At 33.1% G+C, this 121,832-nt stretch overlaps 12 protein-coding genes across 29 annotated transcripts; 5 read left to right on the forward strand and 7 right to left on the reverse strand.

Moving 5' to 3' along the window:
* Positions 1–272: 272 nt before the first annotated feature.
* Positions 273–19,494, reverse strand: GALAK (galacturonic acid kinase). Its single transcript, XM_089725628.1, has 14 exons — positions 19,306–19,494; positions 19,047–19,160; positions 18,759–18,830; positions 12,427–12,470; positions 11,459–11,609; positions 10,057–10,122; positions 8,135–8,214; positions 6,881–6,980; positions 5,524–5,675; positions 3,778–3,818; positions 3,657–3,685; positions 2,250–2,319; positions 2,032–2,121; positions 273–767 (listed from the first exon to the last, which is right to left on the reverse strand). The coding sequence occupies exons 1-14, from the start codon at positions 19,339–19,341 to the stop codon at positions 523–525; spliced, it is 1,290 nt and encodes a 429-aa protein (XP_089581754.1). The 5' UTR covers positions 19,342–19,494; the 3' UTR covers positions 273–522.
* A 301-nt stretch (positions 19,495–19,795) lies between these two features.
* On the forward strand, positions 19,796–21,752 carry LOC105640095 (DBH-like monooxygenase). The gene is made up of 3 exons (XM_012224322.4): positions 19,796–20,026; positions 20,112–20,337; positions 21,118–21,752. The coding sequence occupies exons 1-3, from the start codon at positions 19,913–19,915 to the stop codon at positions 21,462–21,464; spliced, it is 687 nt and encodes a 228-aa protein (XP_012079712.1). The 5' UTR covers positions 19,796–19,912; the 3' UTR covers positions 21,465–21,752.
* A 360-nt stretch (positions 21,753–22,112) lies between these two features.
* Positions 22,113–32,724, reverse strand: LOC105640105 (ethanolamine-phosphate cytidylyltransferase). Of its 6 annotated transcripts, none has more exons than XR_001047153.4 (11): positions 32,566–32,722; positions 31,788–32,203; positions 30,308–30,543; positions 29,867–30,024; positions 28,561–28,632; positions 25,987–26,054; positions 25,740–25,860; positions 23,738–23,803; positions 23,508–23,630; positions 22,432–22,577; positions 22,113–22,332 (listed from the first exon to the last, which is right to left on the reverse strand). XR_001047153.4 is itself a non-coding variant. In XM_012224350.4 (11 exons), exons 2-10 carry the CDS (start codon positions 32,147–32,149, stop codon positions 23,242–23,244), a joined length of 1,272 nt encoding a protein of 423 aa, XP_012079740.1. In that variant the 5' UTR covers positions 32,150–32,203; positions 32,566–32,722; the 3' UTR covers positions 22,113–22,577; positions 23,233–23,241. The 6 variants fall into 6 exon arrangements, 4 of the variants coding, with proteins under 4 accessions (XP_012079740.1, XP_020536632.1, XP_012079724.1 ...); XR_002284879.3 differs by adding an exon at positions 23,233–23,342 and having other exon boundaries at positions 22,113–22,577; XM_012224350.4 differs by adding an exon at positions 23,233–23,307 and having other exon boundaries at positions 22,113–22,577.
* An 819-nt stretch (positions 32,725–33,543) lies between these two features.
* LOC105640127 (uncharacterized) lies at positions 33,544–36,751 on the forward strand. Its single transcript, XM_012224356.4, has 4 exons — positions 33,544–33,680; positions 33,767–33,847; positions 34,532–35,077; positions 35,334–36,751. The coding sequence occupies exons 1-4, from the start codon at positions 33,645–33,647 to the stop codon at positions 36,354–36,356; spliced, it is 1,686 nt and encodes a 561-aa protein (XP_012079746.1). The 5' UTR covers positions 33,544–33,644; the 3' UTR covers positions 36,357–36,751.
* A 1,657-nt stretch (positions 36,752–38,408) lies between these two features.
* LOC105640810 (uncharacterized) lies at positions 38,409–41,540 on the forward strand. Of its 2 annotated transcripts, XM_020681523.3 has the most exons (4): positions 38,411–38,653; positions 38,727–38,807; positions 39,056–39,610; positions 40,374–41,540. In XM_020681523.3, exons 1-4 carry the CDS (start codon positions 38,618–38,620, stop codon positions 41,394–41,396), a joined length of 1,695 nt encoding a protein of 564 aa, XP_020537182.1. In that variant the 5' UTR covers positions 38,411–38,617; the 3' UTR covers positions 41,397–41,540. The 2 variants fall into 2 exon arrangements, with proteins under 2 accessions (XP_089581918.1, XP_020537182.1); XM_089725792.1 differs by lacking the exon at positions 38,727–38,807 and having other exon boundaries at positions 38,409–38,653.
* MBD02 (methyl-CPG-binding domain protein 02) lies at positions 41,513–46,151 on the reverse strand. Of its 2 annotated transcripts, none has more exons than XM_012224363.4 (6): positions 45,937–46,151; positions 45,233–45,348; positions 44,086–44,710; positions 42,762–42,815; positions 42,522–42,676; positions 41,513–41,910 (listed from the first exon to the last, which is right to left on the reverse strand). In XM_012224363.4, the coding sequence occupies exons 3-6, from the start codon at positions 44,685–44,687 to the stop codon at positions 41,762–41,764; spliced, it is 960 nt and encodes a 319-aa protein (XP_012079753.1). In that variant the 5' UTR covers positions 44,688–44,710; positions 45,233–45,348; positions 45,937–46,151; the 3' UTR covers positions 41,513–41,761. The 2 variants fall into 2 exon arrangements, with proteins under 2 accessions (XP_012079753.1, XP_020537186.1); XM_020681527.3 differs by lacking the exon at positions 45,937–46,151 and adding an exon at positions 45,861–45,907.
* A 222-nt stretch (positions 46,152–46,373) lies between these two features.
* LOC149493935 (F-box protein At5g07610-like) lies at positions 46,374–48,927 on the forward strand. 2 transcript variants are annotated; one of them, XM_089725794.1, is made up of 2 exons: positions 46,374–47,641; positions 48,787–48,927. In XM_089725794.1, the coding sequence occupies exons 1-2, from the start codon at positions 46,585–46,587 to the stop codon at positions 48,825–48,827; spliced, it is 1,098 nt and encodes a 365-aa protein (XP_089581920.1). In that variant the 5' UTR covers positions 46,374–46,584; the 3' UTR covers positions 48,828–48,927. The 2 variants fall into 2 exon arrangements, with proteins under 2 accessions (XP_089581920.1, XP_089581919.1); XM_089725793.1 differs by lacking the exon at positions 48,787–48,927 and having other exon boundaries at positions 46,374–47,950.
* LOC105640143 (glutathione S-transferase U7) lies at positions 48,831–50,011 on the forward strand. Its single transcript, XM_020681671.2, has 3 exons — positions 48,831–48,972; positions 49,078–49,408; positions 49,493–50,011. Exons 2-3 carry the CDS (start codon positions 49,088–49,090, stop codon positions 49,856–49,858), a joined length of 687 nt encoding a protein of 228 aa, XP_020537330.1. The 5' UTR covers positions 48,831–48,972; positions 49,078–49,087; the 3' UTR covers positions 49,859–50,011.
* Positions 50,012–51,940: 1,929 nt separating this feature from the next.
* Positions 51,941–56,244, reverse strand: LOC105640149 (uncharacterized). Of its 7 annotated transcripts, none has more exons than XM_089726223.1 (4): positions 55,949–56,240; positions 55,691–55,758; positions 52,602–54,358; positions 51,941–52,459 (listed from the first exon to the last, which is right to left on the reverse strand). In XM_089726223.1, the coding sequence occupies exons 3-4, from the start codon at positions 54,328–54,330 to the stop codon at positions 52,149–52,151; spliced, it is 2,040 nt and encodes a 679-aa protein (XP_089582349.1). In that variant the 5' UTR covers positions 54,331–54,358; positions 55,691–55,758; positions 55,949–56,240; the 3' UTR covers positions 51,941–52,148. The 7 variants fall into 7 exon arrangements, with proteins under 7 accessions (XP_089582349.1, XP_012079792.1, XP_012079789.1 ...); XM_012224402.4 differs by having other exon boundaries at positions 52,602–54,402; XM_012224399.4 differs by having other exon boundaries at positions 52,602–54,402; positions 55,691–55,761.
* Positions 56,245–57,856: 1,612 nt separating this feature from the next.
* Positions 57,857–67,441, reverse strand: LOC105640171 (CemA-like proton extrusion protein-like protein). The gene is made up of 7 exons (XM_012224418.4): positions 66,360–67,441; positions 65,003–65,088; positions 63,153–63,326; positions 61,794–61,908; positions 60,089–60,186; positions 59,482–59,617; positions 57,857–58,237 (listed from the first exon to the last, which is right to left on the reverse strand). The coding sequence occupies exons 1-7, from the start codon at positions 66,978–66,980 to the stop codon at positions 58,169–58,171; spliced, it is 1,299 nt and encodes a 432-aa protein (XP_012079808.1). The 5' UTR covers positions 66,981–67,441; the 3' UTR covers positions 57,857–58,168.
* A 972-nt stretch (positions 67,442–68,413) lies between these two features.
* LOC105640181 (organic cation/carnitine transporter 7) lies at positions 68,414–73,211 on the reverse strand. The gene is made up of 6 exons (XM_012224428.4): positions 73,052–73,211; positions 72,522–72,793; positions 71,458–71,695; positions 69,586–70,099; positions 69,239–69,441; positions 68,414–69,018 (listed from the first exon to the last, which is right to left on the reverse strand). Exons 1-6 carry the CDS (start codon positions 73,202–73,204, stop codon positions 68,761–68,763), a joined length of 1,638 nt encoding a protein of 545 aa, XP_012079818.2. The 5' UTR covers positions 73,205–73,211; the 3' UTR covers positions 68,414–68,760.
* Positions 73,212–74,377: 1,166 nt separating this feature from the next.
* On the reverse strand, positions 74,378–91,416 carry LOC105640192 (hypothetical protein). Of its 4 annotated transcripts, none has more exons than XM_037640123.2 (25): positions 91,197–91,416; positions 90,470–90,584; positions 90,317–90,379; positions 89,380–89,481; positions 89,096–89,264; positions 88,849–88,947; positions 88,045–88,191; positions 86,640–86,679; positions 86,356–86,413; positions 86,164–86,246; positions 85,308–85,406; positions 85,078–85,193; positions 84,840–84,958; positions 83,009–83,079; positions 80,819–80,924; positions 80,458–80,597; positions 79,491–79,652; positions 79,309–79,412; positions 78,930–79,105; positions 78,215–78,404; positions 77,816–77,915; positions 76,785–76,953; positions 76,043–76,125; positions 75,871–75,947; positions 74,378–74,859 (listed from the first exon to the last, which is right to left on the reverse strand). In XM_037640123.2, exons 1-25 carry the CDS (start codon positions 91,260–91,262, stop codon positions 74,688–74,690), a joined length of 2,826 nt encoding a protein of 941 aa, XP_037496051.1. In that variant the 5' UTR covers positions 91,263–91,416; the 3' UTR covers positions 74,378–74,687. The 4 variants fall into 4 exon arrangements, with proteins under 4 accessions (XP_037496051.1, XP_037496046.1, XP_012079840.1 ...); XM_037640118.2 differs by having other exon boundaries at positions 84,837–84,958; XM_012224450.4 differs by having other exon boundaries at positions 79,491–79,649; positions 91,197–91,415.
* Positions 91,417–121,832: the final 30,416 nt, after the last annotated feature.

The raw sequence follows: 121,832 nt of genomic DNA on the forward strand, positions 1-121,832 counted from the left end.
CTTTCTAGAGTTCACCGGATAATTGGAGTCTCAATCCGAAAGGCAAGGGTTTATAGAGAAAGATGTTAGGTTGATCTCAAATCCAAATCCAAAAACCATAAACCTCAAACCTCGTAATCACTAAAAAATAAAACTGACATCTTATCGTACAACTTTATTGCTTGTTTGTAAATAATAAGCCATTAAATAGGGTGGGTGCAAACTTGTCCTTTGGATAAGTTAGCTACACAAAATATATATGAATATATACACGACTGCCACAAGTTCAAATCTTGTAAACCCAGAAAGAATCAATATCTTATTTCAGAAATGAAAAACCATCTCAATCTATCAATCATAGGACACTGGAATATGAGTTATATATGGATAAGAATACAGTATTTCAATGTATAAAAAGAATGTTTCGGTTGATAGTCAAATGATTTGTACTTATCCCTTGAATGTTTTTTCGGTATTCTTATATTGATTACAATCAACTTGCATACAAAAGCCATGAAGAAGATTCTGAAAGAATTGCTTCAATCAGATCAAGCGAGCAGCGTCACCTCCTTCGCATATCATTACATCTGAGTTCGGGTTGATTTGAGCAGCCAATTCAGGCTGAGCCTTTTGATATTCTTCCCTAACAAAAGAAGCAGCTTCTGCTGCTAAGTCAGCATCAACAAATGCAATACAACATCCCCTAAATCCAGCACCACTAAACCGTGCACCAAATACGCCAGGAGCCCTCAGAAGAATCTTGTATAGTTGGATCAAGGGCTCGCAACCTAAACAATCACCATATCGGAGATAGTAATACATCAGTAAGAAAACAATTGCAATTAAGGGTTAAGAAAACAAGAATTCAACTTGGAAACAACTCTAGCTGAGGTATTAAGACAAGATATCATCTGCTAAATATATTGAAGAGAATAGGAGAAAATTTAAACAGAATGGAATTTCAAGGTAGAACTGGTACCTAAGATTTATTTAGGCCAGTGAAAAACTTTTCTAAGGATTCCACACTAGCATATGCATAACTGACATAAATTCTTACAGCGCACTTCTTATTTTTAGGTTCATATATTTCAAGTCCTATCAAGCAACCTCAATGGATTTTATATCTAGCTCTAGGGAACATGGAAATCAAATTTAATATTGTTAATCATTCCATAAATACGCAACTATTTTGTTATATTAAGCAAAAGCTATCCGATCAATTTGAAATTTAACACTTTTGGCTTAGATAATAGATTATTAAATACAAGAGTTGGTCTCACAGAAGTCTTGCACAATGTTATTAAAGTAGTTGAAAATACCATGTCACAAAAACATAGACATGGGCAAAAGTGGATGCCCCACAAAAGGTTATTACAAAATGTGAATCAGCATATAACAGAGACCCTCAAGCTGTGTATGACAAGGAGACAATTTAAAAGGAATTGTCAGAAGAAAAATGAAAGATACAAATAAGAATCTTGATTATATGTAAAAAAACATGAAAAGTGGTTTCATAACCTATTATAAAAAGAAATTGAGAAACCAAATGATCTTGGAACACAGTTTCGAGCTTCAATTGTAAACAGAATCAGTTTAACCAAGTAAGCTCTAAATACCAAATTGATCAATGACGTCAAGAATGCAAAACAAAGTTGAAAATAAAGGTTACAAAAACGATAAAAAACAAATAGCAGTATGCTCATAAATGGACATAAAACCTAAGAAAATATCGGTTATCAAGAATGTAGTCTTATTGGTGATAACTAATAATATTTTGATAGGATCATTGCAGTTATTTGTTTCAAAATCAGTGGGATTAACCTATCCATCAAAGAAGCCAGATGTAACATTTGTAACACTAAAAAAAGCAACTCCAGCCTAAGCAGGCAGCCCTAACGTTACTCTGAACTATGCCAGTAGCTCTCTTGACCCTCAAAAGCAGGGAACTTTGCACACTAGGATATTCTTTTATATAGATATCTACTAAAGAGAGGGTTAAGTCAGGTTGGGGCACAGTGATGATAACTATAACTAAAAATTATCACTCTATACCACATTCATAGTTCTGAATAGAACTTAAACCAGAGGCTGAAATGAGCTTCCCAAATTCTTCTAAGTTGCCAGAAGCCCAAGCTTCAAGTCCTGAAATATTGTTGTAACAGAAAGCTGTAAGCTGATGTGCATAAAAGCATTTGGATATAAAAGTGATGGGGAAAAATGAATAAATAGTTTGCCAAAGAATTTATGAAAACATTTCAACAAAGTAATGCCTTTCATAACCCGTGCATTTTCCGAGAAATAATGTCCTGCTCTTTTGGCTAGTATGGGTTCTAACTTTCCCTGCAGATGCAAGGAAACATAGAAACACAAACAAATTATAAAATATAAATGTAATTAATCAATTTAAGTTCACAACTCAATTCTTAGCTTCATGTTTGCATCAACAACTAGAGTTTTATGTTCAGCTGTGGAGCTTGTTTTGTATAAAAAAAAAAATCATAACAATTTCATAGAATTCATTTACAAATTCAAATTTTCATGTTTAGTATAAATAAAATTCATTTGAAATTCCACATTTTAGTTCTATGGAATTGGTTATGCTTGGACCAAATTCTATCAAAGTTGATAAACTGCGAATGAATTCTAACTTTAAAAGGAGTACAAGCTAGTAAAGCTGCATATTTAGGATGAACTTTATGGGTGATCCAAACATGAAATTTGATTTGAAATTAAATGAATTCCACATGGATTTATTTTAAACACCAAGTTAATACATTTTAATTTTCCAAAAACACAAACATTTCCAAATCTATAAATATGTTGGAAAAACAGCATAAACTAATTTTTCATTCCTATAGAATCCCATAAGTTCTCTACATTCTTCTTAATTGAATATTATGATATGCATATATATTTTTACTTTCAGAACATGGCCACCCTCTTAGCACAATCACCACAACTGCACCACCACTGATAACACTAGCAACATCTCAGATCCATTTACCATGACACAACAACCATAAACATTCTGCTAAGAATATAATAAAAGCAGTTGCTACTGTTTCTATCTCCAGATTTTTTGGTTGATGAGGTTGAGACTTAATGCAAAAATACCTAATTATAAGGTCCATTCATGACATCATAAGTATACAAATATGTTCATATGCATTAGGAATTTTGTCCCACAGAAAATTCCAGTCCTGTATCTTAAAATTGATAAGCATCCAACAACTTTCATCCAGTTCATCTTGGAAACTAACTGATCTTATAATACTGCCAAGATTTTCAGGTACCTCCACAACATAGTGTACTCCTTTTTAGTACGATTTTAATATAACCTTAGTGATATATTCTCTAAAAGCATGAAGATTATAATCACCCAGTTGGCTGTTTGAGGTTGTGTATACATATGCCGTTCTCTAATGTACTTTGCAAGCCAAAAGTGCTTCAAACTTTCATATCAGTTTTTGCAGCTTCTATATATCAGAAATTGCTGTGCTTTGGGCTTAGTGGGACCCCTCCTAATGTTGGTCTAAGACCTAAAGCTATTTAAGTAACCATTTGGTATTGTTTTTATGTTGATAAACATAATATATCCATCTAGGATCATATACTGCCATGTAGGAGTACAAATATTGAGATGATAAAAAAATCAAACAAAAATGTAATTCAATTACCTTGTACATTTCGTATGCTTCTGGTTCAACTGTTTAAACAAAATAAGAGGGTCAGACAATACTTATGATTGATATAAAGAAAGAATAATGAAATTAAAGAGAAGAAAATTCAGATGCTGACCATTGCATAGGAAAGGCTCCATCTTGTCATTGCCAGAAGCTCTTGCAAATTCATCATACAAAATTTAATTCTACATGTTACTAAAAGAAGTTGAAAAAAAAAAAAAAAAAAAAAAAAAAGCAAAAACCAGAACTCATGTTTTACAAAATTAGGATAATATACTAGGGGAAAAAAAAGAAAAGAGAAGAACTTCATCAGCAAATTGATATTAGACCATGTTAATCATGCTTTGACATTCAGTTATTCAAGAAAGTTGTAGCAAAGACTAATGAGGAAATGCCATGTCAACTTGATTTGAATAACCAATACCATTTGTTTTCCTTCTATTAGATGTTGTATGCAAGTAGAAAGGATCCAGCTCTCTGACAGAATACTAAATAATACCATATCCAGTTTCCTTCTCATTCCTCCTCTCAGATGATTGGTCAAGTTTGCAACACAAACATATCCATTGTAATAATGTACCGAATCATCAAGGTTAAAGAACAAGATATGGTCTCTAACCTAAAGCATAATCATACTTATGGTTTCATGGCTAGTCAAAAACCCCAATGCTATAAATGTTCTCCATTGTGTTTGAAATAAAATGCATGTGTTATAAGTATGACTCAACTCTTTATTTCTTATGCGCTTCACTCTTAAGCTTATCCTTCACCTTTTGGCGTGAGAAGCCCACATGAGGCATCAATCAAAGCAGATAAATAAATCCTTTGAAGTTGCATGATTTTACCTCATCCAACCTCCACGCAATCTATTCTTTATATTGAAATAATCTCAAAACTTTCAGCCTGTCCAAGACTAACCTTTTGACATTAACAATGCAACAAACTAGATGCAGCCATTGACAGATGCCAAGATTTGAAAGAGATAAATGGCGAATTAGGACTTAGTATATGGGTCAACTCTTCCTTCTATAATAATTTGAAGAGAAGAATAAAATCACAGCACAGGAAAGCTTATCATAAAGGAAAACCAAGATTCTTATCTCAACCCAATACTTAACCATCAAGCAGGAAATAGAAAAATCAACCATAACCACGTTATTACATGAATAGAAAATGCAAACCCAAGGCTGGCATAACGATAGCACTTAGCAGCTTGCAGCTTCTCTGCTTATACATGCACTCCAGATAATTTGTTCCTTTCAGGCTAACTCTCTATTGAAAGCACAGTCTACTCAGTATTCGCCTCTTTCATGATATGCAGGATGTGTGATTTGAGCATCCTAAATCATCCTCATAAAATTTGTTGCATGTAAATCTTAAATCTTGTGTGATAGACCTCACCCAAATCATCTCATGCTTCATACACTGTGGTTTTTGTATTTGGCTCCAGCACTTTATCTTGTCATGACATGTTGCTTATTTTTTGTCCATGTAACAAGATCACCTTAACTAAAGTGCAACTAGAAATTGAGAACCTCAATCTGTGATTAGAATCAAGAAGACTAAATTCTCCAGAATCCAATTGAGCTACCAAACCAGATTTACAATTAAAACAACTCAATTAGCACAAGATTAATGTTTTATAATTTGATGTGTCTACTAAAGAATTTTCTTGGACATACTACACCACAAGATCTTCTTAGTCTTAGCACTCGTTACAACTCAAATTCGGTTGTGATAACCATCATTTTCAAATGTTTCAAAATAAGACGTCGCAAGCATGTTAGACATTGCAAATTGTAGAAACAATAAAAAAATATCTATAGGCCATTTAATTCTTATTGAGGGAAAACAATCATACTTTAGTAGAAATGTCGCAGCTTCTTGACACTCTGCAACCCGACGATTATACCCAGGGTTATTGGTCAAAGCATTTCTAAGGCCTGAGAATGCCACTAGTATTTTGAATGATTTCTGCAACTTCGTTGGGCATATAAGCTTGTGTTCTTTAGTCTACAAATGCAAAACTAGACTCATAAGAAACCATAAAAGATAAAAAAAAAATAATAATAAAATAAAACACCTGTATTTTCATTAACAAGCAACTGGAAGTACATTTTAATCAACGAATCAGTTAAATGAGAAAATGATATTAAACTATAATACATAGCATAGCAAAACCTATAAAAATATATTGTTGCAAAAAAAAAAAACATACATGTAAAATAAAGGGTCAAAAGGCCCAATTCAACCATATACCATCCATAGAAAATAAAATATATATCACCTTGCATTCATTCAAATCCCTTCAACTATTACAAATGTAATTATCAAGTCCAGTAGGCAACATCATAATTAGGACTTCAATTCTTGTCTGTGCTGTCATGATGTGATGTTATGTTAAAAGATTGAACTCATGGATGTTGGCATGGCTTACCATCCCTATGATGTAATCTGAATCCCTCTCTCTACTTGAAAATAAATAAATAAATAAAATAAAATAAAATATTGTCCTAGAAGAGACTTGAGAGAGAAACCCAGTATTATGCAAACCAATTATCGACATGTTTGCTTGTTTTATGTAATAACATTTTGGCCCTCTCCCTTAGAAAATTAAATACGTTGATGCTTCACTTTGTGAAATGCAATATTTTAGTTTTAATTGGCTAAGTATGTCAAGGGATGGCAAAGTGTTGGTTCAAAACAAATGTGATGGGGTATTATTTAGGAAAGACAAAATTAAACATTTCTATTTCTATTTATTTCTTAGTAATATCCAGAGCATTGATATTACTTCCTACCACACTCGAACACACATCAAGAATTTAACATTTATGCGTCAGTTTGGTCTATAAACTGACTAAAGTATCAAACTGTTTTTAAAAAACTCAAGAAGCAAAGTGTATTAAACCAAACCTCAAAGGACTTTTGTAAATAAACTATTTATTATGCAGCACAAATCCATGGCTTCCTATAAATAAGAAATAAGATCCAGTCCAAGGGTCATAAGAGAATTACAATTGAATATGGTAGCTAATTTTTTCACCTTAGTGACACTAGACTAGAAAAATGTTATGGAAGCAGTATGCTGGCATGGAATTATGTGATACTTGAGCTACAAAAAACTGATAAAGCAAACTAAGCAAATTTAATTAACATTAGATCTTAGTGAACAGCATGTTTCTTGAGCACTTATTATTGGCACATCCAGTCAATACCTTGCAGTTCATACACATTAGGCAACCATGGCTTGAAAGCAATATTGCTGACTGATCCAGTATGCCATTTCTCAGGCCAAAATATTCATTTTCAATCAGCCTGCATGTGCAGAAAGCTAGTTTTTAGAAAGGCCAAATATTTTAAGACACATAGGAAAACAAGATACCAAAAAAATATCTTAGCTAAGAAACTAATTAGCATGAATCAGGCAGCAAAAATTCTTCACAGGGGATACAAAGTATAAATGCAATTAAGAATACATATGTGAGAATAATGAGAGGGGATTCAAAGTTGTTTCTCATAACTATAAGACTACATTAAGGATCTGCCTTTAAGCCATACTTGTTTACCCTACTTATAGATGAGCTAACTACTGTAGAAGATAATGTTCCATGCTGCATGTTATTCATAGGTGATATTGTCTTAGTCAATGAAACTAACGATGGAGCAAACCAAAAGTTAAAATTATGGATAAGCACTCTTGAGAATAAGAGTTTCAGGTTAAGCAAAAGTATGATAGAATGCATGCATTAGGAATCTAGCGCCCTCCCCCCCCCCCCCCCCCCCCCCCCCCCCCCGACATAAAAGAATAGAGGGGAAATGAGGTGAGATTAGATGGTATTACGGTGCCTAAGTGCAGTCAAATTAGAAGGATGGCATGATAGATGAAGATGTGATCTACATAATTAAAACAGGATTGATGAAATAAGGGAGTGGTACAAGCTTGCAAGTTCTATAGAACAATAGAGGACCATCGATGTTATATGGAGTAAATGATGAAGGTCCAACCTATTCACAAAATGAATGTTGAAAAAAATGGAAGTTAAGATGGACGTGTAACCACACGAGATTGGATGATATTATAAATGACCACATCTAGCAAAAGGTGCCAATAGCACATGCTGGGAATAAAATGAGAAAAGGATGTCTAAGATGGTTTGATAACGTCCTACATCGACCCCCTTGTGCCCCATTCATAGGGGTAGTACATTGATAGGGTGATAAAAGAAGAGAGGTAGACTTTAAGACGACATAGAGAGATGTTGTCTCAAAAGACCTACTGTTTCTTAGCATTAGTGCAGACTTAATTATGAACAAAGTGGAATAAGAAATAAAAGATTCATTTGGCTGACTCTAACTAATTTGGGATTAAAGCTTAGTTTCTATTCTTGTCATTGTATGAATTCAAGTCACCAATAAGAGATGAAAACAAAAAATGCCAAAAGGTAAATACAAATATTTAAGAAACCCACCTATCATATTCAATGTTTTCAGTAGGAGATATAGTTAAGCTATTTGCACTTTCCAAAGCCAATAGATAGGCAACTCCAACCTGTCACTTGCAATTGTACAAATTATTACACACAAAATCATGGAACTCCCTAACAAGAAAAAAAAAAAGCATCAAATTCGCTAAAGGAACATGGTTTATTAATACAAGGTGTGAAAATACAACAATGGGAAACTACATAGAAATAAACTCATTAGTATAGGTGGTTTAGCCTAGAAATCTAAAAAGAAACTACAAAATGCACAAAGGATTACAAAAATTCAGCCCCTACACATAGAAAGCTTGTATGACATACACATTAAACACTAACCCAACATCTTAGGCTTATTTTTAAATGGCCCATGGTCAAATTGTATAGATATAAATAGTTTCAAGGTTATCCAATTTTACTCCCAAGAGTATGAAAATCATATCAATAGTGCTCTCACGCAGTAGGTTCATGGGTCCTTGTTATATGTCCTTTAATTAGCCCATGCCTTTCTAATGCAACTCCCATTCACACTTGCCATTCCAAAATTCTCTCCCACAAAAAATCCCAAAAAAAAAATATATTAGGAGGTTTTCTTTTCCTGCATATAGTTCATAAGAAAGTATACTTTCCTTATTTCTCTCGCCCCTTCAAAAGCTTGTTGTAATTTGATTTTACACTAAACTTCTTGTTTTTGTTTCACCAACACTATTAAAACCCTTTCTTCTAATCCCAAACTCAGTGAGAATTCATAAGCTCTATTATTAAACTCATAAATACATTCATGTTCCAATTGCAAAATTTCCAATTGGGTTCCAAACCACTTGATCTGCATTGTTAGAAAACAATAGCGTGGGTTACCAATCACTTGTTGCTAATACTATAAAAACAAAATTGGGTTGCAAAACAACTTATTCCCAATTGAAAAAAGTGACAAAGTACAGGAATTCAGTGATCAATCCCTGCTGATGCCAACAGTAAACAAAGGAATTAGCATCTGCCTCAATAGCATTACAAATAAAAAAAAAAATTCCCTCCAAAACTAGTATGCCTGCATAACCTAATTATAAGCCCATTAAATATAGAACTCCACCATTATGCACTTCTTGATACTATTCATCCATTTGTAATAATCCTACAAATTTTTTTTTTTTTTTTACATACTTCAAGAGAGCGCCATTAGAAACTATCAAATCTGTAATCCTTAACCTCCCTCTTAAGTAGGAAGTTTAGCAACTCCCAATTGACGTTGAAATTCATCTCTTTGCTTTCCTAAGGCAATATTTCGAATATTCTCTATCCTCCGTGCGACCAAATTAGGAATAGAAAAAAAATATATGCACATGAAATAGGCATCAAAAAGTGCTCTAATTAAGAGTGTGCATAAGCCTTTTTATCCAACTTCTTAATTAGAAGACTGAACATCTTAATCTCAATATTTACTTTGAAAGGATGATCCAAATTGGAAATAGGAAGTGAAACAAATTTACACCCGAAACCTGAACCAGATCTTGACAACTACTCTCAAAAGGGTTAAGACAGCTAGAAAGAAGTCTATGAAACAAAAATTCTTAGCTACAGAATCCCATTTATCCACCATTGAAGTTACTCGATTCAATTTAGAGAACCGTTATTTCATTTAACCTATAAAAGTTTGATTTGGGAACATATATGAACAACCATTAGTGTACCTAAGCTTTTAACTAATCAAATGAACTTAATTAGAAAATTGCACTTCAAGGAGTTGTTTTCCCTTTTCTGAGGGAAGCATTTCAAGGAACATTTTATTGAAAAGAGAATTTATAATTATCACAAAAAAATTCTCCAGTGTGCTTTTCTACCAATCCAATTTCTATTTCAATAAAAAGAAAGTCCTCATGAATTAGTACAAAGGCAAGCAATAAGATTACACTTACAGCAGCAGAAGAACTAAGTCCTGAACTGTCAAAACCTTCAGAACCACTAATGTACCCTATGATGCCCTGTAATGATTACAAAAGCAATTATATTAATTCAAATATGCAGAACCTCAGAAGACAGCAAAATAAACCATCTAAAGTTCTTATACTTCTCATTTTAGAAAGCATTATCTAGCTCCAATACAATTTTTATCTAAATTTTGTATAGTGTTTTTTATCTCAAAAGAATTTTGATTTGTAATGCATGTAAGGAATTGACAAATTGTTTTATTATTTGATAATTCCTCCACATTTTTTCTATTTACTTTAAATAACTATTAAGCTTTTTCCAATCATGGTTGATCTTTTATCTGGTGGAAGCTGGCCTCCTAAATCTCACATTTGTTGAGAGAAAAGATATGGCTATCTGATATTTGTGGGGCTTATTGAAAGGATAAGGCTGAGAGAGTTAGCAATTTTGAAGTGTAAAGGAGTCAAACAGGAAATCAGCCATGAATGTTCAAGGTCATTGTTTTTTAGATTTTTGACATAAGATATCTTCTCATAAATAACAATTTCTCTATTGTCATATAAATTGCACACCAGCAAAAAAATAAAAGAGAACAGAAAAGATGGATGATTTTTCTCTAATTAAGAATAGAGATTGCTTCTTGTCTCTAAAAGGGAAATCAAAAGGTTCATGATGTTTTGATCTTAAAATTTGCCAATTATAGCTTGACCTTCAAAGTAACTATATCAAGTGCACCCTCCTTGATTTTATCAAACTAATTCACTGGAATTTATCATACTAATATCCTGTCCTCCTTACTAGATTATGAAGAACCAAATTAGACCAGTTTTATTTTATTGATAAACATGAAATTAAAACAAGAAGAAGATGTGTCACAAGACTTTGCGTTTATAATTTATGTTACTTTGTTTTAATTTATAATTGAAGTAGAAAATTGCAAGTGGACTCAAGGACACCTCGCCATGACATGTACGACCAGCATGACCCCAAATGCAAGGACTAAATGTAGATGGTTACAGTTGATAACATCATGATCAATCAAATGATGGGGCTAAAAAATCAACACAAGCACTACTTGGATATTTTGGACAATTTGGCCAAAAAACAAAGAAACAAAACAAAGGACATAAAAGGGAAAATAAAGGGGGGAAAAAGAGAGAGAAACATTAATTGCTTGCATGCAATTATAAACCTGAAAGAAATAAGATAATTATTAGCCATTGCAAAATCCTTACTATTAGTATTGTCCCAAAGGATGCAACCATAGCAATGGTACTCCAATGGATTAATCTAAAATCACCAACAAAAAAAGTAATAGCATGCCTGAATCAACATAAATGATTAGCTCGAAGAGTTTCTTTCTTGACAATTCAGTCGAATTATCCAAACCTGAGTAATAGAGTTGCCCCTACTCTGCAGTGCATAGACGGCTCCTCTAGCAAAATTTCCCCAGTTACAATCTTCTTGTAGTTTTTGAGAATTGGTTGCGTGGTTCTCATCCTTTTTTCTTATGGGTCTAGGGTATTGAACTTCATCAATTCTGTAAAACCCACTGAATAGTGAGCTCTTTTTTTTTTTAATGGTATAGCTCATTCAAAGGCATTTTATAAAGTACAACACATTGCATATTATAGGCATATACTTAATTACAATCTCTTTTCTTGGTGATCGTCTATTTCTTAATTTCTATTATGGACTATACATATTATGGTCAGAAATTAAGCTTTTCTTTACTCTATTCTGATGCAAAAAAGAATAAGGACTAACTTTGACACTTCCAAAGTTTTTTTATCTTCCAAACACTCTTAATTAAAGTTGTGCCGTAATTTAAGGGTGTGATTCTCTACACATGCATTCTATTATCGCAAATTCCAAAATTCAATTGTAAAACATAATTATTTATCCACCACTCTTTTCCTGCAAAAGGAAGTGGCAAGCATAATCTTTCTTATTTACATTTTTCTAAGTCAATTTCTTATGGCAAGTAGTAACATGGTAAAATTCAAATTTCATGGTGTTAGTTCAAAATGTAGGAAAACTTTTTAGTCAGAGAAGCAAAGAATCTCATAGTAACAAAAAAAAAAAAAAAATAGTTAAAAGCCATAAGTTGTGTTTTGGAGAACACAATCTACAAATCAACTTGATAATACTGAAGTGTGTAGTTTGTATACTTGGATGGTCAATTTATTTCTCAAGGAAAATATGTTCAGCTTGAAAAAATATGATGTATGAGAGAAGGGGAGAAAGAGATAGAGAAGAAGGGAGACATGGAAAAGTAAGTCACAAAACTTGAATCACTGAAACCTATTATAAGAGCATGGCAAATGAAGAAAATATCACAAGAATGATTTTTCTACCTGAACCTAACCTCTCCACCAAATTGTCCTGAACGCAATACAACCTACAACAAGATTTGCTAGTAGCATTAAGCAAAAACAAGAATTAATCTTTTAAAGGAATCATAAAGACAAACATGAAAGATAATTGCAAAGTTTAAATATCAAGATCAACCAAGATTTGCTAGTAGCATTAAGCAAAAACTATAATTATTCTTTAAAAGGAATGATAAAGACAAATATGAAAGATAATTGCAAAGTTTAAATATCATGATGAAAGCGTGATATTGTTTAGGACTCACTCCTATCAAGAAAGCCTCATACTTTCTAGGGGTTAGAATTGCATAACACAACTCAAGCTTCTTAGCCGATGATATCTCCACAGATCATTCCTCTGATTTAGGAACAGATTACAATTAATTTCCTGTAATTAATCTCTGTAATTCCTTTCCATATTCTGCTTGTATTCTCCCTATTTAAAGGGCCTTATACATCAATACAAATCATCAAGAATTCCAAATCCTCAAACACTTTCATGGTATCAGAGCTTCGGTTCTGAAAATTATCCCTCCCTCTCCTTTCTCTCTCATATTTTTTAGCTGCTGCCGCCGATAGCCATGACACAAACACCCACCTCCATTCACCCTGCCTACTCTGTGACTAACATCCAATCAAAAATAAGAACCCTAGATGGTAGCACAGTTACATACACATCATGGGTGAAATTATTCAAGTTTCATTCTATTGCATACCGTGTTCTTGATCACATTGATGACACGCCACCCCCAGCCTCTACAGATCCATCATACAGTGCTTGGAAAGAAATAGATGCCTTGGTGTCTCAATGGATTTACAGTACCGTGTCTGATGAACTGCTCACCCGCATCCTCGACACTGAAGCTACGGCTAGAAAAACATGGCTGAAACTTGAGAAAATCTTCCTTAGCAACAAGAAAGCAAAAGCGGCAGCTCTTGAAACAAAATTCGTTAATCTCACCCTTGCAGCCTGCAGTTCCGTTGATGATTACTGCAAGAAATTGAAAGACATCGCCGACCAACTGAACGATGTTGACCAACCAGTTACAGAATCCCGATTGGTCTTACAACTGGTTCGTGGCCTTCCTCAAGAATTCGACGCCATAGCTTCTCTTATTAACTCACAAAACGCAGACTGGGACCTTGCACGAACCATGTTGAATGATGAGGTCATTCGCCAGGCTGCACGACAACAAACCACCTCTGTCCTTGTCGCTCCAACCACGCAGACAAACCAAACGCAGCCGGCCACAACTCAACAACCTGAAAACAATCAGCCTCACAACAGTTCTTACCACTCCAATTATAGAGGCCGTGGTCGAGGCAGACATGGCAGAGGCAGAGGACGCGGCTACAGGGGAAACTCTCCGGGGACTCCTTGGGCTATAACCCATCAGTCCGCCAATCAAACCTACCCAAAATGGGCTTGGTGGAACACTCCACCTTGTCCCTACCCAACACAAACTCCATGGCCACCAAATCATATTCAAAACACACCCAATGCCCATTATGCCGCTTATTTAGAACAGCAGCCATACGGCCCAGCACCACCATATCCCCCTCCACCGCATACTGGATATGATGCTTTAAGTCCTTCCGATCTCAGCCAAGCTTATAACACGATGCAACTCAACTACACAGATCCAAATCTGATCATGGATACAGGGGCAGAACGTCATGTCACCGACAACCGAGGTATTATTCGCAACCCTGACTCTTTTCCTGTTAACACTAAACTTTTAGTCGGCAACGGACACTATTTACCAATTGAGGGCTCAGGAACAGGTTACCTTCCCATCCTTAACCGTACATACATCCTCCCAAACATACTTTACAGCCCACATATCATTAAAAATTTATTATCTGTCCGCCGTTTTACACGTGATAACAATATTTCTGTTGAATTTGACCCTTTTGGTTTCTCTTTGAAGGACCTCAAAACGGGACAGCTCCTTTCCCGCCACAATAGTACCGGAGATCTCTATCCTGTCACTCCACCAACCCTACCACCACAAGCTTGTTCAATCACATCTCCCAATTTACCTTGGCACGATCGCCTCGGTCACCCTGGCACACAAGTTTTAGATGTTTTAACCAAACAGTTTGGTCTTCCTTGTAATAAGAACAAGCATTTATTTTTTTGCAATTCTTGTCATTTATCTAATAGCAAACGATTACCTTTTTATGAGTCAAATTCCTTTACTTTTTCACCATTTGATATAATACACTGTGACTTGTGGACCTCCCCTATTCCAACCAAATCTGGATATAAATACTACATGGTGCTAATTGATAATTTTTCCAATTATGTGTGGGTATACCCTCTCAAGTTCAAATCTGAAACTTTCACCACCTTTACTAAATTCCATAAACTCATAGCCACCCAATTCAACCGCAATATCAAAACTTTTCAATGTGACTTGGGGGGAGAATTTGACAACCATAACTTCAAAATTTTTGCCCAACAACATGGTCTGTTATTCCGTTTTTCATGCCCCCAAACATCTTCCCAAAATGGTCGGGCTGAACGCATGATTCGTCGTCTCAACGACATCATCCGCTCACTCCTCATCCATGCTCAATTACCACCTATGTTTTGGGTCGAAGCACTTCACACTGCTGCCTATCTCCATAACATCCTTCCAACCAAACGTCTCAATTATTTCACACCCACTTTTGCCTTATATCTCCGCCACCCGAGATACGATCACTTACGTGTGTTCGGGTGTGCTTGTTATCCCAATACCTCCGCAACCCAACCCCACAAATTACACCCAAGATCCGTTAGATGCATCTTCCTTGGATACCCTCCAGATTTTAGGGGATACCGATGCTTTGACCCTACAACCGGGAAGATCCACATATCACGACATGTAACCTTTGATGAACAAACTTTCCCATACACCATTCCAACTCCACCCAAAACATACACATTTCTTGATGAACAACCACCACCAGGATTTCAGTTTATACAACCTCACCCAACACCAAACACCACCCAAACCCAAAAACGCCCAATCTCTCACCCCATAATATACACCCGCCGCCATAAACAACAGCCCCTTAACCCAGTGGCCAATGCTACGGCACCCCCACACACTGCTGCACCTGTCTCACAAAATCCCAACACTCAGACCACCGCTGTATCAAAACCCGCACAGAATACTCATCAAATGACCACCCGCTCCAAAGCTCGCCATGCCCTTATGACCACCTCAATTTCACCAATACCCACCTCTTATGCAAAAGCTTTTTCTGACCCTCATTGGTTAAGTGCTATGCAGGCTGAGTTTCGTGCTTTGCAGGAAAATGATACATGGGAACTCGTGCCTCGCCCTCCTGACCGACCAGTCATTCGGTGTATGTGGCTTTTTCGACACAAATTTAAATCAGATGGGTCACTTCAAAGGTACAAAGCACGTTTGGTGGTAAATGGCAAATCTCAAATGGTGGGCATTGACTGTGACGATACTTTTAGTCCCGTAGTGAAACCCGCTACTATACGAACTGTGTTATCCATTGCAGTTTCCCGTTCTTGGCCAATACACCAGTTGGATGTCAAAAACGCGTTTTTACATGGGCATTTAAATGAAACTGTTTTTATGCATCAACCCCCGGGTTTCACAGATAGAAGATACCCTCATTTTGTGTGCAGATTGAAAAAATCCCTTTATGGGCTCAAACAGGCTCCACGGGCATGGTACACCAGATTTGCAACCCATCTGCTGTCTCATGGGTTTCGCAGCAGTGTGTGTGACAATTCCCTATTCATTTTCTCAAAGGGAAATCAGCTTGCTTATTTACTTCTGTATGTTGATGATATAGTGCTCACTGCCTCTTCTAATGAGTTATTGCAGAATATTATCCGCATGCTCTCACGAGAGTTTGCAATGACAGATTTGGGCCGGGTGCATCATTTCCTGGGAATCAAAGTGACACGGACATCTGGTGGGTTATTTTTGGATCAGTCTCAATACACAAAGGATATCATCTCCAGAGCTTCAATGTCCTCTTGCAAACCGTGTGCCACCCCAGTCGATCTATCATCAAAACTGAGTGCTTCTGATGGACCTCTCTTCCATGATCCAACATTATACCGCAGTCTTGCTGGCGCATTACAGTATCTCACATTCACACGCCCAGATATATCATATGCTGTTCAACAAATATGCCTCTTCATGCATGAACCGCGGGATCCACACTATGCCTTTCTCAAAAGAATAATCCGATATTTACAAGGCACAGTTGACTACGGTATAAGAATTGGCAAGACAAATACACATACCTTGGTAGCATACTCAGACGCAGATTGGGGTGGATGCCCAGACTCCAGAAGATCAACTAGTGGCTACTGTGTTTTCCTTGGTGATAATTTGATTTCATGGTCTTCAAAACGGCAGCCTACTATCTCACGGTCTAGTGCAGAGGCAGAATATAGAGGAGTAGCAAATGCTGTTGCAGAGACCACCTGGCTTCGCAATTTACTTCTGGAATTACACCTCCCACTTCAGCAGGCCTCCGTCGTATACTGTGACAATGTTTCCGCAGTGTATATGTCTGACAATCCTGTCCAGCATCAACGCACAAAACACATTGAGATCGACATACACTTTGTACGGGAGAAAGTTCGAATAGGCCACATTCGGGTCTCACATGTCCCATCTGCTTTTCAATATGCTGACATCTTCACCAAAGGCCTATCTCGACAGTTGTTCCAGTCATTTCGATCCAGCTTGAGCGTCTGTCCTCCGCCCGCTCAAACTGCGGGGGAGTCTTAGCCGATGATATCTCCACAGATCATTCCTCTGATTTAGGAACAGATTACAATTAATTTCCTGTAATTAATCTCTGTAATTCCTTTCCATATTCTGCTTGTATTCTCCCTATTTAAAGGGCCTTATACATCAATACAAATCATCAAGAATTCCAAATCCTCAAACACTTTCAAAGCTAAGAGCATGAAATTGCTGAAACCTTTAGTAACTAAAATATGATCATAAGGTATTACAAGCACAAGGGTATTCAAAGACTAAACTAATCCTAAAACTTTACTGATAGGACATCAAAGTTAGTGCTCATCCTCTAAGGATTTGGACTCTCAAATATTCAGCAGTTCCACAAAACACCACAGTTTGACATCAAATTTATATTGGTTAGCCAAGGTTTTCAGTAAAATTCAGTTGAAGCGGCAATATTTCCATTTTTTGAAACCATTGTGCTCGCTGGTAATAGTTAGATATAATAGAGAATGATAATGTGTTGGTAGTGGAAATGAAGGAGAGTAATAAATGAGTAGCATAATGATGATTGCATAATTTTTTTTCCTTACTACAAGGGCTTTAATGTTAGCTGCAAAATCCAACAGACTAATCTTCAAAGACAAATCCAGCATGAAGGCAATGGGGCATTACACCCCCCCCCCCCCTCCCCCCCAACTACTCCAAAAAATTCTTTTTGAATTCCATCCCTCTGATTTTTCATTAATATCAGAGTCTGTACCGACATTTAAAGATTTAAAAACTAGTTAGTTCATAATCTATTTGCAAATTCTATCAAATTTAGTGGAATTTTTCACTCAAGCATAACCAATTTCATAGATTTAATAATGCAGAATTCCAAGTAAATTTTTGAGCATACAAAACATGTAAATGTGGATTTGCAAAGGACTAGACTAGAAAAATGTATCTTGATAATAATATTGACTAGAAAGTAGAAACATTAAGAAAAGGGAATGTTTCTTTAATTAGATATGGTCAAAAAGATATTATTTTCCTTCCTTTCAAACAAAGCCTTAGATGTGATGCCTAATGAAGCTTAGATGTTAATCTTAAATATCTGATTTATTGTTCACAAGTAATGTTTTCAATGCATTACCTGCATTTCAAACATGTCCCATAACTTGTTTTCCTTGTGATATTTTGTTTCCTAGTTATTCTCTTCAACAAATTTTGATAGTTTACCTAAGTTTCACCTTGTTCTATTTTTCAAATACACACAAGACAAACCATAAATAATTAATCGAACAGGATATCTTCCATAAATTTCCTACCCTATTTTTCCCCAGTTAGTCTGTGAACTGCACTCATAGATGACAAAGGTTCTGCAACATGCAAAATATGGCTAAAACTGCTATTATTATTAACAAGACATTGTTGGGGCTCAAACTTGCCATCCAACTACCATACGCGATCTTTGTGGACTCCAACATAAGTCACCATTCCTTTTGCATTTGCTATTTCTGTCTTGTTGATGCAATTTGACTCGAAACAACTGCTGCATAAAGTCACAGTTTATGAACCTGAACAACTTTTTTTTACCTTAGTATCCCCAGAAGGAATAAACCCCAGAAGTATTCCTCTGTTAATTGTCATAGCTGAAACAGTTCCACCCTGCAAGCACTAAAATCCATTATTTCCTACAATTTATAAATTGCCAAGTATAATGGTGCTGATTTGCAACCGTAATAAAGGGGACTGCAATGTGCTAAAAAAATGGGGAGAAAAAAAAATTAATTCTGACTAATTTCAAGTTAAAATCATTTGGATTGAAAACAAACTAATAAAAAATCAAAGAGGCACTACCAAGAACCTGTTTAGCAAACAAACCTGATGATCAATGTGCGCACCAAGAGGGCAAATCCGATAAGGAGAAACTACAACACGAACTTCCTCGGGACTTCTCCCAGCCATTGCAGAAACCACTTTCCTTATTCTATTTAGCTGGCAAAAGAGCAATGTAAACGACAATGCACATTTCTTAAACGCCATTAACTCAATCAACAAAATAGAAATCAGTGGTGAATGCAAAAATAGAGACTTGAAGCAATTTAGAAGAAGCCCATCAAATTTTTTTAATGATTACTACCTCATCTTTACTAGGCCAAGAAACCCCTCTCTCCATTTTCCGAATTCCTCAGCCAAATCTCAAACTCAGATGGGTATTATCCGACAATGTGTGTTTTGATTGCTGTTAAAATGTCAAGATCTACCTTGCATTTTAAGCATCAATAATTGGGATAGTGGTTTATTATCTTTCCTTTCCCATTTCCCAATGTTTCTGCTTTTGGCTTATTCTCATTTCTAATTTTATTAATTTTTTTTGCAAAATTTATTAATAATTATAAAAACATTTTTGTTTAATCACCAACTATTATTAACAGTTAATAGGTTTAATTTTCATAAAAATAAAAATTTAGGGGATGAATGTGGATAAGCTAAAAATGAATAATTATGAATACGTTGACACGTAAGCAAAAGAAATTACTCATTTATGGATTAAAAAGAAAAATAAGGGTAAAAGAGCAAATAAAACAAAATACGTACCACAGTAACAGCAGGGCGTATATCTAAATGTGGGTTCTGGACTTTTCCAGACAAACGCAGAGAAATCTTTGTCCTCTTTTTAACTTCCATCCTTTCTGCGCAATTCATTCGCATAACCTTTCAAATTAGCTCAATTTCAGCGGTAGAGAATGTCAGGACAATACTTGTCGTCGATCAAGATGAAGAGGAAGGAGCTTGACGATGTTAGTGACGATTTCTCCGATTTTTCTCTCTCTTCGCCGGCTCGAAAGATTCGCCGTCTGGTACTTTAGCCGACTCTGATTTTGCTTTTTCTCTAAATATATTTTTAACAATCGAAGAATAATTTATCGTTTTCGTACTTGATAGGACGCAGAGTTGCCGCCAATAATGGAGGAAGAGGAGGCAGAGATGCATCCCCCAGCGGTTTTTGTTGGAGGTGTTGAAGAGAAGCAGCAGCCAATGGTGGATTCTGGAGTAGGAAACCAAGAGAGGGCTATTGTGGTGTTCAAGCCTGTTAAAACTAACCCTCTCTTACATTCTTCATCTAATTTTTCAGTCTCTGTCGATTCTGACTTGGTTTATGGAATTAAAAGTAAGTATTAAGCATTAATCTTTTTTTCTATTCTTTTTTCTGCAGTATTATGCTCTTAAATACTATATTTTCTGTGAGATTTTGTGCAATATAGTATAGAAGAATTAGCTATTTCTTGAAAAGTGTCAATCCAGAGAACATATAAACATTGTCTGCTAGCCATTGAATTTGAAAATGGAATTTTCAATTACTAACAGATCAATTAGGAAATAAGAGCTTTATGGAATGGAGTTTTCTTTTTCGCTAGTTGGTATAGCTGTTTTAGCAATCACCAACTTGAAATGTAGGTTAGCTGCTATTAAATTCCTTTTAGGAGGTGAATTTGACATGTTTTTGCACAATAACTCCAAAATAGCTAAATGACAGTTAAAATAGTGCCTTCAAACTAGTTTTTGCAATAAAATCCGGGGATTTTTTTTGGTTCACCATGGACTTGGAAGTGGAATGTGGATGGATGTTTCAGAAAATCCAATTTCAACCTTTACTTTTCTAGATAATTAATTAGAGTTTGCTTGTTAGATTAAGAATAAGCTTGGAAATATACCATACTGTTTCAATATAAATTAAACTCATCCAAACATAAACGTGTTAAAGATTTTTCGTATTTCTGTGGAACAAACCAAACAACAAAGTCAAGGATTTCATTTCATACCATATAGTGGAGCAAACAAAACTCGGGTTTGAGGCATACTTTGCCAAAAATGTAGTGTTCAACCTCAATGTCAAGTAAATCATTATTGTGATTGAAGAGAGTAACTAAATTGGGCATTCTCTATGCAGGTCAATTTCTTAGGTCAAGCTGCAATGGTAACATAAGGTTGGCCGAGGAAGAAAGAGAAGCAACAAATGAATGCATGGCAGTTGTTCCGTGGGTTCCTTCACAGGCTGCTTTCGCACGAGGCATCGATACCTCTCAAGCAGAAGCTCCAGATCTAATGGAAGCCGAACAAGTTGGGGAAGAAACAATGGAAATTGAATTTGAAGGCAACAATACTATTCAAAGCAATGAGCTTGAATCCGGTGGAATGATGAGTGGGACCCAAGGCTTGCCTCAATGGCAGCAACAGCATTGTTTGATACCACAGCTACCTCAAAACACTTCCACTCCTATCACATGGTTCCAATAGCATAGCAGTAGACCAATAGTTAAAATGTAGGTAAAAATGTGGTTTAGAGACTGAGAAAGGAATATGCATGTTGGGGGTTTTTACTTGGGAGGGCCTACTCTTGTCTTGGGAGATGTGTACCGAGTAGGTGGCTGGTGGTGTTGGAATAGAATCAATTCGGTGGAGATTCTTTTCCTTTCTTCTATTTTCTCCTAAAAAAATAGTTGTTACTCTGTACAGTATTATCGGCTTTAAGTTTCAGGCTGTTTGTTTGGGGTTTTATCAATGCATTTGGGACTTCTTCTTCAACTCTCAATTTGCTGTAATTGCCAATTTTGATTCAAATTATATGCAGAATTCTTTCTTAGCAAGTGAAGGAAATAGTAATGATGAAAATGATATTTATTTATTGACAGATCTTACATACCATGACTAACAGCCAATGAAACGTTCAGTAAAATCAAATCCATCACTTCCAATGAGATTTTTACCAAAATCCTTGAATTCTTCATTGGTTTTCGCAAATGCAAATAAAGACTTTTCCTCAAATCCATCAACTCATCCTTGAAAAAGCCCTCATATTGCTAGTAAAGAAAGAAAATGTAGCAATAGAATGCCTAAAAGCAGATCATCTATCATCTTCTCAGGTTAATATCCAGTTCTGCAGTATTTTGTTAGTGCCAATTGGCCAATTGAACTAAAGCAAAATTATTCTTATACAACAATGTTTCAAACCAATGATAACTAGCCTGTATTGGATAATACTCAAAAACAGTACTTCCAAAAGAAAAAATAAATCTAAACTAGGAAATTCAACGGCGCAGTGAAAATTAAACGCCCAGAAAAATTCATCCTTTTAAAATGGTGACATCATGAGTGTTTGCCTACACTGGAATAACATTACACGAAATGAGAATATAAAATTATGATGTTATCTTTGCTTCAATCTAATCTCTTTCATCACTCTATTTATGTGACTGATTTGTACCTTGAGCAAACAAGCATTTCTATTGGGCATTAAGAACTGTATCAAACCAGCTGTTCGATGAACATACATCTCCACTAATCTCCTGATACGTACACCTTTTCTGCATAATATTTTTTCTCACTTTCTGCCTTCTTCGCATTGCGTTTCTGCATTGAAATGAGGATTAGTAACAAAAATTAAGAGCTCTCCTCAAAACAGGAAAGTCAGTCACCAAATTTTCAGAACCGGTAGGATGAGCTTTCATATATAAGCATGCTGAAGCTATGGATAGAATTTATGTGGATAATTAGGATATGTAAAGGTGTCTGATCAGATACAGGACATGAAATGGCGAGATTTTGGACTAACATGCAATAAATTTCGGGATTTAAGGGTTCTCTAACAACATTTGATTAGAACGTAAATTAGGTTTTCATAGAAGATTTCTAGGATTGAAATAGCAAAGTTCAAATAAGAATTTTAAATCGGAGGAAAAGTAGCATTCTAAGCTTCACATCTAGACTTCGTTTGTGGTAGCATATAATTGTGGAATATTAATTACAACTCAGAATGCGCTGCCATGACTAGATATCATATATGAGAACATAACATACATAGGAGACTTAGAATTCCAAAATAAGACTACAGGCCCCTTCTCATCAATAGACTAGTGAAGACTTCATTATAGCCTAAAAGCATAAATAAACTCAAGACCAGAAATGTAACACTCAGCTATTTCATTTGAGTACAATACTAATTAGAATTTGGTAAATTATATTAATGGGTAATGAAATTTACTAAGTTTAATTGCAGCTACAACACCTTAATCTGTCACAATTTGATCGTTAAATTATAGTTTTGTGGCAATTGGGTTAATCTCATCTGAGTTTGACAAACCTACAAAAGAAACAACAAGGCATAAAATAGAATAACTATTTTATGCGTTCAATAATGAGTATCTACACTTAATCATAGCATTATAAGACCTGAAAGATGTGTTCAATCACTTGAGATGAAGATAAAATAAAGTGACTGATGATTAAACAAAAAAGTGACACACTCAAGAAACTAAGGCAAGATAAGGAATTAATGAATACCATGTAAGCCTCATGATTGGCAACAATCCTTTGCGCTACTGAAGTGGTAGTTATATTTTTGGGGCTTTCAAGGATCTGGAAAATTCCCATGCTCTTTGGAACTGCATAAGGATCGGGAATGCCCTGCATGAAGAAAATGATTTGTTTGACTTCTCATTTCTTTTAATTCAAATATAAGTAGGGTACAGTAACACATGATTCAATCTTAAAAAGTGAAGAATCAAACTTACGGCCAACAAGGAGTTGCACTCTGCAATTGTCCCATGAACAACCAAAGAGATGTTGAAAGTTGTAATCTGATCATTTAAGGAGAAGACCTCAGGATTGTTTAAGTACAACATCAGGAATAATGATGATAATGCTCGTGCACTCACATTCTATGCAATATGTCAACTCTAATGCTTGATTCCTCAGCTAATCTATTGGTTGTTAAGCAAATCCAAAGGACACAGTGTTGAAATGGAAATCACACAGTGGTAAAGCATAATCCTTGTGTTAAATTTAATAGAACCAACTATTGAATCACCCTAATACATGACCCTTTTTTTATCTGCCATTAACTTATAAGAACCTTATCATGTTCCCAAGCCTTAATACAGGATTTCAAAAGTTCGAAGTTCATATTGAATAAAGCAGAGGTGACAGTAATTGCTTATTTTAATAAATATACAACCAAAATTGGCACATACTCCAAATAATTTATACTATCAGACAGTAGCAGCTATGAGTAAGTAAAACAAAGAAATTAACAAAGTAGAACCAGCATCCTCGTCTTTTTGTGCTTGGTTATACATTATGTGATTTGTAACAGTATACTAATATGCATATAAGTGACAGTAATCAACCAAAAGAACTTTACATCAAAGAGAAACCACATGAATATACAGATCAAGATCAATTTGCAGAAATATTAGTAGTTATGAAACTAACTCAAGCTGTCGTTGATTAAAAATATTCCAACCATGAACCAAAATTTCTTTCAGCACTGCGCATTATTAAAACAAATGTGGTAGAACACAGACAAACAAGCGCACAGCAGAACAAAGGAAGAGACAAATAGGGACAAAAGAAGGATTAGAACTTAGAAGCAACAAAAGAAAAACAGAAAGGACACTTTTAGTGGAACATAAATAAGTAACAAAGTCAAATGCATTTGGATTGGCCTTATCTAGACAACAAAATCAACCAAAAATACTAAACAGAATAACATATACTAATCATAAGAACCAATGAAGAATTTCAGAAAAAACACATTTACCCAAATTGCTGAATTCAAGCCTAAAATAGGTATAGCTAAAATCAATTCATAATTCATAGATTGCTGTCCAACAGAATCGCCAATTGTGTATTTGATGTACAAATGGAATTCAACAAAATCCATGGATTTTAAAATTATGGTTCAGATTCTATATGGAATTTATTGGGACATTATAGTATATTTTCTAGTCTTTTTAGAGTCTTAGTGTCTACTTAGATAAATTAGCAGCTGGTCCACTACTTCCAAGTCTAAGAGCCAATTTTGTAAAATTTACTTTTGTTGAAAAACATATCCCTGTTTCATTAGGAATCTTTTAAATTTACTTTAACTTTTATTGAGCCCTTGATAGCTGGAATATTATTTTTCGTTGTTGAGGCCTTATTAGGCCTCATCTTGAATTCCCTTTCTCAAGGCTTGGTGTTGTTTAAGTCTATAAATACCTAGGTCTAGAACACTTTTAATTCATTTCTGTTTTTGAATAAAAAAACCATACTTATGCTACTTTAATTTGTGATGCCTATGGGACCTTGGAGTTTGATGCCTGAGAAAGTTTGAGCTTGAAGCATAAATACTCTTCTATTTTACATTTCATGGATAGTGTGAATATTACTTTAGTTTCTCCACAGCCAGCCCTGTAAATCTTCCTTTTCTGTTCTCTTTGCCTTTCTAAGCTATTCCCATATCAACCCTAATTATTCACCTAAATATTTACCCATCCTCACCTCACCTTCATATACCCAAAATTCAGCATTACTAGCCAGCCCTTCAAACTATCCCTATGTCAGCATTTCATCAATGAGTATGCATGCTTATTCAACAACTGCAAACACTTGAAAAGTTGCCAATAACATACATGAGGGGGAAAAAAAAAGAAGAAACACAGGACTATCAACGAACCATTACAGCATTGCAGATCAAAGAAATATTTATTTGAAATAAAATGCTAATAAACTAACTAAAAAAGAAACACACACCATGTCTTTAGAAACTTCCCAAGGGGCACCAATGATGACTTCATCCACATAACGGCAAGCCAGCACACTTAAACTACGCTCATGTAGATGCATAATTGGGTAGTTCTTCCCTCTGTGTTCACTGCACAAAACAACATCATTCTATTCCATTAATTTATTTCACTCTATTTATGCAGGAAATATCATGCTAGGTTTAAGTGAGTAATGAAACACAAAAATAAATCGAGCCCAAAACAAATGAGTATACCTCACAATTTGGTCAGTGTGAATCCCAACGAGCAGAAAATCACCAAGCTGCCTAGCACATCTGAGAATCTGAGCACGAAAAACAGAATCCGCCACCAAATTTCAACCAAGAACAGAGCATGGAGCAAGATATATAAAATTTATCAGCAAAGTTTACAATATAGTCGACTTTCAATATTTCCATCATAAAATAGGGCAGGAAAATTATCCACACCGCCTGTATCAGGCATTCACTCAAGTGTCCAACAACATTATTATTATTATTATTATTATTATTATTATTTTAAACTCCTCAAATTTTTTAAATTTCTTCCAAAATCACCTACAAGATTTAGATCAAAATTAGTTAAAATTCCAATCGAATCACATTTCACAGTGCCATTAGACATAAGTTTGAGAAATCTGATCCAATGGAAGCATCACTTCGAGCAAAAAACTCAATTGTGCCAAACAAGGTTTCAGAATTGCAGCCATGGTCACATGGCACACCTATTTGTGTATTGCAGCTAAAATATAACAGTTGCAGTCGATGCTATTGTTGATTTTAAAAATAAATTTTGAAAACTATATGCCATTAACAATTCCAACTTCAAAACTAAGTATCAATTAAGTAAAACACTTCAATTGCAATGTATAATTGGAAGTCATCAACAAAAAAATGCCATTATTTTAAGTTTAAAATAATCATGCAAGTAACTTTTGGAAAAAATAAAATAAAATAAAAATTGTTTTAATTGAAAAAAAAAATTGAGGAACATCACGTAAAAGCCATCAAAATTTTTAAGCTTTTGCATGAAAATATATAAATTATTAAATTTCATTATTTATACAACTAAAAAAAAAAATTCAAATGGGTTTAATTGCAAAAGAAAACCAAGTTTTTGTATGAGACTGATTCTTTCGAAATGTGCTACATGTTAACTGTTAGGTACTAAAAACGAAAGAAATGAGAAAATGACCCAACTAAATCTAAAACCACAAGGATAAGAGAAGCAATGAGGAGCATATAAAACTCATCTTGCAACAAGTAGCCTATTCTTTTAGGTGGGTGAGTTAGGAGTCAAAGACTTAAAGATTAGAGGATGGCTGGTAACTTGACCAACCTAAAAAATCTTGAAGATCAGCAAGAAAGGAGGAAGCATAGACATTGAACCCTTCAAAAGTAAAGTTTCTTAAGAAGACCCAGAAGAAATTATTTGGTATCATTCCTTTTGTTATCTGTTTTCTCATTTGCTTCTCTCTGTTTCTTCTTCTTTGTCTCTTTGATTTGAAGTTTCTCTATCTATAACAATACAAACAATTCTAAATTTCTGCTGATATTGTTTGTGTTACAAGGCAAGAGTCACAAGTATCGGTTGTGTTGTAATGCACACAAATGATTCTCTAGTGATTTGAGAAGAGGCATACCCACATGGATATCGTACCTTGATGTAAGAGTAGGACAGGTTAGGAGATAACTAGAACAGGTTATTTTTGGCTAATTTTAGGTTTATTAAAAGGCTAGGATGGGCAAATATGTAAGGGAACCATTTGGATTGGGAAAAGGTTAAAGAAGCAGAGATAATACAAAAGGAAGGCTTATGGGGCTGTTATGGAACCGTGAAAAGTGTTGGTGAACAGTACCCATTTATAATGATGTGTATAGTACTTGTGAATACTAATTCATAAATGCGTGAATGGCAAATAGAAGGATAAATGTTTATGCTTCTCATCTAAACATTCTTAGGCATCACAACAAGATTCCACAAACATCATACTATGGTTGAATTGCGTCACAAACCTGAAAACAAAGTAGAATTGCTAGTAATCTTATTGAATAACAAGGCTGAAGTAAGAGACGACAGTCCTAGGTATTTATAGAATTATAAAATTATTTACGAAATGATTTTAAAACAACTCCTGAACGTTTAAGAAAAGGAATTTAAAAAACTAGTCTACATCCTCTCAAGGATTTTGACTCCAAAATAACCTAAAAAGGAATAATACTATCCCAACCAACAAGGACTCAAAAATAAGACTTAATGTATAAAGACTCCTAAATAGGACAGATTTTCCAAGAAAGCAAGAAATTACAAAATTGCTCCTGATTTTGAGATACTGGAGCGGCAGTTTATCTATTTAGATATAAGCATAACTAGGAAGGTTTATAATTTCCCCAATAAACCCTATGTTATATCTGGACCGCAACTCCAAGCTCGAATCCTTGAATTTAAATTTTCTTGTGTTCCTATTCTGCATCATATAAGAACCCCTAAAAAAGTTACATGTTGGCCAATTAGATAGGGTGTCCAACCAGAAACGATCTATGCTCAAGATAGGGTGCGTGGCAGGTTATTAAAGAGCACAAAGACAATGCCCAGTGACAAAGGCAGAATGTCTATCATTTATCCTTCAATATGATAAAAAAAATAAAAAGAGAGGAAACTATACAGAATCCACAAACTCTGACATGGCAATAGAGATACCAAATCACACCTCATAAACCATGAATTTGTAATACCAGTCATTCACCATAAAATTAAGTACCTAAATAGATAATAAAATGGAGACAGTAAAGCATAGTGATTAAAGGTACCTCCACATGTCCAGCATGGAAGAGGTCAAATGCCCCATCAATGTACACAACACGAGCATTTGGTCCAGGTCCCTGAGGTTAAACCAATCAGCGGGCTTTATATAAACAAATCAGGTCCATGCACCCATGAACGGGAAAAAGAAGAAAAAAAAAAAAAGTAGTTTGCCTCTTTTCTCTTGTCTTTTCAGAATAAAGAGAAGAAAGTAATTTATTAATGAACGATGAATCCAAAATAAAAAAAAATGCTATCCTGCACAAAGCAACTTAATCGTTCTGTGACATGATATAGTTGATTAGCATATATATCTGTGCAATTAAACTGAGGGGCTTCCACAATATCAGAGGCACTGAATAATCAACTCTAAGGTCTAAATTAGCAAAATTAACACTATGCTTCTTGCTTTGGGTATTTAAATGCATGCCATCCTCTGAATCAGAAAGTTATATTAGAGTATCCACTGGGAAAATTATATCTTATTATTAGTTGGCATTTTTTTTTTTTTTTTGGGGGGGGGGGGGGGGGGGGGGGGTGTTGGTGCTCAAAATGAAAGGCTAAAACTTGGTCGAAAGACAATAAGGAAGCGTCTCATAGTAAGGTGGATGTAACATCTGTAAGTTGAGAGATGATGAACATCTGAGCACATAAAATGTAAATCAACAGTTGCAAGAAGTCATAGGAATTAAAACAAGAAAAGGTGCAGGCATAAAATGAATTGGTACAAGTGGTAAATAAAGATTTGATAGCGTGTACTATACAGCCTAAAATGATTAAAATGAAGGAAAAAGATACATGTATCCAATCACTGACTAGGTTGGGATCAAAGCTTAATTTAGTTAAGTTGAACAAGTGCAGCGTACAGTATGCAAATCCCTGTCCACTTACACATCTCTTCAATGCCAAAAAATTGATTCCGCCTACAGTTTCTCCACTATAATAAATAAAAAAAATAACAACTCTATGCAGACAATGTTTTAGCTTTGCCTTCAAGATAGTAGTCCTGTTGAATGATCAGGTACCTACCTCATATGCAGCAAGTCAGGTTCAATTCCATTATCCTTTAAAAGTTTCTGGTGTAAGAAAAAATGGAAAAACAAAAAATTTGTAACCTTGTGTAGCCAGCACAAGTGTTTCAACACATTTTCGCATGGTGCAATTTTTAGTTACACGATATAAAAAACCAATTTCTTTATCCTCTTTGTCAAAAAGAATAAGAAAACATGTTTTAACATGGCGGTTGTCTTGTTTTTCCATGTAGAATATCTAAATTCACGCTTTACTGTCTTCATACAAAGATGTTGGAAATACCTTGCCATTTGAAAATTGAACAATTCGACGTGATGTTGGTAGAAATTGAGATATATAGGCACCACTGGATTGATTTGCTTTACAGGCATCTCTAGGTAAAGGCAACTTATCATCATGAGCTTCACAAACTTTTGGATCATCCACAGAAAGTATCCTTCCTACATTAAAATAATTATGTGGTCACTACAAAAACATAAGTAACATGCCATCATATTAAAACTAAAAAAAAATTCTTTAGCAATAGCAAAATTAGGTCAACGATCAAAACCATTGAGAGAGAATTTTTATATCAAACACTTCTACTCATGGCAAGCCTTATCGTAAGATGTGTATGAGCTAATTTCATTCACAACCTTAAATCAACTTATCCAGCCATCTTGCTGACAAATATCTAGTATTTCTATGAAAATTTCCAAGATTGCTCGAGAAAAATAATAGTACCTACAATATCAGTGCTGGAGACCCCTTCAGTGCGTTTAATCTGCTTATAGCGTCCAGCCCTCTTGGCCAATGCATAAGCGTCAGTTCCATCAGGAAGCAGGCAAGGATCATCGCCATGTATGATATAGTCAATTTTATGCTCATTGAAGAGAGTGTTCATGAATTGCTCTGTAATGGCATAAGGAGAATTGGCTATGACTTCATCCACCCACTTCAATCCACTGACAAGAGCCAGTCTGAAAGAAGCTTAAATTAGAGCAAAATAACTTAAATTACTTGCATATGATTAAATTGAATTTAGAAAGTCCGGTTAGTAAAATGTAAAGTTAATTGAGCAAAATGTCATTGTAGGAATTACTCATATTTGGTCTGATAAATAATGTCTTCTAAGTGGTGCAAACCAACAAATCAATTACATTCCAAAATGTTAAGAATAGGCACAAGCCTTACTACTAAACTAGTTGAGAACTTTATGCAGGATCAGAAGTTCATACTTTCTAAAGTTATTATTGATATTACTGTACTGCATTTACTGTTGACGATATTTAACAGTTTTCAGATTAGGGCTGTTTATGATTTAATTATGTTGGACTTTGTTTAGAGTGGTCAACTCCTACTCCTATAAGGATTTGATGCTCAAGACTTTATTATAGTAGGATATTATGTTTAAGACCTTATCATATAGTAGAATTTATGTTCAAGGCCTAATTCCAGTAGGATTGTAGTCTATAAAATAGGACGAATAATCAATTTCATCGGCAGATTTCTTAAATAAAAGAAACAGTTTACTGGTACTAATTTTCCTGGTTGTCTAACCTGAAAATTAAGCATCTTTGGTTATCTTCTCTCCTTGTTCTATCTTTTCAATATTGTGTCAAATCTATAACCTAATATAAAGTTAGATATCACATGGATCATTTTCCTCCATTCCACCCAGTTTGGGATTATATCCTCAAAAAGATCTAGGGTCACTAAACCCTTTTCCACTATTGCCCCACTCAATAAACATATTGGTAACATTGATTTGCACTATAGCCTAAATGCTAACTGAACATAATCTATAGCATTATGATGTCATTCCAAAATATGCAAGTGAAGGGTAACGTAACTAGAACTTATATCCAGCATGGTATAAGGGAGAAAAGGATAAGTTCCATGGATAACCAATGCATTGAATTCTCCAACTACTGAGCCAAGCATGCAAGACCCTCCAACAATAGGATATAAAACGGGAGAAAGTGGGGAGCGGTCAATTCAATTTTAAAAATTAATCATTCTTTAATGAAGGACCAAACACTGGATAAGAAAAACATAGCTTAACTTTCAAGTTGTAAGAAAAATGCCAGTTGGAAGTAAAGACACATGAATTAGCAGTTAATTGCTCAATCTTATGATATTAATACTGAATAGTACTACCGTGGGGAATAACAAGGAGATTTTTTATTTTTTTTTATCAGAATGTAAATCAGCAAATTGTTACCTCTCCTCCATGGGCAAAACAGGGGGACCCTTATTGGCAATTATCTCTTCATCACTGACAACACCTACCACTAATTCATCACCCAAAGCTTTAGCCTGTCTTAAAGCATTGGCATGTCCATAATGCATAAGATCAAAGCAACCATCCATGTAAACACGAATGCGCTTCTTCTTCTTCTCATATCTCTTCTTATACAAAGTACCAAGATCCCAACAGATATAGGGGAATGAAGAAAACCCAATTCCACCAAAATAACTAGTGGACAAACCCAGCAAGGCAGCTGTTAACATTAGACCACCAAATACATGTGGGTAGTGATACACTCCATCCCATATCCAACTATTGGTTGTCTCGTACTCCATTCTCTCCTACTCTCTTCTTCAGAACAGAAGAGAGGGAGACACAGACACAAAAACCTGTAATATCAATAATCAACTTGAAAATCCCAATTCCTAGATAATTATAATTCTCAAAAAATATTTCAAAAATTCAAACTTGGCAGAACTCGAATAGAAAATTTTGGAAATTCAGGTAGCGAAATATATTAAAAATAGGTAAAACAATGAATTCCTTTGAAATCCTGAATCTGAATTTATGGCTACCTAACCTGAACTACACCAATCTGAATCTAATTGAATAGGCCAAAAAGCAAAATTCAGAAATGAAAAATATTGAGAAATTAAATCGAAGAAAGAAAATGAAAAGGAATAGTGCTCTGAATTGCGAATTTAGAAACAAAGAGACATTAACTAGCAGATCGAATCTTAACGCTTCTTACTATATTGGAGCTTGCCTGTCTCCTTCTCTTTCTCCTTCTCCTCTCTCTCCGCGTTTTCTCCGTATTTTTATATTTTTTCCCACTCGCATACATATAAAATAACACAGCACAGCACCACTACAACTAATCAGAGCACAGGACCCAATTTGTGCGGGTCGTAGACGTTTTTTTGGGGGGGTTTCTTACGAGAAACGTTTTTCTTTTCATTATGTTGGTGGATGGTAGCAATATGATGCTTAATGCTAGAGTTGGTTGGAGCACAAGGAGCTCCATTATGTTACACATGATAATATCTCTAACACAATCATAGTCATTGTCATTGTTTTTTAATTTTTCCTCAGAATTAAGTTAATTAAATAATTAATATTTTTTTATTATTTAAGTTAAACAGCTAATTATATAAAAAAAAATTCCAAACAATTTCTAATTTAAATCGATATCAACTAATAGTTAATAGAATAGCTAACGGCTACTATAATATTAAAATAATTAATATTGCCAAACAGACTCTTAAAATAATTATTATATACTTATAATTTTATATAGCTTCTAGCATTTTAATTAAAATTAAAAAATTAATTTTATTAATTTAAAAAATATATTTTATTATTCATAATGTTGCGTAGACATAATGTTTATATTACTATGAAAGTTTTTTTTTTTTTTTTCGGTAACATATGAAAGTACTTCTTTAACATTTGATGAGACGCTAACAATATAAATAACCTGGCAGCTAATTTTCGCACAACAAAATTTCCTAATTTTTTATGATTTTATTTTATAGCTACATTTATTTTCATAAATAATCTATATGAATTTTTTTAAAAAATTATAGATATTTGGATCAAAAGAATTTTTTTATTAAAAAGAAAATTATATTATTTTAAGGAAATTATTATAAATTGTATTATATTATTATTATGCTTAATCTAACTCTATAAATTTATAATAATGTAACGTAAATTTATAAATTTCATATAAAAACTATTATTGATGCGAATTGCGCAAAGTATCATCATCCTTAAACCCATTGTGGATATGCAAAGTGGGATGTTGAAGCCAATGTCCGATAAACAGCAATGACCTGTGTCTCCTTAACCTCTCTTCACCTTCCTGTAAATCTCTCTAGCTCTCTCTCTCTCTCTCTCTCTCTCTCTAACGTGTTCCTGTAAATGTTTTACATGTTCATTTTCTTTTGCAGAATCTTGACTTGGCTTTTGCCAAGGACTGGACTTTGAATTCTTTGAGAAAAAGAACGGGGATTTGCGTCTCTATTTCTCAGGTACTTAACTATCTTGTTTTTCATTAGAAAAGTTCCCATCTTTTACCTTTGAAACTGCGATATCACAATTGCTTTAGTGGGAGCTCTTCTAACCTTATAACCCCAAATAAAAAATAAGATTAAAACTGTAAATTATTGGCATTTTCTGCTGAATTCATATCTATGAAACTTGAAAAAAGAATGGGAAATTATGGTTTCTGTAGAGACATTTTTAGTCATTTTACAAAATTTAGTGAATTGGATAGAAGTTGCTCTCCTTCCAAGAATTTCATATCTAGTTATATGGTATCGGCAGACTTATGGTAAATGGATAAGTTCCTTGCTCAGTATTCTTATGCCTGCCTCACCTGTTGGGGGTTTGACTTCCTCCCTTTCAAGAATTTCCTAGTACTTTAAAAAAGGTTTTGATAGGATCACTAACCAATTGCACACGTATTGCATTTTGTATGCTTATGGTCAAACTACTGGCTGCAGATGTTCTCTGAAAGCTTTTAAAATTCATCACAGTTTGGTCAGCAAGTAAATTGATATCTTGGTTTATATTGTGCCTTATGTGATAATCAAATCAGAGAGTTTTCATCTTCTTGTCTCCCCTATAAGGTGAAGAAACCTTGTAAATTTGGTTTTGGAGCTAAAGTTTTCCACTTGTACATCCATCCATTAATTCTTGAAACCATCTTGCAGGAAAGGAGCATTTTGGAACCAAAAAAGAAACAACAAAGGAGCTGCAGAATATCGGTCTCAACAGATGTATCTCTCATTTCCAATTCTCATATAAGTCAGCCAGATACATTTCCTCCATTGGTTAGTGCACTGAAAGCTTCCGCTGCACAAAATGCAGCCAGTTTTCACTTCCCTGGCCATAATAGAGGGCGTGCTGCACCAGTTTCATTAACACAGCTCATTGGTTTAAGACCATTTATTCATGATTTGCCTGAGCTTCCAGAGCTTGACAATCTTTTTTCACCTGAGGGGCCTATTTTAAAGGCACAAATGCTAGCTGCCAAATTGTTTGGGTCACTGGAAACGTGGTTTCTTGTTGGAGGTACAACATGTGGGATCCAAGCATCAATAATGGCAACTTGTTCCCCGGGAGAACATATAATTCTCCCTCGCAATTGCCATATATCTGCCATATCTGCTATGGTATTATCAGGAGCAATACCCAAATACATTATACCGGAGTATGATTGTAGATGGGACATTGCTGGTGGGATGACTCCATCACAGGTGAGTCTATTGACATATGAATATTATTCTTAGTTGTAATATTGGTGATCAATTAGCAATACCATCCTAAAAATGAAAGCTTTGCATTTCCACCATATTTTCACTTGTAAAAGTTGTGTAAATTTAGAAAAAGGTAAAAGAAAAGCAATATTTAAGAATTTATGTCCATTTAATAGCAGAATTATTTTTGTTTATTATTATTATTTTTTAGTTTCATTTTCAGTCCTAGATAAATATGATAAAGTTGGCTTTTCAGGTGGAAAAAGCCATTAAAGAGTTGGAGATGGAAGGCCATAAACCTGCTGCAGTTTTTGTCACTTCCCCTACTTATCATGGTATCTCTAGCAATTTAAATGAGATTTCAGAGCTTTGCCATTCTCGAGAAATTCCTGTGATAGTAGATGAGGCTCATGGAGCACACTTGGGTTTTCATCCTCAAATGCCCCTTTCAGCCCTGAAGCAAGGTGCTGATCTTGTGGTACAATCGACCCACAAAGTACTATCCTCTCTCACACAGTCATCAATGCTACACATGTCAGGAAATATTGTGGATAAGGAGAGAATTTGTCAGTGTCTTCAAACTCTTCAAAGTACAAGCCCCAGTTATCTACTTTTAGCATCGTTAGATGCTGCTAGAGCTCAACTCAGTGAAAAACCAGAAACTATTTTCAATGGAGCAATGAAGTTGGCTACTGAAGCTAAAAATCTTATTAAAAAGATTCCAGGTATTACTTTGCTTGAGATACCAAGCTTCAGTAAATTTCCTGCGATGGATCCATTGCGCCTTACAATTGGGTTTTGGCAGCTTGGTTTATCTGGTTACGAGGCAGATGATATTTTAGATAGGAATCACAGAGTTGTATCTGAGCTTGTCGAAAGTCAATCTATTACATTTGCAATTAATCTAGGAACTTGTGAAGAGCATGTTCAGAGGCTAGTGTCAGGATTAAAAGAATTATCTGCAAGTTCCTTAAAAACTGGAACGATAGAAGAAAAGGTGAAGAATGGACAGAATGTACTGTTTACTGATATTAGCATGACCTTGAATCCAAGAGATGCATTTTTTGCTAAGAAAAGGAGAGTATCAATTAGAGAGAGCCTTGGGAAGGTATGTGGTGAACTTATATGTCCATACCCACCAGGGATACCTGCAATGATTCCAGGTGAGGTTATTACAGAAAGGGTTTTGGATTATTTGCTAGATGTTAGAAGTAAGGGTGTTGTTATTAATGGAGCTTCTGATCCTCAACTGTCTTCTATAGTCATTTGCAATGTGTGACAAAAATCACAAGTTAGTGCTCTTGTTGTTTTGCTTCATTCCACAAGGTATGAGGAGTGTAGATATGCACATATAGAAGGCTAGCAAATATTGTACCAGAGATTGTTAGAGGTACTTTAATTTTGCATATTCAGGCGTCAGGAATTACTTCTCAGAAGTCCAACCCTAATCCAGTTTTTAGAACATGACTCGGGTGAGTTGATAAAGATGAAAGATGAACCCATGGATGATAAGTATCCATTAAGCTAATCCCCAAGGTCAAGGAGCAATTAATAATTTCCCCTTTTTCTGAAATGTTCATTTAATTCATATATATGATTGGATTTCTCGTACATTATCCAAGAAATCTTGTAGATTGTTTCTTGCAAGATGCTCTGATCGCTACATATTTTTCATTTGATGGTTTAGGAATTGTAGGCAGTTCATCACTCAGCAGATATGCAATTGCCAACTCAGTAAGAAGAAATAGCATGTTGTCCTTCGAGCAAGCAAACTTAGTTTCATTAAAACGATCCAATTTGCCAATAGTTGGTCTTATCGATCTTCCTAACGCTCGTAGAAAATATAAAGAGTCAGAGGTCTCGAGTTTAAGTCCTCTCTACTCAAAAGTTATCACCAGTTTGGTGACTATTATTGAAAGGGGAAAACTACCCCTGTTGTGTAGTGCATAACGTTATTTCGATCCATTAAGCTTTCCATGTATAAAAAAAAAAAAAAAAAAAAAAAACGATAAGTCAGGATTAACAATTTTGTTGAACAGTGACTCTGAAAACTTAAGTATCCATTGAAACTTTATGAATTAAATTTATTTTGAGTCACCGACCATATATTAAATTTTATCTGATAAACAAATTTTCAATATTCAACTTTTATAATTTAATAATGATTTAGAAATAACATGTATATAACCAACTACAAAAATCTTATCTCCCTTATATACTTCTAAGATATTCAAATACAATAAAAATATCATTTTCTTTTTTTTTTTTAAACCGCTGCTAAAATATTTTCGGGGTTTAGTCACAGCTTGTTTAATGATACATGTAGTGAAGATCGAACCGAAAGCTCTTTACACATGCTCACCCCGCCTAATCATACATGTAGTGAAGATCGAATCGAAAGCTCTTTTTACATGCCCAATCTGCGTCCTCAATTGAGGCACAACCGGATAGAAATTGTTTTCCCTTTTTATAACATATTTAGAAAACATTCATAAAATATATTATCTCCCAAATATCATTATATAATAAAAATCTTGTCATTAAGAGTTATTCGGAGAAGTGATATACTATTGTCGAAAAAAAATTTGTATCATTTTTTTTTTTAAGAACCAATAATATTGGCCACGTTATGGTGGTTTACCAAATTATGGTAATATTATCGTTTATTTATTATTTATTTATTACGTTTAATGCCAAAAGAAGCAAATCCTACAGCTAGGAAGATCACGAAATCACATGAACAGCTAGGATTTGTAAACAAGCTGGAAAGCAAAATAATACAAGAATAGAACAGTTACAGGCAAGATTAACCATTGTGTGAACAACACCCATATTGAAAAAGGTTATGGAATAAAGAAAATTGTGTGTTTTTTTTTTTAAACCACAGTCGGGCTTAGTCACAATTAAGACTCTTTACCCCTCCCTACAGGTGTCTTTAGTGGAGATCAAACCCGAGAGTTCTTCCTATATGCCGCCTGCATTGTCAACTGAATTACATCCCATAAGTAGAAATTTGTGTTATTTGATGAAGGGTTTTCACACATGATTTATGGTGTAAGAAAGTGAAAGATAGTTGGGATTAATTTATTTAGACCGGATTTATGGCTCCATCTATGGATCAAAATAATGAAAATAAAGATTTTTGTTGAAACGATAATATTTCTTATTATACTAAGACGAAAAAAAAAAAAGATAAAACAGTAACGATTTTAAAAAGTTCGTATTTTTATTGATTTGGTGGATAAGTATTTCCCACTCCAAGATAGTTCAGACACAATGAGTTGTTGACACATTTTCTTTGTAATAAGAATTATCAACATTCTTTAATAGTATTATGTCAAGTCCTGCAACAATAAACCAATTATATCCACATGAACCTCTTCTTTTTCTTCCAACAACTTCTTGATGATAACATGTTGTTTTGGCATATTTTGATCATAACTTTGTTCATTAAACTCCATATATGGTAGATTTTGAAAGTGGTATAAAGAACCAGTAAGTGTTGCTAACTAACAGAGCCAAATCTTACATGCGGAGACAATGAGTTGTGCTTCTTTATCCTCTCTTCACCCTACTGTAACTCTCTCTCTTGCTCTCTAACGTGTTTCCTTTTAAATATTCAACTTTATATGATCATTTTCTTCTGCAGAATCTTCACTTGGCTTTTCCCAGCAACTGGACTTTGAAATCTCTGAGAAAAAGAACTGGGATTTCCGATTCTGTTTCTCCTGTAATTAACTGTCTTCTTTTCACTTTTCATTAGAAAAAAAAGTTGGTATCTTTAGCTTTCAAATTGAAATATATACCCAGATAAATAACAAGAATAGAATTGTAAGTTTTTGACATTTTCGATTGAATTCATCTCTATGAAACTGGAAAAAATGTATGGAAAATTATGGTTTTTTGTAGAGATATTTTCGGTTTTGGAGCTAAAGTTTTTCAACTGTACCTCCGTTAATTCTCGAAAACATCTTGCAGGAAAGGAGCACTTCGAAACCAGAAAAGAAACAACAAAGAAGCAGCCAAGGAAAAAGCATATCGTCCAGAAAAGATGACTCTCTCATTTCCAATTTTCATGTAAGTCAGCCAGATACGTCTCCTCCATTGGTTACTGCACTGAAAGCTTTAGCCGCACAAAATGCAGCCACTTTTCACTTCCCTGGCCATAATAGAGGGCAAGCTGCACCAGTTTCATTAACACAGCTCATTGGTTTAAAACCATTTATTCATGATTTGACTGGGCTTCAAGTGCTTGACAAGCTTTTTTCACCTGAAGGACCTATTGTGGAGGCACAAAAGCAAGCTGCCAAATTGTTTGGGTCGCTAGAAACATGGTTCCTCGTTGGAGGTACAACGTCTGGGATCCAAGCAGCAATAATGGCAACTTGTTCTCCGGGAGAACATATAATTCTCCCTCGCAATTGCCATGTATCTGCCATTTCTGCTATGGTATTATCAGGAGCAATACCCAAATACATTATACCGGAGTATGATTCTGAATGGGACATTGCTGGTGGGATTACTCCATTACAGGTGAGTCTATTAATATATGAATATTCTTAGTTGCAACATTGGCTACTATCATAAAAAATGAAGATTTGCATTTCTATCCCTTCATGCCTCTGGTCTGTAAATGTGACACTTTAATACTGAAGGGTGCTAAAAAGGAAAGAGGTCGTCCTACAATTGCTTCCAGGAAAGTTATAGCGAATGATCTATAATCTTTGAATATTTGGTTTGTAAATGTGATACTCTATTCGAGGATACTAAAAAGGGAAGAGGTCGACCTAGAACTGCTTGCAGAGAAAAAGGATCTATGTTTGAATATTTGGCTTGTAATTGTCGAAGTGGTAAACCTAAAATTATAGCAAAAGATCTATAGCCTTTGAATATTAACGAGAACATAGTCATGAGCATAACAAAATGAGATAAAAGATTCGTATAGTAGAATTTATTATTGCTTATTTTATATTAATGTTCTATCTATTGATATATCAAATGATCTTAGAATTCCACTACAAAAATTTTTTCCGACTTAATACTTTGCTTTACTCTGTATTGACATTAATTTGATCAGAGCATATATTGAAAACAAAAGATTTATATAGCCCACCTGATTAGTTTGAGACCAAGGATTAGTTGTTTGTTGTAGATATTTAAAAAAACAATTTATCAAAAAGTGCATTCAGAATTTTATGACATTTAGAAAAATGGTAAAAGAAAAGCAACATTTTAGCATTTCTTTTTAATGTCATTTTCAATGCTATATAAACATGGTAAAGTTTGTCTTTTTCAGGTGGAAAAAGCCATTAAAGAGTTGGAGATGGAAGGCCATAAACCTGCTGCAGTTTTTGTCACTTCTCCAACTTACAATGGCATATGCAGCAATTTAAATGAGATTTCACAGCTTTGTCATTGTCGAAAAATTCCTTTAATTGCAGATGAGGCTCATGGAGCTCACCTGGGATTTCACCCCCAATTGCCCCTTTCGGCTCTGAAGCAAAATGCTGATCTTGTGGTACAATCGACTCACAAAGTTCTATCCTCTCTCACACAGTCATCAATGTTACACATGTCAGGAAATATTGTGGATAGGGAGAGAATTTCTCGGTGTCTTCAAACTCTTCAAACTACAAGCCCCAGTTCTTTACTTTTAGCCTCATTAGATGCTGCTAGAGCTCAACTCAGTGAAAACCCAGAAACTATTTTCCACGAAACAATGAAGTTAGCTATTGAATCTAAAGAACTTATTAAAAAGATTCCAGGTATTACTTGGCTTGAGCTTCCACCAAGCTTCTGTAAATTTCCTGCAAAGGATCCATTGCGCCTTACTGTCGGGTTCTGGCAGCTTGGTTTATCCGGTTGTAAGGCAGGTGATATTTTATACAGGAATCATGGAATTGTACCTGAGCTTGTAGAAAGTCGATCTATTACACTTGCGATTAATCTAGGAACTTGTAAAGAGCATGTTCAGAGGTTAGTGTCAGGATTAGAAGAATTATCTGCAAGTTCCTTAAAAACTGGAACAGAAGAAAAGGTGAAGAATGGAGAGAATATACCGTTTACTGATATTAGCATGAGCTTGAATCCGAGAGATGCATTTTTTGCTAAGAAAAGGAGAGTATCAATTGGAGAGAGCCTTGGAAAGGCGTGTGGTGAGCTTATAAGTCCATACCCTCCAGGGATACCTGTGATGATTCCAGGCGAGGTTATTACAGAAAGGGCTTTGGATTATTTGCTAGATGTTATAAGCAAGGGTGCTGTTATTAATGGAGCTTCTGATCCTCAACTCTCTTCCATAGTCATATGCAATGTGTAAAAATAAAAAATAAAAAAAACACAAACTAGTGCTCTTCTTGTTTTGCTTCATTCCACAAGCTTTATATCGGATTTCTTGTGTATCATTCATGATAATTGACTTTTCTCTGTCCGAAATGAATTAATAAAATTGGATTTTCTCAGATATAGGTTTTGTTTTTTCACATTTTGCAATTGTTAAACATATATCCATTGCATTCTTTCCTTCCCACCATTTCCCCTCTTTAATATGCAAAGGCTGGTAAGGAACAGAGAGCCTTTGATAAAAAATAAAAAAAAAATCCAATGGAGCAAAAGCGGAGAGCAAAATACAAAATGCAGTTGCCAAAAAGGATATTGCGTAATAATATTCTTGCTGTACATATGTTACGAAGGTGTTCTCCATGCTTGTTTCTTTACTGATCGATCAAATGGATCAGAAAGAGAGGCCTGAAAGGATGACGGAGGCGGAAGTGCTGGCCTACCAAGCTGCAAATCTGTACAATCATTCGGACCCATCCATGCAAGGGGATTCACTGTGCCCAAAAAATGATATTTTAGTTATTCTTGTCAAGAAAATGTGCCAATCAGTGATATAAAAAGTAAAAGGCGCTACCAAATCCAACTCTTCTGATTGTTAGTTAAAGCAGGGTTAAAGATTTACTATAAAGTAGTTGCAAGCTTGAGTTATTGGCTCCGACCTGGAAGCATTCAGTCATTTCACACTAAGCACTGGGAACAAGGGACTGATCCCCGTACCGTGCTACTGCCTTAAGGAGCTTATATGTGAAATGGTAGTTAATGGACTGATTCTAATAACAAATCGTATTACTTTGCCAGAGCAGGCGGACTATAAACAGGACTCGAGTATCCCTTTTCCTAGAGTTGTTAAGAAAACTCTTCCCTCTCCACTTGGTTTCTTCCTTTTTCTTTTGTTGTTGGGCATTAGCAGTTACTATGTGACGATTTCCCAAATACCATAAAATGAAAAATCAAAATGCTGTGTATAACTGCCAATTTTAGACTCAACTTTATAAACTGCTGCTCAATAACCCCCCCCCCCCCCCCCCCTTCTCTCTCTCTTTCCTACTAGAGCAAATATCTCTTCAATTTATGTCAACAAAGTCAATCAGATTGTTGTGCATACCTTCACTAGGCTCAAGAGGTCTAGTATCATCACATGAAGATGCTAGACGAGGGCGCTTTCTCACATAGTTTTCCTGCAAAGGTTTTGGGATTTGAAATGAAAATTGTGAAAGAGTTACACCATCTTGCAAATACTCGGGATGTTCCATCAAGTACCTACAAAATCAGAGTGGAAGAACTAAAAGATATGGCAAAGAAAATGCATTCGATATTGCAATAAAAGGACGGTTATGTAACATACTTTTGGACCTCTACCATGGAGCGAAGTCTCTTGCCTGATGGTGATTCATAGTACCTGAAAATATTTAAAACAGGCAAAAAACTTGATGATGGACAGATTGAATATCCTTATAATGGACTAGCATAGACAAGGTCAAGCTCAAAGAAACTATAATATGACCCAGAGCCTTAATATATCAAAACAAATCACAAAAGTAAAAACACAAACTCACAACTTAAATACTCTAAAGCTCAAAAGTACATTACAGAAGCAGGAAACTACTTAAGTTTTTGGTCTTCAGAGAGCAGCAACAAAATTAGACATGCCTTTTCAGAGTTAGACAAAGACAAAACTCCCATCAATATTCAGAATTTTGAACTCTAAAATAAACAACACTAGGCAGGAAATGAAAACATAAACAGAATGTCAGAAGCATATTTTACAGCAAAGAAATCCAATCAAGGACTAGACAAGCATTACAAGATCAGACTAATAAATAACGCACAAAATAAGGTTTGTTAGAAATCTGTCCCTACTTATTTAGGAATATTTATACTATTTACTTTGGGTCTTACTTTAGAATCCTGGTTGGTTTAGGATAATAGTATTCCTCTTAGCTTTCTTTAGCAGTCTTAACTCCTTAAATAATTTAGGACTATTTTTGGAATTCCACTACATTTAAGTTCTAGGATTAGTTTGGGTTAAAGACCCATGCTTGCAATGCTTTTATTATTAGATTTCAGTCAATAAACTTTTGGTAATTAATGCTTTTATTTTTGAGTTGTGTGATCTAATTCTAACCCCAGGAAGTGTATTTATGCTTTTATTTTTGAGGTGTGATCCAATTCTAACCCTAGGAAGTGTGATGCTTTCTTGATAGGAGTCAGTCTTAGATCCTATTAGTGTGATTCTAATAGCTCCTTTTCCTATGTTTAATTTTCCTCTATTTTTAAAGAAAATCAGATCTACCAAGGTAAATTTAAGCCCTAATTCAATATGTCTGAATATCGTAGAGGTCCTGGCCTAATCTCCTAAAAGTTCAAGTTTTCCCAAGCTGACTGAGTTCTTTCATTTTAACACCATGTTGAGATCCAAGGGGTACATTCCTACATAACATGAATACACATGGGATATCAGCGGTAGTCTTTGTAAAGGCCCTTGTATAGTAAAGAAGCTTTACAGATCCCTGTCTATTATAAGGCTTTGAGGCAGTTGTTTAGTTTACTCATTTGCTAAGAATTAAACAAGTCAAAAAAGTGTAAAATTACTTGGACAAAAAAAAAAAAAAAAAAAGAGCAAACAACAGTAAAGCTGCAAAATTGAATAGAAAGGAATAGACACATACACGTCTGCAAATTTGGTACTTCCTTCACCTCTAATTCGTAACAGTCGTTGCCAGCCACGAGGGGGCTGAGCAATATTAGGTTTATCAATTGCCCATAGCCGGCTTCCATCTTGAGAAATATCAGGTGGATCATCACATGATATATCAGGCCGCCATTCACGAGCTGTTTCACAATAAAAAGGCTGCTCTAGAATATGTTCACGTATTTCTTCATACTTTTCCTTTGATGGAATGAGCCTCCATTTAAAACAGTTGGCACACTGGACAGTAAATGCCCCTACAGATGGCAAAACTCTAGAAGGCATTTTAAAACCTGAGCGTCTTCCAAACCGAGGAGGCCGGAACCGGATTGGTTTAGGCAGAGGTTCTATTTCACCAGTACCATTAGCAGCAGGATCATAAAGTACCAACTGCTTTGAGGAATTTTCAAGAGACTGCTCATCTGTATCCTCTGTTTCATGAGAGTCGTTTTCCCCAGACGATGAAGAAACTTCTATAGGCTCCTGAATATTGCTATCTTGATGACCAGCAAAACTTGAACCAGTGTAGTCATTTGGTTCCTTTTTCACCGTAAGGGAAGCATTTCCAGTATGTGACTGCATCTGGATAGATCTCAACCACCTCTCTAACGTAGCAAAAACCACCAAGCAAACACAAATGAACAAGATAATAAAACTTGGTTTATCATCAAGAAATGATTATTTGAAACGGGTAGTAAAAATGGGAAAAAAAAGGGAAAAAGAAACATTTGGAAATGCAAATATCATGTGTTACAACAAAATGGAAAATGCAGCATTTTAGAAATTAAATTATTATGTTTTACATCAAAAAGGAAAAAGTAACACATATTTATCTAATGGATACTTCCTATCTAATATCCATGCAGTCCCCTCCACTGCGAATGCTCACCAACTGCCTATTTTGGTTAAAACTCACTCATATAACATGCTAATTCGAGCTTCACAATTTGAATCCATGGGCATGAATCATATCATTAAATGAAATCTAAAACTTTTCCAATCACCAGATATTTAACTCATTAGATTAAACTTGAGATATAATTAGAATACCAGCAAGATATGATACAAAAAGTCACATTGCAGTTTGTACAAAAAAAAATGTCCTTCAACAAGGAGTAAAAGCTAACCTATTTATATCTATAAAAGCAAAACCATGATCTCTTCACTCGAACCAAGATAATCTGATTTCCAACTAGCACTTGGGAGTTACTTTATTCTATATTCCCACAGATGGCCCCATAACCTGCAAAAACAAAGAAGTTCAATATTTCAATCAAAGAAATAAATTAACAAGTGTAAACCTTGAAAAACATGAATCAAGCTGGTTTATAGTAAAATACTGAATGATAATACTGATCAAACCATGAAAGGAAAACATTTTCTAAAAATGGGAACCTCCTATTAACTAAACAGACGTAGCATTTAAGCTAGAAAAGACATTACCACATTTTCTTAAACTATAAAAAATTCCAAGATTACACTTCAAGATCTAAGATCTGCAGCAAATATGGAAATGATAGCTATTTGTTAAAAAAAGAAAAAATCCTTAATCTCCACATAAATTAACAGTTTTTTTCAACAAATACCATTAAAAGAATCCTCACATTAGCTCTCACCCAATTTTCCTCCAAAATAAAAAATAAACCACAAAGAATGCATAAAATACAATAAGTTCAAAATCCAAGTTCTCTCTTTTCCTTCATTTTCCTAGCATCCAAACAAGATTGATATCAATTCAACGAAAAGATCATAAACCTGATCCGACTAAGGAAAGAGAATACGAGATCCACACCTAAGAAAAACCAGAAATTGGAAAAGGAATGTTACTTACAGCGATGGTAAAGAGAGTCATAAAAACAGAGCCGTTAGATTGTAACCGAAGGATAATATATGCTTTGGATCGTATGGTCACAATCGTTCGAACGTCTCTTCGTATTTCGTAGGTTCTCTCCCTGCTGCTTCGTTCTCCTCGATAAGAAAGAAAACAAGTTGAGAAGAGAGAGAATCCGTTGGGCGTTAACAGATGATCATGAACAGAAGGAACTAATCCCACTGATTACATATTTTAGGTTAAATTGCTATAAGACCCCTGAGCTTTAACATAATTAGGAAATTAGCGTCTATTGTTTTGAAGTTAACACAATAGTCCCAAATATTTAAAAAATAAATTATTTAGCTTCTAATATTATAAAATTTATTTATTAGTTTTCTTCAGATAATAAAACTTAATAATTATATATATTTTTAATTTTTTTTGTTCCATGCTTCCAGCATTTTGCTGTGGGCAGCCGCCTGGAGTGTGCTCAATCATTATTGGAATCAGATTCGCCAATCCATGAATTTTTTTTTATTTACCAAAAAAAAAAATCATTATTTGAAACTTGTTAGCCAATAATCAAAAATCAGTCATGGAAATTCAAACACATTAGACACGTTGGAGATGGAGCTTCCTCCTCTGTTTTGTCCGGCTTGCGCGTAAATGCTAATGATTACAGTCCTTGAAAACAAAATGCAAGATACGAAAATTTCCAATTCCTCTGCGGAAATCATATCGACCAACCAAGATCTCCTCACTCAAATTCTCGTTCGCTTACCAGTAAAGCCTCTTCTCCGTTTCAAATCCGTATCCAAATACTGGCTCTCTCTCATTTCCTCTCCTCAATTCTCTGCCGCCCACACTCTCCGCCGCAGCCCAAAACCGGCGGTGTCCGGTCTCATCTTGCGTAAGTCTCCTTCAGAATTCAAATTGCTCTCTTTCAATTCCGATTCCGTTTCCGGTTCCTCTCTTCTCTCCCTCCATTTCCTTAACGGGCTCAAAATCATCCAGTCTTGCAATGGCCTTCTTCTCTGTTCTACTTTGCCTCAGGTTGGCACTAAACGAAAGTATTACGTTTCTAACCCTACGACCAAACAACTCTCTGCTCTTCCACCTCTCGGAACCGATTCACCATCAGTAACCATATTCGGATTCAATTTAGCTTTCGATCCTTCCAAATCCTGCAATTATAAAATTATTTGTGTTCGTTCTACGGAATTCTCTCTCTACCATTACCAAATCGAACTATACGATTCTGAAATTGGCGCGTGGAGACTTTCCGGATCGCCTTTCGTTGCTCCATTTGATTTGGTTTTTGACAATGCGGTTTTCTGGAACGGCGCCGTTCATTGGATTAGTCCTACAGGAAGAGGCTTGTACTTTGATGTAGATAAGGAGTTAATTGAAGCAATACCATATCTTCCTTCCCCAAGTAGCTGGGCCAAGAGGAGATTCAGGTACATTGGAGAGTCTGGTGGCCATTTGCATCTTATTGAAATATATGGTTCTGGTTGTTTGAAATTTAGAGTTTTTGAGTTGAAGAGGGATTATTCTAGTTGGTGCGTTAGATACCAAGTGGATTTGGATAATGCTAGAACTGAATTTCCTGAGATGGTCAGGGCATATCTTGACCCTGGTTCAAATTACTATGCTTTTGTTGTGCTGTGTGTAGTTGAAGAAGAGAAAGAAGAAGAGTCATCACTATTGCTACACATACCAAGTAAGGTCATTTCTTATAGTTTCAAAGACAAAACGTTGAAGAAAGTTTTTGAGTTTGGCAATAATGGGAGTAGTAGAATTAAAGATTCATTGCTATTTGGATGGCTTGATGCTTACCAATATATTGAGACTCTTGCTCCTGTTTGATTATAGGGTTTTTTTTTTTTCTTTTTCTTGAAATAATGTTTGTTATTTGACTCATTTCATCTAGCAACTTGAATTTCCAGTATCCTACATTTGAAGTATTAGTGTCTGTATTTGGATTGAGATTGCCTTTATTAATAAATTTTTATTAATACTTTATTTTTAATAGGCCTAACACATAAATTTGAGATTAAACTTTGGTTTCTTGTGACCCTTTTCTCGGCGATCAATTATGACCCAACACAACACTTAACTACGAGAGACATTTATATTTTCAAATTTTCGAGTATAATTATTGTTGAAATGTGACTTAAATAATGATTGAAGATAAATGATGAAATTTATATATTAAGCTTTTTTATAAAAATATAATTTTTTCTTTTTTGTAGTCGATTTTATATGAGAAACGAGTTTATAATTTAATGATTGTTAATGGTAGGTGAGGGAGACAGATTCATTATTTTTGGAAGACAACGTGCTATGAGCCTAAAAGATATTAAAATAGTAAAATTATTGCTTTGATGCCGAGTAAAGAATGCATATTTGTTAATCAAGACAGCTAATATTCGGATTAGAATAATAAAAATTTCGTCAATAGGTTGTGTTTGTTAAACTTGCATGCATCGCATTCATATCATATATTGTACACACAATACATATAAAAGCTCACTTACAAGGCTTATAAGGCCTTGTTAAGCAGTACATATACCCATGCAAAAGCTTTAACAATATATTGTCAACCCAAAATGGAGATAAACTTTGACAAGTACACCCCCATAAAATATTATTTTTGACTGTTTTGATACATCCACGGTTGATGGTTGATGTACCTGAGTGTAATTAAGTCTTTTTCTTGCCTTTGTAAATAGTGATTTACCAAACGAATGACATTATATGCATATTCCATGCAGCAAATATATGCATATATTATATCTTATCCTCATCTTCTCTTCTTTTTTAATTTGAAATGCTAACACAGTTCATCGCATATAATTATTCCAGAGATTGGCTCACAAGAGCAATTTGCCGTCTTTGAAATTTGATCTAGTCCATGAAATGATGACATCCAACTGGCCAAGTGGGAAACGCGCAAGCGGATCAGCTCTGAAACTATTATACGACATATCAAGAAACCCAGAGGCCAAGCCGCCCATGTTTCTGAATTTTCAGGAATAATAATTATTAATAGTATATCAAGAAAACCCCATTGCCTTTCTTTTCCTATAAAAAGCTGTTAAATTGCTGAGAATAATATATAGCTCGATTTACACAGCAATTACTTTTCTATTGCAGAACCCCAGAAATGGCAGAAGAACAAGACGTTCCAGTAAAGCTATTTCGTAAGTGGGATAGTCCTTATACTGTCACAGTACAAGTAGCCCTGAGGATCAAAGAGCCAACATTTCAGTACATAGAAGAAGACCTCTCTGATGATAGTCAGATTGCCAAGTACGATCCAGTTTTTAAGAAAACTCCTGTGCTAATACACAACGGAAAACCGATTGAAGAATTGCTTGTCATAATTGAGTACATTGATGAAACCTGGACAGACAGTCCCCTCTTGCCTAAAGATCCTTATGCCAGAGCTAAAGCTCGCTTCTGGGCTAAATATGTGGTTGAAAAGGTAAAGAGAAATCTGTTTTACCTTCTTCTTGTAAGTTTTTGAGCATCATTCTGGTCTAATTGGTATTGCAAATTATGATCACAGGTCTACCCATTGGGTACAAAGGTTATTGAAGCTAAAGGGAAGGAAGAGCAAGAGAAGGTGATTGAAGAAGTTTATCAGCATCTTGATCGTCTTGACGATCTGCTGCAAGTTCAAGGAGAGTCATATGCATTCTTTGGAGTTGGTGAGATTGGACTAGTTGATGTTGTGGCATTTGGTATAGCCTATGAGTTTACAATGATTGGAAAAGCTCTTGAAGTGGAGTTGATCCCTATAGAGAAATTCCGATCTCTAGGGATGTGGTTAGGATTTCTGTTTGAAGTTAGTCTCTTCACTGATTACCTGCCAATTGAAGATGAACATGTTGCTGCCATTAAAGCTCGTCATGAGGCTGCACAATCTGCTTGACGAATGACTGTTGCTTATTCACTTGTTTCTTTTTTCATATGTTGTTGTGCTTTCTTGCTTTGATCCACTTGATTTTGTGATGAAATTAATCAAATTATGCTTGAATGGGTTGTAACTATAGTGTGCTAATAAAATGTTGCCTTGCTTGTGTCATCTGTTAGATTTGTGACATTGTTTCTGAATCTTTTTTTTTATTATTATTTTATTAAAAGCGAGTTGAATTTGTGCTAAATAACTATATTAAGAGCTTATGGTTTACCGATGAACATTTCGGAGTCATCTTTAGAGCTGTGAGATCTCGAGTTTGAACCCAGTCGGAGCCAAATTTTCCCTAACAAAAATTACTTCATCTCCTCTACTTAGACCAGAGTACAAACTGCAAAATCAGCACAATGGAAAGACTTTTGCTCGAATCGATCTCCGGTGAATCTACTTTATGTTGTGTTTGAGATTGTGTTTCCAAATCTTTGTACAATCTTGTAGTCCAATTTCATCAGCCTGCATTTTGATAGATCCCTGGAAACCAGAACCAGAACCTACCTAAACCTGATTCTTGAAGACAAATACATTAGAGGATAATGCTTCAACACAATTAAATCTTTCTTAAACACTTGACATTCAAATCAAAATTAACTTTCTAAAATATGTTGTATATGCCTAGAAAATTGAAAGAACTTTCCAAGAGTAAGATGTTCATCATTAGTACTAGCAATAGGTACCATCTGCCCGCAAGCCAGGTTCCATTGTTCTGTCCATTATAAATTGAATTACAAATATATTTCTAAAACTCTATATGATACCAACTTGTATTTTTTTTTTTTTATCAGAAAAATAAATTAATTTTATTAGAAACTATGGAAAGCCTATGAAATGTAAGACCTTGATACTTGAAAATGGAAAGTTGTATTGGAAATTTCAGAGACCTGTTTGCTGATGCGCCTTCTAACACATGCCATTGGCAGGGCAATCTTGATTTCAAACTTCCACCAGCCATTACAAATTCTGAGATCAGTTGGATAGTTTTTATTCTATAAGTTCACAGGACACTTTACTTGACCATTTCTTGCGTAAACTTTTTTTTTTTTTTTTTTTTTTTTTGCCCTTTGTTCTACATGTGTTTCCACGCTCGGACTGGGTTAGTATTCAAGAATCCGCCACTGCTGATCCAACTACCTCTTGGTTTGGCTGTTCTCATTTTTTAAAAAATTCAACAGAAAGTCCCCTTGAGTTGTTGGAACAAGAAAAAACAAAAAAAAAACATGCATTGTCCTGACAAAAGATACAAATTAGAGGTGGCGGAGAGTAATTATTGGGGATTAAGATTAGGCTCAGAGGAAGTTTCTTATATTCTAATATTAATCTGGTCAATAATAGCCTCCCAAGTGGGCAACTGGGGGATAATGCAAGTGGATCAGGTCATCAATGGCAACGAAACTACAAAGCAGATGGTCTTCTGAATTATCCAAGGATAATAACAGTATAAAGAAACCCATAAAAGGTAAACTAATTATCAGTTCTTTTGTTCATTATGAATATATGCATGGTCTGGTGTGATTGGTATTGAAAATTTGGGACAGATTTTTCCATTGGAAGCAAGATTCCTTAAAGCTAAAGGGGACGAGGAGCAAGAGAGAGTGATAGAAGAATTTATGATACATCATTGTTGATCTAAAAGGCAAAATATGATATTATACGCAATTGAAAATATAATGTTGAAATTTGTAGTTTGATTTCTTCTAAAAAAGTATCTACAAAGTTGAGGCCATCAATGTGTAATTCCAGTGTCCAAAATGTCAAACAATAGCTCTAAAACTTGGACTTGTGAGGCCCTGAAAAGTGAAAAGTCTGAAGAATTTATATCATGGGCTTGCTATAAAAGGCTGTGAATCAAACAAGTTGTAACACAAATTATTTTCAATTGCAGAAGAAGTGAAGCTATTTGGTATATTTGCTAGCCTTCTAGTCACACAATAGAAATAGCACTACCCAGCAAGATGAACACCTTCCCATAATTGGATTTCTATATCGCTATGATCACCTCCATGTCCATGATTAGTCTCATTATCAAGAAAGAGATGCAGATTTCAAAATTGGTAACTATCACCAGCTGACAAAAATATAAACGCAAAATGGTTAAAAAACTCAAGTTACAAATGTTTGAACTGCAATTTCAAAAAACAGATTTGCATCTATACATGTAAGCTAGGATCCTCCTTTCGCTTGATTTTACATGATTCTTCTGCATTAACATTTGACAGTGGCTTCATTGCCGCCTACCTCCCGTTTGCTCTTAGCCCCCATTGCTGGGCGCAGTCTCCAGCGTTTCGTCTACAATCCAATCATCTATCAGATAAATCTCCTCAGCATCAAGATCACTTTCAATGCCGAATTGTGTGTTCTGCAAGTGCATGTTATAGTGAAGATAGGTCAAATCATTTAACTCTTTATGCTCAATACAATTCGATCCATTCCTAGGAAGCATTTCAGCCAAACTCCTCTTCAGCCCATATCTCGAAGCACCCTCACAAGTCTGGCTTAGGATTCTCACAGCAAATTTTTGCAGCTCCGGATATTGTTTCCCATAAGTAGACCACCACTGTACTGCATTCAGACTTACAGGATTTAATTTCAAAATTATTTTTCTCTTTATCACGATTACACCACCAAGAAGAAACTAACCGCAAGCGTTCAAAAAAAAAAAAAAAAGAAAAGAAAAGAAAAGAAAAAACTAGATCAGGCTTACCTGGAGAGACATTGATTCTTTTGTCAATGGCACTCCCATCTTTGAATGCACCTCTAGCATGTCTATACTCATCAAGCTGTGAAGATATTAGATCTTGCGTGTGCTGATCTTGTACCATACGAACAATACAACATAACAGGCCAAAAGCAACTTCAGGATCACTGTAGAAATCAGTCGAATAAAACAGACTCGGATTTAAATAATAGCCAGCAGCATGTAAAGGGCTATGGAGATGGTTGTCCCAGATCTCATCAATTACTTGCCAGAAAGGCATATATTGTGATTTCTTGTTTTTAAATTCCCCTTTAATTGTCTCTTTTGCTTGATCCATTGTTTCATATATGTAACCCACTTGCGGTTTATTAGTCTCAGTAATCAAGTTGAGAACACGTAGCAGCGGTATAGTTGCCTTCAAGGTCATCTCAGCTCCAGTCCAGAAAGAGAGATCCTCCATCAGACTAACCACTCTCTTTCCCTTCGGACTGGAAGCCCAGGCTGAGGTCAACCACTCAGATGAAGTAAACATGTCCTTCAAGTTCTTCTTTTCTGAAACGATATTCTCTAAGGTCAAGAAAGGCACAGCAAATTTCATCTTGGATGGCTTTATTAAGTCACAGCCATGGGTATGATTTTTCATAAGCTTCAAAAGTTCCCCATGTCCATGAATAAACTTTGTAATGATCCCAGCCTTGTCTAGTGTCCCTTGAATGCAATCTAATGTTGCTATCTTCTCTAGCATGAGCTTGATACAATAGGATACACTAACACTCCAGAAAACTGTCCTACGTTTAACCATAAACTGCATGCCAACATCTCCCACCCAGCCTGTTGTCGAACATGCTACAATTTGAACTACATTGTTAATCCCTACCTCCTCGATAACTCCATCAAGTAATGATTGCAGAGCATCTATATCATTGATGATAGCTGAAACATCATCTGAACGAAGATAAATTGGACCCTCAGGACATTCCACCACAAAATTAACTAGATGTTGACCCTTCTCATTGACCCATCCATCCAACAGAACACTGCATCCAGTGCTGGTCCATGAATGTCTAATGTTATTCGCATAATGTCGCATATCTTTCACTTCATCCCAGAGAATCCACCCTTTCAACTCCTGAAGAGTAGGAATTTTCACCTGGCCATTGCCAAGAGTTGCATTAAGCATTCTTCTGAAGCTAGGATAATTGGCAGCACTGAAATCAATACCCGTTTCGTAGAAAAATCTGCCAATGCATTTTTTAATCTGCCTTGACAATGCATCTTCTTTTTCTTCACCGTCTATGGCTGAGTTTGAATCAATTTTTCTGTTATGAATCAGATGATGTTCTGTTACAGAATCTTCTACCACAGAATCAATCTCTGCCTGGTTTCTGCTCCCACAACTAGCAGTTTGACTAGCTTCATGCTTGATATGCTTGAAGCAATCCAAAGCAGGAGACAAATTTCTCTTTGATGGGAGATATGGCTGAGATAGTTTTCCAACTTCCTTTGTAAGACTCACTTTTTTGTTTTCTTCTAACATATTTCTAAATAGTGTCTTCACATTTTCAGGAACTTTTTCACAATGGATAACATCTTTCCCTACACCTCCTAAGTGGCATTTGAGACGAAAGAATCCACTGACCACTTTACCGCAATAGTTGCATTGAACTCTAACCTTTTTCTTATCTACAGCAGTGCCATGATCATGAACATTGATGAAGGATTCAGCACTAGTCATTATTCTACATTTGAAGAAACAACAAATGCTAGAAAAGCAAATGCTAAGTCAAGACCGAGTCAGGTGCTTTGACTGCAAATTCATACAAAATGTACAATTATATACACAATCAATCAAGAGAGGAAGAAACTCTTAACGCACATTCACAAAAGTAAATTAAATCTTATTGCCCCTATTTGGTCAAAATAAACGATAAGCGAATCATCATATGTTTTGAATATCAATCAATTAAATAATGACAATTCAAGCGAGTTGCATGTGTGTGGGTTTGCACAGAGAGAGACTAGAAATAAACAAGTGAACAAACTATATAAATCCTAAATATGAATCAGAAAGCTACATTAGTTAAGTCATAATAATATATATATATATATATATATATATATATATATATATATATATATATATATATATTCCCATTACTTCTTTTTGTTACCAAGGATACATAATAAAGTCAGCCATCTAAGGACCATTTTAACACTAAATTTTTCCCTATATGCTAAGAAAAATTTATATTACATGATTTAAATTCAGTGTATTTGAGACATAGATTATCATAATCATCCAAAATGATAACACAGCAAAGAAAAAAATTAAAACATTTAATGTCATTAGGCTATAATAAATAATGAAAAAGGCAGAATAATAAAGAAACATGGTTTTTATATCATTTACACATTATTAACAATATACACTACAATGAAGAAGTTCTTCAAATAATATATATATATATATATATATATATAAACACTTCATTTGCCAAGAAAAAAGTTATGGGATTCCTTAGGACCATTGAATGCTACCATCCAAGGTTACCGTGTTGTTGTCATCACTATTATTGTTGCTATACTTCCACTAGTTCTATCATTATAACCAGCACTATTACACGATCACCTTTACCATCAAAATGCACATACAAGACCACATCGCGATTATAACCACCACCAAAAATTTTTCCCTCACCTTTACCATTATCAACCATCATATTTTCATTAGTACCGTTTCCATATATACTTGTTGGAGAGGTGAGGTTTTTGTTAAGATACTTTTTAATTAGTTTGAACTCAGGAGGAAAAATTATATTTTGTTTTTTGTGTCATAAAATGACCTAAATTAATAATAATAATAAAGAATTTAATATACTTGCAAAAAGCATGACACTTTATGATCTTTTTGTACGTCTCAGAATGGACTTGAGCTACACAATGAGACAGCTATAAACTGAAGGATTAAGCTCCAAAACTTCTTTGCTTTCAAGGAGTAAGGGTGAAATGAATCATTTGAACAAAACCCTTAGTTAAAAATGAAAAAACAGCAACAATAACAAAGTTTTGGGAAATAAAAAGGACAGATACCAGACCTTCAACTCCATAGCAAAAGCACAGTCAGTTGTTCCTTATGCAGTTACATACCCGAGTGATGATCAAGCTGCTGGTTTTCAGAATCAAATTTACTCAAAATGGACTGAAAATTTAATTTTTTCTTTTTTGTGAAAATAAAAGAAAACCCTTGTCCCAAATTCACATACCTATAGAATAAACCAAATAACAGAGAAATGTAGAACTTACTCATCAAAATCAAAAATTGTAAAAAACAGAGATAGACATAGTTAAAGTACCTTTAAACTTAAGCTCCAGAATTTGAAAGCCCTAAGTGATGAAAGATTAAGGAGTAAGAACTCAGGTCTGGAATCAGCTGTTTGGCTACTGTTATATACAGTTTTTATGCAATTTGTTGGTCATGCGCCAAGTGATGACACTTTGCATAGATTTTCTTTTCCTTTTTACGTTTCCTTTTCTGTACGTGCGAAATAGTACGGCCACACGCATATGGCGGCGAGTACCTTCACGCTCTCATCTCGGTTGTGCCACCGGCTGTCTCCGCTTGTTTTCAGTTTGATGTCTTCCTTCCAAACTTGATTGATAATACATGAACATGATAAAACTTCTTTTATTTTTTTTCAATTTTAGTTACTTTATTAAAATAATATTTATTTTGTAATTTTTAGTTAATTTTTTATGTAATTATATAAAATATTTAACTTATCTTTATTTTTTTTACTAAATGCTCTAAAATCTAAAATTTTTATACCAAATGAGGAGAAATAATGCAGTTTTCTGAAATATTTTTAGTCAGATTTTTAATATTATAATATATCATTAGACATGATTAATTAAAAAATTTCAATTTAAAAAATATAAGTAATATTTTAATTAAGATTTTAATTAGCAGATAGATAAGGAAAAACAAAAAATATTAAAAAAATTAAATTTAAGAAATATATATAGTTTTTCATTGTAATTTAAGATATTCTAAATAGCAATTAAAAAAATATTTATTTTACAAAATATAATATATGATTGTAATATTTGATTATAATTTAAAGATTCTAATTTGGATAGGGATAAAAAAATAAAATTCACAACATTTTAACTGGTCAATAAAATTTTTAATTTAAAAATATATATAATATTTTTATTAGAATTTAAAATATTTTAATTAAAAGAGATAAAGAAAAATTAAAAAAATTAAATGTAAAAATTTATATAATATTTCACTGTAATTTAAAAAAATTTATATCAATAGTTGATTTTAGTTTAAAATATTTATAATTAGGAAAGAGATAAAAAAATTTTAAATTTTTAAATTTAAAAAAAAAAAAATATATATATATATATATATATATATATATATATATATATATATATATATATATATATATTAAATAGAAGAAAGATAAGTAAAATGAGAAAATATATAATTTTAGTTTAAAAAAAAAACATATGTAATATTCTATGCCTAAATAGAATAGCCGATGACATTCTTTTTGGTACTTTGGTACTGTAGTGTATAGGAACGTTACTTCAACAAAATTTTCTTTTTTATTTTATCTTTGTTTTTACGTTAAAAGAATTATTATTTAAGCAAGTTTTGAGTGTTTCTTCAGCAGGAAGCATAAAGTCCTATTTAAAAATAATTTTTATTAAGAGTTATTTTATTTGGAAAGACCTGAAACTTTTCTATATTTCTAGGATTTTTTTTCCTAAATGAGCTCTAAATTTAGGATAGATTACCATTTATTACAATTGAAATGAATCAAATTGGTTCGATTCGATCGGTTTAATTAGTTCAACCCAAAATTCGATCGGTTTAGAAAAAGAGAGCGAAATAAAAAAGCTCAAACCAAAAAAGCTCGAACCGTCAAAAATAGCAAAGCAAATTGATCAAACTGAATCGATTTAATTTTTCACCCTAAACCGAACCAAAATGCTCACCCGAATTTGGAGTCTGAATGCATGAAAAAAAGAAATGGAAATTACAACTTGAGACTAGAAACATCAATTTGATTATTATGGTCAAGATCTCTGACCATACAAAACATCATAGAAAACTATTCATCAAGGTAATTTTTCAGACAATTGGCATAATAATAGAACGAATAGATAAAATCATCGATCGGCTCGGCTCGGCTTAGCTCGGTACTTAATTCTACATGTAATCATCAACAAAGAAAAGATTAACAAAGTTAAAAAAAAAAAATCTAGATTTTATTGCTACCAAATCCTGATAATTTCAGGTGAAAGAAAGTTATTTGAATAACCATATAAATATAAACTCCTGACCAAATCAATCAATGGCCTAGCCTAAGACCTCCATTTTGTCCTTGACGTTTATAAAACCATATTTCATTTTCTTTAATGCATACAACACCAGATATACGCCTCTATACAGATGAAGAAGAGAGAGAAAGGAAAAAATTGAGTAGGGAAAAAATGCAGTAACACCTATCTTGCTGGTATTTTCTGTGACAGCAAAACCAATTAACAAAAGAATCCCACTAGTGCCGCTTCATCTCACGGAATATGTTTGCCACCTTCGGAGATAATCTTGGGAGGAATTTAAACATCTGCAATACAAAATACAAAAACAATATTATGTGAGCTTATTTAAGAGGTAGTAAGGTTTTTTAGGGCAACAACTTTTTAAATAGCTCAAAATGATGTTCGGTAATATAACGTTTGAATTAACTTTTAAAAGTTAAAATAGTGTTTTATAAAAAGTTAATTTATATAACATTTAACTTTTAGCGTTTTATAAAAAGTTACTCAAACAGCTAAAATAGTTAGTAGCTACCAAAACATCTAATTTTGCCGAATAGACCCATATAAAGCACTAATTAAATGTTGATTACAAAGTACAATTCTGATGATACTTCGTGCTATTATCTTAGAAAGGCGCAATTTGCATGAACACACAGTTGAGAACACAAAAGCATCAATCATCAAAACAAGACCTGAAGGTCCAAATTATACTCATGCACCTTGGCCACCTTAATGTGGGCATCAACCTATTTACAACATGTTACCTCAAATGATAGTGATCCAAAATACAAAGGATTCCAATAAGTTAGAGCAAATTTGCCCTTTGTGTGTAGCAACGGAGAGGAATCAAAAGATCATTTCAGAACAAGATTTAATCATCAAGGATTCCAAAATTGTGCCAGGATTCTATCAAGTGATACATTCTATAAAAGTACCTAACTGCAGAACTTAGAAAGTATGTACTGTTAATTCTTATGTTCTTAAAATCAAGCGCGCGCACACACATATTATATATATTTTCTATAATTGCCCTTGACTATGTTCTATCTACACAATGCTTACAAAGGAGAAGAACTATTAAAACTTAGTAAAGAAAACTGAAAATGATAATCTAGATTTGCGAGACACATATACTAAATTTCATAATTATTACCATATCAAAATCTTTTCATAATTCCACATGCCTGTACTTAACTTATTGCACTTAATGTGGAATTTGGGCAAGCAATCGATTATAATATAACTGTATTTGCATGAAGGTTTCACTATTCTAGCCCATGTTAACAGTGTCCTACTATTCCAGGCAGCTACATGGTTGCAAGTTGACGTTTTAGTTAGAATAAGATCAATGAAATATTCTTCCCCTGGATTAGGCATTAGGATGTAAAGAAAATGGAATAAACAGTATAACAGAGGGTCAACGAAGAAAAATGCCTAACCACATCAACTTCATGTCTAGAAAAACAAAAGCAAAAGAAAAAGAAAAAAATTATGAAAAAAAAAAGGATCAAAAATGCATTTGAGTTTTAAAAAATACTGTAGAGCATACCCAAAGCTTCACACATGCATCGATAATAACTGGAACCAGGCAAATAAAAATAGTTATTGCAGACTGATCCGCTTCAACCCCATAGTGCTCAACAATTATCTCCACTAAGGTTTGCCAACCAGATTCAGAATGATACCTGCAGGTGCAGTATTTGCCCATAAAAAGAAAAAAAGGCATTATAAACATGAAAGAGGAATTTGAGTTCATAGCAAAAGATTGCTTAGATTTGTTTTTGAGTAAGAAGTCCTGCAAGCAGCACACGCAAAGAGACATACATTTATGTATATAAATAGTGAATACTTATCAGGAAAAGTTATTGATTATACACAAATTTTCATGCTTCCATCTGTTACAACAGTACCAAACAATATTATGCAATGAAGGGGAAAATTTTTAAGTGGAGAATAGGAAAGAAATTCAACTTGCAGAGTGAAACAAGTAAAATTATAGACTTCATATTAAGACTAGAGTTAATATCAGGCTAGCTAATTTTCGACATCTTTAATACAACATCAGTTACAGTGAATTTCTATTAAACAAGTAGGGTAAAGCAGATATGCAAAGGGGAAGCATAATCTCATGAGCGTCACAAAGCAGAAAGCATTACCCTAAAAAAATGTCTGTAATAAGTATAATTAGAAATGCCTTGCCAGTGTCGGAAATATTATTTATTATCTTATATCCAGTAAATTTCAGCAAAGCTACCTGCAAAATTGAGGCAAGGCGAAAGATGATAGTTAATAAACTACAACATCTGAATGCAGGGTCAAGTTACTGAAAAGTCTGCCAAACAGACAATATAGATGCATGTCATTATGAGAATCAAAACAAATTGACCAGCAATATAAATTATCTTTCTATTAAGTCCTTGACATTTAACAGCAGCTGGAACAATTTTATAACTCTAAACAAAGTGCATGATGCTCATTAAAAAGAATTGTAAAATGTTTCCATTTTTTGAGATGAAAAGACTGAAATTTTGTGTAGCAATGAAGATAAATGACAGAACAGTATAAATAAATATAAAAGAAAAATAAAAGTTAGATAATGGTGAATGCAGCGTAAATCTAAGGACCAATAGTATTACGTCATTTGTGCTGTCAACTACTCGAATAGATTCCTGATCAGATTACAGTAACTAAATTTCTACCTGAATTGAGAGGTGAGTAGAGGTGAAGTTGAAAGTTACATAGATGTCCATATTGGTCCTTCTGATGAATACAGCAAAGCTTCCTATGCCCTTAAATGTGAGTTGCCCCTTTAACTGGGTAACCACCAAAGCCAGACCAGAGGTACAGAAACTGCACCTGGACACTATTTGTCGATTGATGTCGCCCATGATGAGAACCACCAACCAAGTCAGCTTATAATTATCCTTTTTAAAAGATCAAATGGTTTGAAACTATTACCAGGAGGAATTTTGGGCGGTAAACACCCCACTCTACATGAATAATAGAATCTGAAATTGTACGGTGGTAAACATCCTATTAGGAACAATTTAGTGTGGTAAAAACCCCAGTTAACATCAATAATACAATCTGTAACACCCATTTGCTTTATCAATTGGATTTTGGTTCTTTCTGAGAACAGAAGAAGGTATTTATCTCTGTCTCTTTTTTTTTTTTTTTTTTTATCCTTAAAAGCGTGTAGTAGCACAAATTTGATCTTGGGATAGTTGGCAGGACAAACCCTGAGTCATCGAGTTCACACACCTTTATTTTGTCAACACTGTCTTTGTAACTTTTCATTCTCTTGCTCATTTAGGGCCCACTTGGCATTGCTATTGTAGCTACTACTCAGAACACAATCATCTTAAATTTGTTGATTAGAAGACAATAAACATTTTGACATTTTTGTCCATAAAAACTCCAGAATAGCCTTTTTTTGGCAAAAACATATAAAAATAATTCTTCTTTTTAGAAAAAAAAAAAAATTTCAATCCCAATTCTAAATGGACATTCTCTTCCTCCCTCCAGCTTTTATTACTGAGAACATTCTCAGGAGAGCCAGTTAAGAAACTTATCATACTGACTTTACCATATGAAGAAGCCCCTCTAGCCCACTACACTAATACCTTACTTCTTCCTTATATAGTGGAAACCTGTAAGATCGAGTTCAGACTAACCCAAGTAGTAAGAATGGTTATCCTAGTTACTGTTCTTGCTTCAACTAGTACAAGTTTAAATTGATACATGATTATGATGACAACATCAATGACAATAATAATGACAATGATGTGCTTCCCACAAATGATATGTAGCATGTAGACCATATATAAAAGCATTATGCAAAGAAAATGGCTTGTAGCTCACTTTACTCTGATTGAAGCATAAAAGGATGAACAACGAGATCCCAAAGACCATGTCTGACCATATATTGGCAAATGCTCTACGGTTCTCTAATCTCCACTCATCCCGTAGCTCTAACCTGTTGAACAAAAACCAGGAGCAAATAAGATTTTATCCCTTGTTAATTAGAGGTTAACATTTAGTGAGCTGAATCAAACAATAGGAGCAAGTGGCTTCAACAAAAAAAAAAAAAAAAAAAAAAAAAAGGCACAAAAGGTAAGAAGCACAAAAGATCGGTCCTGAAGACAGATGCGACGGGAAGAAACTATTACTTTTTTTAGATTTTTGGTAAGTTACCGCGACTATCTTCTTACATGAAATGCCACAGTTATGATTGTGCTGAAATTTTGATTCTAAAAATATTAAAGGAATTAACATAAGAAACTGAAATAGAGTACAAAAGTTAATTTGTGTGCACAATCTTTAGCCAACTTTAACAATGAACTTATGATTCTTCATAATTTAAGATCATTAATCCAACGTTACATGCAGTGAATACATATAATCAATCCATTAAAAAGAATGCACTTACAGTCTGCATATGTATCCTAACATTCCTCAGCTGTATAAATCCGTACACCAAACATTACAATTCTCAAGCAATGGAACATAGTTAATGAAAGTCAAAGTATAAACATTTTTATAAAATTTCTAACTTGACTCCTCGATCATATTATCCTACACTATACGCTTGATACTAGGACCCAGGCCTACTGCTAGGGGCATTTATAACACCAAGCATTTCTGCCATATATTTTGTTTAGTAACTAATATGAAGAAAACAAGTAACTTACAAAATTTACAAAAACAGATAAAAAAAAAATAAATAAATAAGAAAGGGAAAAGGAAAGCATAGAAAGTTATTAAGAACTCCCCCCCACACTTAAAGCTATTTTTTATTTCTAGAAGACTTAAAGAGCACTTGACTGAAGAAATATTTGTAGCATGAAAAACTCACACGATCAAACTATACAATACAAAATGGTTGATCTTTAAGCAATTATTTTCAGGGTCCAGCTAAAATGGAAGGTGATGGAAAATAGTAATGCCTTAACTATAGAGGATCAATCATATAGATAGAGGTATAAGGACAAAAATACAATTTCAGGTATAACTCTTTTCAAGAGAGCAAATTTTGGAAGGTTCACTACTGCTTGCTCAACAGTGAGATACGTTACATTTTACTTTCTCAGTAATGGTTTCTGCCATGTGTTGTCATTACTTTAACAGAAACCTTACCTAATTTGCAAATAATTTAATGAAGTAACAAGGTAGCATAATAACATTAGTTGCAAAAAGGAGCAAAAACAGCATTGTTCTTACGCTCTATGCCGTAATTCCCACCACACTTCCTCATCTGAAAGAGGTGGAGATTTACCGATCTCTACTTCAAACCGCAATCTTGCTTTCTCAGTATTTAGTTCCTTAACCATTTCAAGCTTTTGACTTTTTCTTACGTCAAGCATCTGTGCCGCAAGTGGCACAGTCTTCACATACCTATTTATGACATAGAGTTACTGGGCTTGGTCAGAAATTCAAAGCCAAAAAGTGTACTGATATATCATTAAAACAGATGATTAATCCTTAAGTAAGAAGTGGATATACTTGCTTTAGCTTAAAAAAAACAATAATAAGTGCAAAACATTCAATAATACCACCAATGTTGATAATGCAAGGTCTCATGCCCATTGTATAAAGATGCTTGGTGCCCAATGTTGAAATTGGCAGATTAACCTAGAACCATACTACCAAAAGAACTAAATGAGCAACTTCACAAATTCTTATTTTTCACTTGAATCATTAAGGATAATGGATGCATCTGACGAGGAGAAATGAAATTGAAGAGGAAACTACTCTTGACTGATACCAATAATCATCAATCAAGAATGCCAATTTTGAGCAATAATTAATACTTAGCAAATACCCAAAGAATTTTATCTCAGATGGTTTAGTTAGTCTATCATCAAATGGTGAATGTACCCGCACAATTCAAGTAGTAGGAGAAATAAGAGGAAAGAAACCCATAACGAAATGGGCTAAGAGTGGTAAAATGGTTTTGATAAAAAACCTCAGAGAAAGATTGGCCATGAATGTGACAGAATTGAAAAAATGGGGAAAAAAGGAGCAATTAATAATATTCAAAAAAAAAAAAAAGGAATAGTTTACGCAAAGCTGCAAAGAAAGCATAAAAAATTTAATTTGAAAATATTTCTCAGTATCTTGTTAGGAGGTTAATGCATGCAATTCTTGTCAACCAGTGTGACATAGTAGTGAATCCTTTGATTCAATGACTTTCCTTTTCTATCTCAGTTCATTTTCTTCAACTTAAAGTATATTTAAGTAATTCTGATAGAACTTCCTATTTTAGAATTTCTAAACAGGAAGAGTAGAAAATTGTTCAAGATTCTTTTGTTAAGAATTTATTTTATTTGAAAAGTTTTGTGATTCTTTCTATTTAGGCTCCATTTGGTTCATTCGTAATATTTTCTAGTGAACATTTTCATTCCTTTTCGACATTTGGAGTGCTTAGGAGAACTACAAGATATTCTCATAGTCAAAAGGAAAATTAAACAGTATTTAAGGAAGATGACATCCTCTCTTTGACTTTGACAAACTCACTAAAATGGAAGGACAAGGACTATCTGCAAAACACATGGAAAGAAACAAAACGCAACAAATCCAAGAGCCTGTAAGCACAGATCACAGAACATGAATTTCTAATCTGTTCAATAAATAACGTTTCCTGCAATATTTTGGTTAAATATTTTACTTAGTAATACAAGAAAGTGATGTTAAATGAGGTGGCGGACTGGAAACCCTTACCATGATTGCAGGAGAATAACCATTAGTGAGTTATCTTAAGAAGATCGTTATAGTATGATTAAGAAAAGGTCACTTGCATTCTATAAGAAATGATCACTTGCATTCCAATTTTGTAAGGTTAATTTGGGTGCTTCTACATATGTTCTTATTCACAGATTGTTTTGGTAGAAAAGGAAGTGCCTTCCCCCTTAGTGTAAAAGTAGTTTTGACCACATGTATTATTTTAAAGATATGAGACAGCAATAAAAAAGTTTAGGTGGAAGGAAAAAAAAGTATTTAGATGATTGCAATTAGAACTAAAATGATAACATTTCACTTAAAAGGCAAAAATAGTATGTACTAATCATTACCTGTCAAGAAAAGGCATAAGTACATAGTCATGCACAGCAAAGTCCAGTACCCAAGGGACAAATATCAATACTGCAAGAAATTTAGCCTGCAACAAGGATGAATATGTCTAGGGTGTCAAGTCATATGTTGATAAAAAGATCTTCACAAGCAAGGAAATTATTCACAATGCAAACAAGAAAACAGGATTATTGACAGAATATAAAAAGAAAAAGAAAATTAAACCAGAAAAGAAATATATAGTTACAACATTTTATGCAACTAGGCATGTGGGGCCCATCATCCAAAAGTAACCTGGAGTTGTTTCCGTAGTCATTTCACTTAGTGAATATATCAAGGATCCTTGCAGTGCACTATGGATAGAAGATATGGGTATGACAAGACTTGATAATAAAGTTTATGCAAAGTCAAACGTACAACAATCAAGGTGTTATGCAAGGTCTATTATTTTACTTCTTTTTTTTTTTTTTGTCCATAATAAACAATTTAATACCATAAAGTTTGGTCATCTGACAATATTGCATATGACATGTAGGTTCAAGTAAACGACATTAACCTGATTATTCTTGCTGCAGAAACTCAATCCAGAACAAAATGAGTTGAATGAAATCATTTTAGAGGGAAAGAAAGTGAATGTTAGGTAATACGTAACTGGACATAATGAAATTGAAATTCATGCAAGTTTTTGTTGCTTCGAGGGTTGCTAGAGTGCTTTATAAATGATGAGCTTAATCCTTAGCAACACATCTTGAACTGCTAAGAAACTGTGACTGACATTGTGCTCCTCACCATATTGGCTTAGAAGTAGCATTGCAAACTTCACTTCATTATGGTCTATCAAACATGCTCTTAATACATTTAATAATATTCCAATGACCATTCGAACTATAAAACGCGTTGCCAGCTAGAGATCTTATCATCGTGTACTATTGCATTATTGAATTAGGACTCATAGTCTTCTCTTGCCATCATTTAAAATATTGCATTCTTGTATTCTGGAAGAGAGATGCAAATTCAGCTTTAGCAATTAAGCGCATATCATACAAAGTAAATATCATGGCTAAAGCTGTTGTAATGGAATCACACAATGCTAATCCTCGTTTCTACTAAGGTTGCTTGAATGCTTCATAGGTTATGAACTTAATAATTAGCGACAAACCTTTGACATGAAGAGATATTATCAACAGCAAAGCATTCTAGATCATGTGACAATGCATCCAATCAAAAAGAAATGAAAAACCCCAAACGCATTATAGGCCCATGTGAATACATAATATGACATCAAGATACGTTGAAGAAGATTGCATATAGGATCATAATCATACAGCATGGTAAATTGAAGGTGCAACTAAGGCATACCGAATTTAAAGAGGCATAACGGAAAACTCGGTCTTCATATAATATATCCTCTTCTTCCCTACCAAGAACCAAATCCCTAACTGACTGAACAAACCCTTTCTCTGGAACAAGATCTGATCGCACTTCATTGGCTGCACCATTACCATCCAAATCTTGACTCCACCATGAACCATTGACGTTATGATCATTAGTATCATCCACAATCCAATCCTCCCATCTTTTACTCTCCTCATTCAACATATCTTCTTGTGCTTCCCTCAACTCCACAATGGCCTCAGCTCTTCTCTTCCATGCCTCAAACTTCTCCTCTTCAGACAACTCTTCATCACTAGAACTCTCTGATACCTCATCCTCAATCTCATGCATATCATCATCTTTTAAACCAAGCCAATTGCCATCATCATCAAAAAAGAACCTTTGCCACCAACTTCTTTTCTTTGAATGACTGTTGCCATTTTTCTTTGCATTTGGAACTAAATAACAACTTCTCCGCTTCTTACTACTCAATTGAAGCAAAAATTTGGATGCATTTGTAGAAGATAAAGGTTTCCTATATGGGTTTTTATCAATATACACTAAGCTGTGGCATAAGACAATTGAAGTGCTCATTAAGAATAACATGTATAGAAGCCACCATTTTTTGGCTTCTCAAAACAATAATAGCAATAAAACATTCCAACTTACAATAGACAAACAATCAAGCTGCTTACTTTCAACCAACAAAGGCATTATATAACTATACCAAAATTTGAAACTTTCTGTACAGAAAAAGCCAAAATCCCCTACGATAAAATCCAATTGATGAAGTTTCTCAAAAGACCCAGATATACGCTGCCCTCAAAAAACCGAGAAAAAGATGAAGGTAGTATTAATATTCTTTGGAATGTGAAGCTCAAAGAACGAGCTGTGGAGACAAGATGGATAATAACGGTTTTGAGGTAAAGCGGATAACCCATTTTGTTTTAAATTACCTGTTTACCCTTCATGGGTTTTGTTTGGGCAGATAAGAGCGACGCTATGGTGGCATGCATGTAATTTTGACATGCATTTGAGGCAATCTCCTCAAGTTGAGAGATAGAACTTAGAAGAGGAAAGCCCAGCGGCTCCATGCTTCTAGATTTAGACATTCTCCGTGTACGGTCCGATATATATACGGAACCAATCAAATAGTGTGTTTTTTTGGTGCAAGGGTGGAGGGAGCGGATTACCTATTATCAAGTTCAACGTGCACTTATCATACGCCAAATTCATACGTTTAGCTCGTATATTTGTCTCTCAAGTTTACATGCCTTGTGACACTTATGACTCTAAATTTTCAGCCATGCTGTTGGATAAAATAAAATGTAAATATTCAGAGTCGTGATTGAATTTTAAGGATAAATTTATGCATTAAGCTTAAAATTATATCTTAATGTACATATCTAGATAAGAGTATTTTTACGATACACGGAAAAATTAATATTTTTTAAAAATTGTGCATAGGACCAACTATACATAGAGCTTAGGCACAATTTTTATCCTCCACTTATCGAATAAATTACCAATTACATTAATCAGATATTACTTTAAGCCATTGACTTCAATTATAGTTATAAGAAATTGTGAAGCTGTACCCAATCCATATTATTGAACTCAATAATTTTTTCAAGTCAACTCATGAAATACATAAATCCAGGAATTATGAACAGTTTGTATTGGATATGAATTTAACGTAATTCGCGAGTCAAATAAATGATAAATAACAGATATAAATTTTAAATAAAATACAATTGTTTAACAGAAATATAGTTAACAATATTAAATATACTTAGAAACACAATTATAAAACAATTTTCACAAATATAGTGCCAATAACAACATTCTAAAAAAGAGTGTTGAAAATAATAATAACAATGAGCAACAACAATGAAAAAATAAAGACAACCAATAAAATTAATACTAATACTTAATAACATGATTCAATAAATTTTAAATTAAAATATGTTCCAATAATAACATTTCAAAATAAGTTTCTATTAAAAAAAAGCAATAATTTAAAAGGTAAATCTACTAAATTTATAAATAATCTAGTATTCATATTCACAATTATAAAGCAAATTAAGTTAATTCAAATAATTCATAATTACACACACACATATATATATATATATATTTAATATTGTTTACAGATCGAATTGGGTCGGATCAGCGGGTTTACTTTGTGGACCTGTGATCTGACAAAACCCAACTCATAAATCATAAAAATGACCTGCCAACTCAATCGATTATACTTTTAAACCCGCAAGTTGGGTTGGATTGAGCCTGGTTAGAACACGGCGTGTACAAAACACTAATTGCTGCATTCAAAAGAATATTTGTGGTTCTTCTTTTTAACTGCATTTATCATATCATGTACATTTCCTTATAAAGGATGATGAAGAATTTGTTTGGGACCAAAAGCAGCAACACTGTCACTTAATTCACGACCTTTGGTTTCAAATGGGAAGAACAAAACACTAATTGCTGAAGTAGCTATTATAACCTCAAACAGAACTATGGCTTCCTCAATCTGGCAGCTATTCACTAGTCCTACTGCCACAAGAGGGCATACCATCCCGCCAATCCTCCCCATAGCGCTTGCAACTCCATAGCCAGTTGCCCTCACCGATGTGGGGTATAGCTGGAGGAATGGCAATATTGAAAAAAGTGTCAACCTCCAGCACTTGAGATAGGAAATGAAGCAAAAAAAGATATTTGATAACTTTCTTGGCAGTATCTCAATAGTATACTTTTTCCAAATTCAAGAATAGAAAATGAATCAACCATCACCTTTGGTGACAAGAATAAAGTTTGACAAGAAAATGATGTGAAAGAAGGAACAGAATGTTCCAAGAACTTACCTCTGGGCAATATATGCATGCGACTGTAAAGGTTGCAACGACAAACATGCGAGCTCCAAATAACAAGACTGTTGTCCATATTGCAGGTTGATAGGCAACAAGCGGCAGAAGGAAAACAAAAGCCAAAACAAACATGAATATCAGGGAAAGCTTGCGACCAACTCTATCCAGAACTACTGCCGATAAAATAAGCCCAGGAAGCTCTGCAAGATGATTTTCAAGTAATATTTCTTAATAACTACTTCATATGATAACTATCAAAAACTTAAGAGATGAATAATGAAATAGTTCACTCTGAACAAATCACAAAATTAAGTAGAAGAAAGAGAAGATTAGATATGCAGTACCTGCCAAACTAGTGACAAATAAATTAATGTAGATGCTATTCTCCTGGAGATTTTCAAAATACAAGATAGCTGAGCGACATTTGCTTTGGCTACCACTTAGTTCCGAGGTCAGCAATACAATACCATAATATGAAAATGAATTCCCAAAGCATAACACCCATAAGAGAAGTGTCGTTCGAATTAATTTCGATGAGAATAGTGTAAGAAAAGACGAGAAGCCTGATTTAGTGTTCAAGATGTTTTCACTAGCTGAGGAAAGTAAAGGGCTATAGCCTGATGAGGAAGATTGTTCATCCAATCTGGTTGTACTATCAGAAACAAGCATCCCATGTGGTAATTTTGTTTGGTTGAGCAAAGCTATTTTCTCCAGGATTTTATGTGCATCACTTGTTCTACCTTTTGTGCATAGATACCTTGGAGACTCTGGCGCAAGAGAATAAAAGAGAAGTAGAGCAATTGATGGCAGAGAGGAGATTCCAAGTAACCACCTCCAACCCAATCTCGGCATCACTATCTGCAATAATAACAACATGAAGCATTTGAAGTCCCAAATCTTCAAGTACTAGGATGCCAATTTCAAGTCTACAGCAGCTAAGAAGACTGGAAGTTCCAGATTACGTTAAGCCTAAATAAACTTTATGCAATGAATTTGTTTACTAAAAACTTTCTGCAAGTTAGCTTACATATTTCTCTAAGAAGAAAAGATGGCCAATTGACATTATCAGACAAACACACCATTATTAATAATGTAATTAATATGGTTGAAAGGTGGGAATTGGATATGGAACCACAAACTCGATCAAGACCTAGACCCAACAACCTCATGACCACTGGATTGATAATGGACCATTGCTAGCCCACCAGACAATGAAATCCCAGTAATAAAATTTACATACAGTAAACAATTGGAATTTTATGGAAATTTAAGCCTTTAAAGAATTAATTTTTTTTAAATATAAAATGATAACCTAGTAGATTGGTGGCATTGATTTACAACTCATGAAAATTGGTTGAACCTCAAGTCTAATCTATTACCAGTTTCCTCCATAAAAGACTAGTTCAACTACCAGGTTTGACTCAAAAACAGTTTGGAATAGACCCGATCCAGGTTAGCAGCCAGTTTCTGGTTAACCTGTTCCAACTGGACAGTTTGGTCAGGTCTAAAAGAAATAATTACAGTAGATGTTTCATTGATTTTGAAAGGCATTTCAATTGATAAAAGGTCAAAAATTTAAGTTAAACAAGTCAAGATAGTATAGGTACATTAAGTTAAGACAGAATTCTTTTTTTTTTTTTTTTTTTTTTCCGAACAACCTAAAAGTGAGAATGAATTTTCCATGATAGAGATTCCATGCCATGTTATGTTTCAGAATTTCTCAAGAGTCAACTGCTCTTTTCATTGCAGAACCTTTTTCAATCGGATTATGTAAACTTAAAGCTCCATAGTCCATAGGCATATTGCTAAAGAGAAGCTCTCTTAACTAACTTTTGAGTTAATCTAAGCCTTCCAGCTTGAGCATAATCGGTGGGTGTGTTACCTTTATGTAACAAGATTACATAATATAGAGACGTTAACTTCACAAGTACTTGTGCCGTGTTCCTACATGTCAAATGCAGCCTGAAAACGAATTTCTTTTTCAAAGAACATTAAAGAAAAAAAAGAAGAAAGAACACACTTTTGAATACAACTGGAACTATAAAGCTCAATGAAAACCAAACAACTTTTCACAAAGAACACAGAAAACAATGCCATCTTCATTTTTCATTTCCCCTTTTCAAATAATATCGGATAGGAATAGATTTTAATGAAATCAAATTAACAAACAAGAGTAATTTGGAGAATAATTGAATAGTTCAGGAAAAAGAACATACCCATGCAACTGAAGCCTCAAAAATCGTTCCAAATGTCCAGAAAGCTGAGAAGACAACCATCCACATGCCTCTGTTTGAAGCAGGAACAAACTCTAGAAACCAAGTGGTGAATACAGGTCCGCCACCCAGGCCGATACCAACCAAAGAACGAAGAATCAACAATGATATATAATTTGGAGAGAAAGTACTTAACAGTCCTGCTCCACTAGTTAGTATAGTTGAGCCTAGAAGTCCCTTCCTGGAATAAACAATTGACCAGATTTCACATAAATTCATTTACTTGCTCTGACTGAAAGCTAAATGGCTGAAAATTTGACATGGCCTTATAATAAGTTTGCATTCAAGTGTTTAAAAATCAATTGGTGATTTCTATAGCTGGTTTCTACATCATGATCAAAGGGCTTTATATGTGTTGAATGTCTTCATGGTGCTGTGTGCATGTTCATCTGCATATTAATATACTTTAGTTACAAGATATTCAAGAACTCCGCAGGTTGCATAACAAAAATTAACTTCTTTCAGTTCAACTACTTAAATTCCATGTACCAAAACCTAAAACGATATTTAGGTACTAATTTTCAGGTATGATGTCAGTGACCTACCCATTTCATATTGGAAATATTCCTGCCCACATTAGGAAAATTTTACAAAATGCTGACACCAAAATTTTTAAGCAACAAAAATAGGTGGATAATGGATGCACTATTACATAAACTTGTATGCCACTTGTGAAAGATAATGACACAATCTTACAAAAACTTCAGATGTTAGACAGTTAGCTCGCTCTTTTCTAATTGCTGACGGCTCAAAATCTCCCATCAAGTAAAAGCAATACAAAATTAGCATCCTTGAAGCTTAGTAGAACATATTTCCAAGTTTAAATATCCAAAAGCAAGCCCAGCAGTCCATTGCTTGGCAACTTAAAGAATAACTAAAAGAAGAAAAAGAAAAGGAATACTAATAATAAATACAAGGTTCTTAAACACATTTTAGTCCTAGTTTGAAGAATCAAAGAAATTATAGATCCATATTAGAAGAAATATAAAGGAGGAAAAACAACTAACTTCCTTCCCATGTTATCTGATATAAGGCCCCAAGAATATGCTCCAATTAGCATACCAGCAAAAACAACACTTGTCAATAGGCTCTTTTGGGATGAGGAGAGTCCCCACTCAGTCTCAATAGCCAGTCCCACAAAAGAGAGAATCATAATTTCCATAGCTTCTGCAAACAAACCAAGGCCAGCATAAAGAAGCACAAGACCTTGAAATTTCCCAAACCCAACTGCAACAAGTGCCTCATCCAAAGTGTACTCAAGACCGTATTCGTCCATTCTCTGGAACCAAAAATAAAAATTTGATAAGCCCAGAAAAACATGAATGACCAGGACTCCAATCAGAAGCAGAGAGTTTATATTTCTTCCTTTTTAAGCATATCAACCATATCCTTTTTTATCCATAGAAAAATGTAGGAAAACTTAACCTTTCTTGTTATAGCAAGGCACTTTCAATCACATAACATTATCAAATAAAAGTTCCAATTTCTTTGCCAGAACAAATATGGAAAACCGATATATAAATAAAAAACGGAATACCTTGTTGAAGATAGGATTTGGTAGGGAGGGGAGTAATAGAATCCTCCTTAAACAGCCTGGATACCCATTACAGGTTTTGAAGAAAAAAAGTAATTTAGCAGCAGAAATAAACAGTATGAAAAGCAAGTGATGGATTAAAATCGGTTGCCGCATGCCATTTTTTACACGTTACTAAACAATGGCTTGATGGCACTGACTACTGAGTAGGTAAAAAAGTAAGTATGGATGCGTTAACAGACAATAACTGCCGCTTCACGTATCAGGAAATTGACAAGGATAGCGGATATTGGTGATGGAAAATACTGTATACACGTACACGATGTATATATACATGCTCCACTAATATATTAAATCAATAAAAATGGAATATTTTAAATTTAATTTTTTTTTTTCTGCATGTAAGGTCAGAAATACAAATCTCATTTATTAGTTGGATTGTGGAATATTTACTAATTTTAAATTATACCCCCTCCGTGTTCTGCATCCTATAATTTTTGTTTTCGTTTAAGTTGCATATATATTGAAAAATTATTTTTTACTTTGTTTTTTCTAGTATACCCTTATATTAATATTTCATTAAAATTAAATTATTTATATCAAATTATCATTAAAATTAATCAAACTATAGTCAAACATTTGATTAAAGAGAGCTTTCTTTGCTATTTTAATTTTGTTCATATCAAAATTTAATTAATAATAATACTTCATCCGTCTCAAAAAGATAGTCCACTTTCTATTTTTATAGAAATTAAAAAATATGATTAAAGGATAATTTTATGTATATAACATTTCTATTATGCTCATCTTAAATAATACACAAGCAATTATTATATTAGAATAAAGAATAAGAATTAATGAGTTATTAAAAATAAGATAAAGGTACAGTAGACAATTTAAAAATTAACTATGATATAAAAAAAGAAAGTCGATTATATTTTGAGACAAACTAAAAAAAAAAAAAAAAGACTGTTTTTTGAGTCGAATGGAGCATATAATTTTATTATTATAATTATTAATAAAAGAAGCGCATTAAACAAGGAAAAATAGTAAATTTAAATATTATTCACTTAAGAAAAAACAGAATAACAATTTGAGATAAATGAAAACTCTGACAAAAAAAATCTCATGAAACTACTTTATAAATTCCTTGTTTCATGCTATTCAGTAATTATTTTGCATGCTTCACACTAAGTGCTTTTCCAAAAATCATTCTGAACTTTACAATTTAACAAATGCTTCTTCATAAAATCAAGCCAAACTAAGTAATATATAACGTAGAGTTCGACTTCAGGACAAGCAGAGACCAGAATGCTGGACTGATCGGTATGCAGCAAAATTTTCAACTTGCTATTGAGTCCATTGATACAATTCAAACATATATTACACTTCCCCTACGTTAGAAATTTTTGAAAAATTCAAATGCTAGGCCAGAAAGTACAATGCCACTTCCCTGGAACCGAGCTGCTCTCGCTGTTATCATTCCTACTTTTTCTGTAATTGAACTCTACTTCAATAAAATTGTGCTGCCTCAAGCAGGAAAACAAATGTGTATACATATAAGGGGACAAATGCATAATCGTTTCCTCACAGGTTAGCCAAAGCTCTTCACGTTCATCAACTCTGCCCCGAAGTATTATCAATTAATTTTGGGCTTTGGTCGCCGTGGCTTCAAGACAATATAAAGAACGGCGAGAACTGTCAAGAAAGCAGGCATTGTTGTCATATCAAACACCACATGCACTTTCCTCTCTGTGGTGCAGTGAATTGGGTGCAGAAGAGCTATAGTTGAATTTACTTGATCAGCAAACCTGTGAGAAAAACAAGATAATATCAATTGCTTACTCAATTCCCAACCAACCATATTTTCTTTATTAAAAAAGAAAATCAAACAGGCAGAGGAAAAATGTTAGATTGACATCTTCTAGAACAAACATACAGAATAAGTTACCAGAAATTGACACTGTTAGCTATTATCTGGTTTTGCCTCAGGCCAGCCGTTCTATTGCCATCAATGATGGATCAGGCTGATGGTCTGTGTCCATATGAGGTCATGTTCATGGCTGGTTATTCTGGACCAGCGACTTCGCCCCCAGCCAAAAGTCAAGGAGTTCTACTGAATCCTTTCTAGTGGGTGATGGGTTGGGCAAGGTCTGTGCCCAATGTGAGGTAATATCTATTTTCGGTCCTCTTGGGCTAGTTATTTTGCTTCTTTAAAAAGGTAACTATACAGAAAGAATACGGGATCTGGCCTATAAGCTACCAGGCTTGCTCAGTTTTCTCTGATACGGGATTTAGCTCAACCCTAATCAATCAAAAATCCTTGAAAACTTTACTACATAAGTAGACCATCACTAGAGCGAAAGTGCAAATAACAAGAAATAGGGAACAGGATGGTGATGGTTGAGGGTGTTGAAGGTTGTGACAACAGTCTGGTTGCGTGATGTTTGTTGAGGGGAAGCTTGTCTTCAAATCAGTTTTAACTGTTAGCAAGAAACTCAGTAAGGCTGAGTAAGTGGAAGAAATATGTGAGTTTGAGTTTATATATGATAGAAAAGGTAAAGCATGGCTGATATTTTTTGTACTTAGATCTCTTGTAACTAACAGATGTATTGGCATCTGTGAATGAAAAGTATAGCCACTCTTTGGAGGTTCAGTTACATAACCTGTTTTTGCAGTGTGTGCTGTGAGTGTTCTCTTCCCTATCCATTTCTGAACAAGAGATATGTTTCTGAATTCTGTTTTAAGGGGGGGGAAAAAAAAAAAAACAAAATCTGCATTGATCCTATGGATGTAATGAATGCTAGTAGCAAGTGCCTAACCCTTTGGAAGCATCCTCTAAGGTATAAAGAAGTCGCATGGCATCCACATAACGCAATTCTCCAGTAATGGTTGAGATCTGCAAAGACAATAAGATACAAATTAAGATGATTCTACAAATGCTTATTAGGAAATGTAACTAATATAATAATTCTGTAGAAAAGGGGTACTCACCCTTCTCCACAGGCTAACAACGTAATTATACTTGTTCACAAGCTCTTGCTCTTTGGACTGAAAGAGCCTGAATGTCTTTTCAGCTGGAATTTGTTAGGTCTTTCCAATAGCAGTACAAATGCAGCAGCATATAGCCTTAGATGCTTCATTTAATAAATCAGAAAATACCATTGATGGGTAGTTTTTCAAGGGTGAAAACTTGAAAATATAGACTACCATCATAATAAAAAGAAGAGGCAAGAGGGTGCAAGCAGATAAACAAAGGATTGAGATATGGGTAGCAAATTCCTAATTGATTATGTAGTCCCTAGCATCCCAGACTCCCAGCATTAATACTGTCCAGATAGAATTTTTATTTCATAATAGTTCTAAGAGAAATTCCATGTGCAGATGGATGACCAATGAAAACCCAATCAAATTCATGAAGATAAGCCTTAGACTCTTACAAATGGAAGGGTAGGGGGTGAATCATGCAAGAGATTAGAATCCATGAAGATAAAAGTTGTGTGAATTAGGTTTACTTGGGCTTGGGCCAACCAGTGCTAAAACGTTAGTACTAACCAATTAGCTAGCTACCTTTCCACACAAATGCCCTTTATGGAGTTGGCATTTAATCAATGTTGGATTCTTAACAGACTCCAAACATTATATAAGATGAAAAACTAAAAAAGCTGAGAATTTTGGCCCCTAGAACATAAGAAATTTTCTTCTAGTTATTCAATTGCTATAAAGATAAGGATACATGTAGGCTCCAAGAAAAGACGGTGAATGGCTGAATTGACCAGTTGGATAGATTCTTCTAGAGTTGTGATTATATAGCTACGAGCAATTGTATCAGACTGAAATTGTGATATGTGCCAACCTTGAGAAGTTACAGAAATAGGATTGCAACCCACAGACCATATCCAGTCCTGCCAAAGTTGCAAGCAATACCATATGAATAGTGGTACAGAAGATGCAAACTCATTTAATAAAATCCACCAGGGGTCAAGTTACAAAGCACAAGAATACAAATGCATGAGCATGTAAAGGATCCATGCAGATATCTGTATGAGAAAGAGAGAGAGAGAAGAATAAATTATGAGCACATAATGCCTCTAGACACAACATGGTAATATTGATAGTATAAATACCGATGCTCTCAGAACTTTGAATTTCTAAAATAAATCCTACAGCTTATAAAATGATGATCTGCAGATAAATATACAGAGGAAAAAAAAGGTGCATTTAACAACTTATTAATCACAGGTACATGGCTGCATGGTTTTATCTGATAAACTAAAAAGAATATTTAAGCAATTAGTATATGTTGAATGCTCGACAAAGTGGATAATAAAGCAGATTCCATATTAGCTTGCAAAGGCTTATCTTAATATATACAATTTGAAAAAGATTTGCATATGTCTAGCATGTCACAGGATATAGATAAAAAAAACCATTACATTTCAAGAAAAACAAGACTAATAAAATATAAGGGAAATCGAAATATAATTTGAACATTTAGGCCCGAAGTTGAGCAACTTTGATGTCGCTAGACCACCAAAAATCAAGCCTGAATAAAGCCAACAAATTAAATATAATTTCTATGAGAATTTAAAATATAGATGTGCTATGTTAAACCTCTGACAGAATGTTATCAATAAAACTGAAACACGAAAAGATTACTGCATTCTCCAAATTTCTTTAGATCAGAAGCTTCACAGTTTCATCATCATCACATCAAGTATGTGTAAATGAAGTAAAATAAGGATTCCCCAGAACACAAATTAATACCTCAATTGCAGTTTCATGAGCATGGCTATAGACAATGTGAAGGGGAAGTAAACCAGCCAGATGTTCGGAAACAGCAGCAATAGCAGCTTTTATGGGTCTCCTGGATTGCGCAAAAAGAGGAACACAACAACTAAATTTGTTAGATTGCAAATTCAGTTAAAAATTATAAATATGAGTACCAAAGTGTAGTATTGCAATTGTACTTGTGCTCATTTCTCAAGGAGGGGATTATGCCGATATGTCAGTTTCGAAAAAAATTAAACCAATTAGAAAAGAACAAAGCATGCAAGAGTTCCCCCTTAGAAGAAGTAAAATTCTCTGGAGAACTAGTAAACTAAAATAGGAGGCTTAGGAATAAATTCATCAAGAACTCAAAATTAGAATGACAATTATTCTGACCTTAAATCCCATAGAAGTGACTGCCCATTACACTGAAGATGGCTTTCCCAGGATGATTGCTCCGACTGGACAACAATCACCATGTCTGAAAGAGCCTTTGCTTGATAGTGTTTGTCAACCAATAATGGCTCTCCATGAATGAACCAAAAGATAGGAACTTCAAGCATAGACCTGCTATTGGCATGCGCTCCTGCATTATTGTAACTGGGGGTAAACATTTTTAACTTCACTTGAATGATAAAAATATGACTGGAGCTGTAACAATTTATGCAATGAAATTCACAAGCAAACTAGCAAGAGAAAAATGAAAAATGCAAACACAGGAAAATAAAAGTTTAAACAAAATCTAAAAGCTTAAAATAAATAAATAAATAAATAAACAAGCTTAAGCCAGCACAGACACTAACAAAATCCCAGGAATTGCATGGCAAGAGTATAAGATGATTAAGATCAGTTATAATGCAACAATCTTCCATAATGAGGGCAACAACGACTCTCTGATCAGCAGAAATTGTAGCCACAGATTCACACCTCAAATTTCTAATGAACAAACACAAATAAATGAAACATTCAAGGATCTCCAAAGAACCCAATGCTCTGCATCATGTTCATGTCCCATGTAGGCTTATCCTCAAATTAAAAAGTTCTGATAATCATTGTTTTGATCAGTTAGATTAAGAACAACTTGAGAAAAGTTCATAAGTGAATAGATAACCTTTGAGAGAACCATGGTCATTCAACTTCTGCAACTGATATTGGAGAATGGAGGAATCAAGGTAGGATCTTATGGTCTTCCTATATGTTCCATTAACAAGCAATAGTGGAACAGCTGCTGCTCTTCGCGCCACTGAAAAGGCCATTGCCAAAGCAGGATCTTCTGATAGCGGTAATCTACAGACAGCTTCAAACTTATGTATAAGTTGAAAAGAAGAACCAAATTATTTAGAGTATGGAAGCTAAACATAAAGGGAATCATCCAAAAGAGCATTAATACCAGAAAACAAAATAAAAAAATTGTCTTCGTTTCACCCAGTGTCTAATGCAAAAGGAAATTATCAGGGCATTAACTTGAAAGAAACACAAGGAATACTTACAGGTTCTGGCTGAAAATAGGTTTTTGTGAAGGCAACAACAAAGAGGAAAGCCCATTCATGATAGCCTTGAGATCCACAGGTAGTTGTTTAATGTTTCTGACTTTCTGCATCCATAAATTGCAAGTAAATACAAATTGCAATCAAGAAAAAGCTCCTATAAAAATACAGAAAAGGCATCATACCTCTTGTGTGATGAAGAACAACTGAAAGGATATCTTCTCATAATAGTGGAAAGCACCATCAGCAATTGAAGGTGAAATTATGTGTCTCATGGAACCCCACAGTGTTGCACCTAAATGTGCCAGAAAAGTATCCCGTGCAACAGTGTAGTTTTGAAACTCCTGCTAGAACAGTAAAATGTAATGAAGATAAAGTTTTCTAATTCAAAGGCCAGATGACAACTTGAACTTACATAAATATGATAGAAAGAGATGAAACCCAAAACCCAGGCAATGAAATTTCTATCTATCCAATAAACCTACAAAATTATTTGTAGAGTATCCTAAAAAAAGAAACGAAGAGACAGAGGGGAGACCACTTGCATTATATTTCTGAATCAATCATATATTCCAATCAAAGTGTAAATTTACCTATCCCACTTTGATTTAAAGAGCACAAACCTAGGTTTTACATTCTCCATTTCGGATCATGCCTACAGCCTTTAAATCAGATGATAAGACTTAATTGGTCCAGTACCAAAACAATACATAATCATCAACTTAGCTCAACTACGCTTAAATAAGCCTTAATCCCAAACTACTTCAAGTTGACTATAAGGATCACGCTCCATTCCACTTAGTTTAAGGAAAATATATAATGCAGAATGAACATAGAAGAGCAACATATTAAGAAAAATTAGGCTAGTTTTTAAGGTCGCAGCAAGGTAAAATTACTTGACGTTTTCTGATGCCAAATAACTGTCTTTTGGTATGAAATAAAACAAATCCATTTTTTTAAGATAGAAAAAATTTCAAAATATACCGTAATAATCCCCATGTAAAGACCATTTGGTATGCTAACACGTAGTGGTCAAGTATTTGTCTTGCAGGGCAAGAGGTTAGAGGTACAAACCCTGATAGCCCCATTCTCCATGAAAGATTTCTGAAGCAAACATAATCAATAGGGAAAAAAGGACCATGGGTGGCATACCTCATAAGTATCAGTGAAAAGATTCCAATTTTCCATGCGCTTTAATGCCTCTATAGCCTTCCTTTTATGACTTTCATCATATTCATCACCTTCAAAAGATTGGAGCTCATTTTTCAAATCTTGCATTCTCTCATCAAGCTCTGAGATTGTAAATATTGGAATTAGAGGTACATTAACCAACCATAGTTCACATTAGTTACTGTGAAATAAAAAATTCTTGACCATAAGTGTCCTGTCTTCTTTATGCAGAAGAAAAAACAGAATCAATGATATGTAAAATAAAAGCATAGGACAATCTTCAAGTAGGAAATGAACTAAACTAAGAGCATTACAATCAAAAAGAGAAAATAACAAAGACTACCTTCACAAAGAGCTAGTTTAACTTTCCTTCCCTTGCAGTGCTTGAAAGCAAAAAGCTCATAAATATCTATCTCTGCCAGAAGAATATCGATGGCTTGATGATCTTTCTGTAGTATTAAAGTGCATAATCAATTTAGACTAAGAACAATAAAAAACTTAGAGAGCTCAACTCTCATAGCTCCGACTAACAGGAATCATAATAACACAATAATTTATATGTTCATGCATCAGTTTTTACAGAAACAGAACCAGAGAGTGAAAAAGCAACTGAAAAGTATACAGATGGATGCATCCCTATGATGCACCAACATATAAAAAGTTGCCCAAGCTATGAAGAAATGCAATATAATTTCAATCAACAACCTAGCAACTCTTTGACAGCCACTTTGCAACATGCATAGAGGACTCATGAAGCAGACAAGCGATACTGAATCCCCCCTGACACTGAGCACAGAGGATGGCTAGTAGATACAATATTTCAATACAAGCACCATTAGAACTCATTAGTTACTCTCATGGGAACTCCTGGCTAGCTAAAGGTTGATCAGAAATGAATTATGCATTTGAAGGCTTAGAAATTTATGCACAGATAATCAAGACTTTGATCATATAATAGCCTTTGAGGAAGCAGATATTATCTTGCTTTATTCTTAATGTGGCTTACAACTATTGGTTTGTTGGAGAAACACTTTATGGGATGATAAACTTCTTTCCAAATTTTGCTGTAAATGTGTTAGGAGCTCAGATGACAATCCAACTTAGGTTAAGCAATTTATTAAATATGGTACAGAAATATTTACTAGGTATTTAATTTTATCTTTTGTTATTGCTCAGTTCCAGTATTCCCACGTGTCCATAAACATGGGATTAGTCGCTTTTAAATTTTGGTTCGCAGTTTCCCTTAGTTTTAGTGGGTGGTTGTAGTATATCGGTAGTTATGCTTCCAATAATCATGGGATTATTTTTCTCCTCTTGCTATTATCAACTATATGAAAAGAAGGCAAGCAGCATTTAATTCGAAGGTTGATTCCTAAACTCAGATAACAAGCTCCTACTTACTTCTTGTTAACGAAGGTAAAAAAGGTAGAACAACTCACAAACACCAGTTTCCCACAGACCCTATCCTAGAACCTGTAATTACAAGACTTGTAACACAATTGTATATTCAGGATAACAAAATGATTCTCTTTTTCTGTATTAAGTTGACACAACTTTGGCACTCTTTTATCATATCTTTCCCAAAGAATAAATAAATAAACATATAAGAAAAGAATTACAACCAACAAACTGTTTCCAAAAGGACAGTTTGCTTCCCAATATGAAGCGTAATTTTGAATATTAAAACAAAGATCTACAGATCCGTGTTGGATCACCAGACTTATGACTGATTGCTCTACAAAAATGCAAGTCATATGGATGGCAGATTGACAGTTCAGAAGACCAAAGGAAAAGTTATCACTTCACCTGAATAAGAAAGCATAATTTTCTGATATAGGCACAGTACTTTGACAGCTCCATTTGGAAAATAGGAAAATGCAACTCAGAATACTCGAACTTGATATTCAAGCCCAACTTCATAACATTTACTCATATTTAATCCTATTTTTGATACTCAAACCTTACAGCTTACAGCTAAATTGTGAAAAGAAACAAGTCCTAAGAAACATTGGCTCCTCGAACCTTACAGCTTTTCACAATTTCGTACTTTCCATTGAGCCCCACCTAAGTTTGCTTTTAAGGCCAGGATAACTTGGTTTTAGTACCTAATGATATCGATTAAAAACTGTTTTTGTTTCCTATATAGGCCAAAAAAAATAATTGAATATAGTTAAGAATGGGATTTTAGTGAGTGCCTTTAAGATTTTCTAGGACTGGTGTCATACGGTCCAGAGTCACAGCATTATGTCCACATGCGAGTTTAATACAACTGACAAAAATATTTTAATTGCAAAACTTTGCAGCTTTAGGTACTTGACTTACAAAAGTAAAAGTTTGTAGATTATATTGTGAAAACTACAAAGTTTTTTTAGCAGAAAACCTATATTTAATCCCTTAATGTAGGTAAAATTAGTTTTTGCACCAACTCCAAACAACACCATGATCCCATCATGAAAGGCTTCTATTTAACATAAAATGAACTGAAACAAACTCCAATAATGAAAGACTTATTATTTCATCCTAAGTTACATACATCACCAAATACTGCAAACTTTTCCTGAATTGCATCTTGTAAGCGATCTTCAGCTTCATCTTCTGAAATCTCTGATCCCACAAAGAAAGAGAAATATATTATTGACCATAAGCGGGTGATTCGGCAAAAAACTAAATGATCCATTATTCAACAAGACCATAGAACTCTCATAGAAATAAATCTTTTACAAAAAAAGTGTACTTATAGACCAACATATATACCCAGTAAGATAAACAATGATAGAGTCCACGGGGCAAATAAAAGTAATAAATTTTTTTGGCTTTTTAGAATCATATAGGAACAAGACACAGGATGGAGATAACACACAAACTAAATAACATGAAAGGTGGAAGATATTAGGCAAACTAAGTTCCATATAAGACCTCATACTATCATATGGAAATATAAACATTTTTCACAGCATACAAAAAAATTGAGACAAGAAAGCACTGGAACCCCAAGAGACAAATCCATGACCAAAAAAAAAAAAAAGAAAAGAAAAAAGAAAAAAGAAAAAAAAAAGAAGAAGAAAAAAAATTATGATTTTCATATGATTTTCATGAGTGCAAAGAAACAAGTGTTTGACTTTCATGATCATTCCTTTCATTCAGTTAACAAAACTTGAAAATTCAAAATGCTGCTCAAGGTAAGAGCTTTAGCGTGGTTTGCAATTCTTCAAAAGGTTAATATAATGACTCATTTCAGAAAAGGAGGCCTAATAAGGCTTCGTGTTCTGATTGGTAGGCTGTAAGCATAATGAGTCTCTAGAGTAAAACCCTAAGTGCTCACGCCAAAAATATTTAATTGAACCAAATATTGAGCCTACAACCTTATATACAGATAAAAATGGAAAATGATAAATAGTCCTGCCACTACTAAAATATAAAACTCCCAGACAACCCTACTAAAATATAAATGTATTAAATAAGTTTCCTACTACTAAAAACAGAATAATAACTACCAAGAGGTCCCTCTCTTCAGATGGACTAGGATCATGGTCTAACTCGGGTTACTCCAAGAGGTGGAATATAAACCACATAAATATTCCCTTGCTTTTGAAGAGTAGGACCTTGAATGAATAGAAGCAGAACTAGGAGAATCAAAGAAAATAGCAATCAAATGATATTGCTTCCCACCCCACACCCCCCCCCCCCCTCTCTCTCTTTCTTTTCCTTCCTTTCTATCTCTCTTCGCCGTACCTCACTCTCCAAGAAACATCTATATTAATCAATGGGTTCACCAATTTCCTCATCATCTCCAGAAGCTCACTTGTTTTTACGTTATGACATCCTGAGGTGGCTCTGCGCATCGGGGACTTCTGAAAATCAGGTACTATGAAATTCTTTAGAGACTGTTGTTACTTCTGTATGAAGAGGATTTGGCAGTAGAAAGGATGCTAAAATTATTTTAAATTGTCTCTCTTTTCTCTCTTTTTTGCAGCATTGATGGAAAGGAATGATCAGATTTTCAGAAAGCGCAGTATCTTTTCTTCTGCTGTGAAGCAAAGCAGTTTTGTTAGCTTCTCTAAGTACTTGTGCTTCAGGTGCCTTCAGAGGAGTGCATGAGTAGTATTTGTTTTATTTTGAGGGCATTACATTTTAGTCCAATTTTGGCGTTCCAAGTTGTTTGTTTTGAATAGCCTCCACTTTGTAATTTTTTGTTGTCTCCCTCTATTAGAGGAAAAGTATAGGAAAAGCATATGAATAGATCCTAACCTCAAATGCACCTCACATGACAGTGCAGCAATGCCACTGTGGCCAATGAAACAATTGCAAACAAGAATGCAGGAGAATGTAGAAGCATTTGATGAAAGTAGAACTGTCAGTACCACCTGCAACTGCACCAATGGTTTTTGTGACATTAGGCAAACTAAGCTCCGTACGCACACCTTCTCCACCAACAGCAGGACCCCAGGAGAAAGGACCTGCAGTTAAATCAACAAAAGCCCACCTGATAAAGAATAAGTTAGTATTTGCACCTCCACAAGATATGTGCAAATGAATGTGAGTGAGAATGTGAGTGTGTGTGTGTGGAGAGAGAGAGAGAGAGAGAGAGAGAGAGATTTACACCTGTCCCTTCCAATCCATGTATCTGTAAGACATTCTTCATGAAAATCACTAAAGTCTCCAGATTTTAACTCCTTTTCAAGAGTAAGTTTCATATCCTCATTCTTCCCTTTTAATAACTAAACAAATATGGAGAAAGAAAGAACACATTAAAAGATAGAATTAACCTTGGTATTTTTATTCTTCATTCAATTTGCTTTTATGTCAAAGTAATGCTGAAAAAGAGAATATACCTGTAGAACTCTATTCTGAATGATATCAGAAGTGTCCTTCCCCTGATATAACTTCTCAACATTATTGAGTGCGTTCAAAAAAATATTGTACCATTCCACCTGAGGTTATTCAAAAATATTCCTTAATAATTATGTGTATCCTTGTAATGCTAAAACTCTTTCATCTTTCATTTCATAATAGAATCAAGTCAATCAACCAATATCTGTAGAAAAAAGAATATATAAATATAATGTGCATGTTTGAAATAGGAAGGAACCACCGAGATATATATTCCTTTCAGTGGAGAGTAGGAAAACAAATCACCTAGCTACTGAACATTACCAAGTTGAATGAAATTTGAATAAAACATTCATCTCAAGAACTCTGCAAAAATATGTAGCAGGCAACATCCCTAGCATTAAGGACTGATAAAAACAGAGTAAAAGAAGGTGATAGATGGTAAATTAAATTGCAAAAGAAGATTTGCCTGGTACATTTACTGAGCTAGGCAGTAGGTTCCTATCAGTTTTCCTAAAAAAGGCAAGAGGCCTTTTTCAGCATAGCATTCTCCACTGAAACCCAGGAAGAATGCTTCCACTATACTTAATTACTATTTCTTCCACAAACAGAGCATTGGATCCACCATGTGGTCCTATTTAGAAACAATAGCAAACAACTTAGAAGGCTCAAATCATAAACCTTCAAATATCAACATGCCACTTTCCTATCACTCAGAAAGTGTCTCTTTCTTTCAGCTATTAAACATTCTTATCTTCTACTAGATAAAGAAAACTAAAATATAACAGTTGGAGCATGTTAAGCAGAAATATTATATGTGATACACAAGTTACAAATTTAAGTTGAAAGAACACTAACTGTATCAGTGTCCTCAGTTATTGTCCATGCAAATTTGGTCATTGGATGCTTTTCATACAAAGGTCTCTTAGTCTTCTCAAGTTCTGCAAATTGTTTTCAGAACGTTTATTTTCATAAGCACAATATAAATGAATAGGATTCATAATATTTCAAAAAAGAAAAAGAATGACATGTATTAGAGGCATTTCATACCAAGAACAGTTTCAGGAATGCTTCCTGACTGAAGAATTTTTGTTTGCAAACTCCTATCCTGAGATATCCCATAAGAAAATAAATAAATAAATAAGTCAGTTTTGAAGCTGGTTCTATAAATACGACAACGGTAATTAACTAAACTAGCAAATTTACCAATGATAATAAGTTACTTTCTAAAATCGAACTTGGAAAAAGTCATAATTGAACCTTATAGATCGTATAATTCTTGAAAAATAGCAACAAGTACATCATAGAAGCAAGGAACAAAGAGAAAATAATACCTCCTTCAGAAAATTTATTTCAGACTCTGATAATCCTCTCCTGTCATTCCAAAATAACATAGCTGAATAAGCTAAATTAATAACTAAATAACAATAAGGAGAGGGCATGATCAGAAATGTAAACTATGTGTCAAATGATTCTTCTAACCAACAAGACATATCAAACTGCATGCCTAGAGCAAGAGCATCCATATTGAAAGTTTAGGACAGTGCCATCAGTTTGATCTCCCACCCACCCCCTTCTTTTTTGCTCAACCATTTCTAAGCCTGGTGCTATACTGTGGATTATGATCACATCATAATTTCATACTATAACGTTTTCAGCTTTCAATGAAAAAATTGAGTGAAAAAGTACTAGACAAATAAACACAAGAAAAGGACATTATTAACTGTCACCTTAGCCTAGAGATAAACTTGAGGCTATCGAGGAGTAGCCCAAGTTAAGAACCTCCCAAGTAGAATCCCACTCCTACACTACTCAAAAAAGAAAAGGGCATCGTCCATGTTCACAAGATAATTGATTAAGCACTTAAGATCACAATGTTTAGAACTTTTTTTGAAAAAATTAACATTTTCCAAGTCCAATCCAATCCACCAAATCAAGCAAACCCTCACACAAAGGGCTGCTGAAAATCAGGATGTTAAATATGGGATTATGGTAGGATGGCAGAATGGAAAAGTAAAATTTTGTATAATTGTAAAATACCAGCTGAGTTGAAAGGAAAGTTTATAAGACAGATTCAACCAAAAATGAAATATTGAAATACAGTATTGTCATGACAGAAAGGAAAATGCCAACTCTTGACTTGAGGTAAAAGTGCACGTTGGAAGTCTCTCATCGGAATAACTAGCTAACAAACGATCGTTTAAATACAAGAACATATAGAATTAATGCCTCCAGGTTTTGTGTTGGGTATGGTATCAAACCCGTGAGTGTCAGTACTTACAAGGACCATGAACGTTCTACCCAGCTTCTTGTGCTCCTCCAATGCTATACTAAGATGGACAAATAGAAATACAAGAATGGACTGGATATGGAATTAATGCAGTTGTAAAAGGTCAAAATGACACCCGCTAAGAAAAAGTTAAACAGAAGGAAGATTGATATGGTTTCAACATGTGCATCACATGCACCAATAACAAAATTTGACTATATTAAAGTTGCAAAAGACAAGTTAGTGAGGACAGGTAATGAAAAAGGATATACTGGTCCTAGATATTTCAAAAGATCTAATCCTAAACCAAGTGGAATAGTAGAGACCCCAAACAATTTGGGACAGAGGTTTAGTTGATTTGATTATTCCTAGAATTGAAGAAAATGCATTCAAATTGGGTATATATTGTTCAATATCTAACTCGTGCATTGATAAAGAAAAACAAACTTATGATAAAAAAAAATACACACCTATATCCATATTTTCTCTTTAAGGTATTCTTGGGATTCAAAATGAAAATGTTATATGCATTTTCAAGTTGAAGATATTCTACAAGGCTAGTAAAAAGAACGTCCATCATGTCCATATCCACTTGCCAAAGGACATCTCCATCATCCCTGTCACGACAAACCAAAACATTACTGGACTCAGTAAGGAGATAAACAAAAAAAAATGTTCAAATATCAAAAATAAATAAATAAACAAATATAAAACATTGTGTGGAAGAATCTCCAGAAAAACAACATAGTATCTTTGCTAAATACTACAAAAATTAATTGATATCAATCATATGAGTTTGGCCATGATTTTGTTTTCATTTTCACTAGGATATTGGATGACATAAAAAGACAAAATCAAAACCAGAATTCATAGGGGTGCATCAACAAGATGTTAATTACATGTTTCCCAAGGAAAAGAATTTATCAAGCATGGTGATTGGCTCATCAAAACTATTAATAATCAATATTATCTTTATTTTAAAATACTTCCTTTGGTCTTCACATTACAATATCTTTGTTCACTGCAGCAAAAAGAAAACAATAACCTCTAACTATCCATTATTAGTTATGCTTGTCCTGTAAAAACCAAGAAGGTTTGTAGATGACTGCAACTTTACTAACAACCTTGTTGATCATGTAGGATTAAATAATGCATGTGCATAAGTGCAAAAAAAATAAGAAAGACTTTGCATAGCCAGAAAATGAGGGTTGCCTCATAGGAGGAGGAGGGGAAGAGAGAGCAAGAGAAAGAGAAAGGGATTGTATGAATTTCACCTCTTAGTAGATACATCATCCTTGTGAGCAAAAACGTTGATGGCATGCTCAAAGATAGAAGTAACCTTTTCACCCATTTGAATGGCATGAACTGAAAAACTGCAGAACCAATGTTATTATCATGCCATAAGCAGAAAGTCCTCATTATTCAGAGTAGATTGAACAACATCTTTAAATGAAACTAGTCCAAAAATGAAGGGAAAAAAAATAAAAAGGAAAAGAAATACATGGTACAGAGTAACATTACTTGTAATTTATGTGACTGACAATGGGAAGATGGTGACGTTGCTCTTTATCTACACTAATTTTGTAAAATGGGGTGAGCACTTCTCCAATTTGTGGAATTCTTGTATGTTCAAAGATGTGATCAATTTTCAAGAACCAGCGCTCAAGTTCTTCTGGATGAAGCTTGAATTCTAAAAATAACCATTACAAAACCAGCCAAGTATCAAAATAACTACTAAAAGGAGAAGAATTTGACAAAAAAAATAAACCATTGAAAAAATAGTGATGGCAGATAAAGTAATATACCTTGGTTCCCTTTTCCTTCAAATCCTATGAAAACGAAATTCACAGGAACTGGGAGGTACATAGAATCCACTTCCTGAAGCCCTAGATAATTTGCAATATTACCTGAAATACAGATTAAGAAAAAAAATATATATTGGAGATCTTGAATGCCAAGTTATCATATTTCAACTCACAAAAAGAAACAATAGTTTGGTTAACCTTATCTAACAAATAACAAACCTAGAGGTATCAATAGAACTCGTTTTCATTGTTATCAAGTGTTAGTTGCCAACCAGTGATGTTCATTTGTATCTTATTTTCTTAAATCATATTATTTTCTTAAACAGCATAGTACAATAACATGCAACAAAACCAAAGATCTGTCAGGATTAGAACTTTGTATAAGGATTGCAAGCAATCCATGCATAAAGATGAAAATATTGGAAATTCTTATCTCATATAACTGGAAATATAATCTGGAAAAGAGAAAAAGTGAATGTGAGCTTTTAGTTCCTCGGTAGACCATGAAAAAGAAAAAAAAAAAGGTGAAAAATGGTTCTATTTTCAAACATCTGGCATGTATCACACCATCTGAGTAAAGGAAAACTGCTGCTAAATGTGTTTATAGATCCTCCAGTTCATGTGGGCTGAGAGAAGAAGCCCAAGCGCACTAGAACACCTGAACTAATGCGTCAGATAAAAACTCCAAAGCACTTTACCATCCAAACCCAAGGGCATGAAGTTCTATTTATAGTCAATTCTACAAAGGTGTTCAAGGCCAGAACAAAAGGTTCCAATCATAGGAATCATAATTTAAAATTTATAAGTTACAAAGTTCTGCTAGAAGAAGTTTCATAGATTATTTTTCTGTGTATGTTATTGGTAGAAATTAGATAAATAGATTAAATTTGCCAGTTTATTTTTTCAAAACCAACAAGAGTGAGACACATGGAATTACCCGCCCTAGTGTAATTGAAAGCTCCCATTTTTCCAGGGCTTGAAGATTCCAGATCATCAAAATCTGTTGCAACAAAACAAAGGCATCCCATTACTCAAGTACTTTCAGAGAAAGGAGCATGTAAAAACAGTAATAAACAAGATTTTAACATACCGCCGCGTATAACAGACTCACTCCAAAACCTACTCTTCTCTTTGAGATTAAATAAAGAAAATACTGATGATCTGCCTGTCTTCCGAGTTCCAACAGGAGAACTGGTAACCCCATACTGGTACACATTACAAAGGATATTATTAATAACATGTTACAATCCTAGTTGCAAGACAAGATTTACTTGGATACCACATTGGAAGCATGAGATTTCAACGTGGGGTTTATATAGACTTTCAGCTCTCCCACCTCATGAGCTAGATTTTGGGGTGTGGTTCTCCCAAGGTTCGTATTGTAACAGGTTTCAATAATTAATCATAAAAGCTAAAATTTTATGCAAAAATATAATACTCATTTCACCTGAAAACATATCATTTCCAGATATCCTCGTTAAAGAGAGGAAAATGGAAGACAATGAAGTAACAGTGCATAAACAATCTCCATGCATGGAGATTCAGCTTTACCCCAAACTATACAATTGATCATCTAACTCAAATTTTCAAGGCGTATATTCTTTGAATATCAGAGGCTAAAACAGACCCAAAATACAAATTTCGTTTCTCATTTGTTCACCATTACAATGTTTCTATGAAATGAAGATTAATCAGTGGGCACATAATCTAAGAAACCCTAATTTTACTCATCACTGAAAACAGTCGTAGTCTTCAGAATCCACAAATCAAAGCCTCCGAAAACAATTAAAACTGCTGAAATAATAAATCTTACTCACCAGTACAAGAGCGCAGACTAAGATGAGAAACCTGCAAGTAGCAGTGACGGATCGACGGTGACGCATCTCTGCTCTCTCTTCAAGTTCAATCGGTCTTTTTATTTTTCTGAATTGCAAACTTGCAATCGCTAATTTATTTTGGAGTGTAACTGCTAATAACCTCGAAAATCAAAATGGCTCTTGTTTTTTCAGAGTCAATGATAAAATGACTCGATTTCCTATTGATTCCGGGTTACAATATATATATATATATATTATACAATGAATCCTTTATTGTGTCGATCTGTAAGTAATGTTAAGTCGGATGATTCTGATTCCTCTGAAATAAAAAGAATCATAAGTAGGAATGAATTAATATTGCAAGATTTTAATAAAGCTATAGATGATTGGGAAATACCTAAAGTAGACAAAGAACAAATTTATAAAATTAGTAAATTTCCTTTATGGAACACAGATTATGTTATTAAAACTGAAGAACGTGATTTTCAATTAAGTAAACCTTTTGAACGGATCATTCTTCTTTCATCAAAAACTTTACAACAACATAAACATAAAAAATATAAATATATTCATATAGGATTAATACAAGTAGGTATAAAACCTTTAACAAGAGAAGGATTAAACACTAGTATATTGGCCGTCGTAAGAGATGCTAGATTTTTAAATTTTCAAGATTCTTTATTAGGATCAGTTGAAACAAGCTTAAGTGAAGGACCGATCTCTTTTGAGGTCTATCCAGATATGACTGTTTCTTTAAATGATCTTAATATTTTAGAAAGTATAATTTTAGAAGTTAAAACTCATAATTATAAAATGAAGCAAGGATCTATTCCAATTGCTTTAATCTATAAAATCCATTATAAAGCTATGAATTCAGCTTTTAGTACTAAATATAAATTACAACCAAAAATTGGAGAAACTAAATTTCTTCAAACTGATTTGACTAAAACCAATACTGTTATACCTAAAACCATCCAATGGAAGGATATCACCTTACCAGAGGAATGGATTTTGGAAGGGATTGTCCCTCCCCCTAAACCAGAACCTATTAAACCAAATGTCAATTTACAGAAAATTGAACAATTTGAAGATGGTAAAGTAACTTTAAAATTTAATAGGAGTCAAAGCTCTAGGTATACAGGATCTACATCTTCTATTGTAACAGATGATGATAAACCAAAAATACCTTCAGTCATTTATGCCAGGTATAAGGAACATGAACCTAAACCAATTCTTCAAACCCTAGTAAAACCTAGGTATTCTACATCAGATATACCTGCATCTAGCCAATCATTTAAAATGAAAGGAGTTGATTATAGTAATATAGTTCCACAGGCATTTTATAACCCTGTTGACAATTATTTAAATCAACAATCTAATTTAGTAAATACTTCACCAGAGTCACCAACAGCTTCAGCCATCACTGAAAATGTTAGTGAAATAAATAGAGAATTAAATGTTTTAACTAAAGAGGATATTAGTAAGGACTTGGTAAAAGAAATTACAAAAACAAAAAATTTAATGAAGTTTAATAACATAGTAAAAACTTATAATTTTGATATCTTAAAAGTAGAATATTTTGAATATCAACTTCAAACTCAGACTAAAATTACATTTTTAGATTGGTTTTCATTAATTTACCATAATAAAAGTCTTAACCCAATAACAATTCGAGATAAAAGACCAGAATGGATTGTAAACTTTAAACTTGTAAGTTTAAATTTGAATTTCATATTTAAATAAATTTATTTATTTAAATTTATAAATTGCTACTACTAAGCCCTGTTAAAGGCTTCTTTCTCTTCTCCCTCCACATTCTGACTTAGTTCTGGGGATCCCAGGCTAAGGTTGCAGGAACCCTCAACCTTAATTAAAATCAAATAATTAAAATTTGGTTGAGTTAATTGATAAATATTAGTTTGTAAATTTATAAGTATGCTCTGTGGTTGCACCTTCGTGTGATCTTCCACATCAGAAATATTGTTCTTGTTTGTTCATAAACATATACTGTTCATTCACTGTTTAAATTAAAACGGATACTGTTCATCTTTAAACAGATACTGTTTAAATTAAAATTCTTTGGTATATCAGCTGGAAACACATAACCTCCTGGTGTTTATCATTGCACTTGATAAACAAGGGAAACTTTGTGCTACAATGCTAAGTACCATATGAATTATATTCATGTTTTTGTAAATTTAAGAGAAAATAATATTTTCATTACAATATATAATATTAATTTAAATATTTTTGAAATATTAATTGATTTAAATAATAGATCTATTTTAGTTGATATGTTTGATATAAATTTGGATAATATAAATCATTTCTTGTTTGAAATGAAATAAATACTTAAATCGGTCGATCTTGGTGATTTATGGTATCAGAGCCTAACGATTTGAGTATTGGTTACTATCACCCAATAAAGTATTAATTTTATACTATATTAATGAAGCTTTTAGCTTTGCCCACTGAGCCGATTCCATATGAACCCGTTGTAAGACCCATTTGTTGAGATTTGTTGGGCAGTGAAGGGTATAACCGGAGGGCATAATCGGGTAGCTTCAAGATTCTTTAATATATTATACAATGAATCCTTTATTGTGTCGATCTGTAAGTAATGTTAAGTCGGATGATTCTGATTCCTCTAAAAGGTTTATATTTCTAGAAGCATGAGTGGAATCCTGGGCTACTTGGGGAGTAGATCCCGAACTTGCTTCAAGTTGACTAAGCTGGTGTTTTAAAGCTCCTATGAATTGTGAATTTAATTCCTTTTGACTAGACTTAGAAACCTGAAATGGTTTAAACATATGTGACTTTACTAATTCTTTTCCTTTAGATGGTTCAATTACTACTGGTTTATCCTGAAGTAACTGTTCTATCTTTTTTAATTGTGTATTCAGACAAATTAAACTAGCATTACTAAAATTATTTTGTTCAATTAATTTTTTATCTGAATCATTTTCTCTAGCTACTTTATATGGTGCACAAGTAATATCATTATCTTGGTATTTAAATTTACTAATGGCTTTAGGAGGAAAATCACTCTGAATTATCTTATCATTTACTTGAACTGCATTTAAAATATCTAATTGATCTTTTTCAGTGAGATGGTAATCCCACCATCCCTTTAATTGTCCTGTAAATCCTGCAATGAGGATTTCAGCAACGGCTTTATCAGATATAGGTGACTGGGTTTTATAAGCATTTGCAGCCATGGTCATTTGTTGCAAAATACTTAAGATTTTATATTCAGATAATCCATCAATATTCCATTCATATAATGTATTAGCATTATAGTGGAATTGGGATATGTATGGAGGTTTGTCAATGAATCCTAAGTCTGGAGCCCTAGAGACTATTTCTCTATGGGTTATATTATTTACAAATTGTTTAGCATCTTCTAAATCAGGTTCACTAACTTCAGTTTTAATAACATAATCTGTGTTCCATAAAGGAAATTTACTAATTTTATAAATTTGTTCTTTGTCTACTTTAGGTATTTCCCAATCATCTATAGCTTTATTAAAATCTTGCAATATTAATTCATTCCTACTTATGATTCTTTTTATTTCAGAGGAATCAGAATCATCCGACTTAACATTACTTACAGATCGACACAATAAAGGATTCATTGTATAATATATTAAAGAATCTTGAAGCTGCAAAAGATGTTTTACAAAAAGATGTAAAAAATCTGGCTTCTAAACAAATTTTTGCTAGATGGCAAGCTTTACTTAGTATATTTGAATTTGATATTGAATTTATTCAAGGAGATAAAAACAACATTCCAGACTTTCTGACTCGAGAATTCTTACAGAACGATGGGCAGGAAAAAGGATAAGGGCAAAGCCCCTAAAGAAGAACCTGAATCACCTACTAAAGCTCTTTCTGAGCACTCCGAAGATTTACCTAAAACCCTAGACACTAAAATTTCTCCAGATCTTAAAAAATGGATTGAACAGTTAAGTCAATCCCCTGAAGTGTTTAAGGCGTTACAAAGTATAGCGTCCTCTTCCACAGAGACGCCTGGTATGTCTTCTACACCTAAAGCGATCGTACCCGTTCATGGTACGGCTAGTCTGTCTCAAACGGTAGACAGTAAAGACTTATCAAACCCGTTGATGGCTGTGGGTTTGCCAAAAATCCAGTATACTCCAAGTATACATAAATGGTTTGTTAAAAATAATTTTGATTATGAAATTGAGATTGAGGATGGATATAACAATATTAATTCTTGGTCTGTTTTAAAACAATATTATCCTGAGGATTGGTATTTTTCTCCAACTGACCTTTCAAAACCTCAAGAATATTATCACAATATTCTTTTGGATACAGGCTCCGTAAAAATTAAACATAATTATGATTCCAAAAATAAATCGATTATTTTGTATTCTTCACTTAAAATCCACAGGATTCTTCATCCCAAGGATTGGCCTAAACCCTCTCTTTATACACCTGTACAATTTAAAGTTTTATATAAACATGTACACAGTACTGTGTATAATTATTTTGATTACCGTGATGCATGGGAAAAGGTTTTTGCTATTCAAAATCCCACTGCTACGCACTCATGGTTAATTTATTTTGATACTTCATTCCGTACAGACTGTAAGGTGCCTAACTGGTTTAAAAGATGGTGGCAAACAAGGGGTATTTCCAATGAAATTCTCCCTCCTCCCATTCAGGCCTTATATCAGTATTTTAAAGCCCATTATAAACCTAGTCCTGCAGAAGCCCATATTCCTTCCCTTATGTATTATTGTATGGCCTTCTTCACGCCCTGGGTATATCAATGGTATTTGGACACTCAGTATGCAGTAGGAACATATCAGATTCCTATGTTGGTAAAACGGCACAAGATTAAATGGTGGGGATCATTCAAGAACTCTACCACAGAACTTAAAATTGATCTCTGGATACGTGATAAATTAAAACAAGTCTCTCCATTAACCTATGCAACCACTCTTGCATTAAAGGATCAACCGACTTTCGGAATCCAAAAAGCACAGTGCCAAGCAAGGTTAGCTGCTGCTAAAACTCCGGATGAGTATAAAAGAATCTGTCAAGAAATGCTTCAGCATCTTTCAACAGATTCTGATTCTCCAGTAAAACCCTCATCAAGTAAAAAGCATGCAGACTGTTCCAGTAAAATATCTAAATCAAGCAAACAGAGGTGGGCTGACATGGCTTCCTCTTCTTCATCAACATCATTCCCACTATCCTCCAACGAAGATAGTAATGATGAAGCTTTTGAATCCATTATAGTCAAAAGTAAAGCTGATAAGGCAAAAGAAAAATTAAAGCAAAAAAGCAAAGCAAAGAAAAAAGAAAAGAAAAAGAAGGACACATCGTCCTCATCTGAGTAAAAGGCAGGTGAAACCTTATTTCACCATCATTCAACAGTAAAGGCTAAATCACTGTTTCTACAGGAAAAGCCAAACGCATTATCCACAGTAAAGATTCGATGGCAGACAACCAACTGTTCATCCACAGTAAAGGTCAACACTGTTCAAGATTCGGTGGCAGACCAAGCACTATTCATAAATAGTAAAAGTAGAATAGTAAAGATTCTTTTCTATGTTATTTAAAGGGAGCCTTTCCTCTTGTGAAGGCATAAGCTTGTATAACAATATACTAAACACTCTCTCATCCTCTCCCCCAAAGTTCTTTGTAAGCATTCAACGTTCGAAGTCTGGATTGTAAACTTTAAACTTGTAAGTTTAAATTTGAATTTCATATTTAAATAAATTTATTTATTTAAATTTATAAATTGCTACTACTAAGCCCTGTTAAAGGCTTCTTTCTCTTCTCCCTCCACATTCTGACTTAGTTCTGGGGATCCCAGGCTAAGGTTGCAGGAACCCTCAACCTTAATTAAAATCAAATAATTAAAATTTGGTTGAGTTAATTGATAAATATTAGTTTGTAAATTTATAAGTATGCTCTGTGGTTGCACCTTCGTGTGATCTTCCACATCAGAAATATTGTTCTTGTTTGTTCATAAACATATACTGTTCATTCACTGTTTAAATTAAAACGGATACTGTTCATCTTTAAACAGATACTGTTTAAATTAAAATTCTTTGGTATATCAGCTGGAAACACATAACCTCCTGGTGTTTATCATTGCACTTGATAAACAAGGGAAACTTTGTGCTACAATGCTAAGTACCATATGAATTATATTCATGTTTTTGTAAATTTAAGAGAAAATAATATTTTCATTACAATATATAATATTAATTTAAATATTTTTGAAATATTAATTGATTTAAATAATAGATCTATTTTAGTTGATATGTTTGATATAAATTTGGATAATATAAATCATTTCTTGTTTGAAATATAATAAATACTTCATTCACTGTTTAAATTAAAACGGATACTATTCATCTTTAAACAGATACTGTTTAAATTAAAATTCTTTGGTATATCAGCTGGAAACACATAACCTCCTGGTGTTTATCATTGCACTTGATAAACAAGGGAAACTTTGTGCTACAATGCTAAGTACCATATGAATTATATTCATGTTTTTGTAAATTTAAGAGAAAATAATATTTTCATTACAATATATAATATTAATTTAAATATTTTTGAAATATTAATTGATTTAAATAATAGATCTATTTTAGTTGATATGTTTGATATAAATTTGGATAATATAAATCATTTCTTGTTTGAAATGAAATAAATACTTAAATCGGTCGATCTTGGTGATTTATGGTATCAGAGCCTATCATGGGTCTTACAACGGGTTCATATGGAATCGGCTCAGTGGGCAAAGCTAAAAGCTTCATTAATATATTATACAATGAATCCTTTATTGTGTCGATCTGTAAGTAATGTTAAGTCGGATGATTCTGATTCCTCTGAAATAAAAAGAATCATAAGTAGGAATGAATTAATATTGCAAGATTTTAATAAAGCTATAGATGATTGGGAAATACCTAAAGTAGACAAAGAACAAATTTATAAAATTAGTAAATTTCCTTTATGGAACACAGATTATGTTATTAAAACTGAAGAACGTGATTTTCAATTAAGTAAACCTTTTGAACGGATCATTCTTCTTTCATCAAAAACTTTACAACAACATAAACATAAAAAATATAAATATATTCATATAGGATTAATACAAGTAGGTATAAAACCTTTAACTAGAGAAGGATTAAACACTAGTATATTGGCCGTCGTAAGAGATGCTAGATTTTTAAATTTTCAAGATTCTTTATTAGGATCAGTTGAAACAAGCTTAAGTGAAGGACCGATCTCTTTTGAGGTCTATCCAGATATGACTGTTTCTTTAAATGATCTTAATATTTTAGAAAGTATAATTTTAGAAGTTAAAACTCATAATTATAAAATGAAGCAAGGATCTATTCCAATTGCTTTAATCTATAAAATCCATTATAAAGCTATGAATTCAGCTTTTAGTACTAAATATAAATTACAACCAAAAATTGGAGAAACTAAATTTCTTCAAACTGATTTGACTAAAACCAATACTGTTATACCTAAAACCATCCAATGGAAGGATATCACCTTACCAGAGGAATGGATTTTGGAAGGGATTGTCCCTCCCCCTGAACCAGAACCTATTAAACCAAATGTCAATTTACAGAAAATTGAACAATTTGAAGATGGTAAAGTAACTTTAAAATTTAATAGGAGTCAAAGCTCTAGGTATACAGGATCTACATCTTCTATTGTAACAGATGATGATAAACCAAAAATACCTTCAGTCATTTATGCCAGGTATAAGGAACATGAACCTAAACCAATTCTTCAAACCCTAGTAAAACCTAGGTATTCTACATCAGATATACCTGCATCTAGTCAATCATTTAAAATGAAAGGAGTTGATTATAGTAATATAGTTCCACAGGCAATTTATAACCCTGTTGACAATTATTTAAATCAACAATCTAATTTAGTAAATACTTCACCAGAGTCACCAACAGCTTCAGCCATCACTGAAAATGTTAGTGAAATAAATAGAGAATTAAATGTTTTAACTAAAGAGGATATTAGTAAGGACTTGGTAAAAGAAATTACAAAAACAAAAAATTTAATGAAATTTAATAACATAGTAAAAACTTATAATTTTGATATCTTAAAAGTAGAATATTTTATTTGAGTTGGGTTCCAATGACCAGACGTATACTGAATAATACGTTCTTTACTATTAATTACTTGTTTTAAAATACCGCCATATCCAACATCTGAAGCATCTGTTTCAACAATTTTAAAAGCTGTTGGATCAGGGATATAAAGATATGGAATGTCTGTTACTAAGGCCTTTATCTTTTTTACTAACTGTGTATGCTGGGCTGTCCATGGGCCAGCATTTTTCTTAAGCCTATCATGTAATGGTTTTATCATGCAATTGAGGTTTGGATAAAAATCTATAACATAATTTAAACATCCAAGAAAACGTTGAAGTTGGGTTTTATTGGTTAATTCATCAGGGAACTTGGTCCCAAAAACCATAGCTCGTTCTATGGGCTGGAGAATACCCTGTTCTATATAGTGACCCAAAAACCTAACTTTAGTTTTAAATAAGTCCATTTTAGTTTTACTTAATGCTAATCCATTCATTTCAATTACCGTGCAAAACTTGTTTAAGTGTCTAAAATGTTCTTCTAATGTTCTACTAAAAACTAGAACATCATCAATGTATACTATGCAGAATTTACTATGGGGATTAAATATATCATTCATGATCCTCTGGAACTCAGAAGGAGCATTTTTTAATCCAAAAGGCATTACATTCCATTCGTATTGTCCGAAAGGAACTGTGAATGCTGTTTTATATCTGTCATTAGGATGAATCTGGATCTGCCAATAACCAGATTTCATATCAAATTTACTGAAAATGTTTGCATTATACAATTGTTTTAATAGATCTTTTTTATTAGGTAATGGATACCTTATCCATTTTAAAGCTGTGTTTAATGGCTTATAATTAATTACTAATCTAGGTACTCCTCTTTCTATTTCAGCATTTTTATTGACATAAAAAGCTGCACAAGACCAAGGACTTCTAGATTTGCTAATTAAGTTTTTACTTTCTAAATCCTGAATTTCTTTGCGACAATGGTCTATGAGTTCAGGGCTCATTTGAATAGGCCGAGCTTTAGTTGTAATGGACTTTTCATCAAAGTCCTTTTCATAAGGTAAATCTAGCATGTGTTGTTTACGTTTCCAAAATGCATTTGGATGATCTGCACATAGTTTTTGTTCCATAAATGCTCTTAATTTACTAATTCTAGTTTGAATATCTTTATCTTCTAGTTGATTTTTAATTCTCTGAAGGTATGCATGATTTCTCAAATTATTTAAGTCTTCTTCTTTAGATTTTATTAAAGAGTTAATTTCCAAAGTTTTAATAGAATGAGCTTTTAATAAATTTAAATTTTTTCTCCTAGGTTTTTCAGTAAATTCTAACCTAGCTCTACGTCCTTTTACTTTAAATTTAATACAATCTTCTTTTACAGAATATGGTGTAATTAGGTTTATAAATGGTGTACCTAAGATTACCATATAATTTATCTGTGGTGAAAGTAAGAATATTGTTTTAATTTCTAACTCATTATTTACAATATTTGCTTCAATTTTACCAAGAATTTCTAATTTAGATTTATTAGCTGTAGTTAGTTTTTCATGGGTTTCTGACCAAAATCTATGTGGTATTAAATCAGATTTTATACAATTTAAATCTGCTCCTGTGTCGAATAAAGCTATACCATTTACTACAAAATCATGTGAAATTTGTAAAGTTAATTTTACTAAATATTTTCTAGATGTTATTTCTTGTAAAAGAAAGAGAAAATTAGGGTTTATTTCTTCTTCTTCATTTAATTCATTTATTCCATCTTTTATTTCATCATCTGGTTCTTCCGAAGAGGAACTAGATTTTAACTGAGTTTCTAAATGTTTTATTTTTGTTGCATTTAATTGTGCCTGATGTTTTAATTCTTTTACTTCATGTTTTAAAATCCTAACTTCTTTATGTAGATCTTCTAATGATAGTTTTGTTTCTAGTTTTTTGTTCTTATTTAATATAGTAGTTAAATCATAAGTATTAGTCTGAATTTTAGGTGTGATAATTTTTACTTCTTTATCTTCTTCAAAACTTTTAATTAATTTTTTAAGAAGTTGACTTTTAAGATCATTATCTGTGAGAGTATTTACTACTTCTAGGAGTGTACTCTGATCTTTAGTTAACATATTTATCGATTTTTCTGAAGAACTGGTTGTTGAACCGAGTTCATCAATTTGATGTTCACTTTCTTGTATCTCAGAATCTGATGTATCAGAAGTAAGATACAATTCATGAATTTTATTTATCACATCATCTTCTAAATTTAATTCATGCAATTTTTTATTGAACTTACAAAATTTAGCTGTGTGTCCTTTCTTACCACATTTAAAACAAGTTAATTCTTTATATGAAATTTTATCAGTCTTTTTATATGGTTTTTTATTTTTAGGTTTTTTATAATGTTTAGTTTTATCTTTACGATAATAGTCTTCTTTACTAGGCTTAGATCTATAATGTTTTTTATAGTGTTTCCTGGAACTTGATGGTTTAGAACATTGACCACTACATTGCTGAGTAGGGGTTATACTATAATCGAATTGTTTACAAAAACTTCCTAATTCTTGTTTAGTCTTTTTTAATTCATACTTTAAAGTCTTTTGAAGTTTTAAATCTTGACAAATCTGTAATCCTTCTTTTTGAATTATACTTATTAATTGACCATAAGTTAATTTATTGTATGGAATTGGATTACCATGTTGTTGTTTAATATAATTCCTAACTCTTTCTCCGAGAAAATAAGGTAAACCAGCTAGGAATTTTTCTTTCCAAAAAGCTTGATTGGAATCTTCCCTTAACATTACGCGTGTAAGAAAAGTGGTTTTATACGACTGAAATTGTCCTAAATGTTTACACTTTAAATTACTTAAGAGTTCAGCATTTTTATCTTTTATATGTGATGGATCTCCTATAAAATGTAATGAAATGGTTAATATTAAAGTTGCAACTGCATCTTGAATAGGTTCACCATGTTCATTAAATAAAGGTTGATCCTGATCATTTACTTGAACTGCATTTAAAATATCTAATTGATCTTTTTCAGTGAGATGGTAATCCCACCATCCCTTTAATTGTCCTGTAAATCCTGCAATGAGGATTTCAGCAACGGCTTTATCAGATATAGGTGACTGGGTTTTATAAGCATTTGCAGCCATGGTCATTTGTTGCAAAATACTTAAGATTTTATATTCAGATAATCCATCAATATTCCATTCATATAATGTATTAGCATTATAGTGGAATTGGGATATGTATGGAGGTTTGTCAATGAATCCTAAGTCTGGAGCCCTAGAGACTATTTCTCTATGGGTTATATTATTTACAAATTGTTTAGCATCTTCTAGGTCAGGTTCACTGACTCCAGTGCTAGAAGTTTCTTCTAAAAGATTTACAGAGGTATCCTGAACTACATGAGGTGTATATTCTGAACTGCCCTCAAGTTGACTAAGCTGGTGTTTTAAAGCTCCTATAAATTGTGAATTTAATTCCTTTTGACTAGACTTAGAAACCTGAAATGGTTTAAACATATGTGACTTTACTAATTCTTTTCCTTTAGATGGTTCAATTACTACTGGTTTATCCTGAAGTAACTGTTCTATCTTTTTTAATTGTGTATTCAGACAAATTAAACTAGTATTACTAAAATTATTTTGTTCAATTAATTTTTTATCTGAATCATTTTCTCTAGCTACTTTATATGGTGCACAAGTAATATCATTATCTTGGTATTTAAATTTACTAATGGTTTTAGGAGGAAAATCACTCTGAATTATCTTATCATTTACTATCCATTCTGGTCTTTTATCTCGAATTGTTATTGGGTTAAGACTTTTATTATGGTAAATTAATGAAAACCAATCTAAAAATGTAATTTTAGTCTGAGTTTGAAGTTGATATTCAAAATATTCTACTTTTAAGATATCAAAATTATAAGTTTTTACTATGTTATTAAATTTCATTAAATTTTTTGTTTTTGTAATTTCTTTTACCAAGTCCTTACTAATATTCTTTTCTTTCCAAAAAGCTTGATTGGAATCTTCCCTTAACATTACGCGTGTAAGAAAAGTGGTTTTATACGACTGAAATTGTCCTAAATGTTTACACTTTAAATTACTTAAGAGTTCAGCATTTTTATCTTTTATATGTGATGGATCTCCTATAAAATGTAATGAAATGGTTAATATTAAAGTTGCAACTGCATCTTGAATAGGTTCACCATGTTCATTAAATAAAGGTTGATCCTGATCATTTACTTGAACTGCATTTAAAATATCTAATTGATCTTTTTCAGTGAGATGGTAATCCCACCATCCCTTTAATTGTCCTGTAAATCCTGCAATGAGGATTTCAGCAACGGCTTTATCAGATATAGGTGACTGGGTTTTATAAGCATTTGCAGCCATGGTCATTTGTTGCAAAATACTTAAGATTTTATATTCAGATAATCCATCAATATTCCATTCATATAATGTATTAGCATTATAATGAAATTGGGATATGTATGGAGGTTTATCAATTAATCCTAAGTCTGGGGCCCTAGAGACTATTTCTCTATGGGTTATATTATTTACAAATTGTTTAGCATCTTCTAAATCAGGTTCACTAACTTCAGTGCTAGAAGTTTCCTCTAAAAGGTTTATATTTCTAGAAGCATGAGTGGAATCCTGGGCTACTTGGGGAGTAGATCCCGAACTTGCTTCAAGTTGACTAAGCTGGTGTTTTAAAGCTCCTATGAATTGTGAATTTAATTCCTTTTGACTAGACTTAGAAACCTGAAATGGTTTAAACATATGTGACTTTACTAATTCTTTTCCTTTAGATGGTTCAATTACTACTGGTTTATCCTGAAGTAACTGTTCTATCTTTTTTAATTGTGTATTCAGACAAATTAAACTAGCATTACTAAAATTATTTTGTTCAATTAATTTTTTATCTGAATCATTTTCTCTAGCTACTTTATATGGTGCACAAGTAATATCATTATCTTGATATTTAAATTTACTAATGGCTTTAGGAGGAAAATCACTCTGAATTATCTTATCATTTACTATCCATTCTGGTCTTTTATCTCGAATTGTTATTGGGTTAAGACTTTTATTATGGTAAAATAATGAAAACCAATCTAAAAATGTAATTTTAGTCTGAGTTTGAAGTTGATATTCAAAATATTCTACTTTTAAGATATCAAAATTATAAGTTTTTACTATGTTATTAAACTTCATTAAATTTTTTGTTTTTGTAATTTCTTTTACCAAGTCCTTACTAATATCCTCTTTAGTTAAAACATTTAATTCTCTATTTATTTCACTAACATTTTCAGTGATGGCTGAAGCTGTTGGTGACTCTGGTGAAGTATTTACTAAATTAGATTGTTGATTTAAATAATTGTCAACAGGGTTATAAATTGCCTGTGGAACTATATTACTATAATCAACTCCTTTCATTTTAAATGATTGACTAGATGCAGGTATATCTGATGTAGAATACCTAGGTTTTACTAGGGTTTGAAGAATTGGTTTAGGTTCATGTTCCTTATACCTGGCATAAATGACTGAAGGTATTTTTGGTTTATCATCATCTGTTACAATAGAAGATGTAGATCCTGTATACCTAGAGCTTTGACTCCTATTAAATTTTAAAGTTACTTTACCATCTTCAAATTGTTCAATTTTCTGTAAATTGACATTTGGTTTAATAGGTTCTGGTTCAGGGGGAGGGACAATCCCTTCCAAAATCCATTCCTCTGGTAAGGTGATATCCTTCCATTGGATGGTTTTAGGTATAACAGTATTGGTTTTAGTCAAATCAGTTTGAAGAAATTTAGTTTCTCCAATTTTTGGTTGTAATTTATATTTAGTACTAAAAGCTGAATTCATAGCTTTATAATGGATTTTATAGATTAAAGCAATTGGAATAGATCCTTGCTTCATTTTATAATTATGAGTTTTAACTTCTAAAATTATACTTTCTAAAATATTAAGATCATTTAAAGAAACAGTCATATCTGGATAGACCTCAAAAGAGATCGGTCCTTCACTTAAGCTTGTTTCAACTGATCCTAATAAAGAATCTTGAAAATTTAAAAATCTAGCATCTCTTACGACGGCCAATATACTAGTGTTTAATCCTTCTCTAGTTAAAGGTTTTATACCTACTTGTATTAATCCTATATGAATATATTTATATTTTTTATGTTTATGTTGTTGTAAAGTTTTTGATGAAAGAAGAATGATCCGTTCAAAAGGTTTACTTAATTGAAAATCACGTTCTTCAGTTTTAATAACATAATCTGTGTTCCATAAAGGAAATTTACTAATTTTATAAATTTGTTCTTTGTCTACTTTAGGTATTTCCCAATCATCTATAGCTTTATTAAAATCTTGCAATATTAATTCATTCCTACTTATGATTCTTTTTATTTCAGAGGAATCAGAATCATCCGACTTAACATTACTTACAGATCGACACAATAAAGGATTCATTGTATAATATATTAAAGAATCTTGAAGCTACCCGATTATGCCCTCCGGTTATACCCTTCACTGCCCAACAAATCTCAACAAATGGGTCTTACAACGGGTTCATATGGAATCGGCTCAGTGGGCAAAGCTAAAAGCTTCATTAATATAGTATAAAATTAATACTTTATTGGGTGATAGTAACCAATACTCAAATCGTTAGGCTCTGATACCATAAATCACCAAGATCGACCGATTTAAGTATTTATTATATTTCAAACAAGAAATGATTTATATTATCCAAATTTATATCAAACATATCAACTAAAATAGATCTATTATTTAAATCAATTAATATTTCAAAAATATTTAAATTAATATTATATATTGTAATGAAAATATTATTTTCTCTTAAATTTACAAAAACATGAATATAATTCATATGGTACTTAGCATTGTAGCACAAAGTTTCCCTTGTTTATCAAGTGCAATGATAAACACCAGGAGGTTATGTGTTTCCAGCTGATATACCAAAGAATTTTAATTTAAACAGTATCTGTTTAAAGATGAATAGTATCCGTTTTAATTTAAACAGTGAATGAACAGTATATGTTTATGAACAAACAAGAACAATATTTCTGATGTGGAAGATCACACGAAGGTGCAACCACAGAGCATACTTATAAATTTACAAACTAATATTTATCAATTAACTCAACCAAATTTTAATTATTTGATTTTAATTAAGGTTGAGGGTTCCTGCAACCTTAGCCTGGGATCCCCAGAACTAAGTCAGAATGTGGAGGGAGAAGAGAAAGAAGCCTTTAACAGGGCTTAGTAGTAGCAATTTATAAATTTAAATAAATAAATTTATTTAAATATGAAATTCAAATTTAAACTTACAAGTTTAAAGTTTACAATCCAGACTTCGAACGTTGAATGCTTACAAAGAACTTTGGGGGAGAGGATGAGAGAGTGTTTAGTATATTGTTATACAAGCTTATATTTAAGTATTGATAAATATTAGTTAATTGATATTTAGTCCATGGGCCAGCATTTTTCTTAAGCCTATCATGTAATGGTTTTATCATGCAATTGAGGTTTGGATAAAAATCTATAACATAATTTAAACATCCAAGAAAACGTTGAAGTTGGGTTTTATTGGTTAATTCATCAGGGAACTTGGTCCCAAAAACCATAGCTCGTTCTATGGGCTGGAGAATACCCTGTTCTATATAGTGACCCAAAAACCTAACTTTAGTTTTAAATAAGTCCATTTTAGTTTTACTTAATGCTAATCCATTCATTTCAATTACCGTGCAAAACTTGTTTAAGTGTCTAAAATGTTCTTCTAATGTTCTACTAAAAACTAGAACATCATCAATGTATACTATGCAGAATTTACTATGGGGATTAAATATATCATTCATGATCCTCTGGAACTCAGAAGGAGCATTTTTTAATCCAAAAGGCATTACATTCCATTCGTATTGTCCGAAAGGAACTGTGAATGCTGTTTTATATCTGTCATTAGGATGAATCTGGATCTGCCAATAACCAGATTTCATATCAAATTTACTGAAAATGTTTGCATTATACAATTGTTTTAATAGATCTTTTTTATTAGGTAATGGATACCTTATCCATTTTAAAGCTGTGTTTAATGGCTTATAATTAATTACTAATCTAGGTACTCCTCTTTCTATTTCAGCATTTTTATTGACATAAAAAGCTGCACAAGACCAAGGACTTCTAGATTTGCTAATTAAGTTTTTACTTTCTAAATCCTGAATTTCTTTGCGACAATGGTCTATGAGTTCAGGGCTCATTTGAATAGGCCGAGCTTTAGTTGTAATGGACTTTTCATCAAAGTCCTTTTCATAAGGTAAATCTACCATGTGTTGTTTACGTTTCCAAAATGCATTTGGATGATCTGCACATAGTTTTTGTTCCATAAATGCTCTTAATTTACTAATTCTAGTTTGAATATCTTTATCTTCTAGTTGATTTTTAATTCTCTGAAGGTATGCATGATTTCTCAAATTATTTAAGTCTTCTTCTTTAGATTTTATTAAAGAGTTAATTTCCAAAGTTTTAATAGAATGAGCTTTTAATAAATTTAAATTTTTTCTCCTAGGTTTTTCAGTAAATTCTAACCTAGCTCTACGTCCTTTTACTTTAAATTTAATACAATCTTCTTTTACAGAATATGGTGTAATTAGGTTTATAAATGGTGTACCTAAGATTACCATATAATTTATCTGTGGTGAAAGTAAGAATATTGTTTTAATTTCTAACTCATTATTTACAATATTTGCTTCAATTTTACCAAGAATTTCTAATTTAGATTTATTAGCTGTAGTTAGTTTTTCATGGGTTTCTGACCAAAATCTATGTGGTATTAAATCAGATTTTATACAATTTAAATCTGCTCCTGTGTCGAATAAAGCTATACCATTTACTACAAAATCATGTGAAATTTGTAAAGTTAATTTTACTAAATATTTTCTAGATGTTATTTCTTGTAAAAGAAAGAGAAAATTAGGGTTTATTTCTTCTTCTTCATTTAATTCATTTATTCCATCTTTTATTTCATCATCTGGTTCTTCCGAAGAGGAACTAGATTTTAACTGAGTTTCTAAATGTTTTATTTTTGTTGCATTTAATTGTGCCTGATGTTTTAATTCTTTTACTTCATGTTTTAAAATCCTAACTTCTTTATGTAGATCTTCTAATGATAGTTTTGTTTCTAGTTTTTTGTTCTTATTTAATATAGTAGTTAAATCATAAGTATTAGTCTGAATTTTAGGTGTGATAATTTTTACTTCTTTATCTTCTTCAAAACTTTTAATTAATTTTTTAAGAAGTTGACTTTTAAGATCATTATCTGTGAGAGTATTTACTACTTCTAGGAGTGTACTCTGATCTTTAGTTAACATATTTATCGATTTTTCTGAAGAACTGGTTGTTGAACCGAGTTCATCAATTTGATGTTCACTTTCTTGTATCTCAGAATCTGATGTATCAGAAGTAAGATACAATTCATGAATTTTATTTATCACATCATCTTCTAAATTTAATTCATGCAATTTTTTATTGAACTTACAAAATTTAGCTGTGTGTCCTTTCTTACCACATTTAAAACAAGTTAATTCTTTATATGAAATTTTATCAGTCTTTTTATATGGTTTTTTATTTTTAGGTTTTTTATAATGTTTAGTTTTATCTTTACGATAATAGTCTTCTTTACTAGGCTTAGATCTATAATGTTTTTTATAGTGTTTCCTGGAACTTGATGGTTTAGAACATTGACCACTACATTGCTGAGTAGGGGTTATACTATAATCGAATTGTTTACAAAAACTTCCTAATTCTTGTTTAGTCTTTTTTAATTCATACTTTAAAGTCTTTTGAAGTTTTAAATCTTGACAAATCTGTAATCCTTCTTTTTGAATTATACTTATTAATTGACCATAAGTTAATTTATTGTATGGAATTGGATTACCATGTTGTTGTTTAATATAATTCCTAACTCTTTCTCCGAGAAAATAAGGTAAACCAGCTAGGAATTTTTCTTTCCAAAAAGCTTGATTGGAATCTTCCCTTAACATTACGCGTGTAAGAAAAGTGGTTTTATACGACTGAAATTGTCCTAAATGTTTACACTTTAAATTACTTAAGAGTTCAGCATTTTTATCTTTTATATGTGATGGATCTCCTATAAAATGTAATGAAATGGTTAATATTAAAGTTGCAACTGCATCTTGAATAGGTTCACCATGTTCATTAAATAAAGGTTGATCCTGATCATTTACTTGAACTGCATTTAAAATATCTAATTGATCTTTTTCAGTGAGATGGTAATCCCACCATCCCTTTAATTGTCCTGTAAATCCTGCAATGAGGATTTCAGCAACGGCTTTATCAGATATAGGTGACTGGGTTTTATAAGCATTTGCAGCCATGGTCATTTGTTGCAAAATACTTAAGATTTTATATTCAGATAATCCATCAATATTCCATTCATATAATGTATTAGCATTATAGTGGAATTGGGATATGTATGGAGGTTTGTCAATGAATCCTAAGTCTGGAGCCCTAGAGACTATTTCTCTATGGGTTATATTATTTACAAATTGTTTAGCATCTTCTAAATCAGGTTCACTAACTTCAGTGCTAGAAGTTTCCTCTAAAAGGTTTATATTTCTAGAAGCATGAGTGGAATCCTGGGCTACTTGGGGAGTAGATCCCGAACTTGCTTCAAGTTGACTAAGCTGGTGTTTTAAAGCTCCTATGAATTGTGAATTTAATTCCTTTTGACTAGACTTAGAAACCTGAAATGGTTTAAACATATGTGACTTTACTAATTCTTTTCCTTTAGATGGTTCAATTACTACTGGTTTATCCTGAAGTAACTGTTCTATCTTTTTTAATTGTGTATTCAGACAAATTAAACTAGCATTACTAAAATTATTTTGTTCAATTAATTTTTTATCTGAATCATTTTCTCTAGCTACTTTATATGGTGCACAAGTAATATCATTATCTTGATATTTAAATTTACTAATGGCTTTAGGAGGAAAATCACTCTGAATTATCTTATCATTTACTATCCATTCTGGTCTTTTATCTCGAATTGTTATTGGGTTAAGACTTTTATTATGGTAAAATAATGAAAACCAATCTAAAAATGTAATTTTAGTCTGAGTTTGAAGTTGATATTCAAAATATTCTACTTTTAAGATATCAAAATTATAAGTTTTTACTATGTTATTAAACTTCATTAAATTTTTTGTTTTTGTAATTTCTTTTACCAAGTCCTTACTAATATCCTCTTTAGTTAAAACATTTAATTCTCTATTTATTTCACTAACATTTTCAGTGATGGCTGAAGCTGTTGGTGACTCTGGTGAAGTATTTACTAAATTAGATTGTTGATTTAAATAATTGTCAACAGGGTTATAAATTGCCTGTGGAACTATATTACTATAATCAACTCCTTTCATTTTAAATGATTGACTAGATGCAGGTATATCTGATGTAGAATACCTAGGTTTTACTAGGGTTTGAAGAATTGGTTTAGGTTCATGTTCCTTATACCTGGCATAAATGACTGAAGGTATTTTTGGTTTATCATCATCTGTTACAATAGAAGATGTAGATCCTGTATACCTAGAGCTTTGACTCCTATTAAATTTTAAAGTTACTTTACCATCTTCAAATTGTTCAATTTTCTGTAAATTGACATTTGGTTTAATAGGTTCTGGTTCAGGGGGAGGGACAATCCCTTCCAAAATCCATTCCTCTGGTAAGGTGATATCCTTCCATTGGATGGTTTTAGGTATAACAGTATTGGTTTTAGTCAAATCAGTTTGAAGAAATTTAGTTTCTCCAATTTTTGGTTGTAATTTATATTTAGTACTAAAAGCTGAATTCATAGCTTTATAATGGATTTTATAGATTAAAGCAATTGGAATAGATCCTTGCTTCATTTTATAATTATGAGTTTTAACTTCTAAAATTATACTTTCTAAAATATTAAGATCATTTAAAGAAACAGTCATATCTGGATAGACCTCAAAAGAGATCGGTCCTTCACTTAAGCTTGTTTCAACTGATCCTAATAAAGAATCTTGAAAATTTAAAAATCTAGCATCTCTTACGACGGCCAATATACTAGTGTTTAATCCTTCTCTAGTTAAAGGTTTTATACCTACTTGTATTAATCCTATATGAATATATTTATATTTTTTATGTTTATGTTGTTGTAAAGTTTTTGATGAAAGAAGAATGATCCGTTCAAAAGGTTTACTTAATTGAAAATCACGTTCTTCAGTTTTAATAACATAATCTGTGTTCCATAAAGGAAATTTACTAATTTTATAAATTTGTTCTTTGTCTACTTTAGGTATTTCCCAATCATCTATAGCTTTATTAAAATCTTGCAATATCAATTCATTCCTATTTATTATTCTTTTTATTTCTGAGGAATCAGAATCATCCGACTTAACATTACTTACAGATCGACACAATAAAGGATCCGTTGTATAATATATTAAAGAACCTTGAAGCTACCCGATTATGCCCTCCGGTTATACCCTTCACTGCCCAACAAATCTCAACAAATGGGTCTTACAACGGGTTCAGATGGAATCGGCTCAGTGGGCAAAGCTGAAAGCTTCATTAATATATTATAAAATTAATACTTTATTGGGTGATTGTAACCAATACTCAAATCGTTAGGCTCTGATACCATAAATCACCAAGAATTTCTAATTTAGATTTATTAGCTGTAGTTAGTTTTTCATGGGTTAAGGTGATGATGAAGGTGATGATGATAATATAATTTTATCTTTTTCTTTATGCAAAATTTTCAAATATACTAAGTAAAGCTTGCCATCTAGCAAAAATTTGTTTAGAAGCCAGATTTTTTACATCTTTTTGTAAAACATCTTTTGCAGATTTACAATCAATACGAAGTAAAAATTTTTTATTTAATAAATCAGATTGAAATTTGTTTATGCAAATTACTATACTTAAAATCTCCTTTTTAATAGTAGAATAGTTTATTTGAGTTGGGTTCCAATGACCAGACGTATACTGAATAATACGTTCTTTACTATTAATTACTTGTTTTAAAATACCGCCATATCCAACATCTGAAGCATCTGTTTCAACAATTTTAAAAGCTGTTGGATCAGGGATATAAAGATATGGAATGTCTGTTACTAAGGCCTTTATCTTTTTTACTAACTGTGTATGCTGGGCTGTCCATGGGCCAGCATTTTTCTTAAGCCTATCATGTAATGGTTTTATCATGCAATTGAGGTTTGGATAAAAATCTATAACATAATTTAAACATCCAAGAAAACGTTGAAGTTGGGTTTTATTGGTTAATTCATCAGGGAACTTGGTCCCAAAAACCATAGCTCGTTCTATGGGCTGGAGAATACCCTGTTCTATATAGTGACCCAAAAACCTAACTTTAGTTTTAAATAAGTCCATTTTAGTTTTACTTAATGCTAATCCATTCATTTCAATTACCGTGCAAAACTTGTTTAAGTGTCTAAAATGTTCTTCTAATGTTCTACTAAAAACTAGAACATCATCAATGTATACTATGCAGAATTTACTATGGGGATTAAATATATCATTCATGATCCTCTGGAACTCAGAAGGAGCATTTTTTAATCCAAAAGGCATTACATTCCATTCGTATTGTCCGAAAGGAACTGTGAATGCTGTTTTATATCTGTCATTAGGATGAATCTGGATCTGCCAATAACCAGATTTCATATCAAATTTACTGAAAATGTTTGCATTATACAATTGTTTTAATAGATCTTTTTTATTAGGTAATGGATACCTTATCCATTTTAAAGCTGTGTTTAATGGCTTATAATTAATTACTAATCTAGGTACTCCTCTTTCTATTTCAGCATTTTTATTGACATAAAAAGCTGCACAAGACCAAGGACTTCTAGATTTGCTAATTAAGTTTTTACTTTCTAAATCCTGAATTTCTTTGCGACAATGGTCTATGAGTTCAGGGCTCATTTGAATAGGCCGAGCTTTAGTTGTAATGGACTTTTCATCAAAGTCCTTTTCATAAGGTAAATCTACCATGTGTTGTTTACGTTTCCAAAATGCATTTGGATGATCTGCACATAGTTTTTGTTCCATAAATGCTCTTAATTTACTAATTCTAGTTTGAATATCTTTATCTTCTAGTTGATTTTTAATTCTCTGAAGGTATGCATGATTTCTCAAATTATTTAAGTCTTCTTCTTTAGATTTTATTAAAGAGTTAATTTCCAAAGTTTTAATAGAATGAGCTTTTAATAAATTTAAATTTTTTCTCCTAGGTTTTTCAGTAAATTCTAACCTAGCTCTACGTCCTTTTACTTTAAATTTAATACAATCTTCTTTTACAGAATATGGTGTAATTAGGTTTATAAATGGTGTACCTAAGATTACCATATAATTTATCTGTGGTGAAAGTAAGAATATTGTTTTAATTTCTAACTCATTATTTACAATATTTGCTTCAATTTTACCAAGAATTTCTAATTTAGATTTATTAGCTGTAGTTAGTTTTTCATGGGTTTCTGACCAAAATCTATGTGGTATTAAATCAGATTTTATACAATTTAAATCTGCTCCTGTGTCGAATAAAGCTATACCATTTACTACAAAATCATGTGAAATTTGTAAAGTTAATTTTACTAAATATTTTCTAGATGTTATTTCTTGTAAAAGAAAGAGAAAATTAGGGTTTATTTCTTCTTCTTCATTTAATTCATTTATTCCATCTTTTATTTCATCATCTGGTTCTTCCGAAGAGGAACTAGATTTTAACTGAGTTTCTAAATGTTTTATTTTTGTTGCATTTAATTGTGCCTGATGTTTTAATTCTTTTACTTCATGTTTTAAAATCCTAACTTCTTTATGTAGATCTTCTAATGATAGTTTTGTTTCTAGTTTTTTGTTCTTATTTAATATAGTAGTTAAATCATAAGTATTAGTCTGAATTTTAGGTGTGATAATTTTTACTTCTTTATCTTCTTCAAAACTTTTAATTAATTTTTTAAGAAGTTGACTTTTAAGATCATTATCTGTGAGAGTATTTACTACTTCTAGGAGTGTACTCTGATCTTTAGTTAACATATTTATCGATTTTTCTGAAGAACTGGTTGTTGAACCGAGTTCATCAATTTGATGTTCACTTTCTTGTATCTCAGAATCTGATGTATCAGAAGTAAGATACAATTCATGAATTTTATTTATCACATCATCTTCTAAATTTAATTCATGCAATTTTTTATTGAACTTACAAAATTTAGCTGTGTGTCCTTTCTTACTAAAGTCTGGAAGGTGATCATCTCTCCCCCAAAGTTCTTTGTAAGCATTCAACGTTCGAAGTCTGGATTGTAAACTTTAAACTTGTAAGTTTAAATTTGAATTTCATATTTAAATAAATTTATTTATTTAAATTTATAAATTGCTACTACTAAGCCCTGTTAAAGGCTTCTTTCTCTTCTCCCTCCACATTCTGACTTAGTTCTGGGGATCCCAGGCTAAGGTTGCAGGAACCCTCAACCTTAATTAAAATCAAATAATTAAAATTTGGTTGAGTTAATTGATAAATATTAGTTTGTAAATTTATAAGTATGCTCTGTGGTTGCACCTTCGTGTGATCTTCCACATCAGAAATATTGTTCTTGTTTGTTCATAAACATATACTGTTCATTCACTGTTTAAATTAAAACGGATACTGTTCATCTTTAAACAGATACTGTTTAAATTAAAATTCTTTGGTATATCAGCTGGAAACACATAACCTCCTGGTGTTTATCATTGCACTTGATAAACAAGGGAAACTTTGTGCTACAATGCTAAGTACCATATGAATTATATTCATGTTTTTGTAAATTTAAGAGAAAATAATATTTTCATTACAATATATAATATTAATTTAAATATTTTTGAAATATTAATTGATTTAAATAATAGATCTATTTTAGTTGATATGTTTGATATAAATTTGGATAATATAAATCATTTCTTGTTTGAAATGAAATAAATACTTAAATCGGTCGATCTTGGTGATTTATGGTATCAGAGCCTAACGATTTGAGTATTGGTTACTATCACCCAATAAAGTATTAATTTTATACTATATTAATGAAGCTTTTAGCTTTGCCCACTGAGCCGATTCCATATGAACCCGTTGTAAGACCCATTTGTTGAGATTTGTTGGGCAGTGAAGGGTATAACCGGAGGGCATAATCGGGTAGCTTCAAGATTCTTTAATATATTATACAATGAATCCTTTATTGTGTCGATCTGTAAGTAATGTTAAGTCGGATGATTCTGATTCCTCTGAAATAAAAAGAATCATAAGTAGGAATGAATTAATATTGCAAGATTTTAATAAAGCTATAGATGATTGGGAAATACCTAAAGTAGACAAAGAACAAATTTATAAAATTAGTAAATTTCCTTTATGGAACACAGATTATGTTATTAAAACTGAAGAACGTGATTTTCAATTAAGTAAACCTTTTGAACGGATCATTCTTCTTTCATCAAAAACTTTACAACAACATAAACATAAAAAATATAAATATATTCATATAGGATTAATACAAGTAGGTATAAAACCTTTAACTAGAGAAGGATTAAACACTAGTATATTGGCCGTCGTAAGAGATGCTAGATTTTTAAATTTTCAAGATTCTTTATTAGGATCAGTTGAAACAAGCTTAAGTGAAGGACCGATCTCTTTTGAGGTCTATCCAGATATGACTGTTTCTTTAAATGATCTTAATATTTTAGAAAGTATAATTTTAGAAGTTAAAACTCATAATTATAAAATGAAGCAAGGATCTATTCCAATTGCTTTAATCTATAAAATCCATTATAAAGCTATGAATTCAGCTTTTAGTACTAAATATAAATTACAACCAAAAATTGGAGAAACTAAATTTCTTCAAACTGATTTGACTAAAACCAATACTGTTATACCTAAAACCATCCAATGGAAGGATATCACCTTACCAGAGGAATGGATTTTGGAAGGGATTGTCCCTCCCCCTGAACCAGAACCTATTAAACCAAATGTCAATTTACAGAAAATTGAACAATTTGAAGATGGTAAAGTAACTTTAAAATTTAATAGGAGTCAAAGCTCTAGGTATACAGGATCTACATCTTCTATTGTAACAGATGATGATAAACCAAAAATACCTTCAGTCATTTATGCCAGGTATAAGGAACATGAACCTAAACCAATTCTTCAAACCCTAGTAAAACCTAGGTATTCTACATCAGATATACCTGCATCTAGTCAATCATTTAAAATGAAAGGAGTTGATTATAGTAATATAGTTCCACAGGCAATTTATAACCCTGTTGACAATTATTTAAATCAACAATCTAATTTAGTAAATACTTCACCAGAGTCACCAACAGCTTCAGCCATCACTGAAAATGTTAGTGAAATAAATAGAGAATTAAATGTTTTAACTAAAGAGGATATTAGTAAGGACTTGGTAAAAGAAATTACAAAAACAAAAAATTTAATGAAGTTTAATAACATAGTAAAAACTTATAATTTTGATATCTCCTTGAATAAATTCAATATCAAATTCAAATATACTAAGTAAAGCTTGCCATCTAGCAAAAATTTGTTTAGAAGCCAGATTTTTTACATCTTTTTGTAAAACATCTTTTGCAGATTTACAATCAATACGAAGTAAAAATTTTTTATTTAATAAATCAGATTGAAATTTGTTTATGCAAATTACTATACTTAAAATCTCCTTTTTAATAGTAGAATAGTTTATTTGAGTTGGGTTCCAATGACCAGACGTATACTGAATAATACGTTCTTTACTATTAATTACTTGTTTTAAAATACCGCCATATCCAACATCTGAAGCATCTGTTTCAACAATTTTAAAAGCTGTTGGATCAGGGATATAAAGATATGGAATGTCTGTTACTAAGGCCTTTATCTTTTTTACTAACTGTGTATGCTGGGCTGTCCATGGGCCAGCATTTTTCTTAAGCCTATCATGTAATGGTTTTATCATGCAATTGAGGTTTGGATAAAAATCTATAACATAATTTAAACATCCAAGAAAACGTTGAAGTTGGGTTTTATTGGTTAATTCATCAGGGAACTTGGTCCCAAAAACCATAGCTCGTTCTATGGGCTGGAGAATACCCTGTTCTATATAGTGACCCAAAAACCTAACTTTAGTTTTAAATAAGTCCATTTTAGTTTTACTTAATGCTAATCCATTCATTTCAATTACCGTGCAAAACTTGTTTAAGTGTCTAAAATGTTCTTCTAATGTTCTACTAAAAACTAGAACATCATCAATGTATACTATGCAGAATTTACTATGGGGATTAAATATATCATTCATGATCCTCTGGAACTCAGAAGGAGCATTTTTTAATCCAAAAGGCATTACATTCCATTCGTATTGTCCGAAAGGAACTGTGAATGCTGTTTTATATCTGTCATTAGAATGAATCTGGATCTGCCAATAACCAGTATTTTGCAACAAATGACAATGGCTGCAAATGCTTATAAAACCCAGTCAACTATTTCTGATAAAGCTATAGCAGAAATCCTCATTGCGGGATTTACTGGACAACTTAAAGGTTGGTGGGATTATCACCTAACTGACCAACAACATGAAGAAATTTTAAATAAAATTCAAGTAAATGATGATAGTGAACCGGTATATGATGAGAATGGTGATGTAATTCAGGATGCTGTGTCATCTTTAATTCTCACTATTTCATTACATTTTATAGGAGACCCATCTCACTTAAAAGATAAAAATGGTGAATTATTAAGTAATCTTAAATGTAGAAAATTAAGTGATTTTCAAGAATATAAAACCACTTTCCTTACAAGATTAATGTTAAGGGAAGATTCAAATCAAGCCTTTTGGAAAGAAAAGTTCTTAGCTGGACTACCTTTCTACTTAGGCGAGAAAATTAGAAATTCTATAAAACAACAGTTTGGTAATCCAATACCTTATGATAAATTGACTTATGGTCAATTAAATAGTATTATTCAAAAGGAAGGATTACAAATCTGTCATGATTTAAAAATTCAATTAAATTTAAAATCTGAAATACGTAAAACTCAACAAGGATTAGGATCCTTTTGTAAACAGTTTGATTATGGCATGACTTCTACCAAACCTTGTAGTGGTCAGTGTTCTATATCAAATTTATCTTCATCTAAAAATTATTATAAAAATATAACTTGTTATATTTGTGGTAAACCAGGACATACGTCCAAAGTTTGTACAAGAAAACCATCCTCTAAATCTCAAACTCCTAAAATGACACAACCACATAAATCTTCAAGAAAAACTTCTTTTAAAGATTTAACTTGTTTTTCTTGTGGTAAAAACGGTCATATTTCTAAATTTTGTCGATTTAATAAAAAATTAAATGCATTAAAATTAGAAAAAGAAATATTAATAAAAATTCATAAATTATATCTCGATTCAGACACTTCAGACTCTGAGTCTATAGAATCTGATGAAATCGAAACATCAACCAGTTCATCTGAATAAAATATTTTTGTATTATACAGTATCTTTATGTTTCTAGTAAAAATCCGTCTTTAAAAGTTTTCAATATCCGCATAAAATATTTTTCCTATTATTTATTTGAATATTTGTGGTAAAATTGTAGTCGGATATGTTCCAGGTATTATTTTCTAAATGTATACTTTTACTATACTTGGTATAGTTTACCTTCCTCTCTAAAATTTTCATTGTTTACATAGTAAGTATCATCTCTACAGTAATTGTTTGTAAACAGTATTGATATTTAGGCTGGAAACCCAGAGGTGCGGGCTACTGGTCCAAAGGACTATTTAATTAGTCGTCTTCTTGGTATAACAACGCCATGTATCATACTTAAATGAATTACATTCATATTTTCGTAAATTTAAGAGAAAATAATATTTTAATATATTAGTTTAAATATTACTGAGATTTTTATAGATCTCAATAATCATACAATTTTAACAATTTATATATATATAATCATTATATTTTGTTCTTGCATCCTTTAAACTCTTCCTTGAAGCCTTACAGGAACAATGGGAAGAAGTAAAGCTACAGGGAGTAAAAACTCACCCATTAAAGCTCTTTCAGAGCAAATTGATGATATTACTAAATCCCTTACCACTAAAATATCTCTCTCTAGCGATGTTAAACAATGGATTGATACTTATCCTCGATCCACTATAGTTCTACTCCAGATATTATATGATATAGTATCTTCTTCAGCGGAAGATACGCAGGTATGACTTCTAAACATAAAGGCGATCGTATCCGCTTATGATACGGCTACTCTGTCTCAAACGGTAGACAGTAAAGAGCTATCAAATCCGTTAATGGCTGTGGATTTGCCAAAAATCCAATATATTGATTATTTAATTGATTGCTCAGGCTATATGTAAAGACATTGTTTGATTAAATTGTCTAATATCACTATTTTAAAACCCATACTCGTGAAATCAGGCTGGCTTTCTTTTTGCCCTGGGTATATTATAGGTATATTAGCAAGCCCATATAATAGGCCCAAATGGTCTCAATAATATTTTGCATAAAAAAAGATAAACAGTAACTATTTCTTAAGTTTAATTTGAACAGTACTTGTTATAAATTTATTTGTTTAATAAATTAATTTGTATAATGTTTGATCTTTAAAAGTTTGAATATTAAATAATTTCATCATAGCATTTACTTCGTTTAAATTTATTCCTTTTATAAGATTCAGATCTGTTAAACGGTCCTATAAGCTTTTGTTGGTATCAGAGCCTGACGATTTAGATCTGCTAATTGGTATACATATAACGACTCCGATTTATAATATATCATAGGTTGTCTTGATATGGTTCCATTGAACTATACATCTAAGGTCCATTTGAGATATCAGATACAGTAAGAGGCCTATTTTGAACCCATGTGTAAGACCCGATTGGTAGGGCAGTTGAAGGGTATAACCTGGCCGAGTTCTTGAGATATCATAACCGGACTTAGATCTTTGTAGTATAACCGGACCACTGTCATTAAAATCTATGCTATTTTATAAAATGGATCCTTTTATATGTAGCTCGATTAGTAGTAATAAATCGAATGTTTTTGAATCTTCAAAATTTCAAAGGATTATTAATAGAAATGAATTAATTTCTAAGGATGATTATAAAGCTATTGATGCAAAAATGATTTCTACAGTGATTGTTCCTGATAAAAATGATTTTAAGATCTCTACAGTAAATGTTTATACAATTAAAGAACAATTCTATAAAAATTCTAAGTTTTATTATGAAATAGAAACTAGAATACCCCGAACATTAAATATACTTAGTAAAGAAGAAATTGAAAACGAATTACTTGAAGAAGTATCTAAAATAAACAACTTAATTAAAATGAAGCAGATTCTAAAAACTTATACTTTTGAAGAATTAAAATCTGAATATTTAGACTATAGACTAAATAGGCAAAATGAAATAAAATTCTTTGATTGGTATAACTTAATTAAATAAAAAATTCAATCTCATGTTTGTAAACCATATCACATTTCACAGTCTAGTAAACAAGAATTTGTCAACATATTAAAAGATCAATTAAGTAAACTTGAAGTGCATTCAGCGACTACTCAACCAGTAGCTCTTGACACACCTCAAGCATCACGAAATATAAATAATTTAGAAGAAACTTCTAATTCTGAACTTAGTGAACCAGAATCAGAAGATGTAAAACAATTTGAATTAAATCCAATAAATCATCATAGGGAAATAGTTAATAGAGCTCCAGATTTAGGAATTATTGATAAACCTAATTCGTTATCTCAATTTAAATATAATGCTTCAACAATCTATGAATGGAACATAGATGGTTTAAGTGAATATAATATATTAAGTATTTTGCAACAAATGACAATGGCTGCAAATGCTTATAAAACCCAGTCAACTATTTCTGATAAAGCTATAGCAGAAATCCTCATTGCGGGATTTACTGGACAACTTAAAGGTTGGTGGGATTATCACCTAACTGACCAACAAATCTCAACAAATGGGTCTTACAACGGGTTCATATGGAATCGGCTCAGTGGGCAAAGCTAAAAGCTTCATTAATATAGTATAAAATTAATTGTATGTCGTATAAGCTTGTATAACAATATACTAAACACTCTCTCATCCTCTCCCCCAAAGTTCTTTGTAAGCATTCAACGTTCGAAGTCTGGATTGTAAACTTTAAACTTGTAAGTTTAAATTTGAATTTCATATTTAAATAAATTTATTTATTTAAATTTATAAATTGCTACTACTAAGCCCTGTTAAAGGCTTCTTTCTCTTCTCCCTCCACATTCTGACTTAGTTCTGGGGATCCCAGGCTAAGGTTGCAGGAACCCTCAACCTTAATTAAAATCAAATAATTAAAATTTGGTTGAGTTAATTGATAAATATTAGTTTGTAAATTTATAAGTATGCTCTGTGGTTGCACCTTCGTGTGATCTTCC

The sequence above is a fragment of the Jatropha curcas genome, chromosome 9 (assembly GCF_041381405.1).
Source record: "Jatropha curcas cultivar XTBG-Jc1 chromosome 9, XTBG_Jcur_1.0, whole genome shotgun sequence".
Lineage (NCBI taxonomy): Eukaryota > Viridiplantae > Streptophyta > Magnoliopsida > Malpighiales > Euphorbiaceae > Jatropha > Jatropha curcas.

Coding starts and splice junctions, on each gene's coding strand:
- GALAK (XM_089725628.1), bottom strand. CDS start 19,341: ATGGAGAGAGGGGTTTCTTGGCCTAGTAAAGATGAG. Junction 8,215..10,056: donor GACTTAGTTCTTCTGCTGCT/GTAAGTGTAATC, acceptor TGCAAGTGACAG/GTTGGAGTTGCCTATCTATT. Junction 6,981..8,134: donor GAAAACATTGAATATGATAG/GTGGGTTTCTTA, acceptor CTGCACATGCAG/GCTGATTGAAAATGAATATT.
- LOC105640095 (XM_012224322.4), top strand. CDS start 19,913: ATGTCAGGACAATACTTGTCGTCGATCAAGATGAAGAGGAAGGAGCTT. Junction 20,027..20,111: donor CTCGAAAGATTCGCCGTCTG/GTACTTTAGCCG, acceptor CGTACTTGATAG/GACGCAGAGTTGCCGCCAAT. Junction 20,338..21,117: donor CTTGGTTTATGGAATTAAAA/GTAAGTATTAAG, acceptor TTCTCTATGCAG/GTCAATTTCTTAGGTCAAGC.
- LOC105640105 (XM_020680973.3), bottom strand. CDS start 32,149: ATGGAGTACGAGACAACCAATAGTTGGATATGGGATGGAGTGTATCAC. Junction 30,025..30,307: donor CTCCAGCACTGATATTGTAG/GTACTATTATTT, acceptor ATTTTAATGTAG/GAAGGATACTTTCTGTGGAT. Junction 22,578..23,507: donor CCAATCATGAGGCTTACATG/GTATTCATTAAT, acceptor ATTTCAATGCAG/AAACGCAATGCGAAGAAGGC.
- LOC105640127 (XM_012224356.4), top strand. CDS start 33,645: ATGACCTGTGTCTCCTTAACCTCTCTTCACCTTCCT. Junction 33,681..33,766: donor TAACCTCTCTTCACCTTCCT/GTAAATCTCTCT, acceptor TTTCTTTTGCAG/AATCTTGACTTGGCTTTTGC. Junction 35,078..35,333: donor GTGGGATGACTCCATCACAG/GTGAGTCTATTG, acceptor TTGGCTTTTCAG/GTGGAAAAAGCCATTAAAGA.
- LOC105640810 (XM_020681523.3), top strand. CDS start 38,618: ATGAGTTGTGCTTCTTTATCCTCTCTTCACCCTACT. Junction 38,654..38,726: donor TATCCTCTCTTCACCCTACT/GTAACTCTCTCT, acceptor TTTCTTCTGCAG/AATCTTCACTTGGCTTTTCC. Junction 38,808..39,055: donor TTTCCGATTCTGTTTCTCCT/GTAATTAACTGT, acceptor AACATCTTGCAG/GAAAGGAGCACTTCGAAACC.
- MBD02 (XM_012224363.4), bottom strand. CDS start 44,687: ATGCAGTCACATACTGGAAATGCTTCCCTTACGGTGAAAAAGGAACCA. Junction 42,816..44,085: donor AGTACCAAATTTGCAGACGT/GTATGTGTCTAT, acceptor AAATATTTTCAG/GTACTATGAATCACCATCAG. Junction 41,911..42,521: donor ACCTCTTGAGCCTAGTGAAG/GTATGCACAACA, acceptor TTTTGGGCACAG/TGAATCCCCTTGCATGGATG.
- LOC149493935 (XM_089725793.1), top strand. CDS start 46,585: ATGCTAATGATTACAGTCCTTGAAAACAAAATGCAAGATACGAAAATT.
- LOC105640143 (XM_020681671.2), top strand. CDS start 49,088: ATGGCAGAAGAACAAGACGTTCCAGTAAAGCTATTTCGTAAGTGGGAT. Junction 49,409..49,492: donor CTAAATATGTGGTTGAAAAG/GTAAAGAGAAAT, acceptor TTATGATCACAG/GTCTACCCATTGGGTACAAA.
- LOC105640149 (XM_012224382.4), bottom strand. CDS start 54,330: ATGACTAGTGCTGAATCCTTCATCAATGTTCATGATCATGGCACTGCT. Junction 52,460..52,601: donor AAGAATCAATGTCTCTCCAG/GTAAGCCTGATC, acceptor GTCTGAATGCAG/TACAGTGGTGGTCTACTTAT.
- LOC105640171 (XM_012224418.4), bottom strand. CDS start 66,980: ATGTTATTCTTAATGAGCACTTCAATTGTCTTATGCCACAGCTTAGTG. Junction 65,089..66,359: donor GTTATGCCTCTTTAAATTCG/GTATGCCTTAGT, acceptor TCCTTGTTGCAG/GCTAAATTTCTTGCAGTATT. Junction 63,327..65,002: donor CTTATGCCTTTTCTTGACAG/GTAATGATTAGT, acceptor TGTCATAAATAG/GTATGTGAAGACTGTGCCAC.
- LOC105640181 (XM_012224428.4), bottom strand. CDS start 73,204: ATGCGGCAACCGATTTTAATCCATCACTTGCTTTTCATACTGTTTATT. Junction 71,696..72,521: donor TCAGATAACATGGGAAGGAA/GTTAGTTGTTTT, acceptor TGTTTATTCCAG/GAAGGGACTTCTAGGCTCAA. Junction 70,100..71,457: donor TTGAGGCTTCAGTTGCATGG/GTATGTTCTTTT, acceptor TTATTATTGCAG/ATAGTGATGCCGAGATTGGG.
- LOC105640192 (XM_037640118.2), bottom strand. CDS start 91,262: ATGCGTCACCGTCGATCCGTCACTGCTACTTGCAGGTTTCTCATCTTA. Junction 79,106..79,308: donor CCTATTTTCAGCCAGAACCT/GTAAGTATTCCT, acceptor AGCTGTCTGTAG/ATTACCGCTATCAGAAGATC. Junction 77,916..78,214: donor TCACTTCTATGGGATTTAAG/GTCAGAATAATT, acceptor TGCGCAATCCAG/GAGACCCATAAAAGCTGCTA.